The following is a 121,572-nucleotide window of genomic DNA, read 5'->3' as shown; positions in this document are numbered from 1 at the left end:
TGTTAGGGTAAGGGTTAGGGTTGAGATAGTGTTGGGTTATGGTTAATATTGGGTTATGGTTAGGGTTTATATTCAACTAGTGGTTCACGAAATAACTAACACTACAAGTAGTGTAAACTAGCAAACACAAAATCAAAGAAAAATTGAATGAATAAATTTTCAAAAAGGCAATCATAAAAAAATATAAAATAAAATGTTGGAATATAACTCAGATCTATAGCACCTTTTTTTACCCCCATAATAGCATATAAATCATCTACATTAGGCATGAAAAGTCTAGTAATGATACTCAAAAAATGCTATAAAATAATTAAATTTTGCAAACGATAAAATTATAGTTACCATGGTAAAAATTACAACCGTTCGGACACCATCGATTACACTAATTTTTTATATTTTTGTATCGAATATAAGCCGCTGGAGAGCCGTTTAGAATTATTTTATCAATTCATATATTTTCAAAAACTGCCCTCAACCTTTCCATAAAGTCTACCGGAATGGCCAGGGAGAGTAAAACAATAACAGAACAATTATTTTCCATGATAAAAATATGCCATTGTAATCTATGGTGTATATTAATAATAAATAATATAAAATCCCTAATCACCTGAACACCATGCCTCTTCTAATCCAAATTAAAAATAAACGCGGTTGATAAGTTAGTATTATATAACTAATAATTATTTCTTTGATTATTTCTAGCCTTAATGAAATGATGTAAGGATGTACTTAAAACATAAATACTATTAAATATTCAATTAAAAATGTGCTTTCTGGCAACAACAAATTTGGAACCAGCTTTTCGAGTCTATTTAAGAAAGTAATAAAACACATCCTACAAGTCTGTGGTCTTAGATACTGGCACAATCTGTTTGCTTCTCCGTTCTAACTTTTACATAGATGCACTGAGTACGCACCATTGCACATAGATGCACTGAGACGCACCATTGCTGAACACGGAACTGTCGCACCGAAATGGTCGCCCAGATGAACAATGTTGAAAGGATTGTCAAAATTTCTGGGCACTAGTCCACCAGAGGGTATGTTTTTCGACCATTTCGAATAATCATAATTTAGTTTCAATTGTTCCAATGGTCATAATTTGGTTTCAATTGTTCCAATGGTCATAATTTGGTTTCAATAGTTCTAATGCCTGGTCATAATTTGTTTTCAATAGTACATTTCTATTTATTTTCATCAAGCCTATGTAAGACAAACATTGATCGTACAGGAACTTCTGATTTTTGACAGCCCCACTTTATAGTTTTTTTGTTGTAATGGTAATAATTGGGTTTTAATAGTTCTAATTGTCATAATTTGGTTTCAATAACTGTAATGGTTATCATGTTGTTTCGAGATTTTAATTTTCATATGCTTGTAACAGTAATTGTTCTTGAATATTATGTTAAACAACATCGATCTAGTTTTGTGACAGTAATTGTTCTTGAATATTATGTTAAACGACATCGATCTAGTTTTGTGACAGTAATTGTAAATCTCATAAATATGTGACACTAATTGTATGAAGGGATCCAAATAGATCCAATCAATGATGTTAAACAATGGGCTAAATGCGTATTGTGGTCTATGTCTTTGGAGAGAAAAAAAAACTGAAACATTAAGAAGTTAAAGATAACAAATATCAATGTTATAAAATTTTAAAACACAAACAATTTTGGGAATATTCTTTGTATTAGAGTAATTATATTTACTTACATCTAAGCGTTTTTAAGCACATGCTTAATTTAGATAGAAAGTTTCATTGATGTACAACCATAACATCATTGGTTATGGCATCATTGATGTGCAACATAACATCATTGGTTATGGTTTCATTGATGTGCAACATAACATCATTGGTTACGGCTTCATTGATGTGCAACATAACATCATTGGTTACGGCTTCATTGATGTACTACATTAACTTCATTGGTTATGGTTTCATTGATGTACAACGATAACATCATTGGTTATGGTTTCATCAATCTACCCCATGTAGCACCATAATTGTATCGAATGTATGCCACTATTCTACACCATTTCCTCCAAAATTCACTTACCACCACTTTTAAATGACCCTAGTACTAGTATTAAACCAGTTGTCGTTAATTTAATATTTGATCCCCAGTTGTCGTCCCATCAATTGACTGTTGTTCTACTTTTGTACCCCCGTGTACCTCTAATCCACCAGCCCTGACATCCATGTTTGATCCCCAGTTGTTGTCCCACTAATCCACCAGCCCTGACATCCATGTTTGATCCCCAGTTGTTGTCCCACTAATCCACCAGCCCTGACATCCATGTTTGATCCCCAGTTGTTGTCCCACTAATCCACCAGCCCTGACATCCATGTTTGATCCCCAGTTGTTGTCCCACTAATCCACCAGCCCTGACATCCATGTTTGATCCCCAGTAGTTGTCCCACTAATCAACCAGCCCTGACATCCATGTTTGATCCCCAGTTGTTGTACCTGAAGAGGAAGTAGAGCCGACGTTCCAGGAATGGCTCCAGGCCTCTCCCTTCAACAGCATTTTAATTGCCATCATCTCGGCTAGCCTGACCGTCGCCATCTTTTTGTCGTGAGTTACCGCCCCTTATGTGGCTCGTCTCATCTGGTTGTCTGGTTGTCTTGTTGTCTGGTTGTTTGATCAACTGGTTGTCTGTTTGTTTGATCAACTGGTTGTCTAGTTGTTTGGTTGGCTGGTTGTCTGGTTGTTTGATCAACTGGTTGTCTGGTTGTTTGATCAACTGGTTGTCGGGTTGTTTGATCAACTGGTTGTCTGATTGTTTGATCAACTGGTTGTCTGGTTGTTTGGTTGGCTGGTTGTCTGGTTGTTTGATCAACTGGTTGTCTGGTTGTCTGGTTGTTTGATCAACTGGTTATCGGGTTGTTTGATCAACTGGTTGTCTGGTTGTTTGATCAACTGGTTGTCGGGTTGTTTGATCAACTGGTTGTCTGGTTGTCTGGTTGTTTGGTTGTCTGGTTGTTTGGTTGGCTGGTTGTCTGGTTGTTTGATCAACTGGTTGTCTGGTTGTTTGATCAACTGGTTGTCTGGTTGTTTGACTGTCCACTGTTTGATTGGCCGGTGTCTGTCCGATATGGTTGGTTTATTTTTGTGCTACCACTGGAAGTTCTGACGTCATATGTTGTGACACTCCAAGCTGTAACTCCCATCTTTACACACGTGCGTCTATTTTTAGATACAGATATACACACGTGCGTCTAACTTTAGATAGATATACACACGTGCGTCTAACTTTAGATACAGATATACACACGTGTCTAATTGATTGTAAGTTAAACCACCTTAATCCTTCCCCCTCGCCACATCTTATGCTCCCCCCCCCCCACATCACACGCTCCTCCCACACACACCACACACTCCCGCTACAGCCACGCTCCCCCACATCTCACGTTCCTCCCCCCCCCCCCCAAATCACACCTCCCCACCATATCTTAACGTCCCCCCCACATCACACACCCCCCACATCACACGCTCCCCCACATCACACGCTCTCCCTACATCTAATTCTCCCCCACATCACACTCTCCCCCTACATCACATTCTCCCCCACATCACACTCTCCCCCTACATCACATTCTCCCCCACATCACACTCTCCCCCTACATCACATTCTCCCCCACATCACACTCTCCCCCTACATCACATTCTCCCCCTACATCACACGCTCCCCCTACATCACATTCTCCCCCACATCGCACTCTCCCCCACATCACGCGCTCCCCCACCATCACATTCTCCCCCTACATCACATTCTCCCCCACATCGCACTCTCCCCCACATCACGCGCTCCCCCACCATCACATTCTCCACCACATTACACTCTCCCCTACATCACACTCTCCCCCACATCACACTCTCCCCCTACATCACATTCTCCCCCACATCGCACTCTCCCCCACATCACGCGCTCCCCCACATCACACTCTCCCCCACATCACACGCTCTCCCTACATCACATTCTCCCCCACATCACACTCTCCCCCACATCACACTCTCCCCCTACATCACATTCTCCCCCTACATCACACGCTCCCCCACATCACATTCTCCCCCACATCACACTCTCCCCCACATCACACGCTCCCCCACATCACACTTTCCCCCACATCACACGCTCCCCCACATCACACTCTCCCCCACATCACATTCTCCCCCACATCACACTCTCCCCCACATCACACGCTCCCCCACATCACACTCTCCCCCACATCACACTCTCCCCCACATCACACGCTCCCCCACATCACACTCTCCCCCACATCACACTCTCCCCCACATCACACGCTCTCCCACATCACCTTTTCCCCCACATCACAAGCTCCCATCACACACACCATACACTCCCCCACATCACACTCTCCCCCACATCACACGCTCCCCCACATCACACTCTCCCCCACATCACACTCTCCCCCACATCACACGCTCTCCCACATCACCTTTTCCCCCACATCACAAGCTCCCATCACACACACCATACACTCCCCCACATTACACTCTCCCCCACATCACACTCTCCCCCACATCACACGCTCTCCCACATCACCTTTTCCCCCACATCACAAGCTCCCATCACACACACCATACACTCCACCCCCCACATCACACGCCCCCCCCACATCACACGCTCCCCCACATCACACGCTCTCCCACATCACACTCTCCCCCACATCACACGCCCCCCAAATCACAAGCTCCCACCACACACACCATACACTCCCCCCACATCACACGCCCCCCACATCTCACGTTCCCCACCCCACAACCGACGCTCCCCTCAGATTGCTCTACCACTGGAGGACTGAGATCGCTGTAGATAGGACCGCGCGGCCTGCAGGCTCGGACAGAACTGAGTCTTCCTCTAGTGCCACCCTGTCTGGCTCGTCTGCTGTCCGGTGCTTCAGTAGCTCCATCTCTGCTAACGGTGGGTCACGTGGTCTTCATGGGTGCTTGATGCTTGACTGATGACACACGTTCTAAACAACGATTGGTTGACTGATGTGACACGTACTAAACAACGATTGGTTGACTGATGTGACACGTGCTAAACAACGATTGGTTGACTGATGAGACACGTGCTAACACACGATTGGTTGACTGATGAAACACGTAATAAACAACGATTGGTTGACTGGTGTGACACGTGCTAAACAACGATTGGTTGACTGATGACACACGTGCTAACAGACGATTGGTTGACTGATGACACACGTATTAAACAACGATTGGTTGACTGGTGTGACACGTGCTAACAGACGATTGGTTGACTGATGACACACGTGCTAAACACCGATTGGTTGACTGATGACACACGTGCTAACAGACGATTGGTTGGCTGATGACACACGTGCTAACAGACGATTGGTTGGCTGATGACACACGTGCTAACAGACGATTGGTTGGCTGATGACACACGTGCTAACAGACGATTGGTTGACTGATGACACACGTGCTAACAGACGATTGGTTGGCTGATGACACACGTGCTAACAGACGATTGGTTGGCTGATGACACACGTGCTAACAGACGATTGGTTGACTGATGACACACGTGCTAACAGACGAATGGTTGACTGATGACACACGTGCTAAACACCGATTGGTTGGCTGATGAGACACGTGCTAACAGACGATTGGTTGACTGATGACACACGTGCTAACAGACGATTGGTTGACTGATGACACACGTGCTAACAGACGATTGGTTGGCTGATGTGTCAAGTCCTCGATGACGATTGGTTGAACAATAGGAAAACTTGATTAGAATTGGTTGAACAATAGGACAACTTGATTAGAATTGGTTGAACAATAGGACAACTTGATTAGAATTGGTTGAACAAAAGGACAACTTGATTAGAATTGGTTGAACAATAGGACAACTTGATTAGAATTGGTTGAACAATAGGACAACTTGATTAGAATTGGTTGAACAATAGGACAACTTGATTAGAATTGGTTGAACAATAGGACAACATGATTAGAATTGGTTGAACAATAGGACAACTTGATTAGAATTGGTTGAACAATAGGACAACTTGATTAGAATTGGTTGAACAATAGGACAACTTGATTAGAATTGGTTGAACAATAGGACAACTTGATTAGAATTGGTTGAACAATAGGACAACTTGATTAGAATTGGTTGAACAATAGGACAACTTGATTAGAATTGGTTGAACAATAGGACAACTTGATTAGAATTGGTTGAACAATAGGACAACTTGATTAGAATTGGTTGAACAATAGGACAACTTGATTAGAATTGGTTGAACAATAGGACAACTTGATTAGAATTGTCCTCACTGTCGTGTTGCATGGAGGCCATGTTGTGTGACGTAGAGCACACAAAATCGTGCGGCGTCAACACGGCCAATGACAAAATGGCCCCGTCAAAACAACTCCTACAAAACGGCCCCGACATAAGAGTCCCGTAAAATCGACACAGTCAAAAGGGCCAGCGACAAATGGACCCCGTCATGTAGGCTTCCGACAAATAGGCTCCCGAAATAATAGGCACCCCTTATTCAGGCTCCTGACAAATAGGCTCCCAACAAAAGGGCTCCAGTCAATAAGGCTCACGACATATAGCCTCCTGTCAATTTGGCTCTCGACAAAACGGCTCCCGTCATTACGACGTCCAAAAAATTGGCTCCTGTCATTTTGGTTCCCGACATATGGACTCTGTCAAGACGGTCTACGTAGAGACTAAGTCTCCCGGCGAAACGTCCTCACTGACACCTGCCAGAAGGACCATTGACACCTGCCAGTAGGACCATTGACACCTGCCAGAAGGACCACTGACACCTGCCAGTAGGACCACTGACACCTGCCAGTAGGACCAGTGACACCTGCCAGTAGGACCACTGAATCCTGCCAGTAGGACCACTGACACCTGCCAGTAGGACCACTGACACCTGCCAGTAGGACCACTGACACCTGCCAGTAGGACCACTGACACCTGCCAGTATGACCACTGACACCTGCCAGTAGAACCATTGACACCTGCCAGTAGGACCACTGACACCTGCCAGAAGGACCACTGACACCTGCCAGAAGGACCACTGACACCTGCCAGTAGGACCACTGACACCTGCCAGTAGGACCACTGACACCTGCCAGAAGGACCACTGACACCTGCCAGTAGGACCACTGACACCTGCCAGTAGGACCACTGACACCTGCCAGTAGGACCACTGACACCTGCCAGTAGGACCATTGACACCTGCTAGTAGGACTACTGACACCTGCCAGTAGGACCATTGACACCTGCCAGTAGGACCATTGACACCTGCCAGTAGGACCACAGACACCTGCCAGTAGGACCAGTGACACCTGCCAGTAGGACCACTGACACCTGCCAGTAGGACTACTGACACCTGCCAGTAGGACCACTGACACCTGCCAGTAGGACCACTGACACCTGCCAGTAGGACCATTGACACCTGCCAGTAGGACCACTGACACCTGCCAGTAGGACCATTGACACCTGCCAGTAGGACCATTGACACCTGCCAGTAGGACCATTGACACCTGCCAGTAGGACCACTGACACCTGCCAGAAGGACCACTGACACCTGCCAGTAGGACCACTGACACCTGCCAGTAGGACTACTGACACCTGCCAGTAGGACCACTGACACCTGCCAGTAGGACCACTGACACCTGCCAGTAGGACCATTGACACCTGCCAGTAGGACCACTGACACCTGCCAGTAGGACCATTGACACCTGCCAGTAGGACCATTGACACCTGCCAGTAGGACCACTGACACCTGCCAGTAGGACCACTGACACCTGCCAGAAGGACCACTGACACCTGCCAGTAGGACCACTGACACCTGCCAGTAGGACCACTGACACCTGCCAGAAGGACCACTGACACCTGCTAGTAGGACCACTGACACCTGCCAGTAGGACCACTGACACCTGCCAGTAGGACCACTAACACCTGCCAGTAGGACCATTGACACCTGCCAGTAGGACCACTGACACCTGCCAGTAGGACCATTGACACCTGCCAGTAGGACCATTGACACCTGCCAGTAGGACCATTGACACCTGCCAGTAGGACCACTGACACCTGCCAGTAGGACCACTGACACCTGCCAGTAGGACCACTGACACCTGCCAGTAGGACCACTGACACCTGCCAGTAGGACCACTGACACCTGCCAGTAGGACCATTGACACCTGCCAGTAGGACCACTGACACCTGCCAGTAGGACCACTGACACCTGCCAGTAGGACCACTGACACCTGCCAGTAGGACCATTGACACCTGCCAGTAGGACCACTGACACCTGCCAGTAGGACCACTGACACCTGCCAGTAGGACCACTGACACCTGCCAGTAGGACCACTTCTCCAAAACTATTTAAAGTTAGCATAGCCAACACTCTTAGTAGTAAGTAATCTTTATTTTTATATTATTTTGTCTAGTATAAGAAGTAATGTTTTAAATTTAATGGTCATCTAGTTATCATAGTTATGACTTCCGTATGAGTCGGTTATAGGCTTTTCCAACTCAGTGTACCTTCCTACCTGCAGTATGCTTGTAGGTTTTCAAAACAAAATGCAGTTATACCGTAAACATCATGTGTACTGTACATTTAAACTTCTGTGCTCGCTTTTAAGCAACAGATCTTTACTGTTGTAAATGGAACAATATCAACATTTTAAAATTGGTGGAATGTAGCTGCTAAGGCCTCGAGTTGTTTGTGAATTACTGCAGGTTCATTCTAGCATTTAGAAGAGTTTATAGTGGTAGTGGAGGTAGGACAAAATGGTTTATAGTGGTAGTGGAGGTAGGACTAAATGGTTTATAGTTATAGTGGAAGTAGGACAAAATGGTTTATAGTGGTAGTGGAGGTAGAACAAAATGGTTTATAGTGGTAGTGGAGGTAGAACAAAAAGGGTTTATAGTGGTAGTGGAGGTAGAACAAAATTGTTTATAGTGGTAGTGGAGGTAGGACAAAATGGTTTATAGTGGTAGTGGGGGTAGGACAAAATGGTTTATAGTGGTCGTGAAGTAGGACAAAATGGTTTATAGTGGTAGTGGAGGTAGAACAAAATGGTTTATAGTGGTAGTGGAGGTAGGACAAAATGGTGTATAGTGGTAGTGGAGGTAGGACAAATGGTTTATAGTGGTAGTGGAGGTAGGACAAAATGGTTTATAGTGGTAGTGGAGGTAGGACAAAATGGTTTATAGTGGTAGTGGGGGTAGGACAAAATGGTTTATAGTGGTAGTGGGGGTAGAACAAAATGGTTTATAGTGGTAGTGGGGGTAGGACAAAATGGTTTATAGTGGTAGTGGAGGTAGAACCAAATGGTTTATAGTGGTAGTGGAGGTAGGACAAAATGGTTTATAGTGGTAGTGGAGGTAGAACAAAAAGGGTTTATAGTGGTAGTGGAGGTAGGACAAAATGGTTTATAGTGGTAGTGGAGGTAGGACAAAATGGTTTATAGTGGTAGTGGAGGTAGAACAAAATGGTTTATAGTGGTAGTGGAGGTAGGACAAAATGGTTACTTTTATTTTAAGAGTGGTCATACGATTCATTTGTCTAGGGTCATTTTTCGGGAGCCTCTTTGTCGACAGCCAATATGTCGGGAGCCAATATGTCGGGAGCCGCTTTGACAAGAGCTAATATGTCGGCCCTCTTGACGGGGCTATTTTGACTGCGTCGTTTTGTCGGGGGTCGATTTGACGGGGTCATATTGACGGGGCCGTTTTGACAGGGTCATATTGTACCAGGCTGTTTTGACGGTGCACCAAATAAAATATTGGAGCGGCCATGTTGTGTGACGTAGAGCACATAAATTAAGTGTATGTTGTCTTTCAGTCATCAACCCGGCGGGGGAGGGCTCACAGCGAGGGGCGTGGTCTAGGGCAAGACCTTCTGACGTCACCCACGGTGAGGTCAGCGCTGAAGCATCGGCCTATGAGAACGTCATGACGTCATCAGACGACACCAGCCAGCACCAGACGAGCAGCACGCTGACAGACAACAGGAACTACAAGTACGTGGACAAGGGCGACAACATCATCTTAGACAGCGAGCCGACCTTCAGAGTTCACCCTGACCTACTTACTGGCGGGCAGTACCCACGTGAAGTAACCGAAGTGACGTCACCGTACAAAGGTCACACGAGTGAGCACATATCAGACGACGATGACGTCTTTCTGTCGCCTAAAGACGTTCTCTACGTATCTAGGTCAGTACAGGCGATTGACCCGGAGATTACCTCACAAGGTCAATTGAACCCAAGGTTGGCCTCACAAGGTCATTATAACTCGCAGCTAACATCAGAAAGTCAACATGACCGTCGTTTGACCTCACAAAGTCACCTTAACCCACAACAGACCTCACAAGGTCACCAAAACCCACAGCTAACCTCCGAAGGTCAAGGTTACTTTAGCCAACCTCCGACCTCACAAGGTCAGGAAAGCGCGGGTCAGAACTCTAGCGTGGTTCGAGCAGACGGTGTGGAGGGGTACAAGATCATCCTGCCCAAAGACGACAGTTACAGGGTGAGCATCACGTGCGTCAGGCTCAGCTCACAGGAACGTCAGGCTATGCTGGAGGCCCCATTGGTACCAGACGCCGCTACACCCTGTCACACCGATACACGTACGTCGTTACATCTGTTACAGCTCTCACTTTGTTACAGCTGTTACAGCTCTCACTTTGTTACAGCTGTTACAGCTCTCACTTTGTTACATCTGTTACAGCTCTCACTTTGTTACAGCTGTTACAGCTCTCACTTTGTTACAGCTGTTACAGCTCTCACTTTGTTACAGCTGTTACAGCTCTCACTTTGTTAAATCTGTTACAGCTCTCACTTTGTTACATCTGTTACAGCTCTCACTTTGTTACATCTGTTACAGCTCTCACTTTGTTACAGCTCTCACTTTGTTACAGCTGTTACAGCTCTCACTTTGTTACAGCTCTCACTTTGTTACATCTGTTACAGCTCTCACTTTGTTACAGCTGTTACAGCTCTCACTTTGTTACAGCTGTTACAGCTCTCACTTTGTTACAGCTCTCACTTTGTTACATCTGTTACAGCTCTCACTTTGTTACATCTGTTACAGCTCTCACTTTGTTACAGCTGTTACAGCTCTCACTTTGTTACAGCTGTTACAGCTCTCACTTTGTTACAGCTGTTACAGCTCTCACTTTGTTACAGCTCTCACTTTGTTACATCTGTTACAGCTCTCACTTTGTTACATCTGTTACAGCTCTCACTTTGTTACAGCTGTTACAGCTCTCACTTTGTTACAGCTGTTACAGCTCTCACTTTGTTACAGCTGTTACAGCTCTCACTTTGTTACATCTGTTACAGCTCTCACTTTGTTACAGCTGTTACAGCTCTCACTTTGTTACAGCTCTCACTTTGTTACATCTGTTACAGCTCTCACTTTGTTACATCTGTTACAGCTCTCACTTTGTTACAGCTGTTACAGCTCTCACTTTGTTACAGCTGTTACAGCTCTCACTTTGTTACAGCTCTCACTTTGTTACATCTGTTACAGCTCTCACTTTGTTACATCTGTTACAGCTCTCACTTTGTTACATCTGTTACAGCTCTCACTTTGTTACAGCTGTTACAGCTCTCACTTTGTTACAGCTGTTACAGCTCTCACTTTGTTACAGCTCTCACTTTGTTACATCTGTTACAGCTCTCACTTTGTTACATCTGTTACAGCTCTCACTTTGTTACAGCTGTTACAGCTCTCACTTTGTTACAGCTGTTACAGCTCTCACTTTGTTACAGCTGTTACAGCTCTCACTTTGTTACAGCTCTCACTTTGTTACATCTGTTACAGCTCTCACTTTGTTACATCTGTTACAGCTCTCACTTTGTTACAGCTGTTACAGCTCTCACTTTGTTACAGCTGTTACAGCTCTCACTTTGTTACAGCTGTTACAGCTCTCACTTTGTTACATCTGTTACAGCTCTCACTTTGTTACAGCTGTTACAGCTCTCACTTTGTTACAGCTCTCACTTTGTTACATCTGTTACAGCTCTCACTTTGTTACATCTGTTACAGCTCTCACTTTGTTACAGCTGTTACAGCTCTCACTTTGTTACAGCTGTTACAGCTCTCACTTTGTTACAGCTGTTACAGCTCTCACTTTGTTACAGCTGTTACAGCTCTCACTTTGTTACATCTGTTACAGCTCTCACTTTGTTACAGCTGTTACAGCTCTCACTTTGTTACAGCTCTCACTTTGTTACATCTGTTACAGCTCTCACTTTGTTACATCTGTTACAGCTCTCACTTTGTTACAGCTGTTACAGCTCTCACTTTGTTACAGCTGTTACAGCTCTCACTTTGTTACAGCTGTTACAGCTCTCACTTTGTTACAGCTGTTACAGCTCTCACTTTGTTACATCTGTTACAGCTCTCACTTTGTTACAGCTGTTACAGCTCTCACTTTGTTACAGCTGTTACAGCTCTCACTTTGTTACAGCTGTTACAGCTCTCACTTTGTTACAGCTCTCACTTTGTTACATCTGTTACAGCTCTCACTTTGTTACATCTGTTACAGCTCTCACTTTGTTACAGCTGTTACAGCTCTCACTTTGTTACAGCTGTTACAGCTCTCACTTTGTTACAGCTGTTACAGCTCTCACTTTGTTACAGCTGTTACAGCTCTCACTTTGTTACATCTGTTACAGCTCTCACTTTGTTACAGCTGTTACAGCTCTCACTTTGTTACAGCTCTCACTTTGTTACATCTGTTACAGCTCTCACTTTGTTACATCTGTTACAGCTCTCACTTTGTTACAGCTGTTACAGCTCTCACTTTGTTACAGCTGTTACAGCTCTCACTTTGTTACAGCTGTTACAGCTCTCACTTTGTTACAGCTGTTACAGCTCTCACTTTGTTACATCTGTTACAGCTCTCACTTTGTTACAGCTGTTACAGCTCTCACTTTGTTACAGCTGTTACAGCTCTCACTTTGTTACAGCTGTTACAGCTCTCACTTTGTTACAGCTCTCACTTTGTTACATCTGTTACAGCTCTCACTTTGTTACATCTGTTACAGCTCTCACTTTGTTACAGCTGTTACAGCTCTCACTTTGTTACAGCTGTTACAGCTCTCTATTTTTGTTACAGCTGTTACAGCTCTCACTTTGTTACAGCTGTTACAGCTCTCACTTTGTTACATCTGTTACAGCTCTCACTTTGTTACAGCTGTTACAGCTCTCACTTTGTTACAGCTGTTACAGCTCTCACTTTGTTACAGCTGTTACAGCTCTCACTTTGTTACATCTGTTACAGCTCTCACTTTGTTACAGCTGTTACAGCTCTCACTTTGTTTAAGTTATATGTTTAGTTCCTTTTAGTTCTCGCTTTTTTTTAAATTTAATTCTTTACATCTGTTTAGCTCTCACTTTGTTTAAGTTACACGTTTAGTTCTTTTAAGCTATCGCTTTTATTTGATTTAATTCTTTAGATCTGTTTAGCTCTCACTTTGTTACATATTTAGCTCTTTTAGCTCTCGCTTTTATTTCAGTTACTTATTTAGGTATTTTTAGCTCTCACTTTACGCTATACATTTAAATATTTAGCTCTTTTAGCTCTAACTTTTAAAACCGTGAGTTTGTTTTGTCACCACTGATACTTTTGTTGTTGGCGTCAGCATACATTTCATTGTATAAGCTACAACCACATCCAAGCATTTCATTGTATAAGCTACAATCACATCCAAGCATTTCATTGTATAGGCTACAATCACATCCAAGCATTTCATTGTATAAGCTACAATCACAGCCAAGCATTTCATTGTATAAGCTACAATCACATCCAAGCATTTCATTGTATAAGCTACAATCACATCCAAGCATTTCATTGTATAAGCTACAATCACATCCAAGCATTTAATTGTATAAGCTACAATTACATCCAAGCATTTAATTGTATAAGCTACAATCACATCCAAGCATTTAATTGTATAAGCTACAATCACATCCAAGCATTTAATTGTATAAGCTACAATCACATCCAGGCATCTAATTGTATAAGCTACAATCATGTGCAATAAAAAATGTATAAGCTACAATCACGTGCAATCATGTAATTGTGTAAGCTACTATCACACGCAATCATCTAATTACATCTAATTGTATACATATTATCACGTAGAATCAAATGATTGTATAAGCTACAATCACGCGCAAGCATTTGAATGTATCAAGCTCCAATGACGGATATATTTACCCCCCCCCCCCCCCTTCAGGATCACAGGACGCCTATGACGTCAAGTTCCTCCACAAGTCAGAAAGTAAAAGACGGACAGTTTTGTTTTCCCCCACACGTCAGCGCAGAATCCTGAGCCGGCGCGACTCTCTCATCCAGCCCATACTACCCAGCTACGCGCTGCCTCGTGAGAGACGAGGGCTGGGATTGGGCCAGCTACGCCTACTGGGCAGGGCCAATAGGTCTGGACCGGATGTGACCTACTGCTCTGACGCGGAAGACAGAAGTCAGGAGGCTGACTTGATCTACGTGGATAAAAGTCGTGTGGAGATCCGTGAACTGTCCACCCGCCAGACCGTCGTGTCGTCATCATGGAGCAGCTCCCTCACGCAGCAGTCCAAGTCTGACCTTCAGTTGACCTTGTCTGACGAGGCTCTAGATCAATATTTCAAGGTGACAGCGAACAGCTCACGACACCAACATACACAGGCTGAGCACAGGAGCCGGACAATGAGCCATATCAAGCGCCGCATTCCTCGGCCCCCACAGCCCAGGCCACACGAGCAAGCTGCCCCAGGCAGATGGTTGAGTGAAGAGAAATCGTTTGAAAGTAGTTTGGGGACTGGTTCCAAAATTTCAGCTAAAACTGGAAGTCAAATAGCCGGACAGAAGCGCAAGGCACAGAGCTCATGTTTTATTGGTTCCCCCGGGAAATCTTGGAGCCGAGTTAGGAAAGTGAAAGCGGAAGTTAACTCTCGACAAATTTGCAAAACTGGAAATGCCGTTCTATCGTCAACATCTAGTGGTATGAGTATGACGTCCGGAATAGAGCCTCAGAAACTGAACGTCAACGTGAAGCAGACGGAGGAGCTGCTGCGCATCACCTACAGGCCTTGTTCGGCTGTCTTACAAACAGAGCACACTGTTCCGACCTTCACCCTGCTCGGCAACAATGCACAAACCGTTCTAAAAAATCGAAATTTCCTTGGGAATCCTCTCCGATACACCAGTAGAGATGATATACCTGCTATTGCCGGTAGAACCGGTGCGAAGATCTCAAGGAAAGACGCCAACGACAACCAGCAGACAGCCACCAACATACACGAGTGCTCACACGAGCTGCATGAGCTCATGAGAGACACGATCCGAGACATGCAGAGGTATCGTCGTCCTTCACCTTCAGCTGCCCTCACCAACATGAGCCAGTGTAGAAGCAGGTGTGGGCCCGATAAAAGAAACAACTCTAACCCTAACTCTTATTCCAACCATAAAACTAACCCTTATACCAACCCTAACACAACCTCTTTTACCAATCCTAACCCTAATCCTTATACCAATCCTAACACTAACCTTTATACCAACCCTAACACCATCCCTTATACCAACCCTAACACCAACGCTAATATCTACACATACATGAGCCTACAAACCAAACAGAACAGGAAGCGGAAGTTGACCGATATCCCAGATTCCCCACCTTATTACGTCACTAAAGTGACGAAGCTAGTAAAGGAAGAAAAGGCAATTCAAGGTTCATCGGCTGCAGCGTTTATTCAAAGTTCTGACAGTAAGTGCCCTGACCGGAAGTTTGAGGGAACAAATCCCTCCGCCGACCGAACCCAATCATCATGTAGAAAAAGCACAGGTCGGGGTTTGAGGTTCAATGAACGCTGGAAGATGATGCGAAACCCCATTGGTTCAATCGCAACCAACAATCTCTCAAGCACGTCACCTGACAAGCACAGAGACGAACCCATTCCCCCGGGGAATTTTAAGGGAACCGAATCTGGAGACAAACGTTTACATTTAGTCCAAAGTCGTTCTGACGAAACAGACGAGAGTGACTTAATGCACAAGACATGTATCCGAAATGTCTCCGCCAATCGCAGAAACATCAGGCAGAAATCAAGTGAGTTGGGCGGCAACAGAAAGAGACGTCATCAATATTTCACGTCTGACAATCTCTCGCAGCCCTCAGAGCAAACGTCTGAGGGCAGCACAGACACGAGGGATCTCTCCACCAACCGCGCGACCAGTGACGTGTCCAGCGTACACAGTACACACTCAAATGCCTGTGCTGTATGCCAGTACACGTCTCGTCTACTGCGTGATCCCAGTAAAGACCACGGCATGCAGGAAACTTGCACAGAAACTGGCACCATGGTCTCATCAAGAAAACGCACGAGCAATCAGCTCATGGCCAACAAGATCGTGTATGAGAAGAGCCCCATGCATGACGGCAGTGCTGAACGTAGAAGTCGCTACTTCTGGCAGAAATCTCCACTCTTCCAGAGCAACGACTCGGCACGGCACCAAACATCATTCGGCAGCGCAGACAACAGCTCCCATAGTCCCTATGGCTTTTCCATCACAGCAATGCAAGGCCAGCGAGAGAGGGGGCGGGCTAGGTCTAGCAGAGACCGCGAGTCTGGGGTCTACCCCAAGAACTTCTCCCTCTCATCGGAGACCACCAGGCCGTCTGGGTGCAGGTCGCTTCACGCTACAAGCACAGATGTCAGCTTCTCGCTCTCTCCCTCGTTTGTCATTGACAGAAACAGCACTGAGGATATTGCCCGTCCCCCGGCCAGACACGCTGGGTTGACCTTGAGGACAGAGCCAAGTTCAACCAGCCCTGACCAGTTGATCTCTTCTATCGGCAGCCGGACGGACTCCACCGTGAGCACATACAGGTGCGCACAGTGCCATAGTCAACTCACGCCTAAAACAAGTTCGTTAGGGGAACGTGATAGACGCCAGTCAAGATACCCCAACACATCGATACAACCAAGCTCTCACAAGACACAAAAGGACCTTCATTCTCTGAGACACACAACACAAGGGGACCTGCAGTCTCATAGACACAAGACACGAGATGACCTTCACTCACAGTCTCATAGACACACAACACAAGGGGACCTTCAGTCTTTGAGACACACAACACAAGGGGACCTTCAGTCTCATAGACACACGACACAAGGGGACCTTCAGTCTCATAGACACAAGACACGAGATGACCTTCACTCACAGTCTCAAAGACACAAGACACGAGAGGACCTTCTTTCTTTGAGACACACGACACAAGGGGACCTTCAGTCTCACAGATACAAGGCACAAGATGAACTTCATTCTCATAGCACAATGTTAGATTATTTAGCCGACATCCAACGCTTACGCAATGAGTGTTCCCCGCGTGAAGAGAGAGGTTACCTTAGCAGGAAGGAGAGCTATATGAACACAAAGGAGTGTGTGGGACCCAGCTACATCAAAGTAGAGACGGATGCCAAACACAAACTGGGTCCTCGTTTTCTCAAGGTACAGACAGATAGAAAGCCATGGCAGACGAGAAAGTACTTCGCTGAGGTTTGTCACGATTGCGCCAAGGAAAGTCGTCATGGGATGTACCCAAAGCTCCAGGGCCACAGCGTGTCTGACACCACAGTGTTCACAAGTCGCAAGACCAGCTCATCCATCCTGCATGACCTCAATAAAAGGCATCCGACCAAGGCGATTCACAGCGTGATGACGTCATCACTCCCGTCCTCACCCTCCTATAACCACTACGCATGTCCGCCTCTGATGTGCCACGCGTCACCGACCATCTTCTCGGGCAAGTGCAGCAACGTTTCCAGCGCCACAGATCTCTACATCCTGCAGGTGGAGCAGAGCTCTGCTGCAAGTGGACGACATTTACAACCTGGGCAAGTCACTGGACGAGGCATACGTCAGATCGGGGCACCGACCTGGAAGAACAAAACTTCCAAATTTTTACCTTTAGGTCGCATACTCGAAACTTGCAGCTTGCTAGGCTCTAGATCACGTGACTCTGTCGACAGCCAGCATCCAGGCCTGTGTCTCGCGGCGGATCCAGCCAGTCATGCCCAGCACCACGTCACTAAACGTAGCTATGGTAACAAGCCTGCATGGGTTCGCCCCAAGACGCACGCTGTGGTGGACTGTATGACGCACGCTGTGGTGGACTGTGTGACGCCGGTGGGTCAGCCCAACAGTGACTCCTCCCAGTCCGCCATGTCATCGCGTCCACAAGCGGTGCCAGAGTGTTGCCCCCTGGGGCCGTCTGAGGTGCCCGTGGGAAGTACACACAACGGCGTCCTGCCAACACTGAGCGCAGACCACGCCCCGTATCACACTGTTCGCCTGGAGGGGGAGCAGGTTTCCTACATGGAAATATTACCCAAAGGAAGCAAGTCAAGGTCTTTGAAACTTTCGCAGATCAACGAAACTTTTATGCCTGGCATTTTCTGTGCCAAGAAAGCAGATAAACGATCGCGACTGCCAATGAAAACGTCATCACGCCCTCAAGTCTCACCATCACGCCCCCAAGCCTCACCAGCAGCCTCTCCGATCATGTACAAGCTGGTACTCGTCTCATCGCAGTCTGAGCTAGATCGGTCAGGCAAAATGACGTCATCGTCTACGGCGTTAGGCCGACAGACAGCAAACCGAAAGTTGAAACAGAGAGACGCGGCTAAAGGTGGCAATAGACGTGCCGAGAATGTCGGCGCTGGTCGTTTAGCGAGGGCCACTGTGAGCCATGAGAGACTTGGCTCTGTCGTCATACCGCCCACCCTGGTCCAGGTGGGGTCTCGGCTGGCAGAGATCAGCGGAAAATGCTCGCCTAAGGCGGTCTCCAAAAAAACTCTTGATGATCAAAACTATTTTTTCGCTAAACTTGAGGCCTGCACTGGGCCAAAGATTGGGCCCCAGACGAGTGCGGGACCACAAAAGAGCGACTCTTGCCTTGCGGGCAGACCTGTCAACAAGGCGAGGCCACGAGTATTTTCCTTCGAGCACATAGCAGATGCTGATAGCCTGCCACAAGGCCAGAAGGATCTTTTAGCTCAGAGTGACTCGTACCCGACCTACCCAGAGCCAGACGGCGAGAAGCAGCACGCAATGAACACAATCCACGAGAAGCAGCACGCAATGAACACAATCCACGAGAAGCAGCACGCAATGAACACAATCCACGAAGACGCCAGGGAGGTTCTCCTTGAGGGTCGGCAGCTGGTCGACAACGAGACGCAGACCGCCAGGGTCAGTGAACCGACGGCCAGCAAGGAGCTGCAGACTGTTGAGCCTAGCCAGCAAACTCTGGGCCTGCCGAACATCCGGTCAGAAGAAATGTTTAGGGCTTGTGTGCAGCAGTTCACTGAGACCCTCCGACAAAAGGCGTTTCGTGCAACCAGTGAGGCGTGCACAAACACAGAGCAGAATGCCGAGAAGCCGCGATCTGGCTTGAAACCAACACTGGAGGAGCTAGAGGAGGTGACAGAACATTCCGTCAAGGAACGCTCAAACTACACAGGGAAAAAAACACAACACCGGAAGTCTAAAAGTTTACTTCCGGTTAGACGTAGGCTACAACAGCTTGATCTGACGGAGGCTAGTCTAAGCAAGTCGTGCCGTGACGTCATGTCCCATACCTCTCCAACAGACAACTACGCGGTGCGGCGGTCTCTTAAAACAGACGACAGCCGGAAGTTAAGCTCACGCAGGAAACACAAACGGCTGGACTCACCAGAGTGTGAGCTAATGTTAAGCTCCCCGTCCAGCCCCCGGCGGGATACAAGGGGAGACACGCGAGCATCCAAGCGTCTGTCTACACGCCATCAGTACGGCGATAAGATGGGAACCTCGCCCAATCAGGCCTCACCTCGACCTTCGAACAGAGAGAAAAGGTCAAGGCCACCTAAATCGTCACCAAACAAACTATTTAAAAGTTTAGGGCCAACGCCGAACAAACAGTCCAGAAGGTCAGGGTCGCCTCACGTGACGTCAGACAAGACAGAGACTGCACGTGATAAAAAAGATGCGCCGTCCGTGCAAGCCCATATGACACAAAAAACTATTTTAAAACATGGCGCGCACAAATCTAGAACAGAACGCAAACGATCAAATGACGCTAGGAAAACATCACATCCAGAGACTCCGATCTATCTCGCTACACACAACCCACCGGCTGTCGAGGTTAGGAGACCCGCAGAGTGTAGCGAGGGTGGGGAAGCTAGTCTCAGGGCCAGTTCATCTGTACACCTGTCCCACATTCAGACCCTGCTTACCACGGCGCTCTCAGCACAGAAAGAAAACAGGGAACATACCGTCAATAAACCAAGAGACAACAGGGAACATAGCGTCAGTAAACCAATAGACAACAGGGAACATGCCGTCAGTAAACCAATAGACAACAGGGAACATGCCGTCAATAAACCAATAGACAACAGGGAACATAGCGTCAATAAACCAATAGACAACAGGGAACATAGCGTCAATAAACCAATAGACAACAGGGAACATGCCGTCAATAAACCAAGAGACAACAGGGAACATGCCGTCAGTAAACAAATTGACAACAGGGAACATGCCGTCAGTAAACAAATTGACAGCAAGGAACACATAGCTTGTCCTGCAAGTTCCATTTCTGAAAATAAAAGCGACAAGGAGATCAAAATTCAAATCAACTTTAACTTGGGGAGCTTGAATCCAGATGATAAGCATGGACTTACGAGATGTTTGCCCAAACTTTCAAACAGTCGCAAGTCGAAGGAAAAATCTGGCAACTTTATAGACATCAAGCAGTCCAACCTGGAGCTTAAGCGCCTAGCCAAGACTGTATCAGACCGCCGGAAATTGCCAGGCAACACAAAGGAAATAACTGTCCCTAAAGTTCAGAAGCCGGAACTCAGCCCACCGAAAGTCCTCGGCCGACGTGGAGCCGTACACGGCGAGTTCCTCTCAGCCTCTGAGACGTCGCTGAGCATCGCACGCGACATGAGACACTTCCGGTCAAGGAAGAGGCGGCACCAGGGTGGCGAGACACTGAACAAGCTACTGGCCTACTCGCAAAAAGCCGCGGGGCGTGAGAAGGAGCCGTGTCCCTTGAACAAAGTGACTAGAAAAACTGACATCTACAACACACTCTTGTCCGCCCTGCTCCTCGCGCTAAAAACACCGGAGCAGTTAAAGAAGTTCAAGAGCCCGACATTTTGCGGTCTCTGTCCTACTAGGCTAAGCAATGTGCATAAGAAAAACACAAGCAACCAGGTCGATGGCGGGTCGGGAGAAGGCGGTTTGGTCGTCACTGCCGACATGAGGGGGAACGTCCGCACCGACCCCAGCAACCACAAGCATGACGAACGTCTTGGCGCCACAATTCCGGCTAACCATTTGACCAACCAGTTGAACAACCAGTTGACCAACCAGTTGACCAGCAAGAAGGTTGACGAGACGCAGACTTCAAGAAACGTCACTGTCCGAACTGGCTCGAGAATTCCTGTATTCAAACCCAAACTACTTGCTAAAAGCCTTTTGAGTGGTGGTCGCCAAAGCAACGGCAAGTCATTTCAAGCCAAGCCATTGGCAGGTAAAGCACATCCGCCTGGGGTGGTCAAACCTTTGGGAGAACAGCACGCGCCAGCACCTTTTGACCGCAGCACAGGTGAGCGCGCTAAACCCGCCAGGCGTGCAATAAACGTGAGCACGGGTCAACAGAGGGCACGCAACACGCTGCGCCGACTGACGGTCAGCGACACCAAGCCCCAGGGACAGGAACAGAAAAATGGCTGGGGACTGAACAAGAACAAAGAGAGGGACGGCCCTGCTAGGAAAAATCGCTTAGGAAAAAACTTGCTGGGTAAAGAAATGATGTTTGGTGGCACGCAACGGGCGCCGGTGTGGTCATCGTCGTCTGGACTGAAACCCAAGGTTCAGACGGGGCCGTACGTGAGCAGCCAGAGGCCCACACAGTTGTGTAAGAGAGGGCTAATAAACACACCCTCACCAACTGTTCGAGATGACGTCATAAAGACATTCAAACAGGCAGCTCGACGTCAGCAGCCTACAGAAAATGAGGTTACAAGTTCTCGTATCTCGCCTCAGCATAACCCCAAACATGAGCCACAGATGAAAAAACAGTCAGAAAAAGAGCAGGAGCCAGTGCAGGTCAAAGGTCAGCCGGCGATGAACAGCTTGCCCATCCAGCCGAGCGACGAGTCAAACCAAACCGTTATGACAAGTAAACCGTCTGACGCAATGGCCAGCAGACAATCTGACGTCATGGCTAGCAGACAATCTGACGTCATGGCCAACAGACAATCTGACGCAATGGCCAGCAGACAATCTGACGTCATGACGTGTAGACAGTCGGACGTGTCCTCTCTCATCCAACTGATAAACTTCAGCTTGGAGCACAAGTATCAGGGCATGAAGCAAGCGGGCAATATCTCCAGCAGGCGGCGGCTCAAACGGGCCAAGGAGATGGCCCGGAAGTTGAAGCCCATCCTCAGCACGTTCAAATGTTTTAACACAAGTGACGTCACCGACCAGAGGAAACATGATGACGCAATAAAAGAGAGGTATTTAAAACCCAGGTCAAGAGCAAGGGACGAGCGTCGACACACGGACATCAGGGTTGGCAGGAAAGATGCGTGTCCACACCAACACACACACGCTGCCGCTAGTTTTTCCTTCGATGTTTTGATGAGGGACATCAATGAGGGGCGGGATACTAGGGATCATATCCCAGGGGTCGGGCAGGGCGGTGAGAGAGATGAAGCGGTGGAGAGATGTGTCCACAGGGAGGGCATCAACCATAAGCCCATCAGTCACATAGACAGCGCAAAACACAACAACAAACACAAGGTCGGACTTAAAAGGAAATTTCGAGCCGAGTCCGAGCCCATCGGAAGCCGGGACGTCTCGCCCTGCCGGAACTCAGCCTCCAGCCCACAACTCGACACCTCCGATGACGTGTCCGCCTCCATCGTGTTCGGCCAACAGTCTTCCATAGACGGCCAGAATCACGACAGGCGTGGACTGGCTGGCCGCCAGCAACGAAATGTCATCACCATCGCACGCAAGGCCGTGGGGATCAATGTCTTTAGGCCGGGGCCTTACCCAGCAAGCGACGACAGCTACTTTTAGATCTTGTGTAGTTGCAACGGGCGACCATTTTATATCACGTGATACACGCGAGCCCTACTGACCAGAGTGGACGCTGGTATGATGACGTATCCCCCTCACCCACAGTTAGACAGACTTGATCCAACAAGCCGTGTCATTTAGACACAGACCGACAATTGATTCACTAATAAACATGCCCAGTGGCTGCTCTATATCTGTCTATTTCTGTCTGTTTATCTGTGTCTGTTATGTGTGTGGTCTGTGCCTGTCTATCTGTCTATGTTTTTATCTGTGTCAGCCTGTGTCAATCAATCTTTGTCTGTCTATTTGTCTCTGACTGTTTCAGTCTATCTTTGTCTGTCTATTTGTGTGTGTCTAAATCTGTTTGTTTATAACTGCCTGTCCCGTGTATTGTCTATGTCTTTCTAAACAATTCACACTATCTGTTGGACGTTGCTAGATAACTAAGCGTGAATGTGTGTTGTTACACTGGCGTTCCCGTCCCAAGTGCTGCTGCGGGCTGATGCAATACTTTAAGAAGATTACATCTATGCATTACCAATTGTGTATTTAAGAAGATTACATGTTTGTATTACCAATGGTGTAATTAAGAGGAATACATCTATGCATTACCAATTGTGTAATTTTAGACTTCACCAAGTCCCTATCGTATTGTGCTGTTTAAAATAAATGTAGGCGTAAATTTATTTTTCACAGAAACCTCCCGTGGAGTATTTTTTACACACTTATCAAAGGTATAAATGATAAACACACAGACAAACAGATATACTTTTCATTTCATTTTTTTAATTCTTAGAAATGTATCTTTACTGGGGAAACTCAAGATTTAAACTCAAACTATTTCTATTCACTATTTTTAGAACGGTAGGATCATCCAAGTTTTTTAATAGAATTTTTATGGATAAAGAGGAACCGATTGTAGGAAAAAAGTCACAGGAAAAAAAAAAAACACAGGAAAAAAACACAGAAAAAAAGTCACAGGAAAAAAGGTCACAGGGAAAAAAAGTCACAAATATATATTTGCATGATATTTGTTAATACTTTTATGTATTAAATATTTAGAGAGTGCAAATTAACTTAGGATTAATTAAATGTAATGTAATATGTGTAGGCTGTATACGCATAGGAATTTTTATAATTCATCTAAAAATATTTATTATAAAGTATGTAGAAGTCTAGATTGTAATTATTTTAAACTTAAGATTAGTAGCATTTAATAGAATTCTCTGTAATTATTTTAAACTTAAGATTAGTAGTATTTAATAGAATTCTCTAAAGTCCACGTTTTTCATCGTGTTTTTTTAAAAATACCAATATTAAATTACCGTGAAATGGTAATTTCATCTGACTTGCTGCCCTCAACTCATCGCAACAATAGTTATGATTAGTTCAACCACCTTTACTGCCCACATTTATCACGCTCATTACATAACAAAACTTAGGATCTAAACGGCAAGCCGACAAGGTTCAAAGGCTGTCATTAACGCATAACTTCAACAAATCAAAATATGTTCCGACAATGCCTACTGAGGAGAGGCCGACCAATGAATAGCCTACGACAAAATGTGCCTAAATTTCTTTTATAATTAACTTTTCTACCGCGTATTTAACTAAATACGTAACAAAGTTGAGATTGTTGTGTTAATTATCTTAGAGTATTTACATTTGTTATAAATCATAATGCTTTTGACGTCTATAAATAATTTATGCTATAAAAAATACAACCCACAACAACAAACATACACAATTTTACAATTCTTAACAAATTAATACAAATACTTCTAAAAAGATTTTTGTGACTTTTTTTCTGTGACTTTATTTCTGTGACTTTTTTTCCGTTAAAATTTTTCCACTGTGACTTTTTTTCTGTGACTTTTTTTCCTAGCAAAAACTGTGACTTTTTTCTGTGTTTCTTTTTTCTGTGACTTTTTTTCCGTTCACCGAGGAACCACCATGTTAATATTTTGAGCCAAATAGTCAACGCCTAACTGGTTAATATTCCTTATGTTTATTCTTGGCACTTTTTAAGCCCTTGAGGGATGAAATGTATTTTTTTACACACAAACCTTTCAAGGAGCATTCTCAACAATTCAAAGTTAAACGGCAAAGGGATGAAAGGTATAGTAATATAAAGTATAAAGGATATACCCCCCGCCCACACACACATACATACTTTCAAATATATTTATATTGATCTGATATTCTAGTGTCTGTGTATTATTTTATATTATTGAGCGTATATGTGTTTTATTTTGTATTATTAAGCTTGCATATGTTTTGTTTTAATTATTAAGCGCGTATGTGTTTTATTTCAATTATTAAGCTTGTATATGTTTTGTTTAATTATTATCAAGCGCGTGTTTTATTTTAATTATTAAGCGTGTATATGTTTATATTATTGTTCCACTAAGCGTGTATGTGTTTATGTTATTTTTGCACCAAGCGTGTATGTGTTTATGTTATTGTTGCACCAAACGTGTATGTGTTTATATTATTGTTGCACCAAGCGTGTATGTGTTTATATTATTGTTGCACCAAGCATATATATGTTTATGTTATTGTTGCATCAAACGTGTATATGTTTATGTTATTGTTGCATCAAACGTGTATATGTTTATGTTATTGTTGCACCAAGCAAGACCTATAGCTTGCCTTCAGTAGTATATAAGGTCACTTTTGGACCGCAGGCGCAGCCTGGAGCAACGAGATATAGGAAAATACTCGGGATGGGGATGGGGAGCCTGGAGCAATGACATATAGTAAAATACTCCAGGCGCAGGGGCAGCAGCCTGGTACAATGAGATATAGTAAAATACTAGGGATGGGGATGGGCAGGCGCAGGAACAATAAGATATAGTAAAATACTCCAGGCGCAGGCGCAGCAGCCTGGTACATTGAGATATAGTAAAATACTCCGGATGGGGATGGAGATGGGCAGGCGCAGTGGGGATGGGGAGTAGGTCACCTCCGGTGACCTTGTTACGTAACCAGTGACATAGTTACGTAATTTTAATGAGTTTTTTAATTAGTTTGATTTTAATTTTTAAATTTTAATTAATTTTTATTAACGAGTTACGTAATTTGATTATTTGTTTGATTTTTAATTATTTTTAATTTGTTTTTTAAATTTTAATTTTATAATTTTTAATTTTAATTAATTATTATTATCTAGTTACGTAATTGGATTTTAAATTTTTAAATATTTTAATTTTAAATTTTAATTAATTTTAATTTGTTTAATTGTTGTTTGTTTGTTTATTTTTAATTAGTTTAATTAATTTTTTTTAATGAGTTTGAATTTTTTTTAATTTTAATTTTGTAATTTTAAATTTTTTAAATTTTTAAATTTTTTAAATTTTATTTTTTTAATTTTAAATTTTTAAAGTTGTTTATTTGTTTACTTGTTGTTTAATTTGTTGGTTTGTTTATTTGATATATTTCTTTTCTTTGTTGTATGGTGTTTAAATTCTCCAACACAACGCTAACGTATACTTTGTGTATAACAACCATTAGCGACACCTGTTACTCATTAGTGACAGCTGTTACGTATCGATCCGCCCGTGAACCTCCCCGGCGCTGCCCGTTTTTTAATGGGAATGTATTGATCGACCCGCATCGAGTCCGTGTATCCATTAACCAGCTGTGCAACAGCTGGTACCACACTTTCCACTAACAGTTAAACGTACAGTGTCATGGGTTTTTAAGTTTTCTGATACGCGTATGCTAAACGTATACACATTCACCCAACACACACACACACTAAAATTAGAACAAAACTCTTCTTATATTTTTTTTTGTTTATTAACGTTTTTCCAAGGCATCAAAGGCTTTTAAAATATCATCCTGTAAACTTAACAGGCGCTCAAAACACACTCGACTCATAGTAACACCAGAATTTGTAGGAAAATTAAGATCGGTCCCATCTATAAGCTCTCTAAGATTTAAAGTGTTTTTGTTCATGAATTGGCTGACAATCGCCAATTTAAATCCAGTGTGATTCGTCGTTCGTATTTCCGTCACTTTATTGTTACATCTGGCCACAAGTATCCAATCTTCAGTAGACATCTTGAAATAATCTTTTATAATTAGTTCCAATAATTTGAAGTGTTAAACATGTTATAATACGATCGTTAATATATTGACGACTCGCTGACGCCGAAAAGGGTTTTAATATAGCTTTTAAATTTGCTCCGCGAGCTTTCTTCAAAACAAAATAAACTGCATATAAACCACAACTGTTGGTTAGAATATCTTGTAACACTCTTGAATTGTAAACGAGTGGTCTGTTTGAATTATTTTTTATAAAAGACAAAATGGCTGACTGCCTAGGTGGTAATCAAAAACTATCGAAATAAGTAAATTGCGATAGACCGTTGAAAAATAGACCAACCCAATGACTCCCTGCCTCCGCGGACGAATCTAAATTTATAATGAACGCCGCTTGCTTCGTTCTATCGAGACGTGCGGGTAACTGATCACACGCTAAAACAGCAAAGAGAGTCGTGCGTTGCACAAATAAATCCACGGTCAGTATACTTTGTAGTTCTCTTGTATTCATTTTCTTTTATAGGGTGATTTAGGCGGTGTAATCTGTCAGCACTTGCATCGTTTTCGAAATTTCTAACACCGAATCAAGTTCAGCATACACAATAACTTGAATCGGGTCAGCTGTAACTTGTGAAAATTTAAGTTTAATAGAAACAGGTCCAGATTTAGCCAATTCAAATTGTTCACCATCCAAAAGACTAGGGCTTAAATCAAAAGCAAACAGGGTATACCCGTTCTTAAAGTTTTTATAATCTATCCCATTCCCAGCATCTTTTCCAACCATACCAAGAGCGAGGTTACTATTGAAAAGCGCTCTAATGGCTTGTTTCTTATCAAAGTCCATGACCAGTGGTTTTCCCGATAACGAGCGACCATCAACGCTTACATTTAAATACGTCAAGTGAAAATGTTGAAAATTGAAGGGGTTTTTCGTGTAACTTCCATTAAAGGCTGTAGAGGCGACTAGACCGATCACTAAACGGGTGGGTGTTTGACTCATATACAAATTGTCTTGGTTGTAACTTAACATACCTTTCGGCATAGCAAAGGTTTTTATAACAACCCGTTTAAAGGGGTATTTTGCATTTGTTGTCGTTAAAGCCTTTTCGTGTGCGATAGAAATGGCGGGGTTAAGTCTGGCTTTTCTAACCACCAATGTTGCGTACGTTATAACCGCTTTATATCCCTTGTTTGGTTCTGCTGTCAAGAGAGTGAAACTGTCTTTTGCGGGTGTAAGTTTAATTTTAATGTCAACACCATTCAGCATATACCGATCTTGGGCGAAAATATCAGAGTGTATACGTCCCATCATATCGATCTCATGACTTTCAGCAGCGGTGGTGCGGCGAATCCTATATCCTTCATTATTGTCATCTTTGAATTCCTCGAAATAACAGGCTAAGTCCCTCGCATAAAGAGCGGCCGATAGAGACCCATTCTTGGCCTCTTCACCGTGATTTAACGTAGCCTCCAGATAGGCGCGATACGGATAGGTGTTCTCACTAGGAGTAATTAGCGTATCGTTTAGAGAAATATCCACTTGTGAAAATAAACTGTGCAAAAAATGATTGACGGGTGCGACATAAACGTCAGGTGGTATTGAATCACCATTCGCTAAGGTCACTTTAGCGCGCACGTGTAAATAAGTATTAAACAAATCTAGATAGTCTTCACTGTTGCCAGAAATTGCAAATTCTATAGGTGCACCTTGTGCCAAGGATGCCAGGGGATGTATTTCAACAAATTGACCCTCCTCGACGGCAGTTTGTGTCGGGGGTGTACTAAATAAATCCAATCCAGAATGTAAGCACTCACATGAACTCGGGTGAATAAGAGCCATGGTTAAGCAAATATATCTGAATACTTACGATGCTTCTTCTTAGCACACGCCTTCGAATGTTTGTGGCTTGGTCTGCGTGGTAGTTTTATCTCTTGTTCGAAGGGTTCACCTGATGGTCTCGAGAGCCCACGCTTTCTTCTCAACCCGCTTCCTGATTGGTTTTGTCCCAGGTGATCAACGGCGCCCTGCAATAAACGATGTCCAGCTTCCTTGGCGTGTTCTTTGAACGATTCTCCAACGTCTCTTCCCGCTAATGCGTCGTTTGCAACTTGTAACCCAGTACTAACACCTTCTCTGAGTGAAGCCTTACCTCCCGTCTTTATCCAAGGGAGGACCATTCGACCTAGACCACTAAAGAAACTACCAATACCGTGTCCTCTCTGGTTTCGTCCACCGATAAAAACGGGTAAACAATCACCGTACTGGTTACAGTAAAAATCTTCGTACAATTTAGGGTTACGGTGTAAAAGTGTGTGTTTCACCATGGTGTGAGTTATTCCAGATCGAAATGTTTACGTGTTCTAAAATGGAGTGTCAACACTGACGTTCCACTTGTGAATGAGAGTGTTTGTCCCAACTCGTCGCATAAAAGTATTTCCATAGTGTCGAATGAAAATCGGTTCAGGGGATGTAGTGGGGTTTGTCGTAAATACGAAATACGGAACTTGGTTTCTTCTCAACGATCGGTACGGTCCGAAGCAAAGGGACCATGACATCACCAACCGGTCTCGTTTTTACGAGGTCACAATAGACGAATACTGTTTTTACTTCGTCTTCAGCGAGATGTTTCTCTCAAACTCTACCAGGAACATGCAAATAGCCTGTCAACATGTCACGGACGGTACTTTCTATTCCCGCCGCAATTACTTTTACGACAACTTTTTTAAATCCCTTGTTACAGTTTGAAGTTATAACTTCCACTTTTCCTTCATCTACCCCTCTCTTTACTAGTTTTTTTATAGAGTTAACAAGCGAGTCTATGTATTGATATTTGGACTGTCGTAATCCATGTAGAAAAAGGTTAACGTCTTCACCTTCTGTGCTGGAATGATACTGGAGCCAAATTTCATGTTCTCTAAGCATACAAAACGCGTTCGGCATTTGAATCTCGACCAGACCAACTTGGTAGTGTAAACTCACATCGATAGTCTGTGGTAATTTAACGAAAAAATGCCAAGCCTCATTGTCTGGAAATACAATTGGTGATGTATTGCTAGGCAGGGTCACATAAAAACTCATTGTAAAATTTTGGTCCTTGCAATGGTTGGGTTAGGTAAAATATAGCCGAGACAGCTGGATAACAACACGACCCAGAGTTTTCCCTCTTTGTCGTCGACCGTGCCACGCGTCAGATTAAATAGTGAAAAAACAATGACGACAAATATAACCAAGATTTGAGAGATGAAAACGATTTCCGGGCGTGTCCTTAGTCTACCGAACCAGCTCGAAATGGTCGAACCGATAGAAGACGTGGTGGATCTAGGTCTCTCCTTGATTCCACCGAACGGTCTGATGTTTCTTCCACCACGGGCTCATCCAGATTTAGGCTTTTTACTGTTTCCTCCATCCTTAGTCTTTATATTTCGAAATGTCTCTAGCTGAAATCCAACGGTTGAATGAAGGGTTATAACCGAACCACTTGACTAAATACTCTTTACCACCGACACCTTTTCTTTCTTTCTTGTATAATTTGTTCGATGCGGTACACTTTTTTGTCCCCTACTTTCTGAAGCTCCTCTTTGTAAAACCAACCTTTCACTTCTTCACCTGAATCATCTTTCAAGACGTACGTTACGGGCGTTGTTGTGTTAACTCGGCTCACCGTAAACAGTTCTTCCGTCCACGAAGGGGTATAACCCTTTTTAAAAGTGTTTCGACTTTGGCCGATCCGTACACGATCACCTTCGTTAAATACTTTTCGATAACTTGTATAAAGTATTCCAGACCCTTTCTTGATTAGTCAAATTAACATTCACAGGGGCCATACGAATACTCCTATGATACGAGTGGTTATAGTTGGTGATCAAGTCGTCTACGACATCAATGTAACGAAGACGATTTTTTTTTTGTAAAGTACCGCCACATTTTTTCTTTTAATGTTCGATTGAATCTCTCAACTATAGCCGCCTTAATATCTTCATTCTCAGTGGTAAAGAAATGAATGCCCTCGTCTTTAAGAAATTTTAAAAATGTCTTGTTGACAAATTCACTACCTTTGTCTGTTTGAAAATTTATAGGTTTTCTAGTAGTAAATATTTTACGTACGGCCTCCGCTAGAGCCTTACCCGTTTTGTTCTTTATCGTAATCGCCCAGGCAAATTTGCTAAACACATCGATGCAGGTCACTAGGTAAGAAGCACCACCATTGTACTTTCGTAACATGCGCATATCTATGAGATCCGCTTGAAACTAGTGATTTGTCCCACCGGTGATGGCGGCGCGCCTCTGAAAGCGTCGCCGAAGAGGTTTATGTAACGTGTAGGTATCCTGATGACTTAACCATTCTTTAATTTTCTTAGTTCCAATTTCAGGGTGCTTAAACACGCCGCCGTAGGCACCTGGTCTACTAGGGTTATAGTAATGTCTTTTTAGTGTTTGGTTTTTTCCCACGCGTCCCATTTGGTAGTGCTTGTTTTAGTTTTCTTACTTCTGGTACGTTTCGAGGGTGGTGTTTTTTCTACGTATGTCTTCTTTTTCTTCGAGGGGCGAATTTCAGAGTCAGGTGAGACGGGTTTCGTTTTAGTTTCAGATTCTGTTATGTCTATCGTTTCTTTTTTAGGTTCCGTTATGTTTTCTAGTGGTTTTTCAACCTCGGTCGTTGGGGTATTCACGGCAGGTGGTTTCACATCGACTAATCCTAGGGACTTGTTTCTATAATCGCTAAGTCGCGTCGTGTAGAGCTGTAGTGTCTTTTGATATTGTTTCACTTTGTCATGTGGTGACAAATCTTCCCTATTTAAGATATGTTCCATTTGCATATCCAAAAGGCGTAGACTATCGTTGAGTGTGTCGGGTGGTACATATGGTTTTGGTGCATAGACTCTAATATACGAGGATCCATTAAAAGCATTTTCCTGGCCATCTTTAAAATCCCAAGACACCTTTAAGCACACCGAGGACTGGTCCGAGTAAAGCACCTAGGAAACCGCCGGTCTGCAAAATTTGCTTTCGTCTTTTGACGGTCAATGTCTTTTTGGTAAGTTGTCTCAAGTTCACTTTGTGACGACGCAAACGCCTCTTCTGACCCCGCGTGAGGGGAACGTTGCCTTTTAAGGCATTGTGACAGCACTCGCATAACGTTTTTACGAGTTGTGGCGAAGCATTTTCGACAACGGCTTTCACGGCGGGTGGTTTGGCCCGAGCCAAAAACCTTAACATTTCACCTTGTCGTTTTACCGACTCAGACATGGTTGCTTTTATTTTGGGACGTAAACGACTTGCTGCTCGTAAGAAAAGATACAACTGCGTAATCTCAGATTATCCGGTGTTTCCTGTCGAAGGTCGATCAACAAATAACCATGAGCGGCCGATGTTGCGTCCTTAAAACTTTCCTGGACATACGAAACGCGACCGGGATACATTTGTTTTGCCAAATTTGTAATTTGTGAACCGTCTCTAGGGTTCTTGAACAACACTATGTAATGTGAATTGAGACTGATGGTCCTTTGTTCTTTTTTTTTCCCGAATAGGTTTTGGACAATATACACTAATATTACGATGGTGACTCCCTTTCGTAAACAATTTTGTAATTCGTTCATCTGTTTCCGCCATCAAATCATCGATGACGACTAGACGTCGACGTTTTCCATCCCCCATTGATCCATTTTCTAAGTCAGGAAGACCTTCCACAAACTGAACGTCTTCATGGTATCAAACAAAGGCTGCCACTCCCCGTAACAGTAATAAATTTCCTCTCGTGCAGGATTCATCATCTCTGAAACCTGGGATAAAAATGTTTTGACAAATACTGTTTTACCACTCCCAGTTGGCCCAGCGATCAGAGCCGTAAAGGGATGTTTCCATCTCGGATCCATCGTTTTAAATGGTTGATTTTGCTTTCAGTCAAAAATCTTATACAGGATACCGAGTTACATAACTGTGTTGGGTGAATTTGTATACGTTTAGCATACGCGTATCAGAAAACTTAAAAACCCATGACACTGTACGTTTAACTGTTAGTGGAAAGTGTGGTACCAGCTGTTGCACAGCTGTCACCTGTTGGTTAATGGATACACGGACTCGATGCGGGTCGATCAATACATTCCCATTCAAAAACGGGCAGCGCCGGGGAGGTTCACGGGCGGATCGATACGTAACAGCTGTCACTAATGAGTAACAGGTGTCGCTAATGGTTGTTATACACAAAGTATACGTTAGCGTTGTGTTGGAGAATTTAAACACCATACAACAAAGAAAAGAAATATATCAAATAAAGAAACCAACAAATTAAACAACAAGTAAACAAATAAACAAATTTAAAAATTTAAAATTAAAAAAATAAAATTTAAAAAATTTAAAAATTTAAAAAATTTAAAATTACAAAATTAAATTAAAAAAAATTCAAACTTATTAAAAATAATAATTAAACTAATTAAAAATAAACAAACAAACAACAATTAAACTAATTAAAATTAATTAAAATTTAAAATTAAAATATTTAAAAATTTAAAATCCAATTACGTAACTAGATAATAAGAATTAATTAAAATTTAAAATTATAAAATTAAAATTTAAAAAACAAATTAAAAATAATTAAAAATCAAATAAATAATCAAATTACGTAACTCGTTAATAAAATTTAATTAAAATTTAAAAATTAAAATCAAACTAATTAAAAAACTCATTAAAATTACGTAACTAAGTCACTGACTACGTAACAAGGTCACCGGAGGTGACCTATTGACCTACTCCCCATCTCCACTGCGCCTGCGCCTGTCCATCCCCATCCCCATCCGGAGTATTTTACTATATCTCATTGTTCCTGCGGCTGCGCCTCCCCATCCCTAGTATTTTACTATATCTCGTTGCTCCAGGCTGCGCCTGCGCCTGCGGTCCAAAAGTGACCTTATATTACTGCCGTCACATGATCAACAACACGTGTACAAGCAAACAATCTTTCAATCAGAAACAAGCAAACAATCTTTCAATCAGAAACAAGCAAACAATCTTTCAATCAGAAACAAGCAAACAATCTTTCAATCAGAAACAAGCAAACAATCTTTCAATCAGAAACAAGCAAACTATCTTTCAATCAGAAACAAGCAAACAATTTTTCAATCAGAAACAAGCAAACAATCTTTCAATCAGAAACAAGCAAACTATCTTTTAATCAGAACTTGTTTATTGAACTTCCTGTAAACTGACTTAAGTCAATTAATGTTGGTCACATGACTGAGGTCAGCCAATCAAGAGACTTGCGTACGTCGGTATAGAGGGCCGGGGTGTCTGTTTGACCGCACGGGTTCGAGCCGGCTGAGATGACCCCCATCAGATACAATACGTCGTCTCCACACATCAGGGGTCCGCCTGAGTCCCCCTGCAATACAACGATCATGCGTCAGTCGCATGCGTCAGTCGACTGCGTCGATTGTCATTAGCCAGAGTCACTGAGCGGCCCCAAGAGTCACTGAATGCAGATCTTACCACACAAGAGTCGGACCCTCCATCCAAGTCCCCGGCACAAATCTGACTTAGAGAGTTATAAAGCCCTCCAAACTTTTCCTTGCAATACTTCCCATCTACCACTCGCACTGATGTCTTCATCAAAGACGGTGATGAAACAGCTGGGTAATCTAATGATTGGATCAAAAAGGTAATCTAATGATTGGATCAAACAGGTAATCTAATGATTGGATCAATCAAACAGGTGATCTAATGATTGGATCAATCAAACAGGTGATCTAATGATTGGATCAAACAGGTAATATAATGATTGGATCAATCAAACAGGTAATCTAATGATTGGATCAATCAAACAGGTAATCTAATGATTGGATCAATCAAACAGGTAATCTAATGATTGGATCAAACAGGTAATCTAATGATTGGATCAATCAAACAGGTAATCTAATGATTGGATCAATCAAAGAGGTAATCTAATGATTGGATCAATCAAACAGGTAATCGAATAATTGGACGAACTGTCCCTAGTCAATTGCCTCTCCCCCTAGTCAACTAATGACGTCTCACGTCAACTGCCTCTCCCCCTAGTCCTAGTCAACTAATGACGTCACACGTCAACTGCCTCTCCCCCTAGTCAACTAATGACGTCTCACGTCTATTGCTTCTCACCCTAGTCAACTAATGACGTCTCACGTCAACTGCCTCTCCCCCTAGTCAACTAATGACGTCTCACGTCAATTGCCTCTCCCCCTAGTCAACTAATGACGTCTCACGTCAATTGCCTCTCCCCCTAGTCAACTAATGACGTCTCACGTCAACTGCCTCACCCCTTAGTTAACTAATGACGTCTCACGTCAACTGCCTCTCCCCTAGTCAGCTAATGACGTCTCACGTCTATTGCTTCTCACCCTAGTCAACTAATGACGTCTCACCTGCTGTCCTGGAGGTTGACCCCCAACCCGCCACTGTACAGGCTCCACTTATGGTCTGGTTGGCCTGTGGCAGACAGATTGGGTTGAGATTGGGGTTGTCTTGGAGCGGGGTGGCTCTATCTAGAGTCAGCAGGGCGATATCATAACCTGAAGGTAAGAGTCATGTAACGTCCCCTATCTATCAGCCAAATAGAAGGTGAACGTCCCCGGATTCTTTTTTCGGGGTTATATGCAAATGCCTTACGGCTTAAATGGATGAACACTAACACAACGGCACACTAGGGCTCGAATTCGATGTCTAGGGGAAACTAGTGATACTATTGTAATTAACACTCATCCAATCTACATACAACCTTTAATCAGCGAACACAGTTGTGGCAGAACACAAGGTGAAACTAGATAAAATATTTAATGTATAAGATATCAAAACCCAACTTACAGAGTGTAGGAAAAAACACTATCACAGATTTCTACACTGCCTAAAATAAATAGCCACAGGCCACACAACACTGCTATAGCTTCAAGAATTACTTGGCGACAAGTAATATTATACTAGAAGACTAAATCAACTTAAGAAAGCAAGGCACACACAGGACTTAAGTTCTCTCACGTTCAAATGGTCAGAATCTATTGCCGGACAATATGGACGGCTTGGTCGTAATGGACCGTTTGATCCTGGTAGACTCTTGATCAAGGTAAAACTGCCACGTGTGGCGAGTGTGCGGGGCAATTAAAGACTTCTGCCACAGGGGAGATTATCCTCAACTCATGTAGCCATTGGTTGGGATAGTCATCTGACCAGAATCATTCAATCAGATCTTAATGGAAAATTTCTATGTTGCACAATCACTCCATATAAGGTATTATACAATGTCAAAATAAAAATAGAACCTGACTCGACCTAAGTAGGTCACATCCCCTCCCTTTTTGGAAGTGACAGATAGGTTCCACAAAAACATACATAAGGAACCAATCTGGCAATGAAATAAAAAAAATGTTTTACAAATGTAGTCAATCAAAATCATAATACCAGATGAAAATATCCCTGAACATAAAAGGGAAGTAACTCAAACTTTTACAATTGGTGAAAGGGGAGTAACCCTTCAAAAGGTAATTATACATCAAAATTCCTCAAAAAAGGGTATTACAATATTTCCATGAGGATATTAAAAGTGGTAAACCCGCCAGGGTAAGACCTTTATTTCAATGACTAGCTACAATATCAACTGAGTCATATGAGACATATTATTATAAAAGATTACATATAATCAAAAACCACCTTTAATTAAGGTTCACCTGAACATAAACAAAATATTCAACAGGAATGGAATTTTGAAAAAATCAAAAATCATACCACTCATTTTCATGTTAAAACACAACACTTGTGTATGGTCTTAATGAACCACAAAACATGTCACATGATCAATGTGTACAATAAGATTTTACATCCTTGACAAACAATCAGCCACAACATTATCACTACCCTTAATGTGTGAAATTTCCAGATTAAAATTTTGGAAATATAAGCACCATCTCAATATTCTTTGATTTGTCTGTCCTAACTTAGTGGTAAATTTCAGGGGATCATGGTCAGAAAACACTCTGACTGGATTGGTTGAAGAAGAGACATAGACTTCAAAATGTTGTAATGATAAAACCAAAGCTAAAGCTTCTTTTTCAATAGTAGAGTAATTCTTTTGGTTTTCATTTAACTTCCTGGAAAAAAAGGCAATGGGATGGTCAATTCCCATGTTGTCTTCTTGAAATAGGACTGAGCCAATGGCTAAGTTGCTAGCATCAATGGCAAGTTTAAAGGGCTTACTGAAATTTGGTGCAGCCATAACAGGAGCATTAGATAAAAATGACTTAATGGTTAAAAAAGCTTCTTGACATTTATTTGACCATTCAAACTCAACACCCTTTTTTAATAATGCAGTAAGAGGTTCAGCAATAGCTGAAAAGTTTTGACAGAACCGCCTATAGTAACCAGCCATCCCAAGGAACTTTTTGATTTCTTTACAATTTTTGGGAGGTGGCAACTTTACAATAGCATCTACTTAAGCTTCAATGGGCCGAACTTGGTTCGTTCCCACTTGATAACCCAAATAGGTAATTGAAGCTTTACAGAAATCACTTTTATGTAGGTTTACAGTAAAATTCACTTCAGACAATTTTCTAAACAGGTTAGTCAACTGAACAATATGTTCTTCAAAAGTATTAGAAAATACAACTATATCATCTATGTAGGCCTCACATTGGTCTATGTCAGCAATGACAGAGTTAATGACCCTCTGGAAAGTTTGACCAGCATTTCGCATACCAAAGGGCATACGTTTGTATCTATAAAAACCATTAGGGGTTACAAAAGCAGATATTTCTTTTGCACGGTCAGATAAGGGGATTTGCCAGTATCCTGAAAGTAAATCAATTTTGGAAATTATCTTAGCCTGACCAACTTTATCAATAACGTCTTCTATCCGAGGTAATGGATAGGAATCAGCTTTGGTGAGCGCATTTACCTTCCTAAAGTCGGTCACAAACCTGAAAGATCCACCGTCTTTAGGTACTAGGAGACACGGGGAACTCCAGTTGCTGAAACTGGGCTCAATGATATCATTCTTGAGCATATAATCAATTTCATCTTTTATCAAAGCAGCTTTTTCCGGGTTAACTCTATAGGGGTGTTGTTTGATGGGTTTTGCGCCACCGACGTCTACATCATGAGGTGGAACCTTCGCTTCTTTGGGGACATCCCCAAAAATAGAGGGAAATGTCTCGAATAACTGAGACAATCTATGGCTTTCCTCTGTGGACAAATGCATAAGGTGGACATTCAAATTATCTAAAAAGGAAGAATTTACCAATTTTGGGGGTTTCAATTTATCATGTATCACATCATCAGAAACATTTGAACATACAGGTAAAGTAATTTTAGCTGTGGAATGAAAATTGTTACAATTATCATAATACTTTTTCAGTGAGTTAACATGATACACTGTCTGTTTCCTTCTTCTGTCAGGCGTATTGACAACATAGTTCAAATCACTTAATTTTGAATGCACAGTAAAGGGTCCACAATATCTCAAGGATAACGCATTGTTCAGATTAGGCACTAACACAAGAACTTTGTCGCCTGGATTGAATGTTCGTTTACAAGAACTCTTATCATACAGTCCTTTCATTCTCACTTGGGCCTTTCTTAAATTCTTGTGAGCCATTTCGCACACGGCTTTCAGTCGAACGTGAAAATCGTCAAAGTTTTCCACAGGATGATCGCTGGTACCTGTCCACCGTTCGTGTATCAGCTTCAGGGGACCACGGACAGAATGTCCAAACACAAGTTGAAAAGGAGAGTAGCCTAAAGAGTCCTGGACACAGTCCCTCGCAGCGAAAATAATCCAAGGAACAGTCTCATCCCATTGGGTGTTACTGTTAGCGAACGTTCTTAGCATGGTTTTGAGGGTTTGGTGGAACCTCTCCAGTACGCCTTGAGACTGAGGGTGGTAGGCTGAGCTGGTGATGTGGGTAACGCCTAGCTTGGCTAGTGCTTCCTGAAAATGGTGACTGGTGAAGTTGCTGCCTTGATCTGTTTGCACGATTCTAGGTAATCCAAAGGTAGTGAAGAACCGGGTCATGGCTCTGACTACAGTCTTTGCCTTAATGTTCCGTAAGGGAATCGCCTCGGGAAAACGGGTACTTGAACACATAAAGGTAAGTAGGTACTCGTTGCCCGCCTTGGTTTTAGGCAAGGGACCTACACAGTCCATGACGATTTTAGAAAAAGGTTCTTCTAATACAGGAATCGGACTCAAAGGGGCCTTAGGAATTGTCTGGTTTGGCTTTCCGGCCAACTGACAGTTTGTGCAACTTTTACAGTAACGCGCCACATCATTTCTCATTTTGGGCCAAAAGAACAGTTCTTTGATCTTCGCCGTCGTTTTAGAGACTCCTGGGTGCGCTGACATTGGATGGTCATGTGCCAGCTTAAGTATTTCATGCCGATAAGGTGGAGGGACCCACAGCTGGTTTTTACCCAACCATGGTTCGGCTGGTGAGGCATTCACTGGTATAGCGCGACGAAAGAAGAGGCCGTTCTCGGAGAAATATTCCCCATCGTCAGATGATAGAGATTTTTCGACCGTTGCTTTGAGTTCCGCGTCGACTTGTTGAGCTTTAATGATGTCTTCCTGAGATATTCTCAGGGGTAAGCCCAGGCTTGTGTTTTCTGGAAGCATAGACTCCAGTTTGGGAGTCGAATTTCTTGACGATGATGGTAGGTGTGGTTCAGACGTTGTGTCAGCCAATTGTTTGGTTTGGCTTCTTGTCACCGCGCATGCAGGATACAGTTCATTATCATTATCTGGAACTGTTGACAAAGGGTCTGAAACCGTACAGGGGTATACTTTGCTTCCCGCAAGGTCATTCCCTAGAAGTAGGTGTACTCCTGGGACAGGAATACTATCTATCACACCTAAAATGACCTCACCTTCGACGAGATGATGTTTCGGGGCAAACTTGTGTAGAGGGACCACAGTAGATTTTGTCCCTACTCCCTGGATAATGGAAATCCTTCCGGTGTTCGTTTCGGGTGTAATGTCCATTGAACTTTTCAAAAGAAGTGATTGTGACGCTCCTGTGTCTCTTAGGACGGTGATATTCCGCTGAGACAACGGATCACCTGGTTTGCTAATGATGGCTTCGGCAATAAAAGATGAAAAGTCAACTTTTCTCGATCCCTCGAGATCGGTAGACTCGGAAGAAACTGGATGGTGGCGAGAACAGTCAAAATGTGACTGCACATAATGTGTGGGGATTTGACTACCTTCTTGCGGACACTTAGGGTTAGAGTCCTTTAGAATTCTAGAGTTCATAGTTGAACTGGCTGCTTGAGGGGATAGAGCATAGTGCGCAGAAGTACGCACCACCTCTCTGTTATATTGACGACGTTTGTAACAGTCCTTGACAAGATGACCAGGTCTTTTGCAGAACTGGCATACCGCTCGACGATTGAGAGTTGATCTTGGGTTCTCTCTGGACTGTGATGCCTTCAAGTGTTGGCCAACAGGAAGATTGCTGCCAAAAAGGGGAAGCACGGGGTTGAGGCGGTTTCCTGACACTGGTGGTTTCTTATGCACCAACATATATGTGTCAGCCGACTCAGCAGCCTTCCGGATGTCAGTTATCTTGTTATCCAGTATGTGTAGTCGTATCTCTTCAGGCAGGGACGATAGGAATTCTTCCCTTAGGATAAGTGACCTGAGTTTCTCAAACTCAGAAACTTCCTCCGAGTGTAGCCACCTTGAAAATATTTTCTCCTTTTCAAAGAGAAATTCCACAAATGATTGAGTGGGTAACTTGCGGAGTGTTCGGAATTTTGTCCGATAGGCCTCAGGCGTCAGCTCGTAGGCCTTCAAAATGGCAGTCTTGACCAAACTATAGTTATTTTGAACGTCGTGAGAGAGTGCCTGGTATGTTTTTGCAGCTTTCCCAGTAAGGACCGAGCTCAATAAAGCAGTAATGGAAGTTTCGGGCCATTCACATGTCTTCGCTAAACTCTCAAATGAGTTAAAGAAAACGACCAAATCTGTTTCATCAAATTTAGGAACTAATTTCCCGAATTTGGCAATCACTTGCCCCACCGACAACTTTTTTGGATCTACCAGAGAAGTAACATCACTAACTTGACCAAACTCTAATTCCAACCTCCTCCTATCTAAAGCAATTTTAACCTCTAACTCCTGTTCTTTTAATGCCTTCTCTAAAGCAACTTTCTCCTCCCGGAGTAACACACCAGCCAACAAACTTTCATCAAATACCCCTTCATTAATAAAATGAACAACAATTTTATCTCTCAACACCTCTGACTTCTGCGTAACAGAATAATCCAATTTCAATTCCTTAACAAGACTAATCAAAACTTTTCTACTCAACTTCTCGACCTCCTCAAAAGTGGGATTAGCCAAAAAAGACTCCATAACACTAACTTTCAAATCACAACAAGCCTAGATTCACTAACTTAACACGGTGCGTTGGGCCGTGTACTTGACCTCTTATCGTGACACGTCTGGCTGTTGACCTAGATACCACTAGGCTTGCGCGCGCTGTAAGAACACGGCGCACTGGATAGAAAAACAACTCAATCAAACTAACCTTAGTGCTTACTGATATAACCAACAACTGGAACGACAGATTAAATCCCGGACGGGCCCCCACTTTGTAACGTCCCCTATCTATCAGCCAAATAGAAGGTGAACGTCCCCGGATTCTTTTTTCGGGGTTATATGCAAATGCCTTACGGCTTAAATGGATGAACACTAACACAACGGCACACTAGGGCTCGAATTCGATGTCTAGGGGAAACTAGTGATACTATTGTAATTAACACTCATCCAATCTACATACAACCTTTAATCAGCGAACACAGTTGTGGCAGAACACAAGGTGAAACTAGATAAAATATTTAATGTATAAGATATCAAAACCCAACTTACAGAGTGTAGGAAAAAACACTATCACAGATTTCTACACTGCCTAAAATAAATAGCCACAGGCCACACAACACTGCTATAGCTTCAAGAATTACTTGGCGACAAGTAATATTATACTAGAAGACTAAATCAACTTAAGAAAGCAAGGCACACACAGGACTTAAGTTCTCTCACGTTCAAATGGTCAGAATCTATTGCCGGACAATATGGACGGCTTGGTCGTAATGGACCGTTTGATCCTGGTAGACTCTTGATCAAGGTAAAACTGCCACGTGTGGCGAGTGTGCGGGGCAATTAAAGACTTCTGCCACAGGGGAGATTATCCTCAACTCATGTAGCCATTGGTTGGGATAGTCATCTGACCAGAATCATTCAATCAGATCTTAATGGAAAATTTCTATGTTGCACAATCACTCCATATAAGGTATTATACAATGTCAAAATAAAAATAGAACCTGACTCGACCTAAGTAGGTCACAGTCACAACAATTTGAGTCAGGAGTCAACATACATTTACAAGTAATGATTCAAGAGTCGTACACATAGACACAAGGCTCACAAATTATAATTGATCACACATCTCCATGACCTATAGGAAGAGTGAGGTCCCTGATCTAAGTGATAAGTGAGGTCCCTGATCTAAGTGATAAGTGAGGTCCCCTGACAGAAGAGTGAGGTCCCCTGACAGAAGAGTGAGGTCCCTGACAGAAGAGTGAGGTCCCTGATCTAAGTGATAAGTGAGGTCCCCTGACAGAAGAGTGAGGTCCCTGATCTAAGTGATAAGTGAGGTACCTGACATAAATGAAGATTAAGGTCCCTTTCCTCTGTAGCATATTTACACTGAGTGTAATTAGGGGAGGTAATGAAAATAAACAACAGTTTTTGCTTTAACACAATTGTTATAACTTACTGTAGGTGACATTCTAAAACTTACCGTGGTGACCTTCTAAAACTAACTGTAGGTGACCTTCTAAAAGTTACTGTAGGTGACCTTCTAAAACTTACTGTAGGTGACCTTCTAAAACTTTCTGTAGGTGACCTTCTAAAACTTACAGTCTGTGACCTTCTAAAACTTAATATGTTGACCTTGTAAAACTTACTGTAGGTGACCTAGTTTATCTTACTTTAGGTGAACTTCTAAAACTAACTGTAGGTGACCTTCTAAAACGTACAGAAGGTGACCTTCCAAAACTTACTGTAGGTGACCTTCCAAAACTTACTGTATGTGACCTTCCAAAACTTACTGTAGGTGACCTTCCAAAACTAACTGTAGGTGACCTTGTAAAACTTACTGTAGGTGACCTTCCAAAACTTACTGTAGGTGACCTTCCAAAACTTACTGTAGGTGACCTTGTAAAACTTCCTGTAGGTGACCTTCCAAAACTTACTGTAGGTGACCTTGTAAAACTAACTGTAGGTGACCTTCAAAAACTAACTGTAGGTGACCTTGTAAAACTTACTTGAGGTGACCTTCCAAAACGTACTGTAGGTGACCTTGTAAAACTTACTGTAGGTGACCTTGTAAAACTAACTGTAGGTGACCTTGTAAAACTTACTGTAGGTGACCTTGTAAAACTAACTGTAGGTGACCTTGTAAAACTTACTGTATGTGACCTTGTAAAACTTACTGTAGGTGACCCTATCATACTCTGGGTGTGTGATCACCCGGTACGATGATGTAGACAGCCTCGAGCTGCCTGGTTCCTGCCGTCTGTACTCGCCAAAGGTCAGCTCCGGCCACTTGCCGTCCAGGAAGCTGTGGATGACCCATGCTCTTATTAGCTGACCCTGCATTGGATGACCCATGTTCTTATTAGCTGACCCTACATTGGATGACCCATGTTCTTATTAGATGACCCTAAATTGGATGACCCATGTTCTCATTTGATGACCCTACATTGGATGACCCATGTTCTCATTAGATGACCACAGTTTTCACCATGTACGTTTTTACCAGTCGAACAGCCAGACTAAGGTAAATCAGAGAAGTTCGCATCAGACAAATGCCACAGAAAATGAGCAACGGAAAATTGCGACAGAAGACGGAAAATTGCGCTATTGGAAATGTGCTAAGTGCCCAAAAAGAAAAGTGCGCATTTAGAAAAATGAGCAAAGAAAAATCTTAGTACTCAGAAATTTGAGGCAATAAAATAAAGCGGCAGTAAAAGATATGTCCCATGCCCACTTCTGTACAATTTCTGTACTTTTAGCACACTTTTCTATTTATACATTTGGTTCCATCTGGGAATGGATGAATTGAACGGTTACACTAGAATCGTTGGGAATGGATGAATTGAACGGTTACACTAGAATCGTTGGGAATGGATGAATCGAACGGTTACACTAGAAACCTTACTCAAAGCAGTGAGCGGCTGTGATGACGTGTCGGCTAGAGACGAGGGCCCCACCACACAGGTCGTCTTTGTGGGGGTCACGGGCGATGTACACCATCCAGGGGTAGCGGCCTCGCGCCGCCTCTGTCCCGCCCACAACACGTCTGACACGTGCAGGTAGGCCACACCTGTGGACTGGTTGTTTGATAAATGGTGTGTTAGACCGTGGGTAGGTGGTGTGTTAGACCGTGGGTAGGTGGTGTGTTAGACCGTGTGTAGGTGGTGTGTTAGACCGTGGATACATGATGTGTTAGACCGTGGATACATGATGTGTTAGACCGTGGGTAGGTGGTGTGTTAGACCGTGGATACATGATGTGTTAGACCGTGGATACATGATGTGTTAGACCGTGGGTAGGTGGTGTGTTAGACCGTGGGTAGGTGGTGTGTTAGACCGTGGGTAGGTGGTGTGTTAGACCGTGGGTAGGTGGTGTGTTAGACCGTGGATACATGATGTGTTAGACCGTGGGTAGGTGGTGTGTTAGACCGTGGGTAGGTGGTGTGTTAGACCGTGGGTAGGTGGTGTGTTAGACCGTGGATACATGATGTGTTAGACCGTGGGTAGGTGGTGTGTTAGACCGTGGGTAGGTGGTGTGTTAGACCGTGGGTAGGTGGTGTGTTAGACCGTGGATACATGATGTGTTAGACCGTGGATACATGATGTGTTAGACCGTGGGTAGGTGGTGTGTTAGACCGTGGGTAGGTGGTGTGTTAGACCGTGGATACATGATGTGTTAGACCGTGGATACATGATGTGTTAGACCGTGGGTAGGTGGTGTGTTAGACCGTGGGTAGGTGGTGTGTTAGACCGTGGATACATGATGTGTTAGACCGTGGATACATGATGTGTTAGACCGTGGGTAGGTGGTGTGTTAGACCGTGGGTAGGTGGTGTGTTAGACCGTGGATACATGATGTGTTAGACCGTGGATACATGATGTGTTAGACCGTGGGTAGGTGGTGTGTTAGACCGTGGGTAGGTGGTGTGTTAGACCGTGGATACATGATGTGTTAGACCGTGGATACATGATGTGTTAGACCGTGGGTAGGTGGTGTGTTAGACCGTGGATACATGATGTGTTAGACCGTGGATACATGATGTGTTAGACCGTGGGTAGGTGGTGTGTTAGACCGTGGATACATGATGTGTTAGACCGTGGATACATGATGTGTTAGACCGTGGGTAGGTGGTGTGTTAGACCGTGGGTAGGTGGTGTGTTAGACCGTGGGTAGGTGGTGTGTTAGACCGTGGGTAGGTGGTGTGTTAGACCGTGGGTAGGTGGTGTGTTAGACCGTGGGTAGGTGGTGTGTTAGACCGTGGGTAGGTGGTGTGTTAGACCGTGGATACATGATGTGTTAGACCGTGGGTAGGTGGTGTGTTAGACCGTGGATACATGATGTGTTAGACCGTGGGTAGGTGGTGTGTTAGACCGTGGATACATGATGTGTTAGACCGTGGGTAGGTGGTGTGTTAGACCGTGGGTAGGTGGTGTGTTAGACCGTGGGTAGGTGGTGTGTTAGACCGTGGGTAGGTGGTGTGTTAGACCGTGGGTAGGTGGTGTGCTAGACCGTGGGTAGGTGGTGTGTTAGACCGTGGGTAGGTGGTGTGTTAGACCGTGGATACATGATGTGTTAGACCGTGGATAGGTGGTGTGTTAGACCGTGGGTAGGTGGTGTGTTAGACCGTGGGTAGGTGGTGTGTTAGACCGTGGGTAGGTGGTGTGTTAGACCGTGGGTAGGTGGTGTGTTAGACCGTGGGTAGGTGGTGTGTTAGACCGTGGGTAGGTGGTGTGTTAGACCGTGGGTAGGTGGTGTGTTAGACCGTGGGTAGATGGTGTGTTAGACCGTGGATACATGATGTGTTAGACCGTGGGTAGGTGGTGTGTTAGACCGTGGGTAGGTGGTGTGTTAGACCGTGGATACATGATGTGTTAGACCGTGGATACATGATGTGTTAGACCGTGGGTAGGTGGTGTGTTAGACCGTGGGTAGGTGGTGTGTTAGACCTTGGGTAGGTGGTGTGTTAGACCGTGGGTAGGTGGTGTGTTAGACCGTGGGTAGGTGGTGTGCTAGACCGTGGGTAGGTGGTGTGTTAGACCGTGGATACATGATGTGTTAGACCGTGGGTAGGTGGTGTGCTAGACCGTGGGTAGGTGGTGTGTTAGACCGTGGGTAGGTGGTGTGTTAGACCGTGGATACATGATGTGTTAGACCGTGGATACATGATGTGTTAGACCGTGGATACATGATGTGTTAGACCGTGGATACATGATGTGTTAGACCGTGGGTAGGTGGTGAGTTAGACCGTGGGTAGGTGGTGTGTTAGACCGTGGATACATGATGTGTTAGACCGTGGATACATGATGTGTTAGACCGTGGGTAGGTGGTGTGTTAGACCGTGGATACATGATGTGTTAGACCGTGGGTGGGTGGTGTGTTAGACCGTGGGTAGGTGGTGTGTTAGACCTTGGGTAGGTGGTGTGTTAGACCGTGGGTAGGTGGTGTGTTAGACCGTGGGTGGGTGGTGTGTTAGACCGTGGGTAGGTGGTGTGTTAGACCGTGGGTAGGTGGTGTGTTAGACCGTGGATACATGATGTGTTAGACCGTGGGTAGGTGGTGTGTTAGACCGTGGGTAGGTGGTGTGTTAGACCGTGGGTAGGTGGTGTGTTAGACCGTGGGTAGGTGGTGTGTTAGACCGTGGGTAGGTGGTGTGTTAGACCGTGGGTAGGTGGTGTGTTAGACCGTGGGTAGGTGGTGTGTTAGACCGTGGATACATGATGTGTTAGACCGTGGATACATGATGTGTTAGACCGTGTGTAGGTGGTGTGTTAGACCGTGGGTAGGTGGTGTGTTAGACCGTGGATACATGATGTGTTAGACCGTGGATACATGATGTGTTAGACCGTGGATACATGATGTGTTAGACCGTGGGTAGGTGGTGTGTTAGACCGTGGATACATGATGTGTTAGACCGTGGATACATGATGTGTTAGACCGTGGGTAGGTGGTGTGTTAGACCGTGGATACATGGTGTGTTAGACCGTGGATACATGATGTGTTAGACCGTGGGTAGGTGGTGTGTTAGACCGTGGATACATGATGTGTTAGACCGTGGATACATGATGTGTTAGACCGTGGGTAGGTGGTGTGTTAGACCGTGGATACATGGTGTGTTAGACCGTGGATACATGATGTGTTAGACCGTGGGTAGGTGGTGTGTTAGACCGTGGGTAGGTGGTGTGTTAGACCGTGGGTAGGTGGTGTGTTAGACCGTGGGTAGGTGGTGTGTTAGACCGTGGGTAGGTGGTGTGTTAGACCGTGGGTAGGTGGTGTGTTAGACCGTGGATACATGATGTGTTAGACCGTGGGTAGGTGGTGTGTTAGACCGTGGGTAGGTGGTGTGTTAGACCGTGGATACATGATGTGTTAGACCGTGGGTAGGTGGTGTGTTAGACCGTGGGTAGGTGGTGTGTTAGACCGTGGGTAGGTGGTGTGTTAGACCGTGGGTAGGTGGTGTGTTAGACCGTGGGTAGGTGGTGTGTTAGACCGTGGGTAGGTGGTGTGTTAGACCGTGGATACATGATGTGTTAGACCGTGGGTAGGTGGTGTGTTAGACCGTGGGTAGGTGGTGTGTTAGACCGTGGGTAGGTGGTGTGTTAGACCGTGGATACATGATGTGTTAGACCGTGGGTAGGTGGTGTGTTAGACCGTGGGTAGGTGGTGTGTTAGACCGTGGATACATGATGTGTTAGACCGTGGGTAGGTGGTGTGTTAGACCGTGGGTAGGTGGTGTGTTAGACCGTGGATACATGATGTGTTAGACCGTGGGTAGGTGGTGTGTTAGACCGTGGGTAGGTGGTGTGTTAGACCGTGGGTAGGTGGTGTGTTAGACCGTGGATACATGATGTGTTAGACCGTGGGTAGGTGGTGTGTTAGACCGTGGGTAGGTGGTGTGTTAGACCGTGTGTAGGTGGTGTGTTAGACCGTGGGTAGGTGGTGTGTTAGACCGTGGGTAGGTGGTGTGTTAGACCGTGGATACATGATGTGTTAGACCGTGGGTAGGTGGTGTGTTAGACCGTGTGTAGGTGGTGTGTTAGACCGTGGGTAGGTGGTGTGTTAGACCGTGGGTAGGTGGTGTGTTAGACCGTGGGTAGGTGGTGTGTTAGACCGTGGATACATGATGTGTTAGACCGTGGATACATGATGTGTTAGACCGTGGATACATGATGTGTTAGACCGTGGGTAGGTGGTGTGTTAGACCGTGGATACATGATGTGTTAGACCGTGGATACATGATGTGTTAGACCGTGGGTAGGTGGTGTGTTAGACCGTGGGTAGGTGGTGTGTTAGACCGTGGGTAGGTGGTGTGTTAGACCGTGGATACATGATGTGTTAGACCGTGGGTAGGTGGTGTGTTAGACCGTGTGTAGGTGGTGTGTTAGACCGTGGGTAGGTGGTGTGTTAGACCGTGGGTAGGTGGTGTGTTAGACCGTGGGTAGGTGGTGTGTTAGACCGTGGATACATGATGTGTTAGACCGTGGGTAGGTGGTGTGTTAGACCGTGGGTAGGTGGTGTGTTAGACCGTGGATACATGATGTGTTAGACCGTGGGTAGGTGGTGTGTTAGACCGTGGGTAGGTGGTGTGTTAGACCGTGGGTAGGTGGTGTGTTAGACCGTGGATACATGATGTGTTAGACCGTGGGTAGGTGGTGTGTTAGACCGTGGGTAGGTGGTGTGTTAGACCGTGTGTAGGTGGTGTGTTAGACCGTGGGTAGGTGGTGTGTTAGACCGTGGGTAGGTGGTGTGTTAGACCGTGGGTAGGTGGTGTGTTAGACCGTGGATACATGATGTGTTAGACCGTGGGTGGGTGGTGTGTTAGACCGTGGGTAGGTGGTGTGTTAGACCGTGGGTAGGTGGTGTGTTAGACCGTGGGTAGGTGGTGTGTTAGACCGTGGGTAGGTGGTGTGTTAGACCGTGGGTAGGTGGTGTGTTAGACCGTGGGTAGGTGGTGTGTTAGACCGTGGGTAGGTGGTGTGTTAGACCGTGGGTAGGTGGTGTGTTAGACCGTGGGTAGGTGGTGTGTTAGACCGTGGGTAGGTGGTGTGTTAGACCGTGGATACATGATGTGTTAGACCGTGGGTAGGTGGTGTGTTAGACCGTGGGTAGGTGGTGTGTTAGACCGTGGGTAGGTGGTGTGTTAGACCGTGGATACATGATGTGTTAGACCGTGGGTAGGTGGTGTGTTAGACCGTGGGTAGGTGGTGTGTTAGACCGTGGGTAGGTGGTGTGTTAGACCGTGGATACATGATGTGTTAGACCGTGGGTAGGTGGTGTGTTAGACCGTGGGTAGGTGGTGTGTTAGACCGTGGATACATGATGTGTTAGACCGTGGATACATGATGTGTTAGACCGTGGGTAGGTGGTGTGTTAGACCGTGGATACATGATGTGTTAGACCGTGGATACATGATGTGTTAGACCGTGGGTAGGTGGTGTGTTAGACCGTGGATACATGATGTGTTAGACCGTGGGTAGGTGGTGTGTTAGACCGTGGATACATGATGTGTTAGACCGTGGATACATGATGTGTTAGACCGTGGGTAGGTGGTGTGTTAGACCGTGGGTAGGTGGTGTGTTAGACCGTGGGTAGGTGGTGTGTTAGACCGTGGGTAGGTGGTGTGTTAGACCGTGGGTAGGTGGTGTGTTAGACCGTTGGTAGGTGGTGTGTTAGACCGTGGGTAGGTGGTGTGTTAGACCGTGGGTAGGTGGTGTGTTAGACCGTGGGTAGGTGATGTGTTAGACCGTGGATAGGTGGTGTGTTAGACCGTGGGTAGGTGGTGTGTTAGACCGTGGGTAGGTGGTGTGTTAGACCGTTGGTAGGTGGTGTGTTAGACCGTGGATAGGTGGTGTGTTAGACCGTGGGTAGGTGGTGTGTTAGACCGTGGGTAGGTGGTGTGTTAGACCGTGGATACATGATGTGTTAGACCGTGGATACATGATGTGTTAGACCGTGGGTAGGTGATGTGTTAGACCGTGGATACATGATGTGTTAGACCGTGGATACATGGTGTTTAGACCGTGGATACATGGTCTTTTTAATCAAACGACTTTACTTTATTGACGGGGTCCAAGCTCAGACCCGACTACTTACAGCTGTTTGACGTCTGAATAGTTTGGTCTCTGGTGCTATTGGACAGGTCGCCATATTGGATCAATGTAGGACGCTGAGTAGCAATGTTTAGGCTGACGTGAGGCGCTGGTGAAAAAAAAACTTTTATTCAAACAAATGCTCAAAGTCACAAGGAGGACTTACACTAGACAGACGTACCATACAATCAACTAAAGGGACATGATTGGGCTACTTTTGTTTCATGTCAACTAAATGAAGACATTATTGAAATAAGCGACCTACTTTCAAACTGCGACCTACTTTCAAACTGCGGCCTACTTTCAAACTGCGACCTACTTTCCAACTGCAACCTACTTTCAAACTGCGACCTACTTTCAAACTGCGACCTTGAAGTCGAGCAGCAGATCTGACCTTGAGGACACAGGCTGACGACATTGATGGTCTGTGTGTGGTCACACTTGGGCAAGCAGCTGCCCCTCAGTAGTCGGCAGTCTAAAACATAAAAGTAAACACAAATATAATCAAAAACGAAAACCCAAACATCAACGCAAACCCAAACAAAAACGCAAACACAAACATAAACGCAAACACAAAAACAAACATAAACACACAAACGTAAACACGAACAGAAACCAAGAAACAAACACAAACACAAAAGAAACGCAAATACATAAGCGAAGCAAACAAAAACACAATCATAAACTCAAACATAACCGTAAACCCAAAAACAAACACAAACGTAAACACAAACAAAAATACAAATACTAACGTAATTACAAACGCAAACACTAAATCAAACAAAAACGCAAATACAAACGCAAACCTAAGTCTAAATAATAACGCTGAACATAAACACAAACTTAAATTTAAACATAAAAGCAGAGTGCTCACAGTATAGCAAGGGGCGCCAATTCGCACCCTGTCCGGGCGCCAGCGGAACTACCTGATTCAACTTAGTAAATGACTATAATACCCAATCTTATTCACAGTCTTTCGCACTGTTTAAAACGAACGAATGCGCCATAGCGCTCACGGGAAGGCCTGGGGCGCCAAATCGAACCCTGCCGGGGCGCCAGCGGACGTGCCTGATTCAATTTATTAAACAACTATAAAAATAAAACACAGCTTTCTGCGAACCGAAAGATAGAAGTAAACATAGAGGACATTTAGGAGCGGCTTCTGAACTATTATTGATTAATAATAATAATTAGTAAACAGTACGTACAGTGTATAAAATAAATGAAAGACAGTATTTAAAATATGGATGTTTTACCTACCGTACAGCACTTATCAATCCATGCTAATTATATAATTTTTTTTCAAGACTAAAACAAACTAATAATTCCATCATCTGATTGTACTCACAAATCGTGTCTCGCTGTTGAGGTATGACGTCACTTGGCTTTACTGCCGATAGGTACGTTAGACAGCCCACAACTGTAAACAACCAGACAAGCGACCTTGACATTATCCAATGAATTCACTGAATCAACTTTCAAATGGCTGACTCCAATTATCCAATGAATTCACTGAATCAACTTTCAAATGGCTGACTCCAATTATCCAATGAATTCACTAAATCAACTTTCAAATGGCTGACTTCAATTATCCAATGAATTCACTGAATCAACTTTCAATTGGCTGACTTCAATTATCCAATGAATTCACTGAATCAACTTTCAATTGGCTGACTTCAATTATCCAATGAATTCACTGAATCAACTTTCAATTGGCTAACTCCAATTATCCAATGAATTCACTGAATCAACTTTCAATTGGCTGACTTCAATTATCCAATGAATTCACTGAATCAACTTTCAATTTGCTGACTTCAATTATCCAATGAATTCACTGAATCAACTTTCAATTGGCTGACATTCGTATTTTCTTAAACCCAACCCAATCAAAGTTTGGGCAAGAATGTCTTCGTCAGTCGAGCGATATGTGTGTGTGTGTGTGTTTGTGTGTGTACATATGCGTGTAGTATTCCCCACGTGATCTGGTAGCAGAGATCTATTGACTTAGTCGGGTGGTGTTGGATAGGTCCCCAACTTGACTTAGGTAGGTGGGGCATATCCGGCAGGCCTCAGTCATCAAACGTTTGCTAGTCGCCGTCAGACTATCTTTTCCGACATCAAATGGGTACATTGAGGTTTTCCGACTTCTGATGAACAGCGACACACAGCGAATCACAGCGAATCACAGCGACACACCTGATTGTTATCTTTAAACCCCGCACAGTGTGTCGGTATTGTCAACATGACGTCATCACTGTGTGAACACTAGGCAAACACAAGTTGAAATGCGGGTGTCATTCAGCTTGTCGTTAAAGTAGGTCTTAATACACACACACAGACAGACAAACATACATATATATACTAGCCACAGTTTTAAAACTGATGGGATTAAAGTATGTCTAAAAACACGCAAACAGACATACACATCTCTAATACCAGCCAAGTTTGGAACACTGACGGAATTAATGGGGCGGTGAACGGAAAAAAGTCAAAGAAAAAATTCACAAAAATAAAATTGTATCGGAAAAAAGTCACAGAAAAAGTCACAGAAGAAATGTCACAAGAATCGTTTAAGAAATATTTTGATTTATTTGTTTAGAATTGTAAAATTGTGGGTGTTTATTGGTGTGGGTTAGGGTGGGGCAGGAGCCAATCTTTGATTTTATGAGCAGAATTAAGTCCCTTTTTGATATCTAACTCCGTTAAACTAGACACCCCCCCACACACAATCACCCCCAAACACACCTACTTACCACCCACACACACACACCAAGTCAACCCCACATACACATTGATACCACCTACACAAACCTAGACACCCCACATATACCCACATAGACACTTAGAACCTACAGCCCCCCATATACACACAGACACCCCATACACCCTACATACACCTAGATGTCCCCCCCCCCCCCCCCCCCACAGACCCATACACACCTAAACACCCACACAGACAAACACCTAAACACCTCACACCCATATTAGATACCTAGACGAAACCCCACACACACCTAAACACCCATACACACCTAGACACCCCACACACACCTAAACACCCATACACACCTAGACACCCCACACACACCTAAACTTTTTAGTACATTTCTTCATTTTTTGATATTGCGTGATTTGTGAATAAAAAGAAAGCCTTATTCCTTAAGTGAAATGTAGGCTACGTTTGAATTCTTTTCCAATTTTTTGTCATCAGTTCCAAATGAAGTTGACGCTACATAGGCTACGACTTAAAATAGTAGATCTCCAGAATTGAGTTATCTGCCCATATCTACTTCGTTTGTTGACGCTAAGAACGAAATCAGCCAGCCGTGACAACTCTTCACATTTGAAGACCCTCTGATCGAGAGATCGCTAGTATTTTATCTTGTTAACTCCCCTTTTATTTAGTCATTTGAAAAAAATATATATATATAATAATGTTTAAATCATAAAATATAACTAATAAAATCCTTTTATTAGATTAAACAAGTTAATAAAAAGTCTAGTGACAATTTAAGCGCAATTTCCTTAATTAATTTTTTAGAATTCACAGACCTACGTAAAAATCCTTTCGAACCTCCGCTCATTCGCTATGGTAAAATCCTTTCGAACCTCAGCGCTTTGCATTAAATCATCCTAGGCCTACACGATGCTCAGTTTAAAAATTCTTAATTAATTTTTTGTGACCGAACGAAAGGACATTTTTGAAAACTTTCTTCGGCAATATTGTTCTAAATTATGGCAGGAATCGATTGGTAAATGTTTCAAGTCGCTAAGTGGTCTGGTTGCCGAGATATGGGCCAAAAAATGCATTTTTTTCGAGGTTATTTGGCTTTTCCGGGAAATCCAGGAAGGGATTCCGGGAATTTTTTTGGCCTATGTTCATCCTCGGAACTTGCTTAACATATTTGCTTTTGGAACTAGTGCTCGATATTGCTTCGTTGAGGAGGAGATACGACTTAAAGACGACTTAAAGCTGCGGACACACATCCATCCATACATCCATCCAGAAATGACGAGTTAATAATCGCAATCCCCCAGTATGGAAATTGCGCTAAAAATTAGATATTCTTTCATTGTCATCCAATCCCCACCACTGTGCAAATTTTGGCTTAATGGGAAATGGGAAATGGGTTAATTTAATACTCCAAGATTTGCGGAACCACGAGTATACTGAAAAAAAAAATTCATAAAAAACGTTTTAATAACTAGCGTTTATGTACAATGCATTAAAAAGTAGAAAATAAATTATAGCCTACTATTTAAATTACTATAAAGAAAAGCGAGGGTTACTTTACTATCTTTTGGATACCCTTACTAATGTTTAAGAAGAGACCCACGCTTTTCTTTATAGTAATTTAAATAGTAGTCTATAATTTATTTTCTACTTTTTAGTGCATTAGTACATAAAAGCGTGTTATCAAAACGTTTTTTATGAAATTTGTTTAGTACTTTTTTATTGTTTTTATTTACAATAGAGTTTTATAACTAAAAACCATTGCGCGCCTATTGAACGTGGTGACGCGTGTGGTGTGATTGGATTGAAATGCCTACTAATTTGGTCAAAATTTTAATTAATTCTTAAAAAACTAATTAGGCACACAATTAAGTCAAATTTAATGATGCATTGTCTTCATGTCTTGACCCACGTGCCAATTACGAGCCGTATCTGTCAAGTAGAAGGACCTGCAATTTCGCTCCGGCGTTTCGATCTAGACAGACTGACGACTGACGACAGAGGAAGTGAATAAAATAAAAGCTTGTAAAAGCAAGCTTTTATGTAACAATGCACTAACAAGGAGAAATATTAAATATTGTCAGATTGTATTGTCTTCAAGTCTTGACCCACATGCCAACTTTGAAACGAATCTGTCAGTAAGAAAAGCCCGAAATTCCGCTCGACCGTTTCGATGTAGACAGAAGGCAGGATTAAGACAGACGTCAATGTCACATGTCAATGTCATTTGGCTAATTAGTTGAATCAGAGAATCACTGATGCAGAGACATGAAAAACAAATGTAAAAACAAATGTAAAAACAAATGTAAAAACAATACACCGTTATTGCATGTAAAAAAACTCTTGTTTAATATCTAATTAAAAAAATTCTAGGAATGAAAGAGTTATCTAAGACAAATTGTATAGATAGTTCTAACTAATGGAACGAATTATGCTTCAATCAACAAATTATTTGACATTTCTCTTAAGTCAGGTAACATAAGTCATGACAATTTCTCCGTCAAGACATTAAGTCTCTTAATCAAGGTATATGACGTCATCACAGAAACGTTGGAAAACACTTGGTTAAACAAAATTCTGCTGGGTCAAGCATGGATTCCTCGACCTAAGCTCGTCAGCTACCTGACCATTAGCAGTGGATGGGGGTGGAGGGGTGGGGTCTGGTTAGCAACATTCATGTAATCACAGTATGGTGGGTCAACTCTAAAAATAGATTTGGCATTCAACAAGGGAGGTAAAAACCACACGTTAGTAAAATGTTTCAGTACAACGTCATCATTCCGATATTCCAACACCAAAGGGAGGCAATAGAAAGAAAATGTTTTTCTATAACTCCGCATATAAGCATATATTATATATATATATATATATATATATATATATATATATATATATATATATATATATATATATATATATATATATATATTGTACATTTACATGTGTAAAAATTAAATAATTAGTTATTACAATCACAACAAAATTCTTAGATGTACAATATCCAACGATTGAAATTGTTTTGCTAAATGAGTAAAGACGACACATATACATGACGTGACAATGATCTTGTTGTAAAATCTCAAGAAAAATGTCATGTCACAAAACTAATTAAAAATTGCATAATTGAATTAGTTCTACATGAAACTACAACGATGTATGCAAGCACATTCTCCAAGGTTTTAACAAACTCCATGTTATACAAGAATATAAAAATCTTTTTTTAAACTGCTCTGATTGGCTGTTCAAGTCACATAGTCTGACACATGACAATAGGTGTCACGTGATCTGACACATGACATTGAGTGTCATCTAAATGACATAAAAGTAAAAAAAATAAAAAATTAAAATTATATCCAGGTTAAAATAAGTTAAACATCAACATACATCACCAGATGTCAACATACATCACCAGATGTCAACATACATCACCAGATGTCAACATACAGACCAGGCAACAACATCAGACAAACTCTCGTTTATTCTCGTGAACTCACAAACTAGCTTGATGCCAAGGTCAAGGTGAGAGAACTATTTCATTCAACGTTTGAAAGACAAGCTGTAGCTGATGCTCCTTGTTCTCTTGACCTTGACCCAGAGGTCGGTCAGACCCGCAGCCACACACATACAAGCACACACATACAAGCACACACATACAATCACACACATACAATCACACACATACAATCACACACATAAAAGCACACTCTCTACAGACGGATAGCCAAACACTCCTTACACATACAACCATACACATACACGCACAGTCCCCACATCCCACAAGTTACTGGAACGAGGCTCGAAGTTCTCTGGCACCCAGTGGAAGTGGGGGCCGGAAGTTGTCCAAGATCCTTTTAGAGCCGTTCTCATCACAGCACAGATTCCTGAAGGCGCGGATCTGGGGACACAAAGCTGGGTTCAAATCCTGCTCAGGCGAGAGTGGAGGGGGGAGGGGAAAGACACAGTGGAAGTTTAAGAAAGACAAAGTGGTCGGTGTTAAGAAAGATAAAATGGACGGTAAAACAAAGTGGACGGTAAAATAATATGGACGGTAAAACATTATGGACGGTAAAACATTTGGACGGTAAAACAAAATGGACGGTAAAACAATATGGACGGTAAAACAAAGTGGACGGTAAACAAAGTGGACGGTACAACAAAATGGACGGTAAAACAAAGTGGAGGGTAAAACAAAGTGGAGGGTAAAACAAAGTGGACGGTAAAACAAAGTGGACGGTAAAACAAAGTGGACGGTAAAACAAAGTGGACGGTAAAACAAAGTGGACGGTAAAACAAAATGGACGGTAAAACAAAGTGGACGGTAAAACAAAGTGGACGGTAAAACAAAATGGACGGTAAAACAGAGTGGACGGTAAAACAAAGTGGACGGTAAAACAAAGTGGAGGGTAAAACAAAGTGGACGGTAAAACAAAGTGGACGGTAAAACAAATTGGACGGTAAAACAAAGTGGACGGTAAAACAAAGTGGACGGTAAAACAAAGTGGACGGTAAAACAAAATGGACGGTAAAACAAAGTGGACGGTAAAACAAAGTGGACGGTAAAACAAAGTGGACGGTAAAACAAGCTACCTGTTCAGGTGAGACAGAGATAGGCTGTTGCAGGACAATCCACTGGACACTCTCACAGCAGGGGGGCGTGGTCAGCGATCCCTCGTATGTCCAGTAGTTGCTGATGCTGTCTGTAAAGGTTAAAACGGTTCCATGACAAATGATCTCAGGACAAATGATCTCAGACAAAATATCTCAGACAAAATATCTCACGGACAAATGATCTCAGGACAAATGATCTCAGGACAAATGATCTCAGGACAAATGATCTCAAGGACAAAAGATACCAGGACAAAATATATCAGGACTAATGATATCATGGACAAATGATTTCAGACAAAATATCTCAGACAAAATATCTCACAGCAAAATGTTGATAGTATGTACAATGATTTTAGTTCATTTGAACTTTTTTTAAATTGACTGTCAATATGGTTTTGTTTACTTTCTTTACGCATCATAATTGTGAATAAAATTAATTTGTTAAACTTAACAAGCCATCAAAAGATTTATTAAACTTAATCTTTGTAATGGCCTTTGATTTGAAAAAATAAAAATTAAAACAAACTTTCTCATTTAGCCTGAAAGGTATGATAAATGATAATGTATGAAACAAAGTAACGGTAGCTATACAACAATAATGTTTAAAACATGCGAAATATCTTCAAAAATGTTAATGGGTCTCTAGGTTCGTAACGTAAAATTATTGTTTTTATTGCATGATCAACACAAACATAACGTTTACGTTTCTTTGCTGACAGTACATCGTTTTGATCACACCTCTCCCATACTATGTGATCATGTATTGTGTGAACTCTTGCTCGACATGTTCTAACTCCGCGATGACCGCTGTTTGTCTTAAATAAGCATTAGTCGCCTGATAACTAAGGTGTGACCGACGCATAACTATTGAATTTAGCTATTAGTTGTATTGTTCATGGAAGGCGGATGTCTTTCCCTTAATTAAGGCATGTCTCTACCATCAAAGCGGGCTGCCACCTTGATACGAAGGTGTTTCTCTATTGTTATTTCATCCTCTTTGATCTAGTTTCGTCCACCTGACATGGTTGGATTCTCTCATGTTTGGCAAGCCCGCCTACGAACAATTTCTTTAATCTTCTATAGTAATAATCCTAATTTTAAAATGCAATATACAATTTTAAAAGTGCAATATGATAAATTTATATGGCAAACATTTCTTACAATTATCATATGGGCCTATAAACAATATAAAACTTATTAAACAAAACCATACGACAGTTAATAAAAATTGTTCAGATCAACTAAAATCACCCAACACACTATTAAAATTTAGGTGTGAGATATTTTGTCTGGGATATTTTGTCTGAGATCAATTGTCCGTGGTATCATTTGTCTAGATATATTTTGGTATTTTTTGTCCGTGAGATGATTTGTCCGTGAGATATTTTGTCTGAGATATTTTGTCTGAGATCATTTGTCCTGTCACCGTTAAAACAGGTTTTTAAGGGACATCTTCTGACATAGGGTGACTATTGCTGACATCATGAGCCATCATTTGAAAAAGCGCGGCAAAAGTTTCAACGTGTAGGCCACACTGACCTACTGACCTGCTAATGACCTGACCTACTGACCTGCTAATGACCTGACCTACTGACCTGGCAGAAGAGTTGAGGGGTCAAAGTCCGCGCCTGTATCAGTTTTAAAAGATTTACACTTGACCCTCGTGGCGTTGTCTGAGAGAATCTTGAAAGCTTCGTGGTCAACTGTGCCGACCTACGGACAGAAGATACTGGTCAGTTTCTAGACAGAAGTTACTGGTCAGTTTCTAGACAGAAGGGACTTGTCAGTTTATAGACAGAAGGGACTGGTCAGTTTATAGACAGAAGGGACTGGTCAGTTTATAGACAGAAGGTAATGGCCAGTTTATAGACAGAAGGAACTGGTCAGTTTATAGACAGAAGGGGCTGGTCAGTTTATAGACGGAAGGTAATGGTCAGTTTATAGACAGAGTCACAGAAGGTAATGGTCAGTTTATAGACAGAAGGTACTAGTCAGTTTATAGACAGAAGACATTGGTCAGTTTTTAGACAGAAGGTACTGGTCAGTTTATAGACATAAGGTAATGGTCAGTTTATAGACAGAAAGTAATGGTCACTTTATAGACAGAAAGTAATGGTCAGTTTATAGACAGAAGACATTGGTCAGTTTTTAGACAGAAGGTACTGGTCAGTTTATAGACAGAAGGTAATGGTCAGTTTATAGACAGAAAGTAATGGTCAGTTTATAGACAGAAGGTACTGGTCAGTTTATAGACAGCAGGTAATGGTCAGTTTATAGACAGAAGACATTGGTCAGTTTATAGACGGAAGGGACTGGTCAGTTTATAGACAGATGGGACTGGTCAGTTTATAGACAGAAGATACTGGTCAGTTTATAGACAGAAGGTACTGGTCAGTTTATAGATAGAAGGTACTGGTCAGTTTATAGATAGAAGGGACTGGTCAGTTTATAGACAGAAAGGACTGGTCAGTTTATAGATAGAAGACATTGGTCAGTTTTTAGACAGAGGGTAGCTAACCACTAACTGACCACTAGCTAACCATTAGCTGGTCAATAGCTGACCACTAGCTGACCACTAACTGACTACTAGCTGACCACTAGCTAACAACTAGCTAACCACTAGCTGACCACTAGCTAATCACTAGCTAACCACTAGCTGACCACTAGCTACCAACTAACTGACCACTAGCTACCCACTAACTGACCACTAGCTGACCACTAGCTAACCACTAGCTAACCACTAGCTAATCACTAGCTAAACACTAGCTGACCACTAGCTACCAACTAGCTGACCACTAGCTAACCACTAGCTGACCACTAACTGACTACTAACTGACCACTAGCTAACCACTAGCTAACCACTAGCTAACCACTAGCTAATCACTAGCTAATCAATAGCTGACAAATAGCTACCTACTAGCTGACCACTAGCTACCCACTAACTGACCACTAGCTGACCACTAACTGACCACTAGCTACCCACTAGCTTACCATTAGCTACCTACTAACTGACCACTAGCTGACCACTAGCTAACCGCTAGCTGACCACTAACTGACCACTAACTGACCACTAGCGTACCACTAGCTAACCATTAGCTAATCACTAGCTAATCACTAGCTAACAACTAGCTACCCACTAACTGACCACTAGCTGACCATTAGCTAACCGCTAGCTACCCACTAACTGACCACTATCTAGCCATTAGCTGATCACTAGCTGACCACTAGCTGAACACTAGCTACCCACTTACTGACCACTAGCTGACCACTAACTGACCACTAGCTGACCACTAACTGACCACTAACTGACCATTCGTTACCCACTAACTGACCATTAGCTACCCACTAACTGTCCACTAGCTGACCACTAGCTACCCACTTACTGACCATTAGCTGACCACTAACTGACCACTAGCTGACCACTAACTGACCACTAGCTGACCACTAACTGACCACTAACTGACCACTAGCTGACCACTTACTACCCACTAGCTAACCATTAGCTACCCACTAACTGTCCACTAACTGACCACTAGCTGACCACTAGCTACCCACTAGCTGACCACTAGCTGACCACTAACTGACCACTAGCTGACCACTAACTGACCACTAGCTGACCACTAACTACCCACTAGCTAACCATTAGCTACCCACTAACTGACCATTAGCTACCCACTAACTGTCCACTAACTGACCACTAGCTGACCACTAGCTACCCACTAGCTGACCACTAGCTGACCACTAACTGACCACTAGCTGACCACTAACTTACCACTAGCTGACCACTAACTACCCACTAGCTAACCATTAGCTACCCACTAACTGACCACTAGCTACCCACTAACTGACCACTAGCTACCCACTAACTGTCCACTAACTGACCACTAGCTGACAACTAACTACCCACTAACTGACCATTAGCTACCCACTTACTGACCACTAACTGACCACTAACTGACCACTAACTACCCACTAACTGACCACTAGCTACCCACTAACTGTCCACTAACTGACCACTAACTGACCACTAACTACCCACGAACTGACCATTAGCTACCCACTAAATGACCACTAGCTGACCACTAACTGACCACTAACTGACCACTAGCTACCCACTAACTGACCATTAGCTACCCAATAACTGACCACTAGCTGACCACTAACTGACCACTGACTGACCACTAACTGTCCACTAACTGACCACTAGCTACCCACTAACTGACCACTAGCTGACCACTAACTGACCACTAGCTGACCACTAACTGACCACTAACTGACCACTATCTATCCACTAATTGTCCACTAACTGACCACTAGCTGACCACTAGCTGACCACTAACTGTCCACTAGCTGACCACTAGCTGACCACTAACTACCCACTAACTGTCCATTAGCTGACCACTAGCTGACCACTTACTGACCTTTATAAAAACCCCAAGGACAGCTAGGCCATCAGGTTGTGTTACAGCCTCATTGAATGAACTGTATTTCTCGGCGTTGTAATGAACAAGATGGAGCTGGGAAAGAAAAAAAGTTAGACAACTCTTATTAAACTGTTCACCTGTGATATTACTGGATTACTTCCCATCGACTGTAATTTGTGTGCGTTGAAGTAAGTCAAGACGCTAATGGACTTATCGACCTCAACTAAATGATCAAAGCAACTGTACCGAAGTTGGTATTCTGATTGAGACGTTAGTGAAATGGTAAAAGCATTGACGTAGCATCGCATGCAACTCATGCAGTCAAGCGGAAACATGTTGTGAGCTGGTGTTGCCATGACAACCACAAGTACTCACCTCAGACGGGTACATCTTGCCCTTGTACGTGTGCTCGCTGCCGCACTTGTCGTCCCGGCCCCAGTGGAAGTGGAACTGGACCAGACGGTACTTGCCGCTCCCCAGGGGGCCACCGCTGATAGCTGAGGACAAGGGTGACGTCACATGAGTGGATGAAAGCCTCGAATTGGATTTATTTCAAGAGTCTCGCGCTGATCAATAAAACCTTTTCTGATTGGTCAATTCGGCCTTAGGGATTTCACTAATAAAAATACTTGAGCTGCTCACTGCAGTGATGTAGGCAGTGTCTGACTGTCTAAATGTAGGGGCACTGGCATTTGGTGCTTTGGCCATGTGTAGCATTTGGTGCTTTGGCCAAGGTTAGCATTTGGTGCTTTGGCCAAGGTTAGCATTTGGTGCTTTGGCCATGTGTGGCATTTGGTGCTTTGGCCATGTGTGGCATTTGGTGCTTTGGCCGTGTGTGGCATTTGGTGCTTTGGCCATGTGTAGCATTTGGTGCTTTGGCCAAGGTTAGCATTTGGTGCTTTGGCCAAGGTTAGCATTTGGTGCTTTGGCCATGTGTGGCATTTGGTGCTTTGGCCATGTGTGGCATTTGGTGCTTTGGCCATGTGTGGCATTTGGTGCTTTGGCCATGTGTGGCATTTGGTGCTTTGACCGTGTGTGGCATTTGGTGCTATGGCCAAGTTTAACATTTGGTGCTATGGCAGTAGTACTATATTTACTTGAGATGTATTCTTCATTTTATTAAATACATTAAAACATACACACATGCACATACCCACCAACTTACATACGTAAATACACATACGAATGTTAAGAGAGTATGATAGTTCGTCATAAAGTTGACAAGTCAATAAGTCAATACATAGACACAAAGTTGACAACAATATTTTTTTAAATGTTACACAAGACAAGACATTGACTAACTGTAGACAACAGAGACGGCCATGAGAGGATGGCCATGAGAGGATGGCCATTAGAGGATGGCCATTAGAGGATGGCCTCAGATTTGACGGTCGACATTAAGCTGGTCACTTACTGGACTCCTCGTTGATGTTGGCCTTGTATGAGTGGCCATTGTTCTCGACACTGAGGTTCCTCTCTGTCTTGTAGTTGATGACCAGCGGGTTGTTGGCCAGGGTCTCGTCAAACTTGGCTTGACCAGGGTCAATGTCCACAGGACTCTGGCGGGGGCCACCTGCCTCGGGGAACTCTTTAGCCCAGGTGTGTGGGCCTGTGGGGAGAGGTTGTGTGAGAGGTTGTGTGAGAGAGGTTGTGTGAGGTTGTGTGAGAGGTTGTGTGAGAGGTTGTGTGAGAGGTTGTGTGAGAGGTTGTGTGAGAGAGGTTGTGTGAGAGGTTGTGTGAGAGAGGTTGTGTGAGAGGTTGTGTGAGAGGTTGTGTGAGAGGTTGTGTGAGAGGTTGTGTGAGAGGTTGTGTGAGAGGTTGTGTGAGAGGTTGTGTGAGAGGTTGTGTGAGAGGTTGTGTGAGAGGTTGTGTGAGAGGTTGTGTGAGAGGTTGTGTGAGAGGTGTGAGAGGTTGTGTGAGAGGTTGTGTGAGAGAGGTTGTGTGAGAGAGGTTGTGTGAGAGGTTGTGTGAGAGGTTGTGTGAGAGGTTGTGTGAGAGGTTGTGTGAGAGGTTGTGTGAGAGGTTGTGTGAGAGGTGTGAGAGGTTGTGTGAGAGGTTGTGTGAGAGGTTGTGTGAGAGGTTGTGTGAGAGAGGTTGTGTGAGAGAGGTTGTGTGAAAGGTTGTGTGAGAGGTTGTGTGAGAGGTTGTGTGAGAGGTTGTGTGAGAGGTGTGAGAGGTTGTGTGAGAGGTTGTGTGAGAGAGGTTGTGTGAGAGGTTGTGTGAGAGGTTGTGTGAGAGGTTGTGTGAGAGGTTGTGTGAGAGGTTGTGTGAGAGGTTGTGTGAGAGGTGTGAGAGGTTGTGTGAGAGGTTGTGTGAGAGGTTGTGTGAGAGGTTGTGTGAGAGAGGTTGTGTGAGAGGTTGTGTGAGAGGTGTGAGAGGTTGTGTGAGAGGTGTGAGAGGTTGTGTGAGAGGTTGTGTGAGAGGTTGTGTGAGAGGTTGTGTGAGAGAGGATGTGTGAGAGAGGTTGTGTAAGAGGTTGTGTGAGAGGTTGTGTGAGAGGTTGTGTGAGAGATGTGAGAGGTTGTGTGAGAGGTTGTGTGCGAGGTGTGAGAGGTTGTGTGAGAGAGGTTGTGTGAGAGGTTGTGTGAGAGGTTGTGTGAGAGGTTGTGTGAGAGGTGTGAGAGGTTGTGTGAGAGGTTGTGTGAGAGGTTGTGTGAGAGGTTGTGTGAGAGAGGATGTGTGAGAGAGGTTGTGTGAGAGGTTGTGTGAGAGGTTGTGTGAGAGGTTGTGTGAGAGATGTGAGAGGTTGTGTGAGAGGTTGTATGAGAGGTTGTGTGAGAGGTTGTGTGAGAGAGGTTGTGTGAGAGGTTGTGTGAGAGGTGTGAGAGGTTGTGTGAGAGGTGTGAGAGGTGTGAGAGAGGTGTGAGAGAGGTTGTGTGAGAGAGGTTGTGTGAGAGGTTGTGTGAGAGGTGTGAGAGGTTGTGTGAGAGGTGTGAGAGATGTGAGAGAGGTGTGAGAGAGGTTGTGTGAGAGGTTGTGTGAGAGGTTGTGTGAGAGGTGTGAGAGGTGTGAGAGAGGTGTGTGAGAGGTTGTGTGAGAGGTTGTGAGAGAGGTTGTGTGAGAGGTTGTGTGAGAGGTTGTGTGAGAGAGGTTGTGTGAGAGAGGTTGTGTGAGAGGTTGTGTGAGAGGTTGTGTGAGAGGTTGTGTGAGAGGTTGTGTGAGAGGTGTGAGAGGTGTGAGAGAGGTGTGTGAGAGGTTGTGTGAGAGAGGTTGTGTGAGAGGTTGTGTGAGAGGTTGTGTGAGAGGTTGTGTGAGAGGTTGTGTGAGAGGTGTGAGAGGTTGTGTGAGAGGTGTGAGAGATGTGAGAGAGGTGTGAGAGATGTTGTGTGAGAGGTTGTGTGAGAGGTTGTGTGAGAGGTTGTGTGAGAGGTTGTGTGAGAGAGGTTGTGTGAGAGGTTGTGTGAGAGGTGTGAGAGGTTGTGTGAGAGGTGTGAGAGGTGTGAGAGAGGCGTGAGAGAGGTTGTGTGAGAGAGGTTGTGTGAGAGGTTGTGTGAGAGGTGGGAGAGGTTGTGTGAGAGGTGTGAGAGATGTGAGAGAGGTGTGAGAGAGGTTGTGTGAGAGGTTGTGTGAGAGGTTGTGTGAGAGGTGTGAGAGGTGTGAGAGAGGTGTGTGAGAGGTTGTGTGAGAGGTTGTGAGAGAGGTTGTGTGAGAGGTTGTGTGAGAGGTTGTGTGAGAAAGGTTGTGTGAGAGGTTGTGTGAGAGAGGTTGTGTGAGAGAGGTTGTGTGAGAGGTTGTGTGAAAGGTTGTGTGAGAGGTTGTGTGAGAGGTTGTGTGAGAGGTGTGAGAGGTGTGAGAGAGGTGTGTGAGAGGTTGTGTGAGAGAGGTTGTGTGAGAGGTTGTGTGAGAGGTTGTGTGAGAGCTTGTGTGAGAGGTTGTGTGAGAGGTGTGAGAGGTTGTGTGAGAGGTGTGAGAGATGTGAGAGAGGTGGGAGAGAGGTTGTGTGAGAGGTTGTGTGAGAGGTTGTGTGAGAGGTTGTGTGAGAGGTTGTGTGAGAGAGGTTGTGTGAGAGGTTGTGTGAGAGGTTGTGTGAGAGGTTGTGTGAGAGGTTGTGTGAGAGGTGTGAGAGGTGTGAGAGAGGTGTGAGAGAGGTTGTGTGAGAGAGGTTGTTTTAGTTGTGTGTGAGAGGTTGTGTGAGAGGTTGTGTGAGAGGTTGTGTGAGAGGTTGTGTGAGAGGTGTGAGAGGTGTGAGAGAGGTGTGTGAGAGGTTGTGTGAGAGAGGTTGTGTAAGAGGTTGTGTGAGAGGTTGTGTGAGAGGTTGTGTAAGAGGTTGTGTGAGAGGTTGTGTGAGAGGTGTGAGAGGTGTGAGAGAGGTGTGTGAGAGGTTGTGTGAGAGAGGTTGTGTGAGAGGTTGTGTGAGAGGTTGTGTGAAGGGTTGTGTGAGAGGTTGTGTGAGAGAGGTTGTTTTAGTTGTGTGTGAGAGGTTGTGTGAGATGTTGTGTGAGAGGTTGTGTGAGAGGTGTGAGAGGTGTGAGAGGTGTGAGAGAGGTGTGAGAGAGGTTGTGTGAGAGAGGTTGTTTTAGTTGTGTGTGAGAGGTTGTGTGAGAGGTTGTGTGAGAGGTTGTGTGAGAGGTTGTGTGAGAGGTGTGAGAGGTGTGAGAGAGGTTTGTGAGAGGTTGTGTGAGAGGTGTGAGAGGTGTGAGAGAGGTGTGTGAGAGGTTGTGTGAGAGAGGTTGTGTGAGAGGTTGTGTGAGAGGTTGTGTGAGAGGTTGTGTGAGAGGTTGTGTGAGAGGTGTAAGAGGTGTGAGAGAGGTGTGAGAGAGGTTGTGTGAGAGAGGTTGTTTTAGTTGTGTGTGAGAGGTTGTGTGAGAGGTTGTGTGAGAGGTTGTGTGAGAGGTGTGAGAGGTGTGAGAGAGGTGTGAGAGAGGCTGTGTGAGAGAGGTTGTTTTAGTTGTGTGTGAGAGGTTGTGTGAGAGGTTGTGTGAGAGGTTGTGTGAGAGGTGTGAGAGGTGTGAGAGAGGTGTGAGAGAGGTTGTGTGAGAGAGGTTGTTTTAGTTGTGTGTAAGAGGTTGTGTGAGAGGTTGTGTTAGAGGTGTGAGAGAGGTTGTGTGAGAGAGGTTGTGTAAGAGAGGTGTGAGAGAGGTTGTGTGAGAGAGGTTGTTTTAGTTGTGTGTGAGAGGTTGTGTGAGAGGTTGTGTGAGAGAGGTTGTGTGAGAGAGGTTGTTTTAGTTGTGTGTGAGAAAGGTCGTTTCAGTTGTATGTGAGAGGTTGTGTGAGAGGTTGTGTGAGAGGTTGTGTGAGAGATTGTGTGAGAGGTTCTGTGAGAGGTTGTGTGAGAGGTTGTGAGAGAGGTGTGTGAGAGATTGTGTGAGAGGTTCTGTGAGAGGTTGTGTGAGAGGTTGTGTGAGAGATTGTGTGAGAGGTTCTGTGAGAGGTTGTGTGAGAGGTTGTGAGAGAGGTGTGTGAGAGGTTGTGTGAGAGGTTCTGTGAGAGGTTGTGTGAGAGGTTGTGTGAGAGAGGTTGTGTGAGAGAGGTGTGAGAGAGGTTGTGTGAGAGGTTGTGTGAGAGGTTGTGTGAGAGGTTGTGTGAGAGGTGTGAGAGACGTGTGAGAGAGGTTGTGTGAGAGACGTGTGAGAGAGGTTGTGTGAGAGGTTGTGTGCGAGGTGTGAGAGGTTGTGTGAGAGGTGTGAGAGGTTTTGTGAGAGGTGTGAGAGGTTGTGTGAGAGACGTGTGAGAGAGGTTGTGTGAGAGGTTGTGTGAGAGGTTCTGTGAGAGGTTGTGTGAGAGGTTGTGTGAGAGAGGTTGTGTGAGAGTTGTGAGAGGTTGTGTGAGAGGTGTGAGAGGTTGTGTGAGAGAGGTTGTTTTAGTTGTGTGTTAGAGGTTGTGTGAGAGGTTGTGTGAGAGGTTGTGTGAGAGGTGTGAGAGGTTGTGTGAGAGGTGTGAGAGATGTGAGAGAGGTGTGAGAGAGGTTGTGTGAGAGGTTGTGTGAGAGGTTGTGTGAGAGGTGTGAGAGGTGTGAGAGAGGTGTGTGAGAGGTTGTGTGAGAGGTTGTGAGAGAGGTTGTGTGAGAGGTTGTGTGAGAGGTTGTGTGAGAGAGGTTGTGTGAGAGAGGTTGTGTGAGAGGTTGTGTGAGAGGTTGTGTGAGAGGTTGTGTGAGAGGTTGTGTGAGAGGTGTGAGAGGTGTGAGAGAGGTGTGTGAGAGGTTGTGTGAGAGAGGTTGTGTGAGAGGTTGTGTGAGAGGTTGTGTGAGAGGTTGTGTGAGAGGTTGTGTGAGAGGTGTGAGAGGTTGTGTGAGAGGTGTGAGAGATGTGAGAGAGGTGTGAGAGATGTTGTGTGAGAGGTTGTGTGAGAGGTTGTGTGAGAGGTTGTGTGAGAGGTTGTGTGAGAGAGGTTGTGTGAGAGGTTGTGTGAGAGGTGTGAGAGGTTGTGTGAGAGGTGTGAGAGGTGTGAGAGAGGCGTGAGAGAGGTTGTGTGAGAGAGGTTGTGTGAGAGGTTGTGTGAGAGGTGGGAGAGGTTGTGTGAGAGGTGTGAGAGATGTGAGAGAGGTGTGAGAGAGGTTGTGTGAGAGGTTGTGTGAGAGGTTGTGTGAGAGGTGTGAGAGGTGTGAGAGAGGTGTGTGAGAGGTTGTGTGAGAGGTTGTGAGAGAGGTTGTGTGAGAGGTTGTGTGAGAGGTTGTGTGAGAAAGGTTGTGTGAGAGGTTGTGTGAGAGAGGTTGTGTGAGAGAGGTTGTGTGAGAGGTTGTGTGAGAGGTTGTGTGAGAGGTTGTGTGAGAGGTTGTGTGAGAGGTGTGAGAGGTGTGAGAGAGGTGTGTGAGAGGTTGTGTGAGAGAGGTTGTGTGAGAGGTTGTGTGAGAGGTTGTGTGAGAGCTTGTGTGAGAGGTTGTGTGAGAGGTGTGAGAGGTTGTGTGAGAGGTGTGAGAGATGTGAGAGAGGTGTGAGAGAGGTTGTGTGAGAGGTTGTGTGAGAGGTTGTGTGAGAGGTTGTGTGAGAGAGGTTGTGTGAGAGGTTGTGTGAGAGGTTGTGTGAGAGGTTGTGTGAGAGGTTGTGTGAGAGGTGTGAGAGGTGTGAGAGAGGTGTGAGAGAGGTTGTGTGAGAGAGGTTGTTTTAGTTGTGTGTGAGAGGTTGTGTGAGAGGTTGTGTGAGAGGTTGTGTGAGAGGTTGTGTGAGAGGTGTGAGAGGTGTGAGAGAGGTGTGTGAGAGGTTGTGTGAGAGAGGTTGTGTAAGAGGTTGTGTGAGAGGTTGTGTGAGAGGTTGTGTAAGAGGTTGTGTGAGAGGTTGTGTGAGAGGTGTGAGAGGTGTGAGAGAGGTGTGTGAGAGGTTGTGTGAGAGAGGTTGTGTGAGAGGTTGTGTGAGAGGTTGTGTGAAGGGTTGTGTGAGAGGTTGTGTGAGAGAGGTTGTTTTAGTTGTGTGTGAGAGGTTGTGTGAGATGTTGTGTGAGAGGTTGTGTGAGAGGTGTGAGAGGTGTGAGAGGTGTGAGAGAGGTGTGAGAGAGGTTGTGTGAGAGAGGTTGTTTTAGTTGTGTGTGAGAGGTTGTGTGAGAGGTTGTGTGAGAGGTTGTGTGAGAGGTTGTGTGAGAGGTGTGAGAGGTGTGAGAGAGGTTTGTGAGAGGTTGTGTGAGAGGTGTGAGAGGTGTGAGAGAGGTGTGTGAGAGGTTGTGTGAGAGAGGTTGTGTGAGAGGTTGTGTGAGAGGTTGTGTGAGAGGTTGTGTGAGAGGTTGTGTGAGAGGTGTAAGAGGTGTGAGAGAGGTGTGAGAGAGGTTGTGTGAGAGAGGTTGTTTTAGTTGTGTGTGAGAGGTTGTGTGAGAGGTTGTGTGAGAGGTTGTGTGAGAGGTGTGAGAGGTGTGAGAGAGGTGTGAGAGAGGCTGTGTGAGAGAGGTTGTTTTAGTTGTGTGTGAGAGGTTGTGTGAGAGGTTGTGTGAGAGGTTGTGTGAGAGGTGTGAGAGGTGTGAGAGAGGTGTGAGAGAGGTTGTGTGAGAGAGGTTGTTTTAGTTGTGTGTAAGAGGTTGTGTGAGAGGTTGTGTTAGAGGTGTGAGAGAGGTTGTGTGAGAGAGGTTGTGTAAGAGAGGTGTGAGAGAGGTTGTGTGAGAGAGGTTGTTTTAGTTGTGTGTGAGAGGTTGTGTGAGAGGTTGTGTGAGAGAGGTTGTGTGAGAGAGGTTGTTTTAGTTGTGTGTGAGAAAGGTCGTTTCAGTTGTATGTGAGAGGTTGTGTGAGAGGTTGTGTGAGAGGTTGTGTGAGAGATTGTGTGAGAGGTTCTGTGAGAGGTTGTGTGAGAGGTTGTGAGAGAGGTGTGTGAGAGATTGTGTGAGAGGTTCTGTGAGAGGTTGTGTGAGAGGTTGTGTGAGAGATTGTGTGAGAGGTTCTGTGAGAGGTTGTGTGAGAGGTTGTGAGAGAGGTGTGTGAGAGGTTGTGTGAGAGGTTGTGTGAGAGGTTGTGTGAGAGGTTGTGTGAGAGAGGTTGTGTGAGAGAGGTGTGAGAGAGGTTGTGTGAGAGGTTGTGTGAGAGGTTGTGTGAGAGGTTGTGTGAGAGGTGTGAGAGACGTGTGAGAGAGGTTGTGTGAGAGACGTGTGAGAGAGGTTGTGTGAGAGGTTGTGTGCGAGGTGTGAGAGGTTGTGTGAGAGGTGTGAGAGGTTTTGTGAGAGGTGTGAGAGGTTGTGTGAGAGACGTGTGAGAGAGGTTGTGTGAGAGGTTGTGTGAGAGGTTCTGTGAGAGGTTGTGTGAGAGGTTGTGTGAGAGAGGTTGTGTGAGAGTTGTGAGAGGTTGTGTGAGAGGTGTGAGAGGTTGTGTGAGAGAGGTTGTTTTAGTTGTGTGTTAGAGGTTGTGTGAGAGGTTGTGTGAGAGGTTGTGTGAGAGGTTGTGTGAGAGGTTGTGTGAGAGGTTGTGTGAGAGGTGTGAGAGACGTGTGAGAGAGGTTGTGTGAGAGACGTGTGAGAGAGGTTGTGTGAGAGGTTGTGTGAGAGGTTCTGTGAGAGGTTGTGTGAGAGGTTGTGTGCGAGGTGTGAGAGGTTGTGTGAGAGGTTCTGTGAGAGGTTGTGTGAGAGGTTGTATGAGAGGTGTGAGAGAGGTTGTGTGAGAGAGGTTGTTTTAGTTGTGTGTGAGAGGTTGTGTGAGAGGTTGTGTGAGAGGTTGTGTGAGAGATGTGAGAGGTTGTGTGAGAGGTTGTGTGAGAGAGGTTGTGTGAGAGATGTGAGAGGTTGTGTGAGAGGTTGTGTGTGAGGTTGTGTTAGAGGTTGTGTGAGAGGTTGTGTGAGAGAGGTTGTGTGAGAGAGGTTGTGTGAGAGGTGTGAGAGAGGTGTGAGAGAGGTTGTGTGAGAGGTTGTGTGAGAGGTTGTGTGAGAGGTTGTGTGAGAGGTTGTGTGCGAGGTGTGAGAGGTTGTGTGAGAGGTTCTGTGAGAGGTTGTGTGAGAGGTTGTGTGAGAGGTGTGAGAGAGGTTGTGTGAGAGAGGTTGTTTTAGTTGTGTGTGAGAGGTTGTGTGAGAGGTTGTGTGAGAGGTTGTGTGAGAGATGTGAGAGGTTGTGTGAGAGGTTGTGTTTGAGAGGTTGTGGGAGAGAGGTTGTGTGAGAGATGTGAGAGGTTGTGTGAGAGGTTGTGTGTGAGGTTGTGTTAGAGGTTGTGTGAGAGGTTGTGTGAGAGAGGTTGTGTGAGAGATGTGAGAGGTTGTGTGAGAGGTTGTGTGTGAGGTTGTGTTAGAGGTTGTGTGAGAGGTTGTTTGAGAGAGGTTGTGAGAGAGGTTGTGTGAGAGGTTGTGTGAGAGGTTGTGTGAGAGGTTGTGTGAGAGGTTGTGTGCGAGGTGTGAGAGGTTGTGTGAGAGGTTCTGTGAGAGGTTGTGTGAGAGGTTGTGTGAGAGAGGTTGTGTGAGAGAGGTTGTGTGAGAGATGTGAGAGGTTGTGTGAGAGGTTGTGTGTGAGGGGTTGTGTGAGAGAGGTTGTGTGAGAGATGTGAGAGGTTGTGTGAGAGGTTTAGTGTGAGGTTGTGTTAGAGGTTGTGTGAGAGGTTGTGTGAGAGAGGTTGTGTGAGAGAGGTTGTGTGAGAGAGGTTGTGTGAGAGGTGTGAGAGAGGTGTGAGAGAGGTTGTGCGAGAGAGGTTGTGTGAGAGAGATTGTTTTAGTTGTGTGTGAGAGGTTGTGTGAGAGAGGTTGTGTGAGAGGTTGTGTGAGAGGTTGTGTGAGAGGTTGTGTGCGAGGTGTGAGAGGTTGTGTGAGAGGTTGTGTGAGAGGTTGTGTGAGATGTTGTGTGAGAGGTTGTGTGTGAGGTTGTGTTAGAGGTTGTGTGAGAGATGTGAGAGGTTGTGTGAGAGGTTGTGTGAGAGAGGTTGTGTGAGAGGTTGTGTGCGAGGTGTGAGAGGTTGTGTGAGAGGTTGTGTGAGAGGTTGTGTGAGAGGTTGTGTGAGAGGTTGTGTGTGAGGTTGTGTGAGAGATGTTGTGTTAGAGGTTGTGTGAGAGATGTGAGAGGTTGTGTGAGAGGTTGTGTGAGAGAGGTTGTGTTAGAGGTTGTGTGAGAGATGTGATAGGTTGTGTGAGAGGTTGTGTGTGAGAGGTTGTGTGAGAGAGGTTGTGTGAGAGAGGTTGTGTGAGAGGTGTGAGAGAGGTGTGAGAGAGGTTGTGTGAGAGAGGTTGTGTGAGAGGTTGTGTGAGAGAGGTTGTGTGAGAGAGGTTGTTTTAGTTGTGTGTGTGAGAAGTAGTGTGGTGAAAATTCTGAAATGAATGTGTGTCAGGGGGGGGGGAGGCAATGGTTGTTTTAGCTTTGACAACACAACACGCCCCCTCCCCCCCACCCTTTTAAAATCTCTGGCAAGGAAATGTTCCAGACAATGGACGTGCAAACAATCGTCGGCTTGTCATGGCGTCCAGCAACACCGCCTCCCCCCCCCCCACCCCACCAGTGAGACATGGGGTAAGGTCGGTGCCGTGTGGTGTTGATCTGAAGGTCGTTGCTAGAACGTCAAGGTCACTGAGTGTGTACATTTCTTTGATTGCTAGTGAAGGGAAACAACTACTCTACAGGTAGAAAAAGGGGAACAATCCAAGTTTATGTTGAGGGGAGACAAGCTAGGTTTAGATTTATGGTGTACATATGGCCGTGTCAAATTGACGAATAGTGACAGGGCACTCAGTTAGAAGGTGACCTTAAGCCAGCTCAAGTCTGTTGTTTGATTAATGCTGGCTGCAGCTAATTATTGTACCCCCCCCCCTTTTTTTTCACTCCTATCCCCCCCTCTCGGTAATTGAGGAGCAGGCAAACAGTGCAATGTTCGGCCCGACATTGAAGCGACATTCACAATTGTTGGCCTAGTTCACATCTAACCACAAAGTTGTGTTAGACAGGGGTCATCATCTAGTGATGTATTGGGGGGGGGGGGGGTCATCTTCTAGTGATGTATGGGGGGGTCATCTTCTAGTGATGTATGGGGGGGTCATCTTCTAGTGATGTATGGGGGGGGGGTCATCTTCTAGTGATGTTTGGGGGGGTCATCTGCTAGTGATGTATGGGGGGTCATCTTTTAGTGATGTATGGGGGGTCATCTTCAAGTGATGTATTGGGGGGGGTCATCTTCTAGTGATGTATGGGGGGTCATCTTCTAGTGATGTATGGGGGGGTCATCTTCTAGTGATGTATGGGGGGTCATCTTCTAGTGATGTATGGGGGGGGTCATCTTCTAGTGATGTATGGGGGGTCATCTTCTAGTGATGTATTGGGGGTCATCTTCTAGTGATGTATGGAGGGTCATCTTCTAGTGATGTATGGGGGGTGTCATCTTCTAGTGATGTATGGGGGGGGGGGTGGGGTCATCTTCTAGTGATGTATGGGGGGGTCATCTTCTAGTGATGTATGGGGGGGTCATCTTCTAGTGATGTATGGGGGGTCATCTTCTAGTGATGTATTGGGGGGGGGGGTCATCTTCTAGTGATGTATTGGGGGGGGGGGGGTCATCTCCAAGTGATGTATGGGGGGGTCATCTTCTAGTGATGTATGGGGGGGGTGGGGTCATCTTCTAGTGATGTATGGGGGGTCATCTTCTAGTGATGTATGGGGGGGTCATCTTCTAGTGATGTATTGGGGGGGGTCATCTTCTAGTGATGTATGGAGGGTCATCTTCTAGTGATGTATGGGGGGTCATCTTCTAGTGATGTATGGGGGGTCATCTTCTAGTGATGTATTGGGGGGTTCATCTCCAAGTGATGTATGGGGGGGGGTCATCTTCTAGTGATGTATGGGGGGTCATCTTCAAGTGATGTATGGGGGGGGGTCATCTTCTAGTGATGTATGGAGGGTCATCTTCCATGTGATGTATGGAGGGTCATCTTCTAGTGATGTATTGAGGGGGTCATCTTCTAGTGATGTATGGGGGGTCATCTTCTAGTGATGTATGGGGGGTCATCATCTAGTGCTATTTGGGAGATCATTTGGTTATATGTAGGGATACATGGGGACTGTTGGGGTCAATTAGGGACTGTTGGGGTTATTTAGGGATTGCTGGTGTCAACTAGGGAATATAGAGATCAGTTAGGTAGGGATTGGTATAGTCAGGTAGGGACTGTAGGGGCCAGGGAGGACTTTGATTTGTCCTACATGTTGGTAGTGTAGTGACGTCACGAGGTCATCGGCTGCCATTAGGTTTAGTTGAAGCAGACGTTAACAGGTCATCCTGACCCGGGCAATGTGACATTTGTCCAATAGTTGAATAGGTGGAGAATGGTGGGGGAATGGCGGGGGAATGGTGGGGGAATGTGGGGGAATGGTGGGGGAAATGTGGGAGAATGGCGGGTGAGGGAGTGATGGGGTGGAACATAAGAAGTCAATAAGTGTATGTGTGTGGTTCGATTGGCCGTGTGTGTGTATGTATGTGTGTATGAGTGGGTGTGTCTGTGTGTATGTATCTGTGTATGAGTGGGTGTGTCTGTGTGTATGTATGTATGTGTGTATGAGTGGGTGTGTCTGTATGTATGTATGTGTGTATGAGTGGGTGTGTCTGTGTGTATGTATGAGTGTATGAGTGGGTGTGTCTGTGTGTATGTATCTGTGTATGAGTGGGTGTGTCTGTGTGTATGTATCTGTGTATGAGTGGGTGTGTCTGTGTGTATGTATCTGTGTATGAGTGGGTGTGTCTGTGTGTATGTATGTATGTGTGTATGAGTGGGTGTGTCTGTATGTATGTATGTGTGTATGAGTGGGTGTGTTTACCATTCTCTGTATCGTATCCCCAATGTGGCATTGCGTCCTCTCTCTTGCCTTTATGTCTGTCTGGTGATTTGATGGGGGAGACACGCCTCCTTTTGGCCTGCGAACAAATTTAAACTAATTAACATAATGTATGCACTCCTCACGAGTCAACTTCCCACCCCTATGTCATGTGTCAATGGTACTACTGAAACCTGACTATCGACTGACACTTGTCATGCTGAGGTCAAGGTCGGGTCTATGACAAATAATAGACCGGTCAATTTTTTCTTATGTCACAGTAATGGCACTATGCTGTAGATGGGTCATGTATAGATGACAGCTGACACTAGGGGCACCACGACTTGACATGACAGCTGACACTAGGGGCACCACGACTTGACATGACAGCTGACACTAGGGGCACCACGACTTGACATGACAGCTGACACTAGGGGCACCACGACTTGACATGACAGCTGACACTAGGGGCACCACGACTTGACATGACAGCTGACACTAGGGGCACCACGACTTGACATGACAGCTGACACTAGGGGCACCACGACTTGACATGACAGCTGACACTAGGGGCACCACGACTTGACATGACAGCTGACACTAGGGGCACCACGACTTGACATGACAGCTGACACTAGGGGCACCACGACTTGACATGACAAAGCCTAGCCTAGATCATCCTTGTCTAGCCTAGATCATCCTTGTCTAGCCTAGATCATCCTTGTCTAGCCTAGATCATCCTTGTCTAGCCTAGATCATCCTTGTCTAGCCTAGATCATCCTTGTCTAGCCTAGATCATCCTTGTCTAGCCTAGATCATCCTTGCCTAGCCTAGATCATCCTTGTCTAGCCTAGATCATCCTTGTATTCGCCAACCCACCACAAGACAGCCACCAAATGCCTCGCGAGCCAGCTATTGTTTTATTGAGGAATACAGGCAGTCAATCGATGCAACAACCGTAGATGCTACAAACTGCTTTTATAAGACGCCAACACGATATTTACTCGCAGGTCATACAATCTGGCTCATGCGACTCAGCTTGCCACATGTTTACAGACATACAAACATACAAACATACAAACACACAGCCCACTTACAAAAGCATAGAGCGGTGTCATGATAAGCCAAGGACCCACCCCCCCACCCTTACACCCCTCCCCCACCCACCACCCACACACACACATTCGGACCACGAACTATAAGCACCGGCTGAACCAGGCACACCGCGGGTATTTGTCGATTGTGACGTCACACAACCACGATAAAGACATTAGCGCAGAAATTCGCCCTATAATTCCAGTCTCTTCGATCACCCGGCATCTAGCTTTGTTTACATACTGTGTGTTCGATGGCCTTGACATTGCACGAAAGTGGAGCGACCTTGTCATCTCACAAAATGGCGACTAGAGTCCTCTAGAAACCATGGTAACGGAATGTGTATGCAATACAACGTTTCTGTGGCGCTGGATGCTTCAGATGTAATTCGATACCCCCCCATCCCACACACACAAACACACACGTACACACACACGCTCACTCAAACACACGAACAAACACACACACATTAAGTTATAAAACATGAAAACAGGTGTACAGAGAGTTGTCCTAGTTGTCCTACAGAGAATTGTCCTAGTTGTCCTACAGAGAGTTGTCCTAGTTGTCCTAGTTGTCATACAGAGAGTTGTCCTACAGAGAGTTGTCCTAGTTGTCCTACAGAGAATTGTTGTACAGAGAGTTGTCCTACAGAGAGTTGTCCTACAGAGAGTTGTCCTACAGAGAGTTGTCCTACAGAGAGTTGTCCTTGTTGTCCTACAGAGAGTTGTCCTAGTTGTCCTACAGAGAGTTGTCCTACAGAGAGTTGTCCTAGTTGTCCTACAGAGAGTTGTCCTAGTTGTCCTACAGAGAAATGTCCTACAGAGAGTTGTCATAGTCGTCCTAGTTGTCCTAGTTGTCTTAGTTGTCCTACAGAGAGTTGTCCTACAGAGAGTTGTCCTAGTTGTCCTACAGAGAGTTGTCCTACACAGAGTTGTCCTACAGAGAGTTGTCCTAGTTGTCCTAGTTGTCCTACAGAGAGTTGTCCTACAGAGAGTTGTCCTAGTTGTCCTACAGAGAATTGTCCTACAGAGAGTTGTCCTACAGAGAGTTGTCCTAGTTGTCCTACAGAGAGTTGTCCTACAGAGAGTTGTCCTAGTTGTCCTACAGAGAGTTGTCCTAGTTGTCCTACAGAGAGTTGTCCTACAGAGAGTTGTCCTAGTTGTCCTACAGAGAGTTGTCCTAGTTGTCCTACAGAGAGTTGTCCTACACAGAGTTGTCCTACAGAGAGTTGTCCTAGTTGTCCTACAGAGAGTTGTCCTACAGAGAGTTGTCCTACAGAGAGTTGTCCTAGTTGTCCTACAGAGAGTTGTCCTAGTTGTCCTACAGAGAGTTGTCCTACACAGAGTTGTCCTACAGAGAGTTGTCCTAGTTGTCCTACAGAGAGTTGTCCTACAGAGAGTTGTCCTAGTTATCCTAGTTGTCCTACAGAGAGTTGTCCTACAGAGAGTTGTCCTAGTTGTCCTACAGAGAGTTGTCCTACAGAGAGTTGTCCTAGTTATCCTATAGAGAAATGTCCTAGTTGTCCTAGTTGTCCTACAGAGAGTTGTCCTACAGAGAGTTGTCCTAGTTGTCCTACAGAGAGTTGTCCTACAGAGAGTTGTCCTAGTTGTCCTACAGAGAGTTGTCCTAGTTGTCCTACAGAGAGTTGTCCTACAGAGAGTTGTCCTAGTTGTCCTACAGAGAGTTGTCCTACAGAGAGTTGTCCTACAGAGAGTTGTCCTAGTTGTCCTACAGAGAGTTGTCCTACAGAGAGTTGTCCTACAGAGAGTTGTCCTACAGAGAGTTGTCCTAGTTGTCCTACAGAGAGTTGTCCTACAGAGAGTTGTCCTAGTTGTCCTACAGAGAGTTGTCCTAGTTGTCCTAGTTGTCCTACAGAGAGTTGTCCTACACAGAGTTGTCCTACAGAGAGTTGTCCTAGTTGTCGTAGTTGTCCTACAGACAGTTGTCCTGGTGATACCTTTGCCACAATCCCAACCTGCAGACGGCAAATTAAAATCCTGAGAGAGCGGGTGGTGGTAGTCGATAGAATAGCAGGTCAACAAGAGACAGAGGTGGGGAGCTATAGGACTATGCAGTGGGGGGGGGGGGGTTGGGGGTGGGGGCGGCTGAGGTAGGTCGGTACAAAGTCCAGTTCAATACTAATTAAAGAAAAACATAACGACAACAAAAGTCCAGTTCAATACTAATTAAAGAAAAACATAACGACAACAAAACACAATGGTCGATCACCCACGACAAATCAAATGTGATGACGTCACGTGTCGTCTTGACCTCTTGCGCAGGAAGAGGTTCCTTTGACCTTTTTTTATATAGGTGTCTACGTCATGAATGTGTCTTGTGTGTCTGGTCTGATGGTGTGTCTTGTGTGTCTAGTCTGGTGGTGTGTGTCGTATATGTCTCCAAACATAGAAAAGTTTTTTTTTTTTACTTTAGCGTGGTGACGTCACAGACCTGAGTGTACATGTAATTAACCTAATTATTGGCTAGTCTCACCACGCCATATATTGATTGAACGATTCGTTAAACATGTCGTCAGGAAACTTCTTTAACCTGGAACCTAGGGGGATGCTTTGATCTCTGAGACTGTCGATAACGATGACGTCACGATACTGAGTATTGACCACTCACTTAACGGTCATCTGGTAGCTAAGTTGTTCTCAACAGCTTTCATTTTGGACGGCCACAAATTTTTGGACGGCCATATTAGTCGTGTGACCAAACGTTAGAACTGCAATATTGAAATAGACGGCCGGTTTCCCAGCATGAATACATCGGTGCCACACTGCGAACATCAGTGCCATACTGCGAACATCAGTGCCACACTGCGAACATTAGTGCCACACTGCGAACATCAGTACTACACTGCGAACACTGACGAGTTTTGATAAGTATCGCGGGGGCTACGTCACCGAGTTACGTCACATTTCCGGAACATGTTTTTCGTATTTCCATATTTTATCCACTGTCGAGATTAGCTCCCCTACAACAACAACTTGTGCGATATCATCTCCCACCCAGGCGAGGCTTGGCTCTCTGACGTACGGGCAGCGATTAGCTCGGCCGTCAACAATAGTTGACATTAGGTCCGTCAACAATAGTTGACATTAGGTCCGTCAACAATAGTTGACATTAGGCCCGTCAACAATAGTTGACGTCAAGTCGGCCGATGACGGTTAGCTTTAAAACTATAATGGGCAACAAATGGGCAACAAATAGGCACCAAATGGGCACCAAATGGACAACAAACGGGCAACAAATGGGCAATACAAATCGCTGCCCCTGTGCTGGGTCTTTCAATCCGTGGTACGGTAAATCTACACGCATTTATCAAAAACGGGAGCCACTCTAAATATGATTGTATAGTCAGGAGCGGTAACTTTTTATCAGGGTAACTCACAGGTTTTTTATCAGGGTAACCAACTGGTCTCAAAGCTCAATCCTGATCAATGCCTAATTAGTGATTGCTACTACAATATACCACTTAATTAGTGATTGCTACTACAATATACCACTTAATTAGTGATTGCTACTACAATATACCACTTAATTAGTGATTGCTACTACAATATACCACATAATTAGTGATTGCTACTACAATATACCACTTAATTAGTGATTGCTACTACAATATACCACATAATTAGTGATTGCTACTACAATATACCACTTAATTAGTGATTGCTACTACAATATACCACATAATTAGTGATTGTTACTACAATATACCACTTAATTAGTGATTGCTATTACAATATACCGAACTCTACTTCACTTGCCCCATAGACCGTCAGGTTTGAAAGGGAAAACTTTACTACAATATACCACTTAAGTAGTGATTGCTACTATAATATACCACTTAATTAGAGATTGCTACTACAATATACCACTTAATTAGTGATTGCTACTACAATATACCACATAATTAGTGATTGCTACTACAATATACCACTTAATTAGTGATTGCTACTACAATATCTATATATATAATTCTCTTCTTCGAGCCGTTAGAAAACAAGCTGCAAACGCTCTCCCTACCTCCCCACCCCTACATGGTTTTAGTGAGCTGTGTTCACTCTAAATGTTTACAAGCAGAGCCAACGATTTTAAACGTAGGGGGGGGGGGGGGAGGAGGGGGGGAGGGAAGGAAGGGGGGGGGGTTATGGTCCTTAACGAGCTACTTATAGTGTTTTAAAGAAATATTTTCAGTGTCAGCGTTGGTACTGTCGAATTCACAAATTATGAATTATTGAAAATTAGAAACAACTAAATAGCGGCGTATGTTATGCCGCGGGCCGGCTCGTACCACTTAATTAGTGAATGCTACTACAATATACCACTTAAGTAGTGATTGCTACTACAATATACCACTTAATTAGTGATTGCTACTACAATATACCACTTAATTAGTGATTGCTACTACAATATACCACTTAATTAGTGATTGCTACTACAATATACCACTTAATTAGTGATTGCTGCTACAATATACCACTTAATTAGTGATTGCTACTACAATATACCACTTAATTAGTGTATGCTACAACCATATACCACTTAATTAGTGATTGTTACTACAATATACCACTTAATTAGTGTATGCTACAACCATATACCACTTAATTAGTTATTGCTACTACAATATACCACTTAATTAGTGTATGCTACAACCATATACCACTTAATTAGTGTATGCTACAACCATATACCACTTAATTAGTGATTGTTACTACAATATACCACTTAATTAGTGTATGCTACAACCATATACCACTTAATTAGTGATTGTTACTACAATATACCACTTAATTAGTGTATGCTACAACCATATACCACTTAATTAGTGATTGCTACTACAATATACCACTTAATTAGTGTATGCTACAACCATATACCACTTAATTAGTGATTGCTACTACAATATACCACTTAATTAGTGTATGCTACAACCATATACCACTTAATTAGTGATTGCTACTACAATATACCACTTAATTAGTGTATGCTACAACCATATACCACTTAATTAGTGTATGCTACAACCATATACCACTTAATTAGTGATTGTTACTACAATATACCACTTAATTAGTGTATGCTACAACCATATACCACTTAATTAGTGATTGCTACTACAATATACCACTTAATTAGTGTATGCTACAACCATATACCACTTAATTAGTGATTGCTACTACAATATACCACTTAATTAGTGTATGCTACAACCATATACCACTTAATTAGTGTATGCTACAACCATATACCACTTAATTAGTGATTGTTACTACAATATACCACTTAATTAGTGTATGCTACAACCATATACCACTTAATTAGTGATTGTTACTACAATATACCACTTAATTAGTGTATGCTACAACCATATACCACTTAATTAGTGATTGTTACTACAATATACCACTTAATTAGTGTATGCTACAACCATATACCACTTAATTAGTGATTGTTACTACAATATACCACTTAATTAGTGTATGCTACAACCATATACCACTTAATTAGTGTATGCTACAACCATATACCACTTAATTATCGAAAACCGTCTTGACCCTAATATTATGTAACAATGGCTTCATTGTGGTGGCTCTACATTGGTTGGTTGTTGTTTATCAACGTGGCCGGTTATAATCTAATCGCTAGAGTAGGTCTAGAGTAGGTCTAGAGTAGATCTAGAGTAGGTCTAGAGTAGGTCTAGAGTAGGTCTAGAGTAGGTCTAGAATAGGTCTAGAGTAGGTCTAGAGTAGGTCTAGAGTAGGTCTAGAGTAGGTCTAGAGTAGGTCTAGAGTAGGTCTAGAATAGGTCTAGAGTAGGTCTAGAGTAGGTCTAGAATAGGTCTAGAGTAGGTCTAGAGTAGGTCTAGAGTAGGTCTAGAGTAGGTCTAGAGTAGGTCTAGAGTAGGTCTAGAATAGGTCTAGAGTAGGTCTAGAGTAGGTCTAGAATAGGTCTAGAGTAGGTCTAGAGTAGGTCTAGAGTAGGTCTAGAGTAGGTCTAGAGTAGGTCTAGAGTAGGTCTAGAGTAGGTCTAGAGTAGGTCTAGAGTAGGTCTAGAGTAGGTCTAGGAGATGCTGGTCGATATTCATAGGCCCATATTATATCTAACAAATGACCAAACATACTGTCTAACAAATGGTCTAACAAATGGTCTAACAAATGGTCTAACAAATGGTCTAACAAATGGTCTAACAAATGGTCTGACCATGGTCCAAGTTGACCCCTAACACGAGTAATTTGAAAAAAACTTGGTGCATCAGACCGTGACGCCTTACCTTAATTTCACGTGAGACAACGGTTCCGGTCGAATGAAATCGGGTGGAGCTCAGCGGTCACCCGTACAAGTTTGGTCTGTGACGTATGTCGCCTTGTCGTACGTCCGATAAACTGTGACGTATGTCGCCTTGTCGTACGTCCGATAAACTATCTGTCATGCCACAAACTCGTCTTGTCAGATAAAGAAAGATAACTCCAGCGTCACAGAAACAACCAAGTAAATATCAGCTAGCTGCTGTAGTGATCTAGCTTTAAGCACTCTCAGTAGGCTGCTAGATCACTTGCTTGGGAAAATCCGGAAATGTTTGTTTTTCTTTAATTAATTTTGTTTTTGTTTAATTAGCGATAACCTTAATTAGCGATAAACTTTGTAATTGTGACAAGAGAATCACGACCCGCCAGTTATCTTAACGCTAGACTTAACCTCCGCTAGTTGCTGTACAATCTCGCCACATCAGCCATCTTACCCTAACCCTCCGTCAGCTAACCCAAACCTCTTAACCTTTGACCTTTGACCTCAACATCTAGACTGTCTGTACTCAGGTCGTGCTGACTCCAGTCGTACTCACTCGAGTTGTACCGACTACAGTTGTACCGACTTAAGTTGTACCGACTTAAGTTGTACCGACTACAGTTGTACCGACTTAAGTTGTACCGACTTAAGTTGTACCGACTAACGTTGTACCGACTTAAGTTGTACCGACTTAAGTTGTACCGACTACAGTTGTACCGTCTTAAGTTGTACCGACTTAAGTTGTACCGACTAACGTTGTACCTACTTAAGTTGTAACGACTAAAGTTGTATCGACTTAAGTTGTACCGACTAAAGTTGTATCGACTTAAGTTGTAGCAACTAAAGTTGTACCGACTAGAGTTGTACCGACTAAAGTTGTACCGACTACAGTTGTACCGACTAAAGTTGTACCGACTAACGTTGTACCGACTTAAGTTGTACCGACTTAAGTTGTACCGACTTAAGTTGTACCGACTAAAGTTGTATCGACTTAAGTTGTACCGACTAAAGTTGTATCGACTTAAGTTGTACCGACTAAAGTTGTATCGACTTAAGTTGTACCGACTAAAGTTGTATCGACTTAAGTTGTAGCAACTAAAGTTGTACCGACTAGAGTTGTACCGCCTAAAGTTGTACCGACTACAGTTGTACCGACTAAAGTTGTACCGACTAAGGTTGTACCGACTAAAGTTGTACCGACTAAGGTTGTACCGACTACAGTTGTACCGACTTAAGTTGTACCGACTAAAGTTGTACCGACTAAAGTTGTACCGACTTAAGTTGTGCCGACTAAGGTTGTACCGACTAAAGTTGTACCGACTACAGTTGTACCGACTTAAGTTGTGCCGACTAAGGTTGTACTGACTAAAGTTGTACCGACTACAGTTGTACCGACCTAAGTTGTGCCGACTAAGTTTGTACCGACTAAAGTTGTACCGACTACAGTTGTACCGACTTAAGTTGTGCCGACTAAGGTTGTACCGACTAAAGTTGTACCGACTAGAGTTGTACCGACTAGAGTTGTACCGACTAAGGTTGTACCAACTAAAGTTGTACCGACTAAAGTTGTACCGACTAAGGTTGTATCGACTAAGGTTGTACCGACTTAAGTTGTACCGACTACAGTTGTACCGACTACAGTTGTACCGACTACAGTTGTACCGACTTAAGTTGTACCGACTAAGGTTGTATCAACTAAGGTTGTACATGAACACACGGGAGAGCAGTCAGGTGGTCAAACAACAGCCGGGGTTAAGTAGGTCACAACTTGACCCATCAGTGAAGCACGTGCGCACATGTGAGCAAATATCAGCAGGTATCTGCTGGGGTCAGGGTCACTTATGGTGGATGAGACCAGCTATCACTTGAGTGAGTTGAATATTTGACCAGCTATCACTTGAGTGAGTTGAATATTTGACCAGCTATCACTTGAGTGACTTGAATATTTGACCAGCTATCACTTGAGTGAGTTGAATATTTGACCAGCTATCACTTGAGTGAGTTGAATATTTGACCAGCTATCACTTGAGTGAGTTGAATATTTGACCAGCTATCACTTGAGTGAGTTGAATATTTGACCAGCTATCACTTGAGTGAGTTGAATGTTTGACCAGCTATCACTTGAGTGAGTTGAATATTTGACCAGCTATCACTTGAGTGAGTTGAATGTTTGACCAGCTATCACTTGAGTGAGTTGAATATTTGACCAGCTATCACTTAAGTGAGTTGAATATTTGACCAGCTATCACTTGAGTGAGTTGAATATTTGACCAGCTATCACTTGAGTGAGTTGAATGTTTGACCAGCTATCACTTGAGTGAGTTGAATATTTGACCAGCTATCACTTGAGTGAGATGAATATTTGACCAGCTATCACTTGAGTGAGTTGAATATTTGACCAGCTATCACTTGAGTGAGTTGAATATTTGACCAGCTATCACTTGAGTGAGTTGAATATTTGACCAGCTATCACTTGAGTGAGTTGAATATTTGACCAGCTATCACTTGAGTGAGTTGAATATTTGACCAGCTATCACTTGAGTGAGTTGAATATTTGACCAGCTATCACTTGAGTGAGATGAATATTTGACCAGCTATCACTTGAGTGAGTTGAATGTTTGACCAGCTATCACTTGAGTGAGTTGAATGTTTGACCAGCTATCACTTGAGTGAGTTGAATGTTTGACCAGCTATCACTTGAGTGAGTTGAATATTTGACCAGCTATCACTTGAGTGAGTTGAATATTTGACCAGCTATCACTTGAGTGAGTTGAATATTTGACCAGCTATCACTTGAGTGAGTTGAATATTTGACCAGCTATCACTTGAGTGAGTTGAATATTTGACCAGCTATCACTTGAGTGAGTTGAATATTTGACCAGCTATCACTTGAGTGAGTTGAATATTTGACCAGCTATCACTTGAGTGAGTTGAATGTCCTGGTCGATGAGATCGATCTTGTCTTGTGCTGGCCACAGACACACCAGTCACGTGATACCACAGACACATCAGTCACGTGGTACCAACTCGTCAGCAGTTCATCTCGATTTGTAATCCCCTCCCCCCCCCTTCCCGTAAACACTCAGCACTCCATGACGTCATGCAATTTACTCTTTCAGTCCCCCAATCTTCAAATCTCAAGAGTTAAACCAGAGTTAGACCAGAGTTAAACCAGAGTTAGACCAGAGTTAAACCAGAGTTAGACCAGAGTTAAACCAAAGTTAGACCAGAGTTAAACCAGAGTTAGACCAGAGTTAGACCAGAGTTAGACCAGAGTTAAACCAGAGTTAGACGAGAGTTGATCCAGAGTTAAACCAGAGTTAGACCAGAGTTAGACTAGAGTTAGACCAGAGTTAAACCAGGGTTTGACCAGAGTTTGACTAGAGTTAAACCAGAGTTAAACCAGAGTTAGACCAGAGTTAGACTAGAGGTTAGACCAGAGTTAAACCAGGGTTAGACCAGAGTTAAACCAGGGTTAGACCAGAGTAATTTCGGAGTTAGACCAATTTTTACAAATCTCGACGTTTTACACCTCCCTGAGTTGGAAAAATTTAAATTTGCAATCTTGTCCGTATGTCTCTGTGAGTGTGTGTGTATGTGAGTGTGTGTGTATATGTGTATGTAAACACAATAACTTGACAACCGTTACAGCTATGTTCATAAAATTTCATATATAAGTATTATATCAAATTTGTAGTTTTGTTTCAACTTTTCAGCAATTTTTTCTACGAGATTCTATTCTATTTTAAAAAGTTTAAGTATTTAAAATAGATTAAAAATCATGTCTATTTCCCGAGTTGCCACCCCCCGTAGTGTTATATAAGAATTTTCGCGAAAGTTTAGGGTATATCACCCCCGGTTTTATTACGTCACAATTATAACCACCCCCTCCCCTCAGCATGACGTCGTCTATGAATGACCCTTGCCCCATTAAATCTTTTCTTTGGGTGTGGAAATCGTAAGCCATGACAGATGTTCAAATCCCACCTAGAGCAAAACAAACTCGAGCAAATTATTCTAGCTAACTTTGGGCTAGTCCCCCCCCCCTCCTCCCCTACCCCCCCGGGCTCAGGACAGCGCTACTAAACTGAGACGCGTTATTCCCCCTGCTCTAGTACAGGTTCACGAGCCGCCGAATCGTGTATTTGAATATTTTTGTACCTACAGCAGACATTGATTTATCGATTGGAAATAATTGTAATATGAGCTAGGATTTAAATCCCGGGCTGAGTGACGTCATGTATGAGTGTTGTGGGGGCTAATCAAGTTTGTCATTGCTAATTTCCGCAGCTAAGAATTACATTTGATCGCCATACAACGGCCTTTTATGGTAGAACATGTTCGAATAAAGACATATTATTGCTATTGAACGGTTTTAAATACACAACACAAAGTAACAAAAGCTGAAATCACTATTGCCTTAATACAAGACCAGGACTTAAGGACATTAAAGGACCTACCCAGCAGCAGAAGACACACGGAGAGGACATCTTGAATCCTGGCAGCAGTCTGGTCACTACTGTAGTCGCTCCCCGCCCGCCCCACGTCTGGCGACCACTCGGCGGGACCCGCCTAACATACAGGACATGCAATCTGCAAATTGGCTGCCCCGCCAACGGTCATGCTTCACCGGGCACAGGCCTGGCACCAAAGACAAAAATCTGGTGCCAATATGTGTCAACGTCACGCCTCGTTGACTTTGAAAATACAAAGACGCCCCAGTAAACAAGATTGTAACCTCATTAATTAACGTTGATTAGCGCACACACACGTTTTGGTCCACGTGAACGACCCTGATCACGTGGCGTGGTCTGTTCACGTGGCGTGGTCCTGTTCACGTGGTGTGGTACTGTTCACGTGGTGTGGTCCTGTTCACGTGGTGTGGTCCTGTTCACGTGGCGTGGTCCTGTTCACGTGGTGTGGTCCTGTTCACGTGGCGTGGTCCTGTTCACGTGGCGTGGTCCTGTTCACGTGGCGTGGTCCTGTTCACGTGGTGTGGTCCTGTTCACGTGGTGTGGTCCTGTTCACGTGGCGTGGTCCTGTTCACGTGGCGTGGTCCTGTTCACGTGGTGTGGTCCTGTTCACGTGGCGTGGTCCTGTTCACGTGGCGTGGTCCTGTTCACGTGGTGTGGTCCTGTTCACGTGGCGTGGTACTGTTCACGTGGCGTGGTCCTGTTCACGTGGTGTGGTCCTGTTGACGTGAACTTTGTGAGGTCAAGAATACATCCTGTTGACGTGAACTTTGTGAGGTCAAGAATACATCCTGTGCCGTGTTGCGAGTCTAGAACCGTCCATGTGAACACGCCTCTTGTGTCTAGCACCAGCTCAACCACATTTCACACATACCACCAACACTTGGCCATCATCAAACACTTGGCCATCACAAACACTAGGCCATCATCACAAACACTAGGCCACCATCACAAACACTAGGCCATCAAACACTTGGCCATCAAACACTTGGCCATCAAACACTAGGCCATCACAAACACTAGGCCATCATCACAAACACTAGGCCACCATCACAAACACTAGGCCACCATCACAAACACTAGGCCATCAAACACTTGGCCATCAAACACTTGGCCATCAAACACTAGGCCATCAAACACTAGGCCACCATCACAAACACTAGGCCATCAAACACTAGGCCATCAAACACTAGGCCATCAAACACAAGGCCATCATCACAAACACTAGGCCATCACCAGGAACATGCTTCAATGGTCAGTCTTCCAACGGTCAGTAAAGCCTACGTCGATGAACTACTTGCTATAAATAGCAATGACCCGGAACCTCCCCCGTACCTCACGTCTGCTGGTAGACAAGCCACGGGAATCGATACCTTCTTTCTAGAAAATTTAAGCGGGGAATATTTGCCAGGTTTATGTGTTGCTCATCTCTTACAGCATTACACGGGCAGAGAGACAGACAGAGAGAGGGATTGAGAGAGACAGAGAGAGACATAGAGAGAGAGAGACAGAGAGAGAGAGAGAGAGAGTGAGACACAGAGAGATAGACAGCGAGAGACAGAGAAACACAGGCAGGCAGGCAGACAGACAGACAGACAGACAGACAGGCAGGCAGACAGACAGACAGACAGACAGACAGACAGACAGAGGGAAAAGAGAAAGAAAACACGGGAACACATTTCTCACACCACACATTTCTCACACCACACATTTCTCACACCACACATTTCTCACACCACACATTTCTCACATCTCACGTCTCAGCAATTACACTTTAAATTGAGCAAACAGTTCTGCGTTTTTCCACAAATTGAATGAAATGTAATTATTTAATTGCCGTATCAATCAATGAGAGGGTCAAGGGATTCTATGTTTGTCGGAGTTGGCTTGCTAATAATGATGGCAAATATAATTCAGTGCGCAACCTGGTTAGAACAAATGTCATTCAGTGCGCAACCTGGTTAGAACAAATGTCATTCAGTGCGCAACCTGGTTAGAGCAAATCTATTTGAAAAGACCGATGTGCTGATCGTAACCATGGTGTTGGGATCGTGTGTACTGGATGGTGTGTGTAAAAGTGTGTGGGGTGATGGTGTGTTCCTATACTGTGTGTGAATGGTGTGTGTGCAGTGATGGTGTGTGTAGAGTGATGGTGTGTGTGGAGTGATGGTGTGTGTGCAGTGATGGTGTGTGTGGAGTGATGGTGTGTAGCTACAATCATGTACTAATCAACCAGTGATAAAACCAGTCCGCCCCCTGTACGTGTGCTGATAGTAGAGCCAGTATGGCTAACACAGGAAGTAAACACAAAAACATGCAGAACACAATAATAACAAAGTAAGGGGAGGTTAACGATATCATAAATAAACGTAACAACGGAGCACCATCTCGGTACAAGCACATTATCGGTGGCAGTGTACACATCATTTGTATTCATCAACCACAAACACCAACACCAAACCACATCAACAACAAACCACACCAACAACAAACCACATCAACCACAAACCACACCAACAACAAACCACATCAACAACAAACCACATCAACAACAAACCACACTAACAACAAACCACATCAACAACAAACCACATCAACAACAAACCACACCAACAACAAACTGCACCAACAACAAACCACACCAACAACAAACAACACCAACAACAAACCACACAACACCAAACTACACCAACAACAAACAACACCAACAACAAACCACACGAACAACAAACCACGCCATTACCAAACCACACGAACAACAAACCACGCCAACAACAAACCACACCAACAAAAAAACCACACGAACAACAAACCACACGAACAACAAACCACGCCAACAACAAACCACACCAACAACAAACCACACCAACAACAAACCACACCAACACCAAACCACACCAACAACAAACAACACCAACAACAAACCACACCAACACCAAACCACACCAACACCAAACTACACTAACAACAAACAACACCAAGAACAAACCACACCAACAACAAACCACACCAACAACAAACCACACCAACAACAAACCACACCAACAACAAACCACACCAACAACAAACAACAGAAAAAACAAAACCACACCAACAACAAACCACACCAACAACAAACAACACCAACAACAAACCACACCAACAACAAACCACACCAACAACAAACCACAACTATCAGAATTAGTCTCTATCTGACCCTTACATTTTGTTAGGCTTACATCAAGGCTAGGTAAGTTTACATCAAGGCTATGTAAGCTTACATCAAGCCGATGTAAGCGGCTAAGTCGCTAATTAGCACTGGTGTGTGTGAGAACTGATGACGTCACACCTACAGAGCAGGACAGGAAGGGAAATAATCAGGAATTTAGATTTAGAGTCGGTCGCGTTATTTCCCTTTAGAGTTATCTAAAGGCAGCAGAAGGGTTTAGATCCGAGATTTTAATTCTATAGACCACATACGTTGTACACACATCACATAGATTCTATAGACCACATACGTTGTACACACATCACATAGATTCTATAGACCACATACTTTGTACACACATCACATAGATTCTATATATAGAAAGTTAAACTTCATTAAATAGAAATTCTGTAATATAGGTCTATATACTATTCCCAATGTTTTTTTAGCCTTTATTTAAAGCCATTCTTGATGTACTACCTAAACCAACAGATTTGACACTACGTTTGGGCAAATCAATGTCTTGACCTTGTGACCTGTGAGCATGAACATTATTTTCGCCTCCCTCAGATAGCTAGGGCCTAATTTATTGCTTTGGATGACGTCATGCAAGTTATAAAACCCTCGCAAGCTATGCGTTTTAATTAAAATTTAAGTGGGTCAGGAATGGCAGTAAGACAATTTCAAACATGATAAAAAAAAATTGTAAGTAAACATTCCAGATTTTGTTAGCAAATGTATGCCAGATTTTTGTAATTAAACATATGCCAGATGTTTGTCAGCGTATGCCTGCCAGATTTAAAAGCTAAAAACTGCTTATGGAGAATTATAACTATCCCGATTAGCTGGCAACTCAAACATAAGGATTGTTAGTTGTCCAAAATAGTTTTTGGTTGATCAAATAATGACAGATAATTTGTAAGATCTATCTGGTAAGGAAGAGATTACCAAGACTTTTTATAAACCACTCATTGAAACAGTAGGGGACAAATCTTTCACTAGAAGCCGAGATCTGATGCCTTCAGTGGCCTGCGAATGAGATCTGATGCCTTCAGTGGCCTGCGAATGAGATCTGATGCCTTCAGTGGCCTGCGAATGAGATCTGATGCCTTCAGTGGCCTGCGAATGAGATCTGATGCCTTCAGTGGCCTGCGAATGAGATCTGATGCCTTCAGTGGCCTGCGAATGAGATCTGATGCCTTCAGTGGCCTGCGAATGAGATCTGATGCCTTCAGTGGCCTGCGAATGAGATCTGATGCCTTCAGTGGCCTGCGAATGAGATCTGATGCCTTCAGTGGCCTGCGAAACATCTCAAGATTCGACGACCACTCGACTCATGGGGTACAATGATCTTAATTGGCTGCATACATTGAGTGAGGGCTTTTTGTGTGTGGGTTTATGTGGGTGTGGTGGGGTTTTTGTGTGTGGGTTTATGTGGGTGTGGTGGGTGTGGTGGGTGTGGTGGGTGTGGTGGGTGTGGTGGGTGTGGTGGGTGTGGTGGGTGTGGTGGGTGTGGTGGGTGTGGTGGGGTTTTTGGAAGAAGTTCGAATGTGGTATACAGTGTGGATTGGTTTTGTGGGGGTTTAGGTGTCGTGGTGGTTTGTTAAGGGTGGGGGGTTGGGTGGGGTAGTGGGTGGGGGATTGGGTGGGCTAGTGGGTGGGGGATTGGGTGGGGTAGTGGGTGGGGGATTGGGTGGGGTAGTGGGTGGGGTAGTGGGTGGGGTAGAGGGTGGGGTAGTGGGTGGGGTAGTGGGTGGGGTAGAGGGTGGGGTAGAGGGTGGGGTAGAGGGTGGGGTAGAGGGTGGGGTAGAGGGTGGGGTAGAGGGTGGGGTAGAGGGTGGGGTAGAGGGTGGGGTAGAGGGTGGGGTAGAGGGTGGGGGTAAGAAAAGAGACTAGAATTTGTTTAAAACCATTAGCAAGTGGTCATTGACGGCATTTTTGCTTCTAAAAATAGTAGCAGTCATTAACGCTTAAATTGGCCAACTCATTAATCCAAAACATCTAATGGACACTAGCAGGGCCTTCGATATTTGTGTAGTAGTCTCTCGTTTAACCTTATGCTGCAGTAGCACATGGATCATTTGTGTTACTCGACAACTTGGAAATATTCATTGTTATCCCAAACACGGAAATGACGTCAACAAATCATTTGCATACGATCTTTGACCTCATTACAATCAGATAAACATAAGTGGGCAAATAAATCGCGACGCCAGGATAGAAATCACTAGGGAAAAATATAGGAAGATGTCTAATAAAGACGTCACAAATGCCTTGGGGGGGGGGGGAAGCTGCCTTTATTATGCGTGGTTATTTTTTGTATAGGTACAGAGGGTTGAACCAGTCAGGGAGGGGATGGGAGTAAGTTGTTGGCGTGTGTGTAGTGTGTGTAGTGTGTGTAGTGTGTGTAGTGTGTGTAGTGTGTAGAGTGTGGAGTGTGTGTGGAGTGTGTGTGTAGTGTGTGTAGTGTATGTAGCGTGTGTAGAGTGAAGTGTGTGGTGTGTGTGGAGTGTGTGTGTAGTGTGTGTAGTGTGTGTAGTGTGTGTAGTATGAGGTGTGTGATGTGTGTGGAGTGTGTATGGTGTGTGTGGTGTGTGGAGTGTGTGTGTAGTGTATGTAGTGTGTGTAGAGTGAAGTGTGTGGTGTGTGTGGAGTGTGTCTGTAGTGCGTGTAGTGTATGTAGTGTGTGTGGTGTGAAGTGTGTGATGTGTGTGGAGTGTGTATGGTGTGTGTGGAGTGTGTAGAGTGTGGAAGACAACATTCACATTGACAATCTATGAATTGACGCTGTCAGTAAATAGACTGTCAGTAAATAGACTGTCAGATGAGCTACTCTATTAGAATGTGCCGACCAATAGACTGGGAAGTAAGTCGAATTTTGGCTGTCATTAAATGTTGTCTGTCAGTAAATGTTGTCTGTCAGTAAATGTTGGCTGTCGGTAAATGATGGCTGTCAGTAAATGTTGTCTGTTAGTAAATGTTGTCTGTCAGTAAATGTTGTCTGTCAGTAAATGTTGTCTGTCAGTAAATGTTGTCTGTCAGTAAATGTTGTCTGTCAGTAAATGTTGTCTGTCAGTAAATGTTGTCTGTCAGTAAATGTTGTCTGTCAGTAAATGTTGTCTGTCAGTAAATGTTGTCTGTCAGTAAATGTTGTCTGTCAGTAAATCTTGTCTGTCAGTAAATGTTGGCTGTCAGTAAATGAAATGACATTGAAAAGAAATCAATTTGGAATAGATATTGAACTCAGTCGTCACGTGACTCGTGACTCTAGCAGACGACATCACTGCTGACACATGGTGGGGGGGGGGCATCACTGCTGTAGTTCCACTTGACTGAGTAGGGGAGATAAAAACATGACGACAGGAGTAGTGGACCATGCAGGGGAAGTAATCAAGAAAATGTTCCTCGCATTAAAAGTAATGGCTTTAATAAAAGCTCCACGTTAATCGGTTTATGGGAGACTTTCATTAGTCACTGCTTTTATAAAACTGTCTTCTAGTAGGTTGTGTGTGGGTTATTGTCGTATTTTCTGGTAAAACCAATTATGTGTGCCTTGGTTGAGTGATGTTGTTGTGTGATGTGTGGTTGTGTGTGGTGTGTGATGTGTGGTTGTGTAATGTAGTTGTGGTGTGTGGTGTTGTGTGGTGTGTGGTGTGGTGTGGTTATGTCTTGTGGCTGTGTGGTGTGGTGTGGTAGTGTAGTGTAGTGTGGTTCTGTTGTGTGGTGTGTGATGTGGTTGTGTAGTTGTGTAGTGTGGTGTACGGTATGTGGTGTGTGATGTGGTTATGTGGTTGTTTTGTATGGTGTGTGTGGTGTGGTGTGGCTAAGGGATGGGGTTGTATGTTTTATTTTCTCTTGATTGGCGAAATGTTTATAAGAGGTGTGTATCCTTGTCTAATGTCGTATGGACAGATCTAGAACACAAATAAAATGCAGCCCTACTTCCGGCCCCCATAATTCATTGCGACAGGCCAGAAACGGGGAGTAACCCATGCTAAACTCTTGAATTATCTTCCCCAAGTTTGTTAGCGTTAAAAACATGTTCGCTTGGTATCGCTTACAATTGTTTAGTTCAGGTTTGTACTTGACTTTAGGTTCCTCTCTCTTATTTACCTTTTGAGGACAGACCGACGCACACACAGTTGATGATGAACAAACTGAATATCTAGACTCTTTATCTAGAGATAACTAGTAGTTTTGTGATAGGTTAATCAGGTGTCTTCATGTCATGTCTACATGTCATGTGTTCATGTCATGTGTTCATATTATGTGTTCATGTCATGTGTTCATGACATGTGTTCAAGTCATGTGTTCATGACATGTGTTCATGTCATGTGTTCATGTCATGTGTTCATGTCATATAAACCCAGATACAGAGAAATATATAGAGTAGATTTGTACAACCAAAATAAAATATAAATTAGATCTGTATAACTAGTAGTAAAACCAATTCAAATATGACGTGTATTTCGCATAAAGATCGTTTTATCAACAACACCCCTACAACACCCCAACAAAGATTGGAACACTAAATATATCGAGCACACAACACGACCATGAGGAAGCACATTTTTGAAAATATCCTGGAAAATTAGGTTTTTAGGGGAAAATCTACTAGATGTGGTTTTACTTTATACTAGATGTGTTTTTACTATCTAAAAGATGTAGTTTTACTTTCTAAAAGATGTGGTTTAACTTTCTAAAAGATGTGGTTTTACTTTCTAAAAGATGTGGTTTTACTTTCTACTAGATGTGGTTTTACTTTCTAAAAGATGTGGTTTTACTTTCTACTAGATGTGGTTTTACTTTCTAAAAGATGTGGTTTAACTTTCTAAAAGACGTGGTTTAACTTTCTAGAACATGTGGTTTTACTTTCTAAAAGATGTGGTTTTACTTTCTACTAGATGTGGTTTTACTTTCTAAAAGATGTGGTTTAACTTTCTACCAGATGTGGTTTTACTTTCTATAAGATGTGGTTTTACTTTCTACTAGATGTGGTTTTACTTTCTAAAAGATGTGGTTTAACTTTCTACTAGATGCGGTTTTACTTTCTAAAAGATGTGGTTTAACTTTCTACTAGATGTGGTTTTACTTTCTAAAAGACGTGATTTTACTTTCTACTAGATGCGGTTTTACTTTCTAAAAGATGTGGTTTAACTTTCTACTAGATGTGGTTTTACTTTCTAAGAGATGTGGTTTAACTTTCTAGTAGATGTTTTACTTTCTAAAAGATGTGTTTTAAAATCTAAAAGATGTGGTTTTACTTTCTAAAAGATGTGTTTTAAAATCTAAAAGTTGTGGTTTTACTTTCTAAAAGATGTGTTTTAAAATCTAAAAGATGTGGTTTTAAATGAGTGTTATATTATTGACAACGGAGAAAAAATTTGTCGCTTACCTGTAAAGTTTAATTAACTCCCAAAAATGTTTTACTTTTTTAATTTCGATCAAAGTCGTTTATGGTCCTTCGAACAAGAATGTCCTTTAAACAGGAATGTCCTTCAAGCTAGAATGTCCTTCAGCCCCGTAGTAGACTCGAGTAGAATGTCAGAGGTCCATCAGGAAATATTTTATAAGGATGTCCAAGCTCATGAATATTTATGAGGCTTACGTATTAAAATATGATTGTATTAGTGGCTGCTTACTGCGAGGGAGGGTCCACAATTTGCGAGGAGGGGTGACAGCCTGCTCGGCTAGGACACAGCGTGCAGCGTTCTCGCTTTACCGCCGCCCAAATCAACTTTCAGTTGTAGCAAGTAGTGAGGGGGGGGGGGGGAAGTTAGGGGGAGAGGGGTAGTGGGGGATGGGGTAGTCGTACCTTGAATTCTATGTTTCATTTTGTATTAGCTTGTACACCCAATACATATACATATATATATATATATATATATATATATATATATATATATATATATATATATATATATATATATATATATATATATATATATATATATATATATATATATATATATATATATATATATATATATATATATATATATATATGCTTGTGTAAATGGAGTATGAAAAATTCCATAGATTACCATATTATATAAATAAAACCACCACAATCAAATAAGCGGTTGGTTATTTTCAAAATGTTAAACAAAAGAAGATTTCAGATACATATACATTTATTGACCAACAAGAGAACAAGTTTGTTGTTTAAAAAGTCACTTTCCCTCATGTCCCTCATGTCATGTCCCTCATGTCATGTCCCTCATGTCATGCCCCTCATGTCATGCCCCTCATGTCATGTCCCTCATGTCATGTCCCTCATGTCATGTCCCTCATGTCATGTCCCTCATGCCATGTCCCTCATGCCATGTCCCTCATGTCATGTCCCTCATGTCATGTCCCTCATGTCATGTCCCTCATGTCATGTCCCTCATGTCATGTCCCTCATGTCATGTCCCTCATGTCATGTCCCTCATGTCATGTCCCTCATGTCAAGTCCCTCATGTCATGTCCCTCATGTCATGTCCCTCATGTCATGTCCCTCATGTCATGTCCCTCATGTCATGTCCCTCATGTCATGTCCCTCATGTCATGTCCCTCATGTCATGTCCCTCATGTCCCTCATGTCTCCCTTATGTCTCTCATGTCATGTCCCTCATGTCATGTCCCTCATGTCCCTCATGTCATGTCCCTCATGTCATGTCCCTCATGTCATGTCCCTCATGTCATGTCCCTCATGTCATGTCCCTCATGTCATGTCCCTCATGTCATGTCCCTCATGTCCCTCATGTCATGTCCCTCATGTCATGTCCCTCATGTCCCTCATGTCATGTCCCTTATGTCCCTCATGTCCCTCATGTCCCTCATGTCCCTCATGTCCCTTATGTCTCTCATGTCATGTCCCTCATGTCATGTCCCTCATGTCCCTCATGTCCCTCATGTCATGTCCCTCATGTCATGTCCCTCATGTCATGTCCCTCATGTCATGTCCCTCATGTCATGTCCCTCATGTCATGTCCCTCATGTCCCTCATGTCATGTCCCTCGTGTCATGTCCCTCATGTCCCTCATGTCATGTCCCTCATGTCATGTCCCTCATGTCATGTCCCTCATGTCATGTCCCTCATGACATGTCCCTCATGTCATGTCCCTTATGTCCCTCATGTCCCTCATGCCCCTCATGTCCCTCATGTCATGTCCCTCATGTCATGTCCCTCATGTCATGTCCCTCATGTCGTGTCCCTCATGTCATGTCCCTTATGTCCCTCATGTCCCTCATGCCCCTCATGTCCCTCATGTCATGTCCCTCATGTCATGTCCCTCATGTCCCTCATGTCGTGTCCCTCATGTCATGTCCCTCATGTCATGTCCCTCATGTCATGTCCCTCATGTCATGTCCCTTATGTCCCTCATGTCCCTCATGCCCCTCATGTCCCTCATGTCATGTCCCTCATGTCATGTCCCTCATGTCATGTCCCTCATGTCGTGTCCCTCATGTCATGTCCCTTATGTCCCTCATGTCCCTCATGCCCCTCATGTCCCTCATGTCATGTCCCTCATGTCATGTCCCTCATGTCATGTCCCTCATGACATGTCCCTCATGTCATGTCCCTTATGTCCCTCATGTCCCTCATGCCCCTCATGTCCCTCATGTCATGTCCCTCATGTCGTGTCCCTCATGTCATGTCCCTCATGTCATGTCCCTCATGTCGTGTCCCTCATGTCATGTCCCTCATGTCATGTCCCTCATGTCAAGTCCCTCATGTCATGTCCCTCATGTCATGTCCCTCATGTCATGTTCCTCATGTTATGTCCCTCATGTCATGTCCCTCATGTCATGTCCCTCATGTCCCTCATGTCATGTCCCTCATGTCATGTCCCTCATGTCGTGTCCCTCATGTCATGTCCCTCATGTCATGTCCCTCATGTCATGTCCCTCATGTCATGTCCCTCATGTCGTGTCCCTCATGTCATGTCCCTCATGTCATGTCCCTCATGTCATGTCCCTTATGTCCCTCATGTCATGTCCCTCATGTCGTGTCCCTCATGTCCCTCATGTCATGTCCCTCATATCATGTCCCTCATGTCATGTCCCTCATGTCATGTCCCTCATGTCATGTCCCTCATGTCCCTCATGTCCCTCATGCCCCTCATGTCATGTCCCTCATGTCAAGTCCCTCATGCCATGTCCCTCATGCCATGTCCCTCATGTCATGTCCCTCATGTCATGTCCCTCATGTCCCTCATGTCCCTCATGCCCCTCATGTCATGTCCCTCATGTCATGTCCCTCATGTCATGTCCCTCATGTCATGTCCCTTATGTCCCTCATGTCATGTCCCTCATGTCGTGTCCCTCATGTCCCTCATGTCATGTCCCTCATGTCATGTCCCTCATGTCATGTCCCTCATGTCATGTCCCTCATGTCATGTCCCTTATGTCCCTCATGTCATGTCCCTCATATCATGTCCCTCATGTCATGTCCCTCATGTCAAGTCCCTCATGTCGTGTCCCTCATGTCCCTCATGTCATGTCCCTCATGTCATGTCCCTCATGTCATGTCCCTTATGTCCCTCATGTCATGTCCCTCATGTCATGTCCCTCATGTCCCTTACTCCTACTATCCCACTTGTAATATATGCACATATTCATATTTGCGTATGTGTATGTGTATGTTAAAGCATGAATGTATTTATCTAACTCAGTGTGATGGTTGACATTTATAGACTATACATAATGCATTCTCTCGCTACCTGACATTTACGATGACATAATGTTTACGGTTGTCTATACCCCAAGAAATAAATAATATAAATGATTTTTTTTCTGCAAAACACGTCTAAAGAATTTTAACTGTAGAGGATATACGAAAGCACTTATATTATCTTAGATCTTGTCGATGAAATTAGCACAGTGTTTATTTCCTCGCGACAGGAAGAGGATACATAAATAGCATCAACCGGATTTGAGCAGATCGAAGCACGCTGCATATTTCCTCGATCTTTTGCCGGAATAACCACTAAATGTGCTTATTCTAATAATAGACTTTTGCTTATATGATGATCATTCTAAAAATAGATATGTGCTTTTATGATGATTGTCATTTCACAGGTAGCTGATCCCTAAATGTCATGGTGACAGTTTTTGTATCAGATGTCTCGTAGTTTGATGAAAATATTCTTAGAAACAGCTAGTGTTAGTATTAGTGTTCATGTTTGTGTTGGTTATTGTTATTTTTATTGTTATTGTTTGTTATTGTTATTTTTATTCTTATTGTTATTGCTATTCATATTGCTACGGCTACGGCTACGGCTACGGCTACGGCTACGGCTACGGCTACGGCTACGGCTACGGCTACGGCTACGGCTACGGCTACGGCTACGGCTACGGCTACGGCTACGGCTACGGTTACGGTTACGGTTACGGTTACCGTTATCGTTACCGTTACCGTTACCGTTACCGTTACCGTTACCGTTACCGTTACCGTTACCGTTATCGTTACCGTTATCGTTATCGTTATCGTTATTGTTATTGTTATTGTTATTGTTATTGTTAACCCTAGTACAAAGTCTGTAGGACTTGGAAAAACACTTGGAGTCAACACTATATGAGTCTACTATATATCAACATAAGGCATGGCGATCTTAACCTACTGTATATCAGACATATGGTATGCCTAGCCTAGCCTTATGTATATCAACCATATGGTATGCCTAGCTTAGCTACTGTATATCAAATATATGGTATACCTAGCCTAGCCTAATGTATATCAAATATATGGTATGCCTAGCCTAGCCTAATGTATATCAAATATATGGTATGCCTAGCCTAGCCTAGCCTAGCCTACTGTATATCAAATATATGGTATGCCTAGCCTAGCCTAGCCTAATGTATATCAAATATATGGTATGCCTAGCCTAGCCTAGCCTAATGTATATCAAATATATGGTATGCCTAGCCTAGCCTAATGTATATCAAATATATGGTATGCCTAGCCTAGCCTAATGTATATCAAATATATGGTATGCCTAGCCTAGCCTAATGTATATCAAATATATGGTATGCCTAGCCTAGCCTAATGTATATCAAATATATGGTATGCCTAGCCTAGCCTAGCCTACTGTATATCAAACATGCCCATCTCAGACTGACCGACCCAACAGTGTGTTGTCTGAAAGAACTCTAGGCCTCACTCCATTCACACTTGGCATCATCTGCACTGATTGGCTTGAAGCCAACTTAGAAACTTTCCCATCAATAACCTATGCTCGCCCTTAACCAACCCCCAATTAAAACCTTCCTAAACCAAATACCCAATGTTTATCCATATTCTATACCCAGCCGTACCCTATGAAATCCCCACAGAACAATCCCAACAGCCGATGTGAAAAGCTTTATTCATCCCTAGAACATTATTAGGAGGCCGAGCAGACTGTGGTAAGGGTGAAGGGGGGAGGGGGAAGGTGGTGTTTAGTGACGTCACGGCTGATTTTACAGGAGCACGTTTATAACCTAAACACCACTTGCCTGACACACCACTGACCCGACACACCGCTGAACCGACACACCAGTGACCCCTACACACCAGTGACCCGACACACCGCTGAACCGACACACCAGTGACCCCTACACACCAGTGACCCGACACACCAGTGACCACTACACACCAGTGACCCGACACACCAGTGACCCGACACACCAGTGACCCCTACACACCAGTGACCCGACACACCAGTGACCCCTACACACCAGTGACCCTACACACCAATGACCCGACACACCAGTGACCCCTACACACCAGTGACCCGACACACCAGTGACCCCTACACACCAGTGACCCGACACACCAGTGACCCCTACACACCAGTGACCCTACACACCAATGACCCCTACACACCAGTGACCCCTACACACCAATGACCCCTACCAAACAAGATTTTCAATTGTTGACAATAGTTGCCCATATTGTCCCTCAATCATAAGCCTCAATTAGTGCCGACTGGACGTATAGAGGCGTGGTCAGTTAGACAGCCTATCTTTGAGGCGTGGTCAGTTAGACAAGCCTTTCTTTGAGGCGTGGTCAGTTAGACAGCCTTTCTTCCCATTTCAATGGACCAACAAGCGCTGGGATTAAAGTCTTTCTGTATCGTGTGATGGTCACATGACCAGAGACGCCATTCGGCCAATGGCAGTTCTGTATTTCTGCAATGTTAGTCTACAGCAAAGGTCAAATGAAGGTCAAGACAGTCGTCCATTCGTTCAAGGTCAACTAGGTCACATGCTCTGATCACGTTTAAAAACCTTTTACTTAAGATCACGCTAAATCAATCTTCCATTAAGATCACGCTAAATCAATCTTCCATTAAGATCACGCTAAATCATCTTCCTTTAAAGATCAATCTAAATCATTCTTCCCTTAAAGATCACGCTAAATCAATCTTCCCTTAAAGATCACGCTCAATCATTCTTCCCTTAAAGATCACGCTAAATCAATCTTCACTAAAAGATCACGCTAAAACGCATCTTCAATTAAGATCAAGCTAAAATCAATATTCCCTAAAGTAAGTATTCCCTAAAATATTCCCTAAAGTAATCGGCCACCTTGGACAGGTTTACAATCCCTAATGCTTACAATAAATTCGGACTTCCTCAAGTCCATATGGACGTTGTGACGCCACCATAGCCGTGGTACTGTTGTGATTCATCCACTATATTGAGCTGACTCCCCCACTACTTGTATCTGACTCCCCCACTACAGGTATCTGACTCCCCCACTACAGGTATCTGACTCCCCCACTACAGGTATCTGACTCCCCCACTACAGGTATCTGACTCCCCCACTACAGATATCTGACTCCCCCACTACAGATACCTGACTCCCCCACTACAGGTATCTCTCTCCCCCACTACTTGTATCTGACTCCCCCACTACAGGTATCTGACTCCCCCACTACAGGTATCTGACTCCCCCACTACAGATACCTGACTCCCCCACTACAGGTATCTCTCTCCCACACTACTTGTATCTGACTCCCCCACTACAGGTATCTGACTCCCCCACTACTTGTATCTGACTCCCCCACTACAGGTATCTGACTCCCCCACTACAGGTATCTGACTCCCCCACTACAGGTATCTGACTCCCCCACTACAGATATCTGACTCCCCCACTACAGATATCTGGCTCCCCCACTACAGATATCTGGCTCCCCCACTACAGATATCTGACTCCCCCACTACAGATATCTGACGCCCCCACTACAGGTATCTGACTCCCCCACTACAGATATCTGACTCCCCCACTACAGATATCTGACTCCCCCACTACTTGTATCTGACTCCCCCACTAAAGATATCTGACTCCCCCACTACTTGTATCTGACTCCCCCACTACATGTATCTGACTCCCCCACTACAGATATCTGACTCCCCCACTACTTGTATCTGACTCCCCCACTAAAGATATCTGACTCCCCCACTACTTGTATCTGACTCCCCCACTACAGGTATCTGACCAATGAACCATAGAGAAAACGTTGACCTAGATGCAGAAATCTCACGGTTCATTGACATTCAGCATCACGTGACAGACGCCATTGTTGGATCACCCGAATGTTGACCCCAACCATGTCATGTGACTCGTTGACTTAAACTCATGGTTTACTGGACTCGTGACTTCAGTCATACAAGTGGAGTCATTACAGATAACTTTCTCATATTGTATCATTACTTTGTATAATCTATGAGTTGCTTGTAACCTATTTTAGGCTTGCTACATTTCTACAGAGTTTACTGGAGGTGGCTGTAGATATTTGGAGCAACACGAGAGAGAGGGGGGGGGGACGAGGGGGAGAGAAATGGCCACAATGAGAACAGTTAACTACAGGTAGACTTTCTTCTCCCACCTCAATACAGATCGGAGGTCACCTTCAGCCCCTCTCACCCCCCCCCCCCCCCCGTTTTAATTTAGCACTACCATATATCTCACTTCTGCGTCACTTACCTGTGTGACCCTATGACCTTTCAGGTAAACGTGTTTTAATTTGGTTGGGATGTTTGCACAATTGTGTGTATGTTGGGCTATGTGTTTGAAGATAGAGAATGAACAATTTTAATCGAAAGCCAAAAAGAAACAAATGTAAACAACTTTGAATCGACTGACACTTGGTCAAGTTTGTAGCTTTCAAAATTTTGCACCTAACTAGAACATAATCGACGGCCAAAGTACACAACAATTAGCGACAACCTTTAAAGCAAATTCACACAGTAATTCACATCAAATACTTGACACAGTAATTCACATTAAATACTTGACACAGTAATTCACATCTAGTACTTGACTCAGTAATTGACATCAAGTAATTGACACTGTAATTCAATTCAAATAACTGATGCAGTAATTCACATCAACTACTTGACACAGTAATTCACATCTAGTACTTGACTCAGTAATTGACATCAAGTAATTGACACTGTAATTCAATTCAAATAACTGATGCAGTAATTCACATCAACTACTTGACACAGTAATTCACATGGATGTACTTGACACAGTAATTGACATCAAGTACTTGACACAGAAATTGACATCAAGTACTTGACACTATCAAACGCCAGCTAAAGACCAGGTTACTTCACGTGTATGCTACACGGGTCTCGCTTCTTGATTATCACATCTTTGTTAGTTTTACAACACATCTTTGTTAGTTTTACAACACATCTGTGTTAGTTTCACAACACATCTTTGTTAGTTTTACAAAAAATCTTTGTTAGTTTTACAACACATCTTTGTTAGTTTTACAACACATCCTTGTTAGTTTTACAACACATCTTTGTTAGTTTCACAACACATCTTTGTTAGTTTCACAACACATCTTTGTTAGTTTCACAACACATCTTTGTTAGTTTTACAACACATCTTTGTTAATTTTACAACACATCTTTGTTAGCATATTTGATAGTTTTACAACACATCTTTGTTAGTTTTACAACACGTCTTTGTTAGTTTTACAACACATCTTTGTTAGTTTTACAACACAGCTTCGTTAGTTTTACAACACATCTCTGTTAGTTTTACAACACATCTCTGTTAGTTTTACAACACATCTTTGTTAGTTTTACAACACATCTTTGCGAGTTCGTTTTGTAGCATACATTGGTTTGTTAGTTTTGTTAATTATTTTCAAGTCAGTTCCTTTCAAATATAGGATAATACCCAAGTGAAATATATTTACATCAGTGGGTAAACAACTGCAAATTGTGTATGTGAATGTTGTAGAGGTTTATATTACAGTAGAAGTTTATATAACAAATAACGGTTTATATCGCCAACAGAGGTGTATATAACCAACAGAGGTTTTTATCACCAAATAGGTTTATATCACCAATAGAGGTTTATATCACAGAGGTTTATATCACCAACAGAGGTTTATATTACAATAGAAGGTTTATATCCCCAATAGAGGTTTATATCACCAACAGAGGTTTATATCACCAATAGAGGTTTATATCACCAATAGAGGTTTATATTACAATAGAAGGTTTATATCCCCAATAGAGGTTTATACCACAGAGGTTTATATCACCAATAGAGGTTTATATTACAATAGAAGGTTTATATCACCAATAGAGGTTTATATCACCAACAGAGGTTTATATCACCAATAGAGGTTTATATCACCAATAGAGGTTTATATTACAATAGAAGGTTTATATCACCAACAGAGGTTTATATCACCAACAGAGGTTTATATCACCAACAGAGGTTTATATCACCAATAGAGGTTTATATCACCAATAGAGGTTTATATCACCAATAGAGGTTTATATCACCAATAGAGGATTATATCACAAACAGAAGTTTATATCACAGCTATGTCTTGTGACGTAGTCATACAGACGATACAAAAACCCAAGATAAGCATTTGGAAAAACGTTTCTAATTATGTATTGATTAATTAATTAATCCGATTAAAGGGCAACTTCAAACTTTGAATCGTTGCTAGCAAAATAACAGAGTAGACAAGATCACAGAAAAGATCACAGAAAAAATCACAGATTAGTTTGCAAGAAAAGTTTCATTCAACCTACACTACAGGAAAACTATCAGTAGACACACATCAACAATTTTCAAACGCTGAATTACAATTCCTTTCATTACTCACTTTCCGTTGGTATATACATTTTCTTCAGGCATCTCTACCGTTTCTTCCCCTTTCACCTTCGAACGAAATTGAAAAAAAGTAATTCATACAAAAGTATAGAAAAACCAGTATCCCCTACCCCCCCCCCCCCTCCAAGCACCACTTAGGCACACAAAACCCTACACCCTCCTCAGGACAGTTTTAAATTCCGCCCCCCCCCCCCCCCCCCGGAGATATATATCTAAAAGAAAAACCGGTTAGCATTTTGTAAAGAGAAGTGAGCTGAAAGTCACCAGAGTCGCCCGTGTAACGGGTACCAATGACTGGTAGAATATAAGATAGACGGAAAAACAGACACTGACAGAAAAATAAAAATATAACTTTTAGACTGAAAATAAAACAACAGAAAAATTAGCTGATAAGTCGACAAACACATGCCTTTTTCGCTAAAGGAGGGTTAAAATTAACTTGACCTTGACCTTTGATAACGCACGACATATCTAAGACAAGACTGAATCCAGGAATCTGGCACTTCATCCGGAAAATTTTGTGTACAAAATGTTTTATTTTCAAACATGCAACGGCAGTCGATAGAAAAGGTGGTTGGCTCTAGGCTCCCTTCCTCTCCCCCCATCCACTCCCCCCATCCTCTCCTCCCATCCTCTCCTCCCATCCTCTCCTCCCTTCCTCTCCTACCATCCTCTCCTCCCTTCCTCTCCTACCATCCTCTCCTCCCATCCTCTTCTCCCATCCTCTCCTCCCATCCTCTCCTCCCATCCCATTCTCTCCTCCCATCCTCTCCTGCCATCCTCCCCTCCCATTCTCTCCTCCCATCCTCTCCTCCTATTCTCTCCTATCCTCCCTTCCTCTCCTCCTATCCTATCCTCTCCTCTCCTCCAATCCTCTCCTCCCATCCTCTCCTCCCATCCACCCCTCCCATCCACCCCTCCCATCCTCTCCTCCCATCCGCTCCTCCCACCACCTCTTCCCACCCTCTCCTCCCATCCTCTCCTGCCATCCACTCCCCCCATCCTCTCCTCCCATCCTCCCCTCCCATCCTCTCCTCCTATCCTCTCCTCCCTTCCTCTCCTCCTATCCTCTCCTCCCATCCTCCCCTCCCATCCTCTCCCCCCATCCTCTCCTCCCATCCTCCCCTCCCATCCTCTCCTCCCATCCTCTCTTGCCATCAACTCCCCCCATCCTCTCCTCCCATCCTCCCCTCCCATCCTCCCCTCCCATCCTATCCTCCTCTCCTCCCATCCTCCCCTCCTCTCCTCTCCTCCCATCCTCCCCTCCCTTCCTCTCCTCCCTTCCTCTCCTCCTATCCTCTCCTCCCTTCCTCTACTCCCACCCTCTCCTCCCATCCTCCCATCCTATCCTCTCCTCCCATCCTCTCCTCTCCTCCCTTCCTCCTCCTATCCTCTCCTCCCTTCCTCTACTCCCACCCTCTCCTCCCATCCTCCCCTCCTATCCTCTCCTCCCATCCTCCCCTCCCATCCTCTCCTCCTTTCCTCTCCTCCCTTCCTCTCCTCCTATCCTCTCCTCCCTTCCTCTACTCCCACCCTCTCCTCCCATCCTATCCTCTCCTCCCATCCTCTCCTCTCCTCTCCTCCCTTCCTCTCCTCCTATCCTCTCCTCCCTTCCTCTACTCCCACCCTCTCCTCCCATCCTCCCCTCCTATCCTCTCCTCCCATCCTCCCCTCCCATCCTCTCCTCCTTTCCTCTCCTCCCTTCCTCTCCTCCTATCCTCTCCTCCCATCCTCCCCTCCTATCCTCTCCTCCCATCCTCCCCTCTCCTCCTCTCCTCTCCTCCCTTCCTCTCCTCCCATCCTCTCCTCCCATCCTCTCCTCCCATCCTCTCCTCCCATCCTCTCCTCCCTTCCTCTCCTCCCATCCTCTCCTCCCATCCTCTCCTCCCATCCTCTCCTCCCATCCTCTCCTCCCATCCTCTCCTCCCACCCTCTCCTCCCATCCTCTCCTCCCATCCTCTACTCCCATCCTCTACTCCCATCCTCTACTCCCATCCTCTCCTCCCATCCTCTCCTCCCATCCTCTCCTCCCATCCACTCCTCCCATCCTCATTCTCTCTCCCAGCAGCTCACACCCAGAGTCTCCTAGCTAGCCTTCTAGAACTATTTACTTCAGCTTGATTCTGATATTGCAAGAAAATGTCCAGAAAATGTCCAGAAAAATGTCGAGAAAAATGTCTAGAAAATAAGACAAGCGTAATGAAATGTTCCCTTCTGATTTATTGGCCGCTCGATCTGATTCTTTTTCATTGGCTGAGAGAGCCACATGACGGTAATAGACCTCCACCCATCCCAGCCCAGCCGCAGTAGCAGAAGATAACCGCTATCAACTGGGTAACTTCCGCTTGCTTGGGTCTGTTTTGCTGGCTCACTAGTAGCTTGGTCTAATTGCGGTACTCGTCACTCCAACAGCAGTGTCAATATCTCGTTCTTAGTAGCAAATACTGCGGCGATACCAGGTCTGGTGCAATCGATGCCACGGTTGGTGTAATCGATTTCTGATTTGAAACTGTACGATTTTCACTCATTAGCAGCATGCAAACTATAAGCACACCCACACACACACACATAGACACACACACAGAACAGCTACAAAATGATGCAGAATCATTGACACCCGTACAAAGACACACACACACACACATACCTTGACAGACGCCCAAAAACATACACATATTCACATACACACACATATACATACCCTCACAGACGCCCAAAAACATACACATATTCACCCCCCTCACACACACACACACAAATTCATACCCTCGCAGATGACTATACACATACAGACTGAAAACGAATTGTAATGGAGGGCCAACATAAACCATAGCTATCTGTCATTTAGACAAAATAACAGAGGTGGGGGGGGGGGGGGCGGCAAACACAGAGATGGGGTGGGGGACGGCAAAAACAGAGATGGGGGGGGGCTCCAAACACAGAGGTTGGGGGGGGGGGGCTGCAAACACAGAAGGTGGGGGGGGGGGGGCTGCAAACACAGAAACGGGAAGGGGGTTGATTTTCTATTTTTCCCGCGTCAACAGACGATACTTACTGGTGGCTTCTGTTGCTTATTCGACTTATACAGATGACCACTACAAGTGATTTCTCTACAGATGACCTCTACAGCTGACCTCTACAGCTGACCTCTACAGCTGACCTCTACAAATAACCTCTACAGTTGACCTCTACAGATGACCTCTATAGATGACCTCTACAGATGATTTCTACAGATTACCTCTACAGGTGATATCTACAGATGAACTACATATGACCTCTACTATCGACCTTAAAGATGTGAAGTTATGTCTTGTTAGTTATTGTTTCACCTCTTGTCTGATATTTATATTGGTGATGTCTTTTGATTGTGTTCTGTATAGCCGTGTATATCACGTGAGATGTCCAAGATGGAGGTCTGAGACAAGACACGTGACCATGTGTTTGTAGACTAGGTCACTAGAGTATTGATGTGAACTCGTTTCCTGTTGATTCAAGTCACCAACTGGCATAGAGATCAGCAGTGTTTTTCCAGACTTTTTTCTCTGGGGGGGGGGGGGGCACTTGAAATTTTCGTGGGGGGGGGGGGCGGTAGACTTTCTTCGGGGGGGGGGGGGGCGGACACTGTAAAAAGTATATATTTTCTATATAAATTATATAAATTTCATTTCGTTCGGCGGGAGGGGGGGTGGGCGCTAAAATTTTTTCGAAGAGATGCCTGGAAGAAACTCTGGAGATCAGGACTAACCAGATTGAAATATTTAATAATAACGTCAAGTAGAGTATAACTCTTGTCCAGGTCAAATATACGGCATAAAACTGACAAGCCAGCCTTCAATTGATATCCACAACTTGGCCCCTCCATTTTGTGTTATCTATGACCCTTTGACCCGTGGTTCCATAAATCTGATTGTGTTGACGTTTAGTTCTTTCAACAAGGACAATTTCGGGATGTCTAGATCAAAGTCATTTTTAATCGACGGGGTCGAATGTCATTTCTCATCCAATAAATCCATGTTGTGTATGTATGTGTATGTTGTGTCTGTATGTGTATGTTGTGGTCTGTATGTGTATGTTGTGTCTGTATGTGTATGTTGTGGTCTGTATGTGTATGTTGTGTCTGTATGTGTATGTTGTGTCTGTATGTGTATGTTGTGTCTGTATGTGAGTATGTTGTGTCTGTATGTGTATGTTGTGTCTGTATGTGTATGTGTGTCTGTATGTGTATGTTGTGCTGTATGTGTATGTTGTGTCTGTATGTGTATGTTGTGTCTGTATGTGTATGTTGTGTCTGTATGTGTATGTTGTGTCTGTATGTGTATGTTGTGTCTGTATGTGTATGTTGTGTCTGTATGGACATGTTGTGTCTGTATGTGTATGTTGTGTCTGTATGTGTATGTTGTGTCATGTATGTGTATGTTGTGTATGTATGTGTATGTTGTGTCTGTATGTGTATGTTGTGTCTGTATGTGTATGTTGTGTATGTATGTGTATGTTGTGTCTGTATGTGTATGTTGTGTCTGTATGGACATGTTGTGTCTGTATGTGTATGTTGTGTCTGTATGTGTATGTTGTGTCTGTATGTGTATGTTGTGTATGTATGTGTATGTTGTGTCTGTATGTGTATGTTGTGTCTGTATGTGTATGTTGTGTATGTATGTGTATGTTGTGTCTGTATGTGTATGTTGTGTCTGTATGTGTATGTTGTGTATGTATGTGTATGTTGTGTCTGTATGTGTATGTTGTGTCTGTATGGACATGTTGTGTCTGTATGTGTATGTTGTGTCTGTATGTGTATGTTGTGTCTGTATGTGTATGTTGTGTATGTATGTGTATGTTGTGTCTTTATGTTGTGTCTGTATGTGTATGTTGTGTCTGTATGGACATGTTGTGTCTGTATGTGTATGTTGTGTCTGTATGTGTATGTTGTGTCTGTATGCACTAACCCCGACATTTCACCAAGTGAAATCCCTGCTCGGTGTAGTCCCTCCCCCCTCAAACACACACACACCCAGACTGAGAATATCCACACTCAGATAGATTTGATTTTCTGGCCGACTGAAGAAAAAAATGCCATTGATGCGGCCTCCACATTCTCCCATCGATTTTCTGTAAGTTTTTTATTGACTCGCCGGCCTCACACAGCTGGGGAATTTGGGCAACTCAGGGTCACGTGACCTGTAGGGATTGGCTGCCTCGATAGAAACTACCATCACAAGTAGACAGATAGGGGCCGTCACATGCTGGACCAAGAGCGAACTCCCTGCATTCGAGTTAGCTCTAGCACCAGACTACACCATCTACACGACTCTGTGAGTAGCTCTAGCACCAGACTACACCATCTACACGACTGTGTGAGTAGCTCTAGCACCAGACTACACCATCTACACGACTGTGTGAGTAGCTCTAGCACCAGACTACACCATCTACACGACGGTGTGAGTAGCTCTAGCACCAGACTACACCATCTACACGACTGTGTGAGTAGCTCTAGCACCAGACTACACCATCTACACGACGGTGTGAGTAGCTCTAGCACCAGACTACACCATCTACAAGAATGTGTGAGTAGCTCTAGCACCAGACTACACCATCTACACGACGGTGTGAGTAGCTCTAGCACCAGACTACACCATCTACAAGAATGTGTGAGTAGCTCTAGCACCAGACTACACCATCTACACGACTGTAGCTCTAGCACCAGACTACACCATCTACAAGAATGTGTGAGTAGCTCTAGCACCAGACTACACCATCTACACGACTGTGTGAGTAGCTCTAGCACCAGACCACACCATCTACACGACGGTGTGAGTAGCTCTAGCACCCTGCCACACCATCTACACGACTCTGTGAGTAGCTCTAGCACCAGACTACACCATCTACACGACTGTAGCTCTAGCACCCTGCCACACCAACTACACGACTGTGTGAGTAGCTCTAGCACCCTGCCACACCATCTACACGACTGTGTGAGTAGCTCTAGCACCAGACCACACCATCTACACGACTGTGTGAGTAGCTCTAGCACCAGACCACACCATCTACACGACTGTGTGAGTAGCTCTAGCACCAGACCACACCATCTACACGACTCTGTGAGTAGCTCCCTAATTACATCTCGGTACAATAGGAGCAACGGTTCCTTATTGGGAAAGATCATGCATGCCATCAAGGTCAAGGATAGATTACGGAGCACGAATGGACAAAAATCACGGAGCACGAATGGACAAAGATCAAGGCTGAATCCTTTGCTGGACAACGCGTCTAGATTGTCTCTGCAACAAGTGTTCTAATCAATCAATTCACGAGTTTATGAGTCGCAGCCCTCTCCCCCGCCCCTCCCCCCACACACACCATACTTTATTGATTTCTCGAAAATAATTCTCTTAAACTCAGGGGGGAGAATGTATTTCATGCAACCAGTGGTTTTCTCCCGTGTCCAGATACCACGGGAGGGAACTGCATGTAAGCCAACAGGCTTTAAACTATCAGACCTCCTAGCCCCTGACTCGAACGTTTGAAGAAATCAATAGGTGTCTTATTAAATAAAGGGGCGGGAGGGGAAGTCGGATGGTCAAACTCATATCTTGGACAGACCAGACGACTAGTACAGGTGGACAGACCAGATGAGTGGACAGGTGGACAGACCAGACGACTAGTACAGGTGGACAGACCAGACGAGTGGACAGGTGGACAGACCAGACGAGTGGACAGGTGGACAGACCAGACGAGTGGACAGGTGGACAGACCAGACGAGTGGACAGGTGGACAGACCAGACGAGTGGACAGGTGGACAGACCAGACGAGTGGACAGGTGGACAGACCAGACGAGTGGACAGGTGGAGAGACCAGACGAGTAGACAGGTGGACAGACCAGACGAGTGGACAGGTGGACAGACCAGACGAGTGGACAGACCAGACGAGTGGACAGACCAGACGAGTGGACAGGTGGACAGACCAGACGAGTGGACAGGTGGACAGACCAGACGAGTGGACAGACCAGACGAGTGGACAGACCAGACGAGTGGACAGGTGGACAGACCAGACGAGTGGACAGGTGGACAGACCAGACGAGTGGACAGGTGGACAGACCAGACGAGTGGACAGGTGGACAGACCAGACGAGTGGACAGGTGGACAGACCAGACGAGTGGACAGGTGGACAGACCAGACGAGTGGACAGGTGGAGAGACCAGACGAGTGGACAGGTGGACAGACCAGACGAGTGGACAGGTGGACAGACCAGACGAGTGGACAGGTGGACAGACCAGACGAGTGGACAGGTGGACAGACCAGACGAGTGGACAGGTGGACAGACCAGACGAGTGGACAGGTGGACAGACCAGACGAGTGGACAGGTGGACAGACCAGACGACTAGTACAGGTGGACAGACCAGACGAGTGGACAGGTGGACAGAGCAGACGAGTGGACAGGTGGACAGACCAGACGAGTGGACAGGTGGACAGACCAGACGAGTGGACAGGTGGAGAGACCAGACGAGTGGACAGGTGGACAGACCAGACGAGTGGACAGGTGGACAGACCAGACGAGTGGACAGGTGGACAGACCAGACGAGTGGACAGGTGGACAGACCAGACGAGTGGACAGGTGGACAGACCAGACGAGTGGACAGGTGGACAGACCAGACGAGTGGACAGACCAGACGAGTGGACAGACCAGACGAGTGGACAGGTGGACAGACCAGACGAGTGGACAGGTGGACAGACCAGACAAGTGGACAGACGAGACGAGTGGACAGGTGGACAGACCAGACGAGTGGACAGGTGGACAGACCAGACGAGTGGACAGACCAGACGAGTGGACAGGTGGACAGACCAGACGACTAGTACAGGTGGACAGACGAGACGAGTGGACAGGTGGACAGACCAGACGAGTGGACAGGTGGACAGACCAGACGAGTGGACAGACCAGACGAGTGGACAGGTGGACAGACCAGACGACTAGTACAGGTGGACAGACCAGACGAGTGGACAGGTGGACAGACCAGACGAGTGGACAGGTGGACAGACCAGACGAGTGGACAGGTGGACAGACCAGACGAGTGGACAGGTGGACAGACCAGACGAGTGGGCAGGTGGACAGACCAGACGAGTGGACAGGTGGACAGACCAGACGAGTGGACAGGTGGAGAGACCAGACGAGTAGACAGGTGGACAGACCAGACGAGTGGACAGGTGGACAGACCAGACGAGTGGACAGACCAGACGAGTGGAGAGACCAGACGAGTGGACAGGTGGACAGACCAGACGAGTGGACAGGTGGACAGACCAGACGAGTGGACAGACCAGACGAGTGGACAGACCAGACGAGTGGACAGACCAGACGAGTGGACAGGTGGACAGACCAGACGAGTGGACAGGTGGACAGACCAGACAGGTGGACAGACCAGACGAGTGGACAGGTGGACAGACCAGACGAGTGGACAGGTGGACAGACCAGACGAGTGGACAGGTGGACAGACCAGACGACTAGTACAGGTGGACAGACCAGACGAGTGGACAGGTGGACAGAGCAGACGAGTGGACAGGTGGACAGACCAGACGAGTGGACAGGTGGACAGACCAGACGAGTGGACAGGTGGAGAGACCAGACGAGTGGACAGGTGGACAGACCAGACGAGTGGACAGGTGGACAGACCAGACGAGTGGACAGGTGGACAGACCAGACGAGTGGACAGGTGGACAGACCAGACGAGTGGACAGGTGGACAGACCAGACGAGTGGACAGGTGGACAGACCAGACGAGTGGACAGACCAGACGAGTGGACAGACCAGACGAGTGGACAGGTGGACAGACCAGACGAGTGGACAGGTGGACAGACCAGACGAGTGGACAGACGAGACGAGTGGACAGGTGGACAGACCAGACGAGTGGACAGGTGGACAGACCAGACGAGTGGACAGACCAGACGAGTGGACAGGTGGACAGACCAGACGACTAGTACAGGTGGACAGACCAGACGAGTGGACAGGTGGACAGACCAGACGAGTGGACAGGTGGACAGACCAGACGACTAGTACAGGTGGACAGACCAGACGAGTGGACAGGTGGACAGAGCAGACGAGTGGACAGGTGGACAGACCAGACGAGTGGACAGGTGGACAGACCAGACGAGTGGACAGGTGGAGAGACCAGACAAGTAGACAGGTGGACAGACCAGACGAGTGGACAGGTGGACAGACCAGACGAGAGGACAGACCAGGCGAGTGGACAGACCAGACGAGTGGACAGGTGGACAGACCAGACGAGTGGACAGGTGGACAGACCAGACGAGTGGACAGACCAGACGAGTGGACAGACCAGACGAGTGGACAGACCAGACGAGTGGACAGGTGGACAGACCAGACGAGTGGACAGGTGGACAGACCAGACGAGTGGACAGGTGGACAGACCAGACGAGTGGACAGACCAGACGAGTGGACAGGTGGACAGACCAGACGAGTGGACAGGTGGACGGACCAGACGAGTGGACAGACCAGACGAGTGGACAGACCAGACGAGTGGACAGACCAGACGAGTGGACAGGTGGACAGACCAGACGAGTGGACAGGTGGACAGACCAGACGAGTGGACAGGTGGACAGACCAGACGAGTGGACAGGTGGACAGACCAGACGAGTGGACAGGTGGAGAGACCAGACGAGTGGACAGGTGGAGAGACCAGACGAGTGGACAGGTGGACAGACCAGACGAGTGGACAGGTGGACAGACCAGACGAGTAGACAGGTGGACAGACCAGTCGAGTGGACAGGTGGACAGACCAGACGAGTGGACAGGTGGACAGACCAGACGAGTGGACAGGTGGACAGACCAGACGAGTGGACAGGTGGACAGACCAGACGAGTGGACAGGTGGACAGACCAGACGAGTGGACAGACCAGACGAGTGGACAGACAAGACGAGTGGACATGTGGACAGAACAGACGAGTGGACAGGCCAGACGAGTGGTACAAGGGTTGGGTTTTTTCCGCTCAATGAAACAATGAATGCTGTTGTGAAAGTTTTTATATATTCGGTTCACAGAAACACATTGGCCACAGAATAAATTTACTTAAAGTTGTGTAAACTTTGACATTAGAATAAATTATATCTATAAGGAGAATGAACTCACCAAGCATTGCCCTCGGCAAGTCCATCCTTATGGGCTTAAGATTTTTATTTCATCCAAATGTTCTTGTATTTCCCGCCAATCAGTTAGAGAATCGATGTTAACTGAAAAAAACGATACCACTTTCGCGGTATCGAAATCTAGCTGTAGAACCAACGCTCCGAGTTCAATCAATACAACACAAATCTAAAAATAGATTACCAAACTCGCTACATTGTGCCTGCCTCCTACAACCTCTGAACTCTGAACTCTGACATCAGACAAGCTGCCTAGGAAATCAATATTGTCTGTAGACCGTGGTCAGCTCAAAGCCATCATCAGAACTTCGAGAAAACACCTCTCATATTATTGTATCGATATGTTATGACGTCATGCCATCCGTGAAAAAAAAACGCACCTGAAAATCTGTGGAAATTTTAATTTCTTTGATCACGTTGGCTTATATAGTCACGTGATCTCCTTTTCTAATTGGCGAATCACTTCCGGCGAATGACGTAGTTTCCATGAACAAGTGGTCGGACCACTAAAGGGGGACAATCCAATATTCCACAGAACACAATGGCCGGGCGAGTCATCTCCCTTTTAGGCCCGTCTGCCGAGTGGGCAAGTCTCCACATCGCTAGTGCAGCCAACAAACGTTCAGCGAACCTCACTATGGCACGCTGCTAGGTGTTTACACTTTCTTCACCTCACTTTCATCTCACAGTTGTTGCCCTGCTCACTTCTATTTTTAGGTGAACCCCCACACCCCCCCCCCCTCTCCCCCATCAATTCCAGTGAAAATCAAACAAATCTATAACCTTAGCGCTAGACAGGGTTACTTAAGTACGGCTGACACAAAACTAATGACTGTGTACTACGTCATCGGATACGTGACCAAGTGCTCTACATCCACACAGCCATCGCCAAGAGTCTAGGGGAACATTCGTGTCTCTGTGAGGGAACATTCGTGTCTCTGTGAGGGAACATTCGTGTCTCTGTGAGGGAACATTCGTGTCTCTGTGAGGGAACATTCGTGTCTCTGTGAGGGAACATTCGTGTCTCTGTGAGGGAACATTCGTGTCTCTGTGAGGGAACATTCGTGTCTCTGTGAGGGAACATTCGTGTCTCTGTGAGGGAACATTCATGTTTCTGTGAGGGAACATTTTGATGGTGGAATGAATGTGCGTGCGGATGTGTGTGCGTGTGTACCAAAAAGGGGGGGGGGGTGTAAGGATATGTGGTGTAAGGCGTGGTAGTGTAAGGGGGGATAAGGGGGTTAAGGGGGGAGGAGGCCGGAAGGTGGGTGTAAGGGGGGAGGAGGCCGTAAGGTGGGTGTAAGGGGGGAGGAGGCCGTAAGGTGGGTGTAAGGGGGGAGGAGGCCGTAAGGTGGGTGTAAGGGGGGAGGAGGCCGTAAGGTGGGTGTAAGGGGTGATGATGTAAGGGGTGATGATAAGGGGGGATAAGGGGGTTAAGGGGGGAGGAGGCCGTAAGGTGGGTGTAAGGGGGGAGGAGGCCGGAAGGTGGGTGTAAGGGGGGAGGAGGCCGTAAGGTGGGTGTAAGGGGGGAGGAGGCCGTAAGGTGGGTGTAAGGGGTGATGATGTAAGGGGTGATGATGTAAGGGGTGATGATGTAAGGGGTGATGATGTAAGGGGTGATGATGTAAGGGGTGATGATGTAAGGGGTGATGATGTAAGGGGTGATGATGTAAGGGTCATGATGTAAGGGTGATGATGTAAGGGGTGATGATGTAAGGGTGTGTGGAGAAAGGGGTGATGATGTAAGGGGTGATGATGTAAGGGGTGATGATGTAAGGGGTGATGATGTAAGGGGTGATGATGTAAGGGTGTGTGGTGTAAGGGGTGATGATGTAAGGGTGTGTGGTGTAAGGCGCGGTAGTGTAAGGGGTGAGGAGGCCGTAAGGGGGGAATAAGGGGTGATGATGTAAGGGGTGATGATGTAAGGGGTGATGATGTAAGGGGTGATGATGTAAGGGGTGATGATGTAAGGGGTGATGATGTAAGGGGTGATGATGTAAGGGGTGATGATGTAAGGGTGTGTGGTGTAAGGCGCGGTAGTGTAAGGGGTGAGGAGGCCGTAAGGGGGGAATAAGGGGTGATGATGTAAGGGGTGATGATGTAAGGGGTGATGATGTAAGGGGTGATGATGTAAGGGGTGATGATGTAAGGGGTGATGATGTAAGGGGTGATGATGTAAGGGTGATGATGTAAGGGGTGATGATGTAAGGGGTGATGATGTAAGGGGTGATGATGTAAGGGTGTGTGATGTAAAGGGTGATGATGTAAGGGGTGATGATGTAAGGGTGTGTGGTGTAAGGGGTGATGATGTAAGGGTGTGTGGTGTAAGGGGTGATGATGTAAGGGTGTGTGGTGTAAGGGGTGATGATGTAAGGGTGTGTGGTGTAAGGGGTGATGATGTAAGGGGTGATGATGTAAGGGGTGATGATGTAAGGGGTGATGATGTAAGGGTGTGTGGTGTAAGGGGTGATGATGTAAGGGGTGATGATGTAAGGGTGTAAGGGGTGATGATGTAAGGGGTGATGATGTAAGGGGTGATGATGTAAGGGGTGATGATGTAAGGGGTGATGATGTAAGGGGTGATGATGTAAGGGGTGATGATGTAAGGGGTGATGATGTAAGGGGTGATGATGTAAGGGTGTAAGGGGTGATGATGTAAGGGGTGATGATGTAAGGGTGTAAGGGGTGATGATGTAAGGGGTGATGATGTAAGGGGTGATGATGTAAGGGTGTAAGGGTGATGATGTAAGGGTGTGTGGAGAAAGGGGTGAGGAGGAACCATGTTAATGACGTACCTTGTCACGTGGTTACTGTCTAGTCCAGGTGTGTTTGTCCATGTTCCACCCAGCTGAATGTGTCAGTGATCTGCCTCAGGTGTCAGACACCTGTGGCAGGTGGCAGAAACCTGTGCAGGTGTCGCACTAGATCCTTTCAAAATCCTGATTGTTTTGATTCGTCATGCTACAGCAGTAGAAGAAAACTTTAGCTTGTAGGATGGTAGGGTAGAAAACACAACATCCACAACATCGATTATACACTACACAACATCTACAACACAGATCTGAGAAATCTTGAGACTTGTTTATTCAGTCTTGTATCCTTTCGATACCCCCCCCCACTTCAACACCCCACCAAGCCCACACCCACCCCCGTTCAGCAGAACGTATCCTGTATAGGGCAGGATGTGATATCGGTATTCCCCGCTTGACGTTGGCAGTCAACAATGGGGCTTATCGTGTGCTAGATGGTTGGTAAACAGATGTACCCAGGGGCGGAACTACAGTGCCGCCAGACCCCGCAATGCGGGGGGGCCCAGACCGATTGGGGGCCCAAAAATCCTGGCTAAATTATTAAAAAAAAAAAAAAAAAATTAGGTGGAGGTCGAGTTATCTTTCTTCTACAGTTACAAACAAACACGATAGTCGGCAAACGTCTTTGATAAAAATGCACAGACTATATAGCTCGAGAGACCGCCAGACATAAAGTCAACTTCAAAGACGCAGCCTACCGTTCTTTTTAGTGGCGTCGATTAGGAGAACAAAAAAGCATTGTTATATTGTTTACATTATTAAAATACATATCTATGATTGTGTGTTTAAACTACTGGCCTGAATTCTACAAAAAATATAATTATTTATTTCGATCTCGTACATTTATAATTGCGTTCATTTTTACTTCAACAACTGTATCAATAAACTTGTAAAAGTTTAAGTTATCTCCCTTCAGCGAAGCATCTGAAATTTGACTGTGCCGGTACACTTTGAAATCGGGCTGGGGAAATGTTGCGGCGACTATCCTGGTCTTCTAGACGACCGGAAAAAGTCGGCACTATTGATGTAGATGTTCATCGGCGCTTTCTTGTCCCCTTCCAATGAACCTTCCCAACTCTCTCCCCTGCCCCCTCTCACCCCTACCTCTCACCTCTACCCCTCACCACACCCTTAATCTTACAATAAGATGTAATGCATAGATTAACGAACCGTCTATGAACTACTGAACTGTAAACTGACCACTCCTGCACATTTTGTTAAAGACACTAGTCAGTAGTTGTTCATTTACCTGATGAACATGGGCGGAACTACAGTCCCTCCAGTCCCCGCAATGCGCGCGGGGGGGGGGGGGGGGCAGGCCGTTTAGGGGCCCACCCACGGCTGACCAACATTAATATTTTTTTAAATTTTGAATTTAATTTTCGTGCATTTTTGCCTTAATATTTGGTTTGTAAAAGAAAAACACTAGCTGCGGTACGATTATCTTTATTTTACAGTCACTATACCACGCTCTTCCGCAACAGATAAAATCCATTACACAAACTACAGTGTAAAATATAGGCAACTCTTCAAATTTGAATGACTTCTTTGACTCGTTGCCCCCCACCTCTTTAATAGCTAAATAGAGGACACGTAACTGTTTAACCGATACATATATGGGGGGCCCAAAAATTTTTTTTGCGGGGTGGCCCATTTTTTCTAGTTCCGCCACTGGATGTACCAGGGTATATATGTACATGGTTATAGATTTACCGGGGTATATATGTACATGGTTATAGATGTACCGCGGTATATATGTACATGGTTATAGATGTACCGCGGTATATATGTACATGGTTATAGATGTACCGCGGTATATATGTACATGGTTATAACTTACTGGGATTTAGCTGTACCAGGGTGTAGCTGTACCAGGGTGTAGCTGTACCATGATATAGCTGTACCAGGGTATAGCTGTACCAGGGTATAGCTGTACCAGGGTATAGCTGTACCAGGGTATAGCTGTACCAGGGTATAGCTGTACCAGGATATAGCTGTACCAGGGTATAGCTGTACCAGGGTATAGCTCTACCAGGATATAGCTGTACCAGGATATAGCTGTACCTGGTTATAAATTACCGGGACAAACGTTTACCCATCTATAGCTGTATAGGTATATAGCTGTACCCACTGGACTTGCATCCAACCTGCCTACTACCTACCTTCCTGTCTACCTGTCTACCTGCCTGTGCATCTACTCCCTTGCTAGAACCCCCAATATTTTCGAAACGCCCCAGGTAGGCTCCAGCTGATCGAGGAAAATCTCACCTGTACAGCTCTTCCAGTCAACAGGTAGGTTATTTACCTGGATAGAATGAGGTCACAAGCACCCGCCGAGGGCTGCGGTTAGGTAGGTGTGTCAATGTTTGTCTTCTGCAGCATGAACTTTGTTCACTAAACATCGGCCCATCGGGCGTAAAGCAGAGATTCATGGCGAAGTTTTCTGGAACATAATATCTAGCTTTAGCTTGTTTCAATTGTACCCGCATATAGGACCTATTACATAGAACGTGTTACAAAAAAAAACGAATACATCAATATTTATAAGAAGAATTGTTTTATTCAAGTTGACAAAAATATTTCAGGGTTTCTACAATTTTGACTAAAGTTTTAAATAGTTTTTTTTAAAAAAAACCTTATATTGACATTTTTAAAAATATTATAAAACAAATTTGCTTTCTTAACCCTTTATCTACTGACGGTACTTATAAGTACCACTTTAATTAAATGCCTGTATTATTTTTCATTTAATACGAATTTTTAAAATTATTTAAGTAATTAATAGTATTATCTCCTCTGAGTCGCAGGTAGTCGGAGGGATCAATGTTTTTTGAAAATTACTGGTGTGACACCATTTTCAATGTCTAGCTGTATCGGTAGTTCACAATTTTTCTGTACAGTTATCACACACGTTCT

The 121,572-nt window shown here is 44.5% G+C and overlaps 4 protein-coding genes across 9 annotated transcripts; 1 reads left to right on the top strand and 3 right to left on the bottom strand.

Annotated features, from left to right (window-relative positions):
* The first annotated feature begins 970 nt into the window (after positions 1-970).
* LOC131941437 (uncharacterized) lies at positions 971-23,454 on the top strand. Its single transcript, XM_059300692.1, has 5 exons — positions 971-1,040; positions 2,463-2,580; positions 4,809-4,951; positions 9,867-10,655; positions 14,278-23,454. Exons 1-5 carry the CDS (start codon positions 995-997, stop codon positions 23,175-23,177), a joined length of 9,996 nt encoding a protein of 3,331 aa, XP_059156675.1. The 5' UTR covers positions 971-994; the 3' UTR covers positions 23,178-23,454.
* Positions 23,455-34,397: 10,943 nt separating this feature from the next.
* On the bottom strand, positions 34,398-52,799 carry LOC131941452 (transmembrane protease serine 9). 2 transcript variants are annotated; one of them, XM_059300716.1, is made up of 8 exons: positions 51,992-52,799; positions 50,927-51,118; positions 50,648-50,752; positions 44,463-44,634; positions 43,735-43,862; positions 35,619-35,765; positions 34,708-34,856; positions 34,398-34,600 (listed from the first exon to the last, which is right to left on the bottom strand). In XM_059300716.1, exons 1-8 carry the CDS (start codon positions 52,092-52,094, stop codon positions 34,448-34,450), a joined length of 1,149 nt encoding a protein of 382 aa, XP_059156699.1. In that variant the 5' UTR covers positions 52,095-52,799; the 3' UTR covers positions 34,398-34,447. The 2 variants fall into 2 exon arrangements, with proteins under 2 accessions (XP_059156699.1, XP_059156700.1); XM_059300717.1 differs by having other exon boundaries at positions 50,999-51,118; positions 51,992-52,795.
* A 2,909-nt stretch (positions 52,800-55,708) lies between these two features.
* Positions 55,709-118,912, bottom strand: LOC131941430 (carbonic anhydrase). Of its 5 annotated transcripts, XM_059300677.1 has the most exons (9): positions 118,642-118,912; positions 115,833-115,951; positions 75,524-75,620; positions 63,824-64,018; positions 62,785-62,906; positions 62,407-62,502; positions 59,581-59,698; positions 57,965-58,074; positions 55,709-57,272 (listed from the first exon to the last, which is right to left on the bottom strand). In XM_059300677.1, exons 3-9 carry the CDS (start codon positions 75,552-75,554, stop codon positions 57,159-57,161), a joined length of 786 nt encoding a protein of 261 aa, XP_059156660.1. In that variant the 5' UTR covers positions 75,555-75,620; positions 115,833-115,951; positions 118,642-118,912; the 3' UTR covers positions 55,709-57,158. The 5 variants fall into 5 exon arrangements, with proteins under 5 accessions (XP_059156660.1, XP_059156661.1, XP_059156658.1 ...); XM_059300678.1 differs by lacking the exon at positions 115,833-115,951; XM_059300675.1 differs by lacking the exons at positions 115,833-115,951; positions 118,642-118,912 and adding an exon at positions 95,970-96,269.
* Positions 107,350-107,670, bottom strand: LOC131941444 (prothoracicostatic peptides-like). The gene has a single exon (XM_059300707.1). The coding sequence runs from the start codon at positions 107,668-107,670 to the stop codon at positions 107,350-107,352; it is 321 nt and encodes a 106-aa protein (XP_059156690.1).
* Positions 118,913-121,572: the final 2,660 nt, after the last annotated feature.

Source organism: Physella acuta, unplaced genomic scaffold (genome assembly GCF_028476545.2).
Source record: "Physella acuta isolate Inbredline_101_S28 unplaced genomic scaffold, ASM2847654v3 ptg000362l, whole genome shotgun sequence".
NCBI lineage: Eukaryota > Metazoa > Mollusca > Gastropoda > Physidae > Physella > Physella acuta.
This window is presented reverse-complemented; position numbering and strand designations above follow the sequence as displayed.

Excerpts from the sequence above, each read along its gene's own strand:
- LOC131941437 (XM_059300692.1), top strand. The coding sequence starts at position 995 with ATGTTGAAAGGATTGTCAAAATTTCTGGGCACTAGTCCACCAGAGG. Across the intron at positions 2,581-4,808 it reads ACCGTCGCCATCTTTTTGTC|ATTGCTCTACCACTGGAGGA; the intron begins GTGAGTTACCGC and ends CGCTCCCCTCAG. Across the intron at positions 4,952-9,866 it reads TAGCTCCATCTCTGCTAACG|TCATCAACCCGGCGGGGGAG; the intron begins GTGGGTCACGTG and ends GTTGTCTTTCAG.
- LOC131941452 (XM_059300716.1), bottom strand. The coding sequence starts at position 52,094 with ATGTCAAGGTCGCTTGTCTGGTTGTTTACAGTTGTGGGCTGTCTAACG. Across the intron at positions 51,119-51,991 it reads TCAACAGCGAGACACGATTT|ACTGCCGACTACTGAGGGGC; the intron begins GTGAGTACAATC and ends TTTATGTTTTAG. Across the intron at positions 34,601-34,707 it reads GAGGGTCCGACTCTTGTGTG|GGGGACTCAGGCGGACCCCT; the intron begins GTAAGATCTGCA and ends GTTGTATTGCAG.
- LOC131941430 (XM_059300674.1), bottom strand. The coding sequence starts at position 87,405 with ATGTCCTCTCCGTGTGTCTTCTGCTGCTGG. Across the intron at positions 62,503-62,784 it reads GCAAGATGTACCCGTCTGAG|CTCCATCTTGTTCATTACAA; the intron begins GTGAGTACTTGT and ends TTTCTTTCCCAG. Across the intron at positions 58,075-59,580 it reads CCCCTCAACTCTTCTGCCAG|ACAGCATCAGCAACTACTGG; the intron begins GTCAGTAGGTCA and ends TAACCTTTACAG.
- LOC131941444 (XM_059300707.1), bottom strand. The coding sequence starts at position 107,670 with ATGGGAGTAGAGGATGGGAGGAGAGGATGGGAGGAGAGGGTGGGAGGA.